The sequence below is a fragment of the Anomaloglossus baeobatrachus genome, chromosome 2, assembly GCF_048569485.1.
Source record: "Anomaloglossus baeobatrachus isolate aAnoBae1 chromosome 2, aAnoBae1.hap1, whole genome shotgun sequence".
NCBI classification, from domain to species: domain Eukaryota; kingdom Metazoa; phylum Chordata; class Amphibia; order Anura; family Aromobatidae; genus Anomaloglossus; species Anomaloglossus baeobatrachus.
The window spans coordinates 558,793,670-558,934,233 of NC_134354.1; the positions used below are offsets into that span (position 1 = coordinate 558,793,670).

The 140,564-nt window shown below is 45.2% G+C and overlaps 1 protein-coding gene across 2 annotated transcripts; it reads right to left on the reverse strand.

The window, feature by feature from the left end:
• Window positions 1–21,914: 21,914 nt before the first annotated feature.
• POGLUT2 (protein O-glucosyltransferase 2) lies at window positions 21,915–120,102 on the reverse strand. 2 transcript variants are annotated; one of them, XM_075336685.1, is made up of 10 exons: window positions 119,799–120,100; window positions 112,687–112,892; window positions 105,993–106,198; window positions 98,987–99,064; window positions 84,126–84,295; window positions 71,722–71,959; window positions 48,940–49,149; window positions 46,690–46,779; window positions 29,323–29,427; window positions 21,915–22,292 (listed from the first exon to the last, which is right to left on the reverse strand). In XM_075336685.1, exons 1-10 carry the CDS (start codon window positions 119,969–119,971, stop codon window positions 22,275–22,277), a joined length of 1,494 nt encoding a protein of 497 aa, XP_075192800.1. In that variant the 5' UTR covers window positions 119,972–120,100; the 3' UTR covers window positions 21,915–22,274. The 2 variants fall into 2 exon arrangements, with proteins under 2 accessions (XP_075192800.1, XP_075192801.1); XM_075336686.1 differs by lacking the exon at window positions 98,987–99,064 and having other exon boundaries at window positions 119,799–120,102.
• Between the last annotated feature and the right edge of the window lie 20,462 nt (window positions 120,103–140,564).

Consider the following 140,564-nt stretch of genomic DNA (forward strand, 5'->3'; position numbering starts at 1 on the left):
TAAAAAGCAACGTGCGCACATACCCTTACTCTTGTTTGTGCTGTATTTGCGTTACAGATATTACAGCGCTTCTCAATATGTAAATTCCATTGTATTGCGATTTTCTAAAAACACAATGAAGCTGCAGGAATATTTCTGTAGTTTTGTGCACATCACCTATAAAACTCATGTAAACACGCCCTAACGGTAAATACATGTAATCTCAAATTTAACCCCCTCCCGACACGGCAGTTTTCTCGTTTTGTGTTACCAGATTTTTCTCTATTAAACCAAAAATAACAACTTTTGTAGCTCCTGGGCTTCATTTTATGAAGGTGCACCTTGTATTTGGCCCCCTTTTCAGACCTCCAAAACAACTTTATAAAATATTACCTTTTCGTATGCAAATTAGTTTGGTTGGCCAGATGGGCGGGCTCTATTTCGCCTTCTGTCCCTCCTCCCGCCGCTGTTCACCGTCCCCCAGTCTTGATTTGCATGGATGACGACGGCCCCGTCATCCTCCACGCTGCTGCCGAAGTCTTGCGGTGATGTATTTGCACAGGCTCAAGATTATGGGCGGGTACGAGGATGAGGCTGGTGAGGTCATGCACAGCGCCACCCATAATCTCGAGCCTGCGCAAATACATCACTGGCGCGCGAGAGGGATTGTTTCTGGTCAGGCCCGCGATAATGGCCTCTGCTAACTACGCCTGTGCGAGACTTCGAAGCAGGAGCGGCGATCGGACAGCAGCATAGTACTACAAGTACCATCAGGTTCACGATGCAGACATGCTGGGGAGGACTCCGCAGGCTAACACAAGCCTGTGCTGGGCGGTCACACCCAGGTCAGACCGCCCCACTGTACGCTGATTGGGGCGATTCCGCATTATAGCACGATCGCTCCAATCAGTGCTGCTTAGGGTGGGGGGCGCCGTGTTTGATCTTTAGCTATGAGCTGTTGCTGCGGCTGCTGCAGCACCTCCTCATAGCAGGATGTCAGGATCGCACTGATTGAGGCATTTTTTTACCCAAAAACAGTGTGATCGATGTGGTTGGCAGTTCAGATTTGAACAGCCAATCACAACGATCGTCGATGGGGGGTGGCTATGCTACACCCCCTGGGGTTAAGCAAAGGACCCCTGCTGTAAGAAACAGCAGGGGACATTATTTGAAAGCCGTTGCTATGGCCACGGCAATCAAATGAATTTTAGGCAGTAAAGTTACGTCCCTGGTCGTTAAGTCACGTAAAAATAGGACATAACTTTACTGCCCGCGATCGTGAAGGGGTTAAAATAACCAGCTGAGGTAAAAAATATATATATTCAATTTTATCCATTAATAGCCAGTGCTACAAAAAAACATGAAAACATGGGGGGAAGGGCAACACAGTATCCACAGCTTAAAAACAGGGAAGCTATACATGTAAACACACTTCAGAAAAGTGTTTGTGCTTGAATTTGATCAAATACTGCTAGTGTGGTCAGTGTTAAGATCCTGATATTGTTGCTTACCTATTAAGGCTGTGCCCTGTGTGTCCCCCTCGCCCCACACATGTTTCGCATCTTCATCACTGACTCTCACTAGTCAGTGTAAGTTCAGGGCCAGCGATGGCCTAGGCACGTGATCGACATATGGGAGAGGACCTGTTTAGGTACATTGGGGAGTACAGGGATTAGCTTCAGGTGAGTGTTAGGTGACCCCACTCTCCTGTCTCTAGCGCAAGGGCCTACCATTTTATTGTGCACCCTTTGTGTTGCGTCCCCCCTCCTGGAGTAACACTGTCACGGGTGACAGACAGTCATGTGGTTTTTGGCCATCAAAGGTCACATCCTCTGGCTGTGCAGAATGCTCCCTGACTTTCCATTGTTCCTGCTGTCAGTATTCATTGGTATGGCCAGAGTCACATTTGCAAGTGCCTCACGTATAACTCGCGTGAGTCTCTCATTGCATCACCCATCATGGCCACACACTCACCGGACAGGAGCGTCTCAGCTGCATTGAGATACATGCAATCGACCCGCTTCTGTTAGGAGAATTTAAGTCTGTGCCGGGTGATTCAATGAGAGACTCTCGCGAGTTACACGCAAGGCACTCGCAAGTGTGACTCTGGCCTTATAGGTAGTTTTCCTGCTGGATTCATCTCTCTCCCTTTTGGACCCAGCAAAAGCTTGACTTCCACCCAGATATTGATCATCAGTATTCCCTTGGTGTTTAAATACCCCTTCTTTCCTTTGTACTGGTGCTGGTGATATTGTTCAGTTTCTGCAAGCCATGGTGATTTGTAGTTCTCTGTGGTGTCGTTGCTGAAAACTCAGCTGAACTTCTACCTGAATCATCCAAGGTAAGTAGTTCATGCTTTTCCCCGTTTGTGTCCCTCTTGTGTCTTCTATAGTTGTTTAGTGGGGTTGACAAAGAGCTCATCCCATCTGTTGCCTATTTAGGGCCCAGCACTAGGGATACCTAGGGTCAGCTATCCAGCTAGGTGCGGAACATATCTAGGGTGGTGTGGGATCCCAGGGACCAGCAGTAAGTTCAGTCAGAGGGTCACCATCTTCCCTTTTCGCCATGCGCTTGGTACTTCCCTGTACCTAATGTGACAAACATTAACCAGGTGTTCTCTCTGTGTTGTGCCGCTTGCCGGGAGACCTCTCGTACTTGGCATGGCACCTGCAGTCACATGGTTATATTATAGCTGGCCCCAAATTTTTTTTTCACAATTTCAATATGAATCCAGTCACGGCTCTTGCACAACAAATGCAGAGTTTGTCTCTAGAAATGACAGAATTCCGGTCCCAATTTGTGTAGCAGCAGAAGCAATTGCAGGCCTGCTGGTTTCAGCTCATAGCCAGACAGAACCAAAACCCAAGCTAGCCCTCTTCTCTCGGTCTCTTGATGTGTTTTTTTTTTCTATAAAAACTCGTTTTAAAAAAAAAACAAAAAAACGAAAGACCAATGTAATGCTGGTGGATGTGGATCCACAGGACCGGGCTCACCCTGGAGGGGTGTAGCTAAGAAACTACCTTGTCTTCACTAGCGCCTCTTATGGTGAGTTTAGGATTGTGCTCGAAGGTAGCCGCCAGGTACCCCTCTCTAGGGAACTCTTGGTATTGTAGCAGCTGACTACGGACACATACAAAAGGATATGGGCACAGGATACAGGACCTGACAACTAGCAACCATGCACAAGCAGAATGAACACATTGCTCAGGCACCTCCCATAGAGGGGAGGAAGTCTTAAATACCTAGTATTTTCCAGCCATTGACTGGGAACACTTACGGAAGGCGCACACTGCCCCTTTCCTAAGCGCTCTCGTGGGAGACCTATGTGGTGTGCGCAGGCCCCAGGAAGCAGGAGCGAGGACTAGAGATGCCATTGAATGGCCAGGAAGGTGAGTGCACCAGCCTCCTTGCCGCAGATAGACCCTGTCTTCAAAGTTAGAGATAAGTTTTGTTATCTTGCAAAAATATTAAACTGAAGGTGACATTGACAAAGTTGGGTCCTAAATTTATTGGCCCGTATGAAATTCGGAAGGTATTCAATCCATCTGCCTCCAGATTGAAAATTCCTCAGTCTTTTCAGATCCCTAATGTTTCCCACAAATAACTGATGAAGAAATTTGTCCCCTCAGTGTTTTCACTCGCGTCTCTGCCTCCTCTATTTTCCGTTGATGGAGGTTTAGAATACGAGGTTCAGAGGATCATGGATTCTCGGAAGGTCCAGAATTTCCTCTAGTATCAGCTTCACTGAAGAGGAAGAGATCTTGGGTTCCAGCTCGATCTATTACAACCAATCGATTAATCAGGCCCTTCTATAGGAGGTTTCCTGGGAAATCTGGATGACCCACTTAGAAGAGGGGTACTGTCCCAATTCCTATGCTCTATGTTCAGGGCGTGCTGGGCTGTCAGTTGCGCGAATGAGAGCTCAATCTGGAGCTGGGGCGTGGTGAGTTGTCAGTGTTTTGAGTGACCGTTCAGTCATCCAGTCTAAAGCCCGCTTTACACGCTACAAGATATCTTACGATGTGTCGGCGGGGTCACTTCGTAAGTGACGCACATCCGGCATCGTAAGGTATGTTGTAGCGTGTGACAGCGACGTGCAATTGCGATTGAACGAAAAACTGTTCATCGCATGCACGTCGTTCATTCCTGACGAATTGAACGTCAGAATATTCATCGTACCAGGGGTAGCGCACATCGCAGTGTGTGACACCCCGGGAACGATGAAAAGATCTCACCTGCCTCCTGCGGCTCCCGGCCCAGAATGCGGAAGGAAGGAGGTGGGCGGGATGTTTACGACCCGCTCAGCTCCGCCCCTCCGCTTCTATTGGCCGGCTGCCGCGTGACGTTGATGTGACGCCAAACGTCCCTCCCACTCCAGGAAGTGGACGTTCGCCGCCCACATCGAGGTCGTATGGAAGGTAAGTATGTGTGACGGGGGTTAATCGTATGTGTGGCACGTTCAACAAATTGAACGTGCTGCACATACGATGGGGGCGTTGCAAATCGCATACGATATCGTATGCGAAATTGCAACGTGTAAAGCAGGCTTTATTCTAGGAAGTGCTTAGGTTTTTGCCTGTGTTCCCTGTAATCACCCAGCTATTTACCTGAGCAGTTTCTCAGAGCACTGCCAATCTTAGCCATCTGCTCCTTTGTGCTAGTTGACCTCTTATATCTGTACTTTGGGAATTGATCTTTTGCTGTTTGACCTTTTACTTTTTTTGACCATCCTCTCTGTTCTGATACACTACTCTCCAGGTATTCTGACTCCAGACTGTGATCTCTCCTGGTATCTGAACTCAGAATGTTTGACTATCCTACCCTATGACTCCTTGTATTGACTAACATCACAATCATCACCTAGATAGTGTGTATAGGAGATTTGGTAAACCAACTGTGTAAAGTTTGTTTCATGGGAGTCTTTTTTTTTTTTTTTTTTAATATAACCAGGCATTTGCTGAATAGAAAAAAAGCAGCTTAGATACAATGTAAGGCCTGTTTCACACGTCAGTGATTCTGGTACGTTTGTACTTTTTTTAATACGTACCAGAATCACTGACATACATTTAGGTCCAGAAATATTTGGACAGTGACACAATTTTCGCGAGTTGGGCTCTGCATGCCACCACATTGGATTTGAAATGAAACCTCTACAACAGAATTCAAGTGCAGATTGTAACGTTTAATTTGAAGGTTTGAACAAAAATATCTGATAGAAATTGTAGGAATTGTACACATTTCTTTACAAACACTCCACATTTTAGGAGGTAAAAAGTAATTGGACAAATAAACCAAACCCAAACAAAATATTTTTATTTTCAATATTTTGTTGCGAATCCTTTGGAGGCAATCACTGCCTTAAGTCTGGAACCCATGGACATCACCAAACGCTGGGTTTCCTCCTTCTTAATGCTTTGCCAGGCCTTTACAGCCGCAGCCTTCAGGTCTTGCTTGTTTGTGGGTCTTTCCGTCTTAAGTCTGGATTTGAGCAAGTGAAATGCATGCTCAATTGGGTTAAGATCTGGTGATTGACTTGGCCATTGCAGAATGTTCCACTTTTTTGCACTCATGAACTCCTGGGTAGCTTTGGCTGTATGCTTGGGGTCATTGTCCATCTGTACAATGAAGCGCCGTCCGATCAACTTTGCGGCATTTGGCTGAATCTGGGCTGAAAGTATATCCCGGTACACTTCAGAATTCATCCGGCTACTCTTGTCTGCTGTTATGTCATCAATAAACACAAGTGACCCAGTGCCATTGAAAGCCATGCATGCCCATGCCATCACGTTGCCTCCACCATGTTTTACAGACGATGTGGTGTGCCTTGGATCATGTGCCGTTCCCTTTCTTCTCCAAACTTTTTTCTTCCCATCATTCTGGTACAGGTTGATCTTTGTCTCATCTGTCCATAGAATACTTTTCCAGAACTGAGCTGGCTTCATGAGGTGTTTTTCAGCAAATTTAACTCTGGCCTGTCTATTTTTGGAATTGATGAATGGTTTGCATCTAGATGTGAACCCTTTGTATTTACTTTCATGGAGTCTTCTCTTTACTGTTGACTTAGAGACAGATACACCTACTTCACTGAGAGTGTTCTGGACTTCAGTTGATGTTGTGAACGGGTTCTTCTTCACCAAAGAAAGTATGCGGCGATCATCCACCACTGTTGTCATCCGTGGACGCCCAGGCCTTTTTGAGTTCCCAAGCTCACCAGTCAATTCCTTTTTTCTCAGAATGTACCCTACTGTTGATTTTGCTACTCCAAGCATGTCTGCTATCTCTCTGATGGATTTTTTCTTTTTTTTCAGCCTCAGGATGTTCTGCTTCACCTCAATTGAGAGTTCCTTAGACCGCATGTTGTCTGGTCACAGCAACAGCTTCCAAATGCAAAACCACACACCTGTAATCAACCCCAGACCTTTTAACTACTTCATTGATTACAGGTTAACGAGGGAGACGCCTTCAGAGTTAATTGCAGCCCTTAGAGTCCCTTGTCCAATTACTTTTGGTCCCTTTAAAAAGAGGAGGCTATGCATTACAGAGCTATGATTCCTAAACCCTTTCTCCGATTTGGATGTGAAAACTCTCATATTGCAGCTGGGAGTGTGCACTTTCAGCCCATATTATATATATAATTGTATTTCTGAACATGTTTTTGTAAACAGCTAAAATAACAAAACTTGTGTCACTGTTTTTTTATTTTTATTTTTTTTTTATTGGCCTCCTCTTGATCAACATGTTAGGCTACGGGTTGAACTAGATGGACTTAGAGTCTCCCTTTAACCTTAAAAACTATGATACTATGATACTATGATACTGTCCAAATATTTCTGGACCTAACTGTACACAGACCCATTATAATCAATGGGTCTGCTCACACATCAGTGATTTTTCACTGAACGTGTCTCCGTGCAGCGTGCACCCTTGGCCGTGATTCTGCACGGAGACATGTCAGTTTTTGTCTGGCATCACTGATGACCCACGGACCACACTATGGTGTGATCCGTGTGTGATCAGTGAAACACGTACCAGAAAATCACGGACATATTAAAAATTTTCAACTTCCCTCCGGCGATTCGCTGTGCAGCCTCTGCTTTCGGCAGCTCCTGCCTGGCTCATGAATATTCATGAAAGCAGGAACTGCCGACCAGGAAGTAGCTGCTGAGAGCGGTGGGTGGATGCTGGAGACTTCAGCACCATGGACAGCAGCAGTGAAGGCAGGTGAGTAATGTCCACATGCAATCACGGGATTACGGATCACGGATCACGGATTGCACATGGACAACCCACGTGTGCCGTGAATCACAGAACACGGAGGGACATGTGCGTGTTTTACATGTCAGTGAAGAACGTCTGTGTTTTTCACTGATGTGTGAAACGGGCCTAACACAAAACAATGTAACGCAACGTAACAGGAAACATCAGTGTAAGTTACTTACTATACAAAATGGTATTAGCAGTTCAGAGCTACTGTCTTCATTTGAAAAGCTCTAGTTTCTAGTTTACTTTTTCAGTCTCCTCTACAGGCTGAAAGAAGATCAATGGCACTGTGCATTTGCATTTGTGTGTTTTTTGGTTTAATTGGGGCAGCTGATGAATGTTTTTTGTCACATTTTCCTCTATCATTAGCCATGTTTAAGATTGGCAACAGTAATGGGCGAACCCTCAGATATTCGGGATCGGCGGATCCAAACGGATTTATTTTTAAACAAAGTTTCAGGACTGGAAATAATCACGAATATCTGCCTGGATACCAATCCCTGTATAAGTCATTGGAAACCCGAATATTGTGCTTTAAAATGGTGGTAGAAAAGGCTAGGGGGATTAGTTAGAGCATATTAGTTATACTTACCGAGTTTCCCCCACAGCGGTAAAACTACTTCCATGGCCGCTCATTACCCTCATACATATTTACTTCCTCCCCCGCTCATCTGATCAGCAGACATAAGCAGCTAACAGGTGCAGGTGGATTGAGCCTCTAAAGGGGGCTTTACACGCTGCCACATCGCTAATGCGGAGTCGTTGGGGTCACGGAATTTGTGACGCACATCCGGCCGCATTAGCGATGTTGCTGCGTGTGACACCGATGAGCGATTTTGCATCGTTGCAAAAACGTGCAAAATCGCTCATCGGTGACATGGGGGTCAATTCTCGATTATCGTTACTGCAGCAGTAACGATGTAGTTCGTCGCTCCTGCGGCAGCACACATCGCTCTGTGTGACGCCGCAGGAACGAGGAAGCTCTCCTTACCTGCCTCCCGGCCGCTATGAGGAAGGAAGGAGGTGGGCAGGATGTTACGTCCCGCTCATCTCCGCCCCTCCGCTGCTATTGGGCGGCCGCTCAGTGACGTCGCTGTGACGCCGCACGGACCGCCCCCTTAGAAAGGAGGCGGTTCGCCGGTCACAGCGACGTCGCCGTGCAGGTAAGTATGTGTGACGGGTCTGGGCGATGTTGTGCGGCACGGGCAGCGATTTGCCCGTGTCGCGCAACAGATGGGGGCGGGTACCCACACTAGCGATATCGGGACCGATATCGCAGTGTGTAAAGTAGCCTTTACTCCCTTAGGCCTGTGACACACATCCGTGCCGCCGGCACGTGTTTGTCATTTTTTACACGTACCGGCGGCACAGAGACACGTTAAGCAATGCTACCCTATTGTAGCAGGCACACACACGTAAAACCACACGGAACGTGTGTCCGTGTGCGTTTGTACCTGTGTGCGTTTTTCAAAGCGCTGACATGTCAGTGTTTTCTCCCGCAGCACAGGTGTCACACGGCCCGCACCCGTACCACACAGGTGTAGTGTGGATGCGGTCCCGTGTGACACGCGCCGGAGAAAACACAAGTGTCAGTGAAAAAAAAAAAAAACATTTACTCACCTTCTCCTGCCCTCCTGTCTCTGCCGCTGCTGCCTCTTGCTGCCGACCGCCGCTCATTATTCTCATTGAATATTCACTTCACTGCCTGGCAGCAGCAGCAGCGGGGAGACGGGAGGCCTGGAGACCGAGGATCAGCACCACGGACAGCAGGAAGGACTAGGTGAGTATGTTAATTACCGGTTCTACGTGTGCTATCGTGGATAGCACACGTAGAACACACGTGTCCCGCACGTACCAGAGACACGTACTTACCTGCATGCAACATGCAGGGGAAATACGTGCCTCTCAGCACGTGCGTGATTTTCACGTGAATGTGGCAGAGGCCTTAGATTGCGCTGTCAAACCCTGACATAGCGATCTAACACGCTCCAGCAGGGATTGTGCTGTCTCCTGCTGCCGTCAGCTGCAGGCCCCAGCTGTATGCGTTATCTTGGATGAGTATCAAAATAAGAGTGACCCCACTTGGCTTTTTTTTCAATTATTTAAATAATTTTAATAATAAATAATAATAATAATTAATTTTAAAAACAGCATGTGGTCCCCCCCTCCATTTTGTTTCCCAGCCTTGATAAAACACACAGCTGTGAGCTGGTATTCTCTGGCTGGGGAGACCCATGGTTATTAAGCCCCCAGCCTAAAAATAGTAGCCTGCAGCCACCCAGATTTGTTATATCCATTAGTTGCGACATTCCTGGCACTTTACCAGGCTCATCCCAATTGCCTTGGTGTGGTGGCAATCGGAGTAATATAAGGGCTTAATGACAGCTCACAGCTGCCACCTAAGCCCTAGATTAATAATGAGAGGCATCTATGAGACCCCCCTCCTCATTAATAATCTGTAAGTAAAAAGAAACAAACGCACTGTAGCGCCTGGTCCCACCAGATCCCGAGGGGGGCGCTCTCCCTCACATCTGCCCAGCCCTAGCATGGCCCCCACGTGCACTCCCGGTCCAAGCCCCCGGCAGCGACGTGCTGCCTCTTACCAGTCCCATGGCTCTGCTCACTCCTGGGTCAGGCGTCCTGTTCCTGCAGCTGCTGCAGTCTCTTCCTGTCTCCCGTCCACACACAATTCTGCAGTGAGCAACTCTAGGCTGCACGCGAGGCCACGCCCCCTTTCTTAAAGCAGCAGTGCCTCATTTTCTGGAAGTGACCTCAGAGGCCACCTGTTACCTAAAGACTATTTAGGTTCACCTCCCCCGGCAGCAGGCGCCCGAGCAACGCTTCTACTAGAGCCCTGCTAGTGTTCAGGCCCCTTTTTACTACAGTTATCCATGTGTTCCTGCCCATTATTAATACTCTATCTCACCGTAGTGCCATCTGTACCTTCCGGCTGTGGATGTCACCGGCCATGCCCGCAGTGGATGTCACCGGTCACACCCGCAGTGGATGTCACCGGTCATACCCACAGTGGATGTCACCGGCCATACCCGCAGTGGACGTCACCGGTCATACCCGTAGTGGACGTCACCGGCCTTACCCGCAGTGAACGTCTCCGTGCCACCTGCTGTAATCATCTCCGGTGCCACACCCGTGTTCTGCCTGCTGCGGACGTCGTACCCGAGCTACGCCTGGCCGTACAGAGACTCCTACCACCGGTTCCTGGCTGCCGTGCTTCTAGGCCTTCTGGGGAGGCACCGCACAGTCCATGTATAGGGGTTCGCTGCTGGTCGCCTTCTCAGGGGAGTCCGGGGCATGGTCCAGTGAGTCCACCTCTGGACGTTTGCCGCTCCTCGGTGAGCGTAACACGCACACTGAAAAAACTTTTATTTGAAATAAAATACATAAAATAAAATAAAATACATAAAATAAAATACATAAAATAAAATACATAAACCTTTTATTAACTCCAAACACCCAGTTCCGACGTAATCCACATGAGGTTCTACGACAATGCCGGCTTTGCTACATACATACTGAAGTCACAGAGCAAAGTCACAGAGCGCAAGCACAGAACATGTCCACACGCTGTGGCTTCAGGCAGAGACTGACTGTGCGTTAGCTATGAGTGGTGAGGTCAATTGGTCTGACAGCAATCAATCAAAGATGCTAGAACTGCCACTGGTCGGGAGAAGCAGTGAATATGTGTGAGGGTAATGAGCTCCCCGGAAGTAGTGTTACCGCTGCGAGGGAGACTCGGTAAGTATAACATGCTATAGTATACTACAGTATTTTCACAGCAGAATGGTCACAAAAGAACCTCATGTTCTATTTAATTAAGTTTTTGCCTAGTGGCTTTAGATCATTGTATTTTTGTGGGAAGTGCGATCCATGTCTTTTTCTTCATAGCAACATTATACAACATTCTATCCCCCTCTTTTTTTGCTTGGATCTGCACTCCCCCCCATTTGGCACAGGTGATTTTAATCAGCAGAAGACTGCAAGAGGGGTCAGCCTTTTTTTTGCTCCCAGTCTACATATGGGAGCCAGTGGGATGTGAGTGCGCAGCCCCTCTCACTGAGTGCTGGTACTGTGTAGTGGCCGCTGTTGTGGTGGTGTCGTGTCGGTGGGGCACTGCGACCTGGACCCTTGGGGGCTTTGCCTTGCAGCATGGGTGCTGTGAGGCACCAGGTCACCTGCCCTGCTGGCGCTTTGTCGCTGCAGCAGTGGTTGGTGCACAGTGCCACACTATAAGGTTTAGGATAGGGACTCACTCAAGAGGTTTGCCGTGAAGTGGCAGTGGGCTTAATACAATCTGATCAGAATGGTAACAAAAGAACCTCATGTTCTATTTAATTAATTTTTTGTCTAGCAGCTTTAGATCATTGTAATTTTGTGGGATGTGCGATCCATGTCTTTTTCTTCATAGCATGTTGGACTCGGTAAGTATAATGCTCCTGCTGCGACGCTGTGTATGACCTCACCAGTGTCATCCTCGTACCCGCCCATAATCTCATGCCTGCGCATTTAGTTCTGCCTCCTATTGATTTTCGGCACCAGGGAAAGCTGGGTACAAGGTGCCGGGAATGATACAGATAAGCATTGGCCAGCGCAAAGGTAGAGGCAGAGCTAAATGCGCAGGCACGAGATTATGGTCGGGTACGAGGATGACGCTGGTGAGAGAATACACAACGGCACCCATAATCTCGCGCCTGCGCAACTACATTACTGGCACTCGCGCGAGGGAAACTTTATGATCTTCCCCGCGATAGGGACTCAGCGAAATGTGCCTGTGCGAGATTCCAGCAGCGTGGACGATGACTGAGGCGGCGTCATCCATGTAAATCATGACTGGGGGACGACGAACAGCGGCAGGAGAGGGGACACAAGCCGAATTAGAGCCCACCCATCTGTCCAACCAAACTCATTTGCATAGGAAACGGTAAGATTTTATAACTTTTTTTTTAAGGGTCTGCAAGGGGGGGCAGCAACAAAGTGCACCTTCCTAGAATGCAGCCCAGGAGCTGCAGAAGGTGATATTTTTGTAAGGAAAAAACTGGTGACAGCTTCCCTTTAAAAAAAAGGACAGGTCTCTTTGGCTATGTATTGACTACAGAGGGCTCAATCAAATCATAGTCAAAAACAAATGCCTGCTGCTGCTCATACCAGAACTGTTCGACCGACTCAGAGGATCCAGGATCTTCTCCAAGTTGCACCTCCGTGGTGCATACAATCTGGTTTGCATACGATCGGGCGACAAATGGAAGACTGCTTTCAACACCCAACATGGCCACCATGAGTATCAGGCTCTGCAATGTCTCAGCGGTCTTTCAGGAATTCGTCAATGACATCTTCAGAGATCTGCTGTACACTTGTGTATTGGTGTATCTGGACAATAGAGTCGTATTTTCTCTGGACCTGCCTACAGGCAGGAGAAATTTCCGTCAGATGCTGCAGAGGCTAAGTGAGAACCGTCTCTACACCAAATACAAGAAGTGTCTGTTCGAGCAGTCGTCCCTGCCTTTTTCAGACTACATAATCTTGAATACTAGCTTGAGGATGGATCCAGACAAGTTGTCAGCATTACTAAAGTGTCCACGCCCTGACAGTCTGAAAGCGATTCAGCGGTTTCTCGGGTACGCCCATTACTACAGGCCGTTCATCTCGCAGTTCTTGTCTCTGGCTCTTCCCATCTCAGACTTAATCCTCAAAGGGGTGAATCCGAAAGCTTGGTCACCTTTATGTCTCTCAAACAGGCCTTCTCTTTGGCCCCAGCGCTACATTGACCTGACTCTAATAAGCAGTTTACCCTCGACGTCGATGCTTCGTCTTCTCGTGCCAGTGCAGTTCTCACACAAAGGTTTGCTACGAGTAAGACTGTAACCTGCGTTTTTTTTACAGGGCCTTCTCTCCAGCTGAGCGCAACTACTCGATTGGCGATCTGCTGGAAGGAGTGATGCACCCTGTCATCATTTACATGGACCACAAGAAGTTGGCCTACCTACACGGTTCAGAGGTTAAATCCACGCTAAGCCTGCTTTTCTTCGCTCACTTTGACTTCCAGCTGCAATTCTGCCCTGCTGAAAAGAACGTTAAAGCTGATGTGCTGTCACAGTTGTTTCTACTGGCTGATCAGAAAGAGGAGCCTCAACACATAATTGAACCATCCAGGATGGTGATCGCGGCTCCCATAAAATTGTCCCAGGTTTCTCCCAGTAAGAGACTTGTTGCTGAAGCAGACAGGAAGTGAGTTCTTCAGTGGGGCCATTCCTCTCAGTTGGCCAGTCATACTGGACAGAAGAAGTCATTGCAGCTGACGTCATGGTACTATTTGTGGCCTACACTGCGACAAGATGTCCTGGAATTTGTATCGGCCTGTCCCTTTTGTGCCTGTAACAAGATACCGAAGAAGCTTCCTGCTGGTCGTCTGCTTCCTTTACCAGTGCCATTTGCCCCCTGGCAGCACATTGGGATGGACTTTATCACAGATCTGCCAAAGTCCTCCGATTGTACCGTCATCTGGGTGGTGGCAGAAAGATTCAATGAAATGGCTCAATTTACACCGCTGACCAGTTTGCCCTCTGCGCCTGTGCTCATTGAGCACTTCATTCAGCACATCTTTTGGCTGCATGGTCTACCACTCCATATCGTGTCCAACAGAGTTCACATCTAGAGTCTGGAGGGCCACCTGCAAGCTGCTGGATGTCACTCTGGACTTCTCATCAGTCTATCATCCGCAGTCCAATGGCCAAATGGAACAGGTGAACCAGATTCTGATGAACTTTCTGCGATACTTCGTCAATGAGCATCATAGTGACTGGGTCAAGCTCCTCCCCTTGGGTGAAGTTCTCGTATAACAACCGTGTGAGTCCTCCACCAAGTCTCCTTTTCAGATGGTATACAGACAGCACCCCAGAATCCCGTTCCCAGTGCGCTCACCTCCAGCAATCCTGCAGCTGATTCCCTCGTTAAGACGTTCTCCAACATCTAGGCTGAGACCAAGTCCTCCCTGGAGCAGTCCTCTGTTCATATGAAGAGGAATGTGTACAAGAGATGTCTAGACCATCCTCTGTTCCGGCCCGGAGACAAGGTATGGATCCCTTCCAGATAAGTCTGCCTCAAGTTACCATCCTACAAGTTGGGTCCCCACTCTATGGGTCCCTTTAAGGTGCTTAACAAGGTGTGCTACAAACTGAAGCTCCCAGCCTCTCTCCACATCCTCAACTCTTTCCGTGTGTCCCTCCTCAAACCTGTTGTCCTGATCCGTTTTCACAGGGATCCAGGTACCTCTCTGCCTCTGGTCAGTGATGAAGACATGAGGTAAAAGCCATCCTTGCAGCAAAAGAGGTCAGGTCAGAGGTAAAACTTACTACCTGGTGTACTGCAAGGGGGTTGGTCATGAGGAGAGGTCGTGGGAGCCAAAAGAGAATATTAATGCCCCTCTTCTCCTTTAAAAGATTCCCGAAAAGGTGGTGTGTAAGGGGGTACTGTAAAGGGCACTTTACACGCTGCGAAATCGCCATCAATATCGCTAGTGAGAGTACCCGCCCCCGTCGGTTGTGCGTCCCGGGCAAATCGCTGCCCGTGGTGCACAACATCGCTTACACCCATCACACGGATTTACCTTCCCTGCGACGTCGCTGTGACCGGCGAACCGCCTCCTTTCTATGGGGGCGGTTCGTGCGACGTCACAGCGACGTCACACGGCAGCCGCCCAATAGAAGCTGAGGGGCGGAGATGAGCAGGCGGAATATCCTGCCCACCTCCTTCCTTCCTCATTGCCGGTGGACGCAGGTAAGGAGATGTTCGTTGTTCCTGGGGTGTCACACATAGCGATGTGTGATGCCACAGGAACGACGAACAACCAGCGACATGCACCACCAACGATTTTATGAAAAGGAGCGACGTGTCAACGATCAACGATTTTTGCCGTTTTTGTGATCGTTGATCGTCGCTCCTAGCTGTCACACGCTGCGATGTCGCTAACAACGCCGGATGTGCGTCACAAACACCGTGACCCTGATGATATATTGTTAGCGATGTCGCAGCGTGTAAAGCACCCTTAACACTCATACCGACATCATCGCATGCTTCTGCTCCCCTTCCCCAGCGAGGACGTAGTTTCCCTCACCTGTCCAGGCACCTTGCGACGGCGGTCCCATCCCAAGCTGCAACCTGGCGGAGTGTCTGTACTCCGGACAGGCTGCAGGCCTCTGCCCATAGGGCGCGACTATGGCCACGCCCCCTTTCTTAAAGGGCCAACATCCTTCTGTCCCGGAAGTGCCTCAGAGGTCATCTGGGAGATTACAGATATTTAAGGGAACTCTGCCCTATGACAATTGCCTGGGCAATGAGTTAAAGTTAAACTCATTGCTGTAGTAAGTTTCCCTAGCACTGTGCTGCTGTCTCTGCTGCTGCTATTATTCTGGGCTAGTTCCACTGCTGACATCCATTTGTATTCTAATGTCCAGCTGCTGTATTAACTAGCCTGCCACTGCTACTGCTACCTTCCACGCCAGCCACGTTTCCTACTGCTGCAAGCATCTTCACCAGCTGCTGCCACATCCATCCCTCCAGCCTGGACGGATTCTGTACACCTGATGCCGCAACCTATTGTCAGAGACTGTCGCTCCCGTACCTCTGGGGCCAGCTGATGCAACACCAGTCTTCCCGAGTGGCACCCAGACCAATATCTGCAGCGTAACACCTCCACCGTCAGGGGCTCTGGAGAAGACCAGGCTCGGGTCCATAGTCACGCCTTTCTGGGTTTTCTGTGTGTTGCGGCTCAGTGGGCCCACTTACATCACTGCTCGCCCAGCCAGCATAAGACTTTTACTGAGCCCTCACTGTCAGGTGTGTACCCTGTTAGTAGTGCATCTACCAGAGTGCACTTGTATTCTGCATTTTCTGATCCCGCTCCAGTGACGAAAGTAAGTATGGCACGTTATCCTTGTAGCGAGGACCATGCAGGGTGGCCATCCAGTAATCAGCACTGGTAACAATTCGGGCAACTTGCCGGTTGTTGCGCAGCCACAGCAGCATATATTTGTTCAGGTGTGCCAGGCAGCCCAGTGGCAACAGCAAGCTATTATTGGTGGGGAGTGTATCATCTGTGTCCTATGTATCGCCCCAGCCATGCTCCAGTGATGTCCGTTAACTGCCACCCTGACGTGAGCACAGTTCCTCCTCCTCCAAAACTGTCTCTTGGCTGGACAGTTGTGTACCTGGCCACTGTTGATACAGGAACCCACCCTCTGAGCCGTGTGTGGACAACTGGCTGGATAATCGTGTACATGGTTCCTGTTCTTCCTCCTTTCTGTGCCACCACCTCATCCCATCATCGCCTGAAGTGTTTTTTCAAGGAGGAACAGAAGTGGAATAGTAACGCTGGAAATCAAGTCATCAGCGTTGACCATGTTTGTAGAGTTCTCAAAGCAGTGCAACACGGAACACGCAGTGTTGTTCCGCAGAAACTTACCCATTCGTGCTGCAGCTGAATCTCCATTATCGCCTGCTCCTGTTCACACAGTCTCTCCAACATATGCAGCGTGGAGTTCCACCTTGTGGTTATGTCACAAATGAGGCGTTCAGCAGGAATGCAGAAGGGATGCTGCAGCACAGAAAGGAAAGCAGCAGCAGGGTGAGAACGCCAAAAGCACGCACAGACAGCCCACACTTTCTGCAGCAGCTGACATCTCAGAATTTTTCAGAAAGCTATACCAAATTCATCATATGCACCAGGCAAGGGTGAGCATCAAACCAACTCAGCCTAGTGCTTCTACCCGTTATCAAACACCACCAGGCCGGGCTTGAAGTTCAACAGCACCAACCACTCATTGGTCTGTTGTCTGATCCCTGTCCACAGCTCCTGCTTGTTGTGGGATTTTCCCCCCAAACAGATGAATTTCAGAACAGTCTGCTGTCATTTACCCCTGGCTGTAATGAAGTTGGTATTGCAGGTGTTACGCTGACTGGATGAAGAGCCGGTAGAAGAAGTGAAGTAGTAGGAGGAGGCAACACTGACATAGAAACGTCCAGCAATACTGTGGTGGTAAAACATGTGCCAGAATGCCTTTTCCCCCTCAGGCCCAGCCGCCACTACATTTACCCAGTGGGCAGTTAGGGAGATATAACGTCCCTATATATGCTTATAGGTTCATGTATTGGTGGCTATGTGGACCTTGCCACTGAGGGCTTTGAGCACTTGAGCACTACACACCTGATTTTGTCCACAACATGTTTGTGTAGAGCAGGGATTGTCATTCAGAACCAGGGTTCATGGGTAGATAGGGAGGTAGTTTCACTTTCTCGCCAGTGTTTGGGGGATGCACAACTGAACGCTTCCATGGGACGGTGTGGAGATGCTTGTGTTCCGCTCCAGCAACAGTCGAACTGCTCGGATCTGGGGTTGCTGTGGCTCGAGGGTCTCCGGACCCGGGGGCTTGCGGCCACTTCGAATGTAAGGGGATATTTACAGGGGATGAATGTTCATGACGCCACCTGCGGGTTGCGATAAAGGGGAGTACCGCCGCTGCCGATGGGAGTACCGGATAAATAAAGAAATAACATTTGGAACACCATTCTTAAGGCTGCTTTACACCAGACAATCTATCGTGCGATAGATCGTCGGGGTCACGGTTTCTGTGACGCACATCCGGCATTGCTGGCGATGCCGGCCTGTGTGACACCTCCTAGTGACGCAGTATCGCTCACAAATCGTGAGTCAGGTACTGCTCGCTAGGTTCCATAATATCGTTTAATTTAGTTGACCATCGTTTCCGTGGTAGCACACGCCGCTCCGTGTGACACCACGGGAACGATGAGCAGCTCACCTGCCTCCCACGGCCGCCGCCGGCTCTATGTGGAAGGAAGGAGGTGGGCGGGATGTTTACGTCCCGCTCATCTCCGCCCCTCCGCTTCTATTGGCCGGCGGCCGTGTGACGTCGCTGTGACGCCGAACGTCCCTCCCACTCCAGGAAGTGGACGTTCACCGCCCACAGCGAGGTCGCACGAGAGGTAAGTATGTGTGACGGGGGTTACTGACTTTGTGCAACACGGGTAGCGATTTGCCCGTGACGCAAAAAGGACGGGGGCGGGTACGATCGATTGTGAAATCGCACAATGGGTCGTACCGTGTAAAGCAGCCTTAAGTCTGAACTGGGTGCAAAAACCTAAAAAAAATCACTATATTGAGAGAAGGTATGCACACCAGTGACTATGCAAGGGGAATACATGTAATAGCAGAAACTTGGTAAGTTTACTTGGTAAGTTTTTTAACTGCATGAGAGGACAAACATTAGCCAGGGACCCCAAAAATAAGAGAATACCATGAAGAGGTTTTGGGGCTCTGTTGCATTGATCAGTTCAATAGCTACATTTTTCTTTATTCATATTTCATGGCAGTATAGCAGATTCCACTCTCATTTTTTCATTTTTGCATGTAGCCATTGTATTTTTCAGGCCCGTATTCACACAGCATTTTCTGCTATTACATGTATTCCCTTTGCATAGTCACTGGTGTGCAAACCTTCTCTCAATATAGTGTTTTTTTAGGTTTTTGCACCCAGTTCAGACTTAGAATGGTGTTCCAAACGTTATTTCTTTGTTAATAGTCTTTCGTTTGTGAACCCGACCCCCACCCATACCTTGCCAGTCCACATTATACATATATAGCCTGGGTCTCAGCTTCCCATACTTGGTAAGTTTTTTTTAACTGCATGAGAGGACACACATTAGCTAGGGACCCCAAAGATAAGAGAATACCGTGAAGAGGTTTTGGGGCTCTGTTGCATTGATCAATTCAATAGCTACATTTCTCTTTATTCATATTTCATGGCAGTAATGCAGATTCTACTCTCATTTTTTTCATTTTTGCATGTAGCTATTGTATTTTTCAGGCCAGTATTCACACAGTAGTTTCTGCTATTACATGTATTCCCCTTGCATAGTCACTGGTGTGCATATCTTCTCTCAATATAGTGATTTGTTTTTTAGGTTTTTGCACCCAGTTCAGATTTAGGGGTACTTTGCATGCTGCGACATCGGTAATAATGTGTTACCGACGCTGCAGCGATTGCCCCCGCCCCCATTGCAGGTACGATATCTTGTGATTGCTGCCGTAGCGAACATTATCGCTACGCCAGCTTCACATGCACTCACCTGCCCTGCGACGTCGCTCTGGCCGACGAACCGCCTCCTTACTAAAGGGGCGGGTCGTGCGGCGTCCCAGCGACGTCACACGGCAGGCAGCCAATAGAAGCGGAGGGGTGGAGATGAGCGGGACGTAAACATCCCGCCCACCTCCGTCCTTCCGCATAGTCGGCGTGAGACGTGGTGACGCAGGTAGGAGATGTTCCTCGCTCCTGCGGCTTCTCACACAGCGATGTGTGCTGCCGCAGGAACGAGGAACAACATCGTACCTGTCGCTGCTGCCAAATAATGGAAATGTCAGACCCTACACCGATGATACGATAACAACGCTTTTGCGCTTGTTAATCGTATCAAAAAGGATTTACACACTACGATATCGACTGCAACGCCAGATGTGCGTCACTTTCGATTTCACCCCACCGATATCGCACCTGCGATGTCGTAGTGTGCAAAGCCCGCCTTAGAATGGTGTTCCAAACGTTATTTATTTATTTGTTAGTAGTCTTTAGTTTGTGAACCCGACCCCACCCATACCTTGCCGGTCCACATTATACATGTATAGCCTGGGTCTCAGCTTCCCATACTTTGTAAGTTTTTTAATTGCATGAGAGAACACACATTAGCTAGGGACCCCAAAAATAAGAGAATTCCGATGGGAGTACGGGGGCAGATGGTGTGAGGCAGCCAGGTGTCAATCCCACCGCAGGTAGGGAAGGCCCCGGACAGTGGGGATTTGGTGAATGGGTAGCTTGCTTGGCCTTGGGAAGCAGGGTGCAGGGGTCAGATTATTCACTGCGGTAGTCGTCGTGGTGGATCAGGTGAATTAAGCAGACACTCACACAGATGGTAAACCAAAGTCTCTAGGCACTGCGGTCTCTACTGGGGGGGGAGCCTGTCCAGGTCCCACTCCCACCAGTGTCACTTGGTAAGTCCGGAGTCCTGCCTCCGTGCACAAATTGTTTTACTGTTGTGGCCCCTTGGCTTGAAGCTTTCAGGGCCCCGCTACCCGTGTGTATGGCAGCTGTGCTCTTGGTGGCTGGCACTTGGGATTTCAGTGGGTTGTGTATTTTGGAGAACCCTATCCCTCGCGTTGTGCTGATACCTCCAATCTCTGAGCTCTTAGGGACTGTGCATACAGAGACTATCCTCCACAGGCTAATTATCAGGTTGCTTGAAGCTACTCCCCGATCTAGGGTCCTGTACACCACCGTGCTCGGTACCGGTAAGGTAGCTGGGCTTTCTGGTGCCAACAGTCCTCCTAAACTGTGTCTGTTACACTCCTGTCCAGTGTTCCTAATACTGGTCCCCGACTCCTGTGGTCCCGGACCACCGTCTGCGACCCAACCTGTCACCTCCCTGGGAGCTCCAACTCCCTGCTCCTCACTCTTTGAGGGCTACACTCAACTGACTATGTCCCTCCCACCAGTCTGCCTGACCCCTAGGTGGGCAGCCATGTTCCAACTTGACCAACCCACTGGTTTGTCTGTCCAGCCCTGGTGTGAGGTGTGATTGGGATTTGTAGTGCGGATGTCAGTGACACTGTTGATGGGAACCTGGAACCACGGGGGGTAGGTCCTGCACCCTGGGGTACAGAATACAATTCTCTGTAGCACCCTGATGTATTTAGGGGCGCTAAACTTGGTGACACTGCTGGTGATGCTGTCACATCCTTTCTTTGCAGGGAGCCATGTAGCTCAGTTGCTCGACAACAGGAGGAAAAGGCCATAGACTGCAGCAGAAGAGGGAGCAGCAGGAGCCTCAGATCTTTCCGTTTTTTTCAGGGGTCTACTCCACTGCAGCTCATACTTTGCATTCACATGCCTCATCATGCAGGTGGTGCCCATGTTAAAAATATTTACACCTCGTTTCAGGCTCTGACAGCACAGCAGGAAAACCACCAGTGTCGTGTCATCAGCACATTGCCTGAATAAACACCATGCCAGGGAGCTCCTTTGAGCTGGCTTTGGCATGCTCATTAAAAGTTAACTTTACACCCTATTCATTTTTTAAATTATGACGTAGATAAAAAAAAATTGGTGTAATAAACAAAGTAAAGCATTAATAAATTTAGCTTACTCAAAGTGTAATGTCCCAATTTGCCAAAAAATTGGAACAAACTCAATGATAAATGCCCCCAAGTGTCTTAACAATCAGTAGGCTTACATCAGACTGTTCTCTGTTCACATCAAGTCAGTCTATCATTCAGTCATTCATGGTAGTAGTCTTATACAATAAGGATGGTGAAGAAAAGGCCTGAAAAGTGAAGCCACATAATGTCATTGTAGTGTAATGTTGGCCAGTATAGAAGATTGGTGATTTCCACATGGCGTAAAGTGATTACCGTCCACCAGTCTAGTAAAAATGTTAAATTAATGTGTTTTGTTCCAATCTGGTGTAAACCAATAAATGTTAACAAATCAGACATTAGAAAATTCCATGTCTTTGACCCTCCTATCGCCTTGTAAAAGACCACAGCATTTGGCAATGCTTATCAGAAGTGTTTATAGTTGTAGTAGCCCAAATCAATCTGATATTCATCAGGCACTTTATTTTCATCTAATGTCTATAAAAAGCACCCAAGTATTTGTGTTCTTCAGTCCTGCAAGGAAATGGGTAATATATAACTAAAAAACATATGATATGGCACACATTTTTGGTGAAGAGGTTCAGGCATTCAACTTAAGAAGTAAAAACAGGAGGATTGTTATTTAAAAGCGATTGTTTTTTAAGAAATGGAACAGAATATTATCGCACAATGTGTAGCAGTACTGTGCTGATTGTAACAAAAGCAGTAAAATATTACAAAATAGTCATTGGCGTAAAAATCCCCCAAACTCCATTTAATGTTCTGCGGAGAAAATAAGTCCCCTGTGAAACATCTATTCACGTCAAAGCTCATCCTTGACCTGCAAGATGAAGAAAAAATGAGTCAGCATTTGAGCTATATGTACACAATTGTTTGAAACTTTTTGCTTACTTTCTTTGATTTAGCAGCTGTGTCAACCCTAGAATACCAGCATGACTCGTTATTTGTGAATGTTGTCTTTCTTCTCAGTCATTGATTAGGCTATGCTGGGAAGCTAAAATATCTTTTAAGCACTGCTTTTTGTTCCTGGTAATTCTGCATAACTTCCTGCTTTGAAACAAAGAGAGCAACTAAAACTTTCTAATATTTTTTCATATATTACTGCCCATAAGATTACAAGAAGATCGGATGGGTGTCCACATTCCGAGACCCCACCAATCATTCCAAGAGGTGTGCAGCTCAGAAGACAAGAGCGCACAACTCCTGGCTGAACGTGCACAGAGAGAAGAATATGTTTCAATAGAAAACACCAATCTGCTTTCAAAAATACTTTCAAAAAGCCCCAAATTCAAAAATACTTGGGATGCATTGTAAGATTTAAAGAAAACAAAGTAATTATTTGTAAATTTCTTATGGCCAAATTTTTGTCATTGGTGGTAGGGAGATAACAGGAGATCAGGGCTCCTAGGCTGGTCCTCAGGCTAGGGGCCCCTAACTATCCCTGTTCCCAGAGATACCTCTGAAGGTGAGGACGTCTGGGCCCCCTTTCTGGCCATACTCGTGGCCAGCCCTAATACCCCCTCGCCCCCTCCCCAAGAGAGGGCCAGGACAGCAGTAGTTAAACCCACAGAAATAAGACAAACAAGGGAAACTAAAACTCAATCACACAGCATGCTTACACAGAGGAATTAGACAACAAGTGATAAGATAGAAAATTAAGGTACCGTCACACTTAGTGACGCTCCAGTGATCCCACCAGCGATCTGACCTGGCAGGGATCGCTGGAGCGTCGCTACTTGGTCACTGGTGAGCTGTCAATCAGACAAATCTCCACAGTGATCAGAGATCAGTCACCAGCCACCAGCGACCCATGTAACGACGCTGTGCTTGGTAACCATAGTTAAAAGAAAAAGGTTTTGGTACCATGTTAGCCAGTTGAAAAATGATTGATTGCTCTCAGTGAGAGAAACAAAATTAAAATTTTGTAGTTGTGATACCTTTTAATGGCTAACTAAAATAAAAATAAAATATGATGTTATAAAGCAAGCTTTCGAGACATCTCAAACACATTAAAAAGTCCATTGTCTACAGCCAGGCCCTCAGATATAATCGTATCTGTTCCAGGCCAGCAGACAGGGATGAACACTTAACCCCTCTTAAAAAGACATTTTTAAACCAAGGCTACCACCCCACCTCCATTGATGATCAGATTATTAGAGCCACAAGGACCCCTAAAAGTGAACTGCTTCAATACAAACAAAAAGAGTAAAATAGTCGAGTACCTCTGGTGGTGACCTACAATTCACAGCTTGAGGTACTGAGAAGTACGGCCAAGAAACTTCACCACATTCTACACAAGGATGACCGGTTAAGAACAATATTCAAAGATCCTCCATTGCTGTGCTACAGGCATCCTCCTAATTTAGGGAGCATCATAATCCGAAGTTCTATGCCCTCAGACACACCAAGAGGAACTTATCCTTGCAATGCTGCAAAACCTGCGCTCATGTAGAGATCAAAGACCGGATACAGATCCCTAACACACAGAAGGACTATAAGATTCCTGGGACATTCACATGCTCTTCTTCCAACGTGGTGTACTTAATCCTGTGCACTATATGTCCTATTGGGGGCCTCTATGTTGGAGAAACAGGACAGAGACTGACAGCAAGGATGAGATCTCACCGGCACACAATTACAGACATTTCTGTGAGATTTCTGTGCTCCAGGACACAACATAAACCACATGAAAGTTTTCATATTAAAAGGCAACTTCAGATCACAGAGCCATCGCAGGGTCTGGGAATACAAATTCATCAATGTTTAACTCTGTGGACACAGGACTCAACCTCTCAGAAGGATTTATGACTCACTACAAAATCTGAGAGGTCAGCTCCAGAGACTACGAGGGCACCAGGCCTCTGATCCTACATGGATATTGGGACAATAAAACTCACACCACTAATCAAAGCTAATTAAGGATTCACTTTCCAAGCTCAGTATTTGTTTATTTAAATGTCCTTTTACTATGCATCCCTCTGCCCTGTTTTGTGTATATATTTGTGTTTCTTCAGATATTTTGTCAGAGGAAGAGACCTGAGATGTCTCGAAAGCTTGCTTTTATAACATCATATTTTATTTTTATTTTAGTTAGCCATTAAAAGGTATCACAACTACAAAATTTTAATTTTGTTTCTCTCACTGAGAGCAATCAATCATTTGGTAACCATAGTACACATCGGGTTACTAAGCAAAGCGCTTTGCTTATAGTTACCCGATGTGTACCTTGGCTACGTGTGCAGGGAGCAGGGAGCCGGCTTCTAGAAGCTGCGGACGCTGGTAACCAAGGTAAATATCGGGTAACCAAGCAAAGCACTTTGCTTGGTTATCCGATGTGTACCTTGGTTACCAGCGTCCTCAGAAGTCGGCTCCCTGCTCCCTGCACATTCAGATCGTTGCTCTCTCACTGTCAAACACAGCGATGTGTGCTTCACAGCAGGAGAGCAACGACCAAAAAATGGTCCAGGACATTCAGCAACGACCGTCGACCTCACAGCAGGGGCCAGGTCGTTGCTGAATGTCACACACAGCGACATCCCTAGCAAGATTGCTGTTGCGTCACAAAAAACGTGACTCAGCAGCAATGTCGCTAGCGATGTCGCTTAGTGAGACGTGGCTTTTAGAGCAAGGAGGAAACAACGAGACAAAGAGAGAATTCCACAACACCCCAAGGAACATGCAGTAAAAACATCAGCAAACTGGAACACACGGACCAGTTTAGCAGAAGCTATAGTCGCATGTGAAGACAGATTCTACCATCTTAAAATGGCAGGCAGAAACTGTGATAGGCTTCCCACAATATGTGAGCCTATAGGTAACCAGCAGGCTAGCCTGACCATTAATGAGCACACAGCTGTTCAATACCCGAGCCTGCCTGTGCAACTCAGAAGCACCAGAGCAACCATAGTGTGGAGTGGCAGAATCTGTAGTGTGAACAGCGTCTGATCCTGCCATTGCACTCAGTGAGATTTGAGCCAAACTCTGTGTGACAATTTTATTCACATCAGAACATACAACAGATCAGAAGGTGAAAGTTTGACATCTTTGCATTTCATTAAAAAGGAGGGCAATAAGGGTAATGAAATATGAAAAAACATTAGAAAGATTTAATTTCTCTTTAAAGGCAAACCGGTCAGTAGGATCAACCCCCCTAAGCCATTTATTTGGACATGTAGCTCATAGAAAGTTGAATAAAATGATACCTGGATAGCTGCGATCCAATGTTTAATTTCAAAATAATCCATATTTTTCTGAATATGCAAATGAGCTGTCAAATCTATAGTCCGGACACAGATCTCCACAGGTTATTTTATATGAAAAGAGGTATTACCAGTGTGAGACAAGTAATGACTAAAGCTGCGTTCATACATAGCGACAGCGACAACGACGTCGCTGTTACGTCACCATTTTCTGTGACGCAACAGCGACCTTGTAAGTCGCTGTTATGATGGCTGCTTAGCTGTCAAATACAGCAGAAACAGCAGCGATCATAACGACACGCGTCGCTGTGGAAGTGATGCTGTGCTTGGTAACTAAGGTAAATATCGGGTAACCAACCAAAGTGCTTCTCTGGTTACCTGATATTTACCTTTGTTACAAGCGCACACTGCTTAGCGCTGGCTCCCTGCACTCATAGCCACAGTACACATCCGGTTAATAAGCAAACCTTTGCTTATTTCCCGATGTGTACTCTGGCGTGCAGGGAGCCGGCAGCACAGGCAGCGTGAGAGCGGCGGACGCTGTAACTAAAGTAAGTATCGGGTAACCAAGGAAAGGGCTTCCCTTGGTTACCCGATGTTTATCTTGGTTACAGCTTACCGCAGGCTGCCAGACGCCGGCTCCCTGCATCCTGCTCACTTCAATTTGTCGCTCTCTCGCTGTCACACACAGCGATGTGTGCTTCACAGCGGGAGAGCAACGAGCAAAAAATGAAGCAGGACATTCAGCAACGACCGGCAACCTCACAGCAGGGGCCGGGTCGTTGCTGGATGTCACACACAGCGACGGGACGTCGCTGCTACGTCACCAAAAATGGTGACGTAGCAGTGACGTCGTCGTTGTCGCTATTTGTGAACCTAGCTTAACAGTTTGCTCTCCTGCTCTACATGTCTCACACTGGTAACGGCCCCTTTCATTTAAAATAAGTTCTAGAGGCAAATTCACAGGGATATCTGTGTCTGGCCAATACATCTTAAGAGCTGATTTACATATTAAGAAGAACTAAGAAAAACGTGGATTTCTCTGAAATAAGATATCAGATTGCAGATATCCAGGTATCATTTTATTCAGCTTTCTATGACCTACATACCCATATAGATGGCTTAAGAGGCTTGATTATGCTCACGTGGGCCATAAAAAAGAAAGCTGAAATTTTGATCTTCTGCTATACACAACAATTTTTATGTAGGCTTGATTACTCAGAAGGTACAAAAGCCAATTGAGCACTCAGTATTAGGCTGGTATGAATTTACATTGTAAAGCTCCACATACACAATAGATTGTCAGCTGAGCCCAATAATATCTAGAGTCTAATGTGAATGAGGATCCTGAACAGACAATTGTTGGGGATGGTAAGGATCCGGCATGTCCGATTTTCAGATGTCTGGCAGCAACTCTCTCATGGAGAACGCAGGAACATTAAGCCGAATGAGCACTCCTGTGTATTAGAGAGATAACTGAGATTGTTGTCGGCGGAACGACTGGCCAAACCATTGTTCATCCAAAAGCAATCTGATATGTATTACGGGCTAGAGGACTGATTCACATCTGTATAGAAGTCTACGACACAGATTTTGTCATCTCACAGTATCTTTCCTGCACACCTGAGCTGAACTCAACTGACCCCATGATGACCCAGAGAGGGGCTATCAGGTATAGCTCTGGCAAAAATTGAGACCACTTACAAAATTTGTGAGTTTTTCAGATTTTTCTTTTTATAGGTATATTTTTGAATGAAATTGTAAATTGTTCTTTTATTCTATAAACTACTGACAACATGTCTCTGAATTTCCAAGCAATAACTTTTGTATTTATCTTCTGAAAATGAGAAATGGTCAAAATAACAAAAAAAAATGCATTGCTTTCAGACCTCAAATAATGCAAAGAAAACAAGTTCATAATCATTTAGAAACAACAATACTAATGATTTAACTCATAGTTCAGAAATTAATATTTTATAGAATAACCAAGATTTTTAATCACAGCTTTCATGCATCTTGGCATGCTTTCCACCAGTCTTTCACACTGCTTTGGGTAACCTTATGCCACTCCTGGTGCAAAAATGTAAGCAGTTCTTCTTTGTTTGATGGCTTGTGACTAGCCATCTTCCTCTTGATTACATTCCAGAAGTTTTCAATGGGGTTCAGGTCTGGAGATTGCGCTGGCCATGACAGGGTTTTGATGTAGTGGTCCTTCATCCACGCATTGATTGACCTAGCTGTGTGGCATGGCACATTGTCCTGCATGAAAAAACAGTCATCAGAGTCGGGGAACATTGCCTGAGCAGAAGATAGCAACTGTTTTTCCAGGATAACCTTGTAGGCAGCTTGATTCATACGTCCTTTGCAAAGTTTAATCTTCTCAATTCCAGCCTTGCTGAAGCATCCCCTCATCACCACCGATCCTCCACCTAGTTTCACAGCAGGTGCAAGACACTGTGGCTTATACGACTCTCCAGGTCTCCATCTAACCAGGTGTTGGGCAATGCTGAAAATTAGACTCATCAGAGAAGATTACCTTACTCCAGCCCTCCATGGTCCAATCCTTATGGTCTTTGGAAAACTTCAGCCTGGCTCTCCGTTGATCCTCATTGATGAAAGGCTTTTTTCTAGCTTTACATGACTTGAGCCCTGCTTCTAGGAGCCTGTTACGAACTGTTCTTGCTGTGCACTTCACCCCAGCAGCCATTTGCCATTCGATTTGTAGGTCACTTGATGTCACCCTGCAGTTGCTGAGTGACATTTGAATAAGATGACAGTCATCCCGGTCAGTGGAGAGTCGCTTTCGCCCTCTGCTGGTCTGTACTCTGGTTGGAATTCAACTTACACTGGAATGGAATGGCTGTCAGACATGTAGAGAAGCTGATTTTTATAAAAATGTGCAGTGGTCTCTTAATTTTTGTCAGAGCTGTATATTTGGGAGAGCATTTTGACTTTAAATTAATTCTACAATTAAAATGTAAACAAAGGCTAGAAGTGCCATTATACAAGAATCCAGTGCAAAAAAAAAGAGAAAAGGAGTGACACACTTTTGTAATTAAATCTTCACAAACGGGTACAAGAAGTAAAGTATCCAGGTCCAATGACACGTTTAATAAGTAACAGTCATTCTGATTTTTATTATATTTTAAGTCACAAGTGAAAATAAAAAATAAACTTTGTAATTACTGTGATCATGCTTATTAATCTGCTTATTTCTCCTTCATCTTAGACTACAAATCATTTGTAATAAAATGTTCTCATTTCATTTCTCTAAAATACACACTGTATAGAATTAAATGCTGTGCAGCATGACCTCAGTCTTTCAATGTAGTTGGTTCAAAATCTGCAAAACAACATTCATAAATGTCTCCTATAATGAAATTACACAGAATGATATGACTTTACAACAGGCTATTTATGCCAGCATTTGAAATGAAGGAGCAACAATGTAATTCATGGCTGGGCCATGTTTGCCAGGGCAGGACCTCACTTTGCCATCAGCTCTCTGTGGATAATAAAGGACATCCCCTCTAATTGCTAAATATGGCAAATTGGAATCAGTTGTCCTATTGAGATAACCCATTTATTTCCCATAGCATTATTTAAAATAACACTGAAATTTTCAGTTTGTGATATGAACTTTTTTCTCACCTTCTTCCTTTGACATTCGCACGGGAAGAAATTCTCTGTAGCATTTTCCACTTTTTCCATCCCATTTCTTATTTTTGGTTTACTTACTTGCAGTTTCGCATAAGCCTAAATAAAAAAAAAAAAAGACACTGAAAGGGAATTTGTCAGCAGGTTTATGCTATGTAATATGAATTCAGCATGCTATAGGGGGTAACATACAGATTTCAGCGATGCATTTCTTATTACACTGTGTGCTGTTGTTTACCTGTAATGTTTGTTGTAGCTTCATTGCTAGACTAGCTCTAGGTCAGTTAGTCCGGCATGCCTCATGCTGTGATTAGAAACTCACTGTCTACAGACATTGTATATAGAGAGCCAGATATGGGAAGAGGCTGTGTCAGAGCTGCTGTTCCCATTAAACTAATTGATGCATCATTGGATTCAGGTCTCTTTGCCTACCTACATTACGCTGCTCCCAGATGAGGTAGCAAAGGTCTGTTGACAGATTACCTTTAAGAACAACAATCTGGAGGAATAGTTATTCCAATATTAAACAAGATTTACATGAGAAATATTTCTACCACATGCAGATTTGGGCCATGAAGGTATATGTCATTCATTTTTTTTTTTACATTTAGCACATACATTAGGGGTTAAGGATTACAATGTAAACATCTCCAAAAAGCCTACATTTAAACAATTATTCTCAATCAGCTCAGAGCTATACATCTTCCTTACAGTCTCTTTATTTCCTGATCTCTGGTGTTACAGGCACTCTGCTGCTCACCAGAAGACTCACTCAATGAAGAGTTGTAGTATTAGGCCAGAATCACACTTGCTAGTGCCTCGCGTGTAACTCGCGCAAGTCTCTCATAGTAGAACCCGGTTTGGCCGCACACTATGCATACAGGAGCGTCTAAGCTGCATAGAGATACATGCAACCGACCCGCTCCTGTCAGGGGAGTGTGCGGCCAAGCCGGGTTCTGCCATGAGAGACTCGCGCGAGTTACACGCGAGGCACTAGCAAGTGTGATTCTGGCCTTAGGCTGCACTCACATGAGCGATGATTCTCTCTTCCCAAGAGAATCAGACCAATTATGGTAATGACACTCAGCTCACACTCTAATCAGAATTTGCGCCGAGTGTCAGTTTTCTGTGATCCGATTAAGCAAGCCGTGTGTGTCGCGTTGGCCGGGCACTAGCAGCCTGATTCGCCATTCCTGGCGCTTACTTGGCTCATATCGATTGCCTTCGTGCATTTGCAATTGGATTAATAACAGGGGTTAATGTGTGGTGTAATTTGTCAAAAAAATCACAGCTGTGATCAAGCTCAAATTTAGTAATGGTTCCATGAGACTCCCCCACTACTAATCACGTAAGTAAAAAGAAATAAAAACAAAACACAGAGAAAAATCCTTTATTTAAAAAAAAAACAAAAAAACCCTCTTTCTCCAATTTATTAACCCCCAAACACCCCTGCAGGTCCGACGTAATTCACAGACACATCGTCCCATGATGATCCTGGATCTGCTACATCCTGAAGTCGCAATGCATGGTCACATTTGAAAATGCAACCGAGCAAAGTGTCCTCAGGGACACAGTGACGGAGCCACAGCTGTGAGCGTTGATGTTAGTGAGTTCAAAGCTGGTGGTTCCCATGGTACTCCAGCTGTGACCTCAGGTTAACTCACCTGTGGTTAACTCATAGAACTCAGAGAACTCACCTCAGGAGAGCTCTATGAACTCACCTGAGACAAAAGGGCACTTGACACACTGTGATATCACTATCGAGTGTACCCGCCCCCGTTTGTTGTGCGTCACTGGCAAATCGCTGCCCGTGGCGCACAACATCCCTAACACCCGTCACACATACTTACCTGCCTAGCGATGTCGCTGTGGCCGGCGAACCGCCTCCTTTCTAAGGGGGCGGTTCGTTTGGTGTCACAGCGACGTCACTAAGCGGCCACCCAATAGAAGCGCAGGGGCGGAGATGAGCGGGACGAACATCCCGCCCACCTCCTTCCTTCCTCATTGCGGGTGGCCGCAGGTACGAGGTGTCACATGTAGCGATGTGTGCTGCCGCAGGAACGACGAACAACCTGTGTCCTGCAACAGCAACGATAATCGGGAATGGAACAACGCGTCAACGATCAACAATAAGGTAAGTAATTTTGATCGTTAACGGTCGTTCCTGCGTTTCACACGCACTGACGTCGATAACGAGGCCGGATGTGCGTTACGAATTCCGTGACCCCCCACCGACATCTCATTAGCGATGTCGTTGCGTGTAAAGCGGCCTAAACTCAATGAAAGCAATGCCGGATTACCGGCGTCAACTACTGATTCTGACATTATGACAGCAACAAAATTCTGGGCTGTAAGGCTATGTTCACACATTAAAGTTTTTGCTATGCTTTTTTCTGCAGCAAAACCTGATCTCTTGGCAGTAAAAAAAAGCTGCATTTTTTGCTGCGTTTTTAGTGTGTCACTTGTCTACAGTACATGTTTAATTGAAGTTTGTTTCATTCACCACAAAAGTAGCAAAAACGCTGCAAACAATGCAGCAGTGTTTTTTCTCTCCCATTGCTTTCAATGGTGAAAAAAGCTGCAAAAATGCATCAGTTTTCCATTGCAGTTAGTAAAAAAAGTAAGTGTTTGTGTGCATAATATTTTCAGGAATCTCATGGGTTTTGCTGGTACTGTAAAAAGCAGCTTTTTATTTGCATAAAACCAATGACAAAAATATAAAAAAAAATGTAGCAAAAACACAATGTGTGAACATAGCCTAAGAAAGTTCATGGTGATCTTTTCTACAGTGGCGAAAATAAGTGAAATTTGATAAATACTCTTCAACTGTGACAGAGAGATTAAAAAATAAATAATCCAGAAAATCATATTGTAGGATTTGTAAATTATTATCTGGCATTTTGTTGCATAAAATAAGTATTTCATACAATAGAAAAACAAAACTTAATATTTGGTACAATGTGCAATACAGGGTAATATTGTGGTACTGTGTTAGCCAGAAAAATCAATTGAAATGCTATGTCCCAAGAAGAGCCTCTGTGCTCTGAAAGCTTGCTAATATAATTTTTCTGGTTAGCCTATAAAGGTATCACTCCTAAAATACTTTTGTCATTCTTGGGACATAGCATTTCAATCAATATTTGATACAGAAACCTTTGTTACAGAGGTCAGACATTTCCTGTAGTTCTTGACCAAGTTTGCACACACTACAGCAGCGATTTTGGCCCACTCATCCATACAGATCTTCTCTAGATCTTTCAGGATTTGGGGCTGTCACTGGCTAACATTGAGTTTCAGCTCCCTCCAAAGATTTTCTATTGGGTACAGGTCTGGAGACTGGCTAGGTGACTCCAAGACCTTGAAATGCTTCTTTCGGAGCCCCTCCTTAGTTGCCCTGGCTGTGTGTTTCAGGTCATTGTCATTCTGAAAGACCCAGCCGCAACCTATCTTCAATGCTGTTACTGAGGAAAGGAGGTTGTTGCCCAAAATTTCATGATACATGACCCCATCCATCCTCCCTTTAATATGGTGCAGTCCTCCTGTCCCCTTTGCAGAAAAGCACCCCCAGAGTATGATGTTTCCACCCCATGCTTCACGGTTGGGACAGTGTTCTTGGGGTTGTACTCATCCTTTTTCCTCCAAACACAGAGAATGAAGTTAAAACCAAAAAAATCTATTTTAGTCTCATCTAACCACATGACCTCCCATGCCTCCTCTGGATCATCCAGGTGGTTACTGAGGAACTTCAAATGGGCCTGGATATGTGTTGGCGTGAACAGGAGGACCTTGCGTGCCCTGCAGGATTTTAATACATGATGGCGTAGGGCAGGGGTCTCAAACTTGGCCGGGTGTACGGGCCGCACACAGAAAAAAAATAATTTGAGGGGCCGCATTTTTTTCAGGACAAAGTGACATTGTTAGTGATACCATTTTTTCTTTCTATACACCCTTTGATCACTGTTTTGAACATTTTTCATTTGTCTATTATAACAAATGTGTACTTTTTTGTATGTGTGTACTATATATTATAAAACACTTTTTTTTATTTACATTTTTTCCCCTTTTTGTAAGTAATACAGTTTTACAATAAGCACCGCATAGTAATTTTGGCCAACATCTTGTAGTAATGTGCCCCTCCTGTTCCCCATTCTGTAAAAATGTGCGCATCCTTGTCCCCTTGTAGCAATGTGCCCCATGCAGGTCCTCTTCTTGCATTAATGTTCCCCCATGCAGCTCCCCTTCTTGTATTAATATGCCTCCATGCAGCTCCCCTTCTTGTAGTAATGTGCCCCATGCAGGACTCCTTCTTGTAGTAATGTGTCCTCATTCAGGTCCCCTTCTTATAATATTGTGCCCCATGCAGGTCCCCTTCTTGTGGTAATGTGCGCCATATGCAGGTCCCCTTCTTGTGGTAATGTGCTTCATGCAGGACTCCTTCTTGTAGTAATGTGCCCATCCTGGTCCCACCTTGTAGCAATGTGCCCCATGCAGGACCCCTTCTTGTGGTAATGTACCCTCATTCATGTCCCATTCTTGTGGTAATGTGCCCCATATGCAGGTCCCCTTCTTGTGGTAATGTGCCCCATATGCAGGTCCCCTTCTTGTGGTAATGTGCCCTCATTCAGGTCCCCTTCTTATAATAATGTGCCCCATGCAGGTCCCCTTCTTATAATAATGTGCCCCATGTAGGTCCCCTTCTTGTGGTAATGTGCCCCATATGCAGATCCCCTTCTTGTGGTAATGTGCTTCATGCAGGTCCCCTTCTTGTGGTAATGTGCCCCATGCATGTCCCCACACGTACACACACCCTGTGCAGCCTCAGCCAGCAACAGAATCACACACACACACCCCCTGTGCAGCTTCAGCCAGCAACAGAATCACACACACACACACCCTGTGCAGCCTCAGCCAGCAACAGAATCACACACACACACCCTGTGCAGCCTCAGCCAGCAACAGAATCACACACACACACACACACACACCCTGTGCAGCCTCAGCCAGCAACAGAATCACACACACACACACACACACACACACACCCACACATACACACCCTGTGCAGCCTCAGCCAGCAACAGAATCACACACACACACACACACACACACACACACACACACACACCCTGTGCAGCTTCAGCCAGCAACAGAATCACACACACACATACACACACACACAGTGCAGCCTCAGCCAGCAACAGAAAAACACACACACACACAAACATTCTGCTCACCTATCCTCCGTCGGCAGCACGCAGGCACGTGGACCCGGTAATGATCACAGCTGCTGTCACCGCTGAACTTTCTGCCGGCACGTGCAGAGCAGTTCTCACTGCACAACAGCCACTGGCCAATCACAGGCAAGCATCTGAGGTCATATGCAGCAGGTGCTTGCCTCTGATTGGCAGGCGGCTGTTATTGCGTTTTGCAGCGAGAACTTCACTGTGCGCGGCAAAGGCAAAACTATAAACTGAAGTAAATAGCTGGCGGCTGCAGCCCCTTGCACCGGTCGCCATCTTTACCGGGTCCACGGGCCATCGGGCCGCAAGAAGCCACCTGAAGGGCCGCATGCGGCCCGCAGGCCGCGTGTTTGAGACCCCTGGCATAGGGTGTTACTTACCTTTGAGACTGTGGTCCCAGCTCTCTTCAAGTAATTGACCAGGTCCTCCCGTGTAGTTCTGGGCTGATTCCTGACATTTCTCTGAATCATCCTTATCCCACGAGGCAAGATCTTGCATGGAGCCCCAGACCAAGTAAGATTGACAGTGATCCTTACATTTTCTAATAATTGTGCCAACAGTTGTGGTCTTCTCAGCAAGCTGCTTGTCTACTGTCTACTGTCCTGTAACCCATCACAGCCTTGTGCAGGTCTACAATTTTGTCCCCGGTGTACTTAGATAGCTTTTTGGTCTTGGTCATAGTGGAGAGGTTGGAGTGTGCGTGTACATAGGTGTCTTTAATACAGGTGACTAGTTCAAACAGGTGCATTTAATACAGGTAATGAGTGCAGAGCAGGAGAGCTTCTTCAAGAAAAAATAACAGGTCTGTGAGATCCAGAATTCTTGCTAGTTGGTAGGTGATAAAATACATATTTCATGCAATAAAATGCAAATTAATAATTTAAAAATCATACAATGTGATTTTCTGGACTTTTTTTTGTATTCTGTCTGTCACAGTTGAAGTGTACACCTGTGATATATATATTACAGGCAAAATCGGCAGTGTATCAAATACTTATTTTCCTCACTGTTCCTGATCGCTTGTAAGGAATAGCGAAGAAAGTTTCTAGGTTCTAAAAAATGCAATAATTTTAGGGCTGGATCAGGCTGCAGCTCACCACTTCAATTTTAAGGTAGTATAGTACTCTGCTACCTTGTGTTTGTCTGGAATTTTAGCCACAGGTCCTACTTGGTTTTATTTTGAATACACTTCACCAGGTGATAATATTTACCCTGATGTTTAGTGTGTGTGCCATTATACCTGTTTATGGGGTTATTACCTTCACATGTCTCATAGTCTATAGTTATAATTTAGGATTCTACTTTAGTGTATTTGCTGCACTTTCTCACTTCAATGGAAAATTTCTCCATATTCATTGTTTCTAGAATTGTTCCATTACAATGATATTGATGATTTATCCCTTAGGAGGTCATTCATTCTTAAAAATTGGTGAGGGCGACATTAGGCACCCCCATCAATCAGCTTTTACCAGCAATGGCAAGTTCTGACCTGCAGTTCCCGGCAGCAGCCATTAAACTGTGTGATAGAATAATGGTGTTTCACTCCACAAATAGGGTTTTTTCACTTTTTTGTTTGGTGCAAACTACATCCGATCATGGTATTTTAACCCCCAGTGCAAGCGATTCAAACACTAAGCGGCTCTAACTGGGCAGAACATCGAGCGTAACCGAGTACAGCGATGCTCGCTTGAGTGGTCGGCATATTCTAACACAGATTTTTTTTTTTTAAAGATTGAGTTCGGTACGAACACCGAACTTTACTATTTGGGTCCAGTCATTAGTTTATAAGTCAATCATTTTACTATCTTTTAAACTTTTTGGCAAGGGCTAAAATGGCAACCCTTGTGGTGTGACAGCAATTTCTAAACAAGTTGTGTGATCAAAAATATTTTAGGAATTACAGAATAAGAAGCAGCACCCACGAACACTGATTCCTTTTTTTTCAAAAATATTTTCACATTGCATGTTCACATCGTATTTAAAGATTTAACAAGCAACTATTGCAAAAACTCCAATACTCTTGGATTTCAAGTTGCAAGTCACATGGGTTTCAATGTAAATTGTAACCTGGAACTACCATGTTTCCCTGAAAATAAGACACTGTCTTCTTATATTATTTTGTCCCAAAAAATGCGCTAGGCTTATTTTCGGAGTAGTGCTTATTTTGGAGTAAACAGAGGTAAGGTTAAATTTACCCCTCCAACCCAAAAAAAGCAGACTCCCCCCAGGAGAATCATACCAGACCTTGGACATCTGCGTCACTCCCAGGTCCTCAGCGCGTGCTCCCTGCATGCCCTTGTCTTCTCAACCCGCCATCTGGCACTCACACACACATCAGACACACACATACACTTACACATCAAGTGATACCGCACTGTTTCCATCAGACAGGAGTACCTGGGACGCTGTGAGTGTGAAGACCTGCAGTGGACTGCATCGAGGACCTGGGGTAGAACAAATCGATGCGTTCCACTGCAGTTCCTTGATGCGTTCCACCACAGGTTCTCGTGTTCCCCAGCATCCCAGGTCAACGGAGCAGTATAGTATCATATGCATGTGTGTGTGCGTTCCACCGCAGGTCCTCGATACGTTCCACTGCAGGTCCTCGATGCGTTCCACAGCTCCCTGGTCTGGTGAGTATAATTGAGAAGTCTGTCTTCTTTCTTTTGGGGGTGTTTGCTTTCTATAATGAAGTTTCCTGCAGTATTCTTTAACTTTTTTTAGCTCCATGGACACCTCATTATTTAACCACAACTAGGGCTTGTTATCAGGGTAGGGCTTATATTTAAGCCTTACTCCAAAAAGGCTTAACATTCCTGCAATGGCTTATTTTTGGGGTGGGTGTTATTTTCGGAGAAACATGGTATACATTTATTTCATTTATGCATTATGGTAGGTTGTGGGTCGGATCAAGTGTTGGTGTAGATAGTGTACTGTGAATTCTTGATGTTCTCATAAATAGCTGGAATGCTAAAAATTATTGTAAATTTGTGTTGATTAATACAATAAAAGTTAACATTCAATGAACCTTTAAAGAATTTACTCACACCCAACAAAGTATGGAAATCCTAAAAATAAAGTTAACCAACTACACTGCTGTGCACAATCAGGCAAAATTGACAATTATTGTTCTTGATTTCTAGCAAAACTTGCATCTGTATTTCATCGTAAGGTATTGTAAAAAGTGAAGGTTAAACCAATAAACTGAGGATGTTAAATATTAAATCGTTTCAAGGTAATGGATTTTACTACATATATCATAAAAAACTAAAAGAATATTAACACTATGCAGTTAAGTAGTAGAAGAGGGCTAAGTCAGCAAAAATATTAGCAAATTCCTTAATCTCTTACTTCAAACCTTAATGCCAAGGCATCTAATTCACTCAACAAATCCTTTATTACAATATTACACTTTAAAAGAGGAAGGTGAGTCTGGTTTATTGGGGTCTCCGATTAGGGGAGGGACAAAATGCTATAGAACTCTGCTTTTAACATTAGGTGGGTCTGTAAACGTGAGGGACTGTATAACCGAGTCACCAGAGAATGCAGAAGGGGCCTGGTTTTAGGCTGGATTTGGAAACATTTTTAAGGGAGAGTATACGCTTCATGGAAACATCGCTTGGATTCGTTGGTACAGGTAAAGTAGTTTCTTGCATGAGAAATAGGAAATGAGCACATAGAAGATCATATGCTTTGTCCAAAAATAGTAGGACTACACAAAGAGAAGAGTCAGTGACCTACAGGGCACCCTGAATGTCAGAAAAATAACTAGTATGGGAGGGCAAAACTTCTCACGCGACAATTAAAAGGAAAAATTACGAGGAATTTAAAATGGGCAAAACTAAACAGACAGACAAATCATACGACCTTGGTATTCTAGAAGCAGAGGACAAGAATGCTAACCTATAAAACATCTTCAATCCTATTTCTTAGTTCTGCAAGAATGTGTGAGAATATATCAAGATATTATCAAGAATATTAAAAGGCCATTTTAAAATACTGTAGATAACACTGTTGGGTGCGTATACAACGATTTACTCATTTTATTAATGCGACGCTGTAAGCAATGACGTTTAATCCCCAAGGATTAATGAGCTATAAGCTAGGAGTAGGAGGTTAATTTAGAATACAATGCTTACACTAATATGAGCATTCCTGCTCTAAATAATATCTATTCTCGTTCAACCAGAATAGAGCACATTAGGGTTGATTAATTGCAGAGTTTTTGGCCTCATCAAGATTATGTCAGAGTGAGGATCCGCTGTGCAATATCTGTATTCTGTAGACTTTATTACGCCAGAAGACCCGGCATATCTCATACATCTTATCTAGACTACTGTGTGTACACATAAACCATAAGTGGTTACGTTAAAGTAATCTTAATCTGTCAAATGAATCTAGATTCTCAAGATACATAATGCCCAAGGGTCAAGGTATCTTGATGGGACATGAGATAAATCTAAATAAAACTACCGTCAAGCATAAATAAAGCTCCTTCATAAAAAAATAGAGCCTGATAACAGAATCAGATAATGTAGCACAATAGGGCAGTAGAGATAACGCACTTCACGAGAAGTAGCAAGGGTTTTCCCACAAAAGGATAGGAGACTGCATTTTTCATAGCTGATTTTATAGGTATTTTCCAACTAAAGATGCTTGTGGTAAATATTCCATCCCATCCATAAACGTCTGACTGGTGGTTTGGTCAGTAGGACCTCCACCAATCCCAAGTGCTGGGTCCATTTCAATTCCCTTGTGACGAAGTTGTTTAGTTGATACAAATGTGTTTATCGACATTAATTAATGTATATCACATTGTAGTAATTTTTCTGTTGAACAATGTCAAATAGCCTAATAATGCAAAAAAAGGGTAATGAATACTTTAAAGGCGCTTTAGATCACACCATATTGAGGACGTATTGTACAGATATGGATAGATCATCAATATGAGATCAGAAACCAGGCAGCCCCACTGATCAGCTGGATGTACACACATGCTGCCCATAGGAGCTGTTCTGCAGTACCTGGCAGCAGCCGCTACACATTGAATGGGGCTCCGCTCTGCAGCTTTGTTCAATATTATGCCACTGGACAAAATAGCAGCTAATCAGTGGGGTTGCCGGGTGTTGGGTCCCCACAATTTCGTATTGACAACCTATTCTATTGATATGTGATTGGGAAACCCCTTTAACGTCTTCTATACTGTCCATTCACACATCCATGTGCTGTATGTTTCAGACAGCACTTAGACCCATAGAGCTTCCATGTTCATAACACACAAACATTTTAAAAACAGATCCAAGTGGCCAATCCATGAGACTTATGAGTCAATGGATAAAAATAATTCAGTCTACCTCCTTTTAAAAGCAGATGAGAAAACAAAAACTAAAGATGCCACAAGGAGAAAAAAAGTTCTTTTTCTCAAGAATTTGCAAATTTTAAACCGATGTGTGAATATAGCCTAATAAAGAATTCTACTTGCTGTCTGTGAATGGAAACTTTCTTGTTTATAGAAAGACTATAAGGGTATGTGCACATAATCTCTTTTTCAGGTGGGTCCAGTTAGAAACTAGCCCAAAAAAGCACAAAATCTAAAAAGAATGAATGTATGCACTGCAATATCAAAACAACTTGCTGTTTATATGTTCAATCTTTTTGAGCTGCTTTTAACTGCACCAAGCTTCTAAAGCCGTGAAGCAGCAAAAAGAACTGACCTGCCGTTGTTCAGCTGGCTGCAGCTTAGAAGCCACTCACTATGTTATATATAGAAGTAAAAAATTACAAAGAGGGCACCAAAAAGGACGCTTCCCACTTGGTGTGTTCCCCGTAGTTTAAAATACTGTGTGTGCACATATCCTAATCTTCTATGCTCATCTTCAATTGGAGCACAGTCGCTGACTCTTAGAGCACTGAGTCTCCCCTGCTGGATTTGCTTGTGTAAAAAAAAAACCTGAATTAAAAATATATCAGCAGTTGTGCTTACAGAGAAGGTTAGCCCCTGCCTCACTGCCAACTTCAATTTTAATTGTTTATTTCACAGACATAGTAAAATATGGTATTAGATTTGCAATTAACCATTGCACACCTTTTTTTTTTTTTTTTGCATTCCATACATATACGTGGCTCAAAAGTGTATAATTGTGTACAATGGAAAAGCCATTCTTGTGGCACAGTACTTGCAGTAAAGAGAGCAGCATCCACCTACAGGGTCATCACTACAACACAGTCAATAAAGTTGTGCCCCTAGACACCACTCTTCAACAGGGCTGTTCAGGCCATCGAGCAAATATGGCAAATGCCAGGTGGGCCGGTGATTGCAACACTGTTAACAGTATCCTCAGAATTCCAGTACTGGCAGAGCAGAGAGCCACCGACCGGCTCCATGTTCTGTCACCTACTCCAGCAGGACGCAGCCTCCTTCATGCCTGCAGGTGGCGGCACCAAGCAGGGGAGGTTGTGTAGTGTGATGATGCCACTGCATTGTACTGACCATGCTGGCTTACTGCGAGATAAGAAAGAAGAGAAGATAGCGGCTGTAGTAGGCAGGAAGCCTGCATTAGGTGAGAGTAAGGTTTTATTTATTTCTCCTATATTATTGGACTTTGGCGGTAGATGATGGGGACATCATACTGTATTGGGGGACATGGGGACATCATAAGGTTTGTAGGGGACAATACTGTATGGGAGGCTTCCACAGCCTGGGGAATGGTGCAGCCATCATACTACATGAGGAGTTGTGGGAACTTCATACTTTGTGGATGGCTGTGTGGTTCAACCCTGTGTATAGTGAGCTGTGCGGCCATCATACTGTGTGGGGGCTGTGGTAACAATCATATTATGTTGTGGTGTTTGGGGCCATCGTACTTTGTGCAGGGCCGTCATAATATGTGTGGAGGCTGAGGTAACTATCATACTATGTTGTGGGTCTGTGGGGGCTATCATAATTTGTGTGTCGCAGATGTTGTGACAATCAAAATGTGTCAGGAGCTGTGGTCACCATCATACTGTAGGGTAAACTGTGATGACCATCATACTGTGTGTGGCGTTTATGGAGACCATCATACTGTGTGTGGAGCCATCATGCTGTGTGGGGCGCTGTGGGACAATATAATATAGAACTCTTGACGTAGGTTGCAAGGGTGCGTATTTTGGCCAAAATATAAACTAATACTTCATATCAATATTATATATTTTTCTGCATATTTTTTACAGGATGCAGCCAGACCCATCAATGGTGATCTTGTAATCTAGGGGCCTATGCCCCTGTGTTGCATTGAAAGAGTGACAGGCAGCCTACCTTATCGAGTAGAAGGAGTGTGAAATAGGCTATTGGCTAGGCAATGTGCTTCACATGTGTGTGTGACTTGCGCCCTTTGCAAACTTCATTTGTGTGCAATTCTAATACTAGGCAATCACCCCCTCCATGACCTGGTAGGTCGAGAGTGGTTGTTTCATCAGTATTTTGCACTTGTGTTACCTCCTTTATTAAGGAGGGCTGCTGCATCCTGTTTGTGCATTTGTTTCTATGAACTAGGCTGGTAAATAACGTTTTGCTCTGTTTATAATTGCATTATAATTTCTATAGCGTTTGTGGGGCTATTAATGCGTGGACATCATTCTGGGTGGGGTCATCATACAGTGTGGGGGCATTTTTTAAGGCATTATATTCTTTGTGGGTCATGGAAGGGTCATCTTAATGGTTGAGAACATTAAGGGGCAATATACATGTATCTGTAAGAGTTGCAATACATATCCCTCTCCATGTCATTAGAAGTTGGTGCCTTTCTGTGACTGCACCTATGTGCTTTGATAGAACTTCTGCTATGGTACCCTAAGATTTTTAAATTCGTCCCTTATCAGGGGCATTACTACATTACAGCGGCACTGAGGGTCATTATGCTATTATAGGAGAACCACAGGAGGCAGTATCATTCTATGAAAGCACAAGGGGGTGTTTGTATTATTATAAGAAGGTATATGACCATTATTATAGGGAGAAACCAAGGGAAAAACTGTGAAAATATACCCTGCTGTAATTAAATAAAAGCATAGTGCATATAAACATAGGGTACTTAGTAAGCACTATTTTTGATAAAAAAAAAGCATAAAGCTATCCCACCAACGACAAGGAGTACCCAGTTGGGACAGTACCTACACTCTCTAATATTAAAACCTTACCATGGGTCTAAAATAGGCCTCAATGTGAATAAAGGCTGAGAGTGACCGGGTCCCAACAGGACACACAGTCAGGGGATGCACAGAATGAAATGCCCAGCTCACTGAGAGGGAGGGCCACATCCTATTAGTACTGAATATAAAAAAAAACTACATAAAAACAAAAAAGTGAGCCGGAGTATGAGATGGTATACATGGAGCTTGTAAGCTCATGTTCACACTGGCCATAAGACAAAGAGAAACCAAGGGAAAAACTGTGAAAATATACCCTGCTGTAACTAAATAAAAGCATAGTGCATATAAACAGTAGGGTATATTTTCATAATCTCACATCTCTATCTCTGCAGTCGGTCTCTCCCTCTCGGTCTCTATTCTCTCTCTGTCGGTCTCTCCCACTCCCTCTCTCATACTCACTGATCCCCGACAGCTGTCACAAAGCTCCGGCGGCTTTTCCTCTTTTGAAAAAGCCAGCCGCTCATTATTCCATCACATATTCACTGCTTTCCCCGCCCACCGGTGCCTATGATTGGTTGCAGTCAGACACATCCCCACGTTGAGTGACAGCTGTCTCACTACAACCAATCACAGCAGCCAGTGGACGGGTCTATATCGTGCAGTAAAATAAATAAATAATTAAAAAAAAACGATGTGCGGTCCCCCCCAATTTTCATACCAGCCAGGGTAAAGCCATACGGCTGGAGGCTGGTATTGTCAGGATGGGGATCCCCACGTTATGGGGAGCACCCCCAACCTAACAATATCAGCCAGCAGCCGCCCGGAATTGACGCATCCATTAGATGCGACAGTCCTGGGACTCTACACGGCTCATCGCGAATTGCCCTGGTGCGGTGGCAATCGAGGTAATAAGGAGTTAATGGCAGCAGCCCATAGCTGCCACTAAGTCCTAGGTTAATCATGGCAGGCATCTCCCTGAGATACCTTCCATCATTAATCTGTAAGTTAAAGAAAAAAAACACATATACCCAAAAATCCTTTATTTAGAATAAATGACAAAAAAACCCCACCCTCTTTCACCACTTTATTAAAGTCGCCAAATACCCTGCCAGGTCCGACGAAATCCACAGAGGTCCCATGACGCTTTCAGCTCTGCTACATCGGAAGCTGACAGAGAGCAGCCACAGACCATGACCACTCTCTGTGAGCTCCCCGCAGCAACTGAAGTGAGTCACGCTATCAGCGATGACGTCACTCAGGTTACCCACGGCCACAGATCTCAGGTGGAGGACTTCAGCTGTGGCCGCAGGTAACCTCAGTGACGGCACCGCTGATTGCGCAGATCACTTCAGTCACTCTGAAAATCAGGAAAAATCAGGCCACGACACAGACAGGATGACAATGAAGTCGGGTGAAGTTCATCCGAGTTCATTCTGATCGCGCGGCTCTGTCTGTGTCTGCTGTCAGCGGCCATGTAGCAGAGCTGAATGGCAAATGACATAGCTGCTGAGAATAAAAACGGATCACATATGGATCACACACGGATTGCACACGGACTACAATCTAGAGAAAAATCACAGAATCGCATTTCAGTTGCATTGCACACGGATCAACACTCGGCCAGAGCTCATACTACTTTCTAGCATGAGAATTGGTCCGATTTTCCAATCGCAAGTGTGACTCCAGCCTTATAGGGAGTCTAGGGTATTTATTATTAAAGAAAGCACAAAGGGAATATTATTAGGAGGCATAGATGGATATTACTCTATTTCTATAGGGTGCTGTATAAGGAGGCACAGGGGAGCAATAATACAAGGAAGTACAGAGGAAGCATTGTTGTGTAGGACCACTGCTATTGTGTGGGTGCACAAAAATGAAGGTACTATTATTGTTTAAGCAACAGAGGGGACAATATTACTGTGTATGATGGTATTAATAAAAACACTTTATGGCTTGTGTATAGATGAAGGAATTTGAGGACAACGCTTGCAAAGCAATAAGTTAATCATATCTGTGTGCAACATTTTTCAAGGAGAAGATATTGATGAAGAAGTGATCGTGGAAGTCTGGGCTCAATGGAAAAGTGAAGGGAAAATGAATGACAACAATCAGTGAACAAACGTTTGGTGATAACCTCAACTCTGTAAGCAGAGCAATGGTCTAAAACTATTATTACCATTTTATGGTCAAGGTATAGTGGTAACATCAGTCCTAGTACAACGGTTTTGATTACTGATCACTATAGGCGTATTATTAATATTCTAAATCCTTGTAAAATTTGATTGTTGTCTGTCTGCTATATTGCAGTAATATTATTGCGGTATTATTAAATATTATATAACAGTATTATTGTACATATAAATCTTGTAGTAAATCTTGGTTTCCGCCAGGTAGTGTAATATTTTTAATAGAAATGAGCGAACCTTTGGAGGTTCGGTTTGCTAGGTACATTCGAACCATAAAGTTCGGGTTTTGACCACAACGTGATCCGAACCTCAATAGAAGACAGTAATTGGGCATTTCGTGGCTCCACCCACACGCAGCCAGACATAAGCAGAACATTGTAGGGGGAGGGTGGGCGGAGTTTTCAACATTTTTATTTTTATTATTTTATTTTATTATTTTGTATGTGCACACTGCATCTGATCACTCTGATTTTACCCCAAATCTGAGTCGTTCAAAGACTGAAAGTGGCTGGCACAGGGCTGATCATCACTCATGCCCAAGCACAGTGGTGCTCGCTTGAGTGGTTTACACTCGTAACTCAATTGAACTTTGAATCCGGACTTTGTTTTTTTGGAAGTCGGTTTACGAACCCGAACTCTGAACATTGAACCTCAGGTTCGCTCATCTCTAATAATAGAGACCTCAGTCTGGGGAAGGTGGTAGGAACAGCATGGCCCTTTATGCCTAGGGCTAAATTTCAGTCCCAGTCCATCCTTGCTCTCCAAGAAGAGTGACAGATATCATCATCCACTCACTGAAGGTACAAAATAACCCTAAAAAGCGCTGGTGTTGCTGTTTTCGCTCACACGGCCATAGATTCTCCCATGTGAGAGAATAGGGCCAATTATGCTCATGACTTTCAGATTAATTTCTGCCAGAGTTTGATCCGAGTGTCACCTTAGGTATGATCTTATTCTCTCACATGAACTTAATTTCTCCATCTTCTCCATTGCTATGTCTGCAATCAGACTAAACTTGGATGACATTAGAGAGCAGTTTTAGGTTTAACACGCACCCATAGACTTGTATAGGTGCAGGCGATCCGAACATCGGAGGCACGTGTAGCATGCTGCAATTGTTTTCTTATGCCGAATCTGCATGAGAAAAAAATCGCACATCTGCTCTGCCCCATAGTATAACACTGGTTCAAGTGCTATCTAATAAAACGTAGGATAGTGCTCAGCTGTGTTATATGCTCTACCCTAACCTACTGTATCCTCACCTATCCCTTGTAGACTGTGAGCCCTCGCAGGCAGGGACCTCTATCCTCCTGTACCTCTCTGTGCCTTGTATTGTTTATGATTATTGTACTTGTCCCTATTATGTATACCCCTTTCACATGTAAAGCGCCATGGAATTGATGGCACTATAATAATAATAATAATAAATAATTATAATAATATGCTAGTGTGATCGAGCCCTTAGGCTGCCTCATTTATAAAGCTCTAGAAAGACCTGAATAAACTGTTACCCCAGCTTCATTTGAAGTGTAGATGCAGGGTCCCGTTCCCAATTATGGGGGGCAAAGCAGTGGGCATCCAGCGATCAGCAGAGATATCACCTACCAGCCATTAAATAGAAGCAATACTTGCTTTTATCATTACATTACTTATGCAGTACATATAATGAATAAACAAGGCATTTCATGTAGAAAACAAGACTACTGTACATTCCATGCCTCATGGCCACGGCACTTTGTATTAAATCCATCCCAACTGAATACACAGTATATACACAGATAATGCTGGATATTTCAGAAACTTACTTGGAAAAGCTTAAAATAGTAGCAGAAAACATGATCTCCCATTAAATTGTTTCTTGCAAACTCTTGACCAGTCTCTGCAATTTTTTTAGCCTATAAACAAAGAAATAAATAGATAATTCCATTTAAAAGAGAAATGTAGTATTACAGCAGCCATTTAAAATACAAGTTATTTGAGAAAAGACATAAGAGGGGCCAAAAAAAAGTCAGTGTAGAGGGACTGTTTGTAAAGACGCCGGTCTAAGAAATGATTCTGAAATGTCTCTGGTAGAAAGAGGCTTTGTAGTCCCAAATATGATATGGAGCACAATTTGTCAGTGAATATGCTGGGAGGCCACAGGGACATGTTCCCTTGTGCAGAAATGCTGCATTTTGCAGCATTTATAACATTTTCCGCAGTTGTTCGCACCAAAATTCGCAAAAGCCATGTGATGAGTTTACTGCACTTTTGTTGCTTTTTTTAATGCAGAAACTGATTTTGCATATAAAAATACAAATAATTCTATAGGGAAAATGTCATACACTACAGAACTGCACTGTTTTTGTATCTAAACACACAGGGGGCTTAAAGGGAACCTGTCACGTCCCATATGCGTTCTGACCTACAAGCAGGAGCATCTGTGGCCTAATAACCCCTTCCTACCCATCCCTGTGTTGTAATAATGTGTATTATGAATGTAAAAAATAAACCTTTTATTGCTTACATGTTCCCTATGTACATACGATAGGCTCTAGTCCCCTGGGCATCGCATCGTCCTGTGGGCGTTTGCATACTTTCCGTGGTATACCATTTCCACAGCCTTCTTACTCGGCTGTTTACTTGCCGACTTCAGACGCACTCTGCGCATGATCAGAGTCTTCTGAACATGCACAGTGTGCGTCTGAAGCCGACAAGCAAGCACCCAGATAAGAAAGCTGCGGGAATGGTAAAGTGCGCACGTGCGAGATCTGAAGGAGCTGACGGTGATGTCGCTCATGTAAATCCATAGTATCACGCCCATAGGGGCGTAATTCCACGGAAAGTATGCAAACGCCCACTGGGCAATGCGACACCCAGGGGACTACAGCCTATCGTATTTACATAGGGAACATGTAAGCAATAAAAGGGTCGTTTTTACATTCATAATACACATTATTACCACACAGGGATGGGTAGGAAGAGGTTATTAGGCCACACATCCTCCTGCTTGTAGGTCAGAACACATATGGGACGTGACAGGTTCCCTTTAAGTTTCATGGAATCAAAACCATTTTTCTTGAACTGTTAACCGCTTCCTGACAGGCGGTACAAGTATGTTCAATATCGAACACAGGTGTACACAGCTGAGCCTGCTCTATACCAGACAGATGCCAACTGTGTTATACAACTGACATCTGCCTGTAACATCAGCGACCAGAGCGAGCTCCAATTATTGCTGTCTAACCTTTTACATGCTACTGTCAACATTGGACATTGGCATTTACATGGACTGGCTCCCCTTATTTTTGTCACTATGCGTCTTAGAACTCGTCCCACAAAGGTATGCGCTCATATGACTATATAGACAGAAAAAAAAAGTTATGCCTGTTGGAAGAAGAAATATGGCTTAAAAATATGTTCATTAGGGGTTTATTGATGATTTTGAAGTGGATCTGCTTTAGAATCCATGCTAAACAAAACAAATCCTTGAAAAGGAAAATAATTGCCACCAGGGACCAATTTGCACTGTACACTAGTCATACAGGTGGGTCCCCAGTGGCTGCTCCCCGTTCCCTGACAGTTCTCTACGTACATGCGCGCATTGGCAGAGACATGTCTGTCACTGTCAGCGGGCGGGGAGAAGCTGCCAGGGGCTGCCTGACCCTAGTGGCTTTTAAAAGTATGTTCTTTTCTGAAAAGCTGCAGCGTTTCAAAGTCAAACATACCTGGCTGTGAGCATACAGTCAGCGGCTGATATACATGCTGCCCAAACCATGGTCAGCATCTGAGCTGACAGGTTCTCCTTAATAGTGTTTGAAGCCCCCTTCAAATTATCCAATATGCTTTGGTAACCCTAGAATATGAATGGTGCTTTACATTTTTTGCTTTATGCATCTATAGGTTTGCTGAGCAAAATAATATGGAAATGAATATGAAACCTCTACCCAAATGATTAGTTATTCATCACTGACCACATCACATAATTATGTAAATTTATTAAATGCATAAATGTAGTAAACCATATCCACAGCATTATGACTGACGTTCTATCCAAGAATGGGTATATAACCTACCTCTACATCATGATCTTTAACCCACTGGATTTTTTCAAGTAGATCACTAAGGTCTTTCTTGAAAGGCACATAATGCTTCCAGGGCTGGAGCTCGTTATAAAAGTGTTCATAGTAAATGGAATCTTGCTTAAGTATTACGCTATTCCCAATAAGGAGGTATGGCATTCTGTACGCTGCCACTGTGCCATCAATAAGTATCTGATACTTGAACTAAAAAATGGAAGAGTAAAAAAAAAGAAATAATAAATTTATAGCATATTAAATATATTTTGCACTGCATTGTGAAAGGGTGCGGTCACTTTTACATGTAAATCTGTATTCGGCCGGAGTCACTCTTGCGAGAGACTTGCACGAGTCTCGTATCACATCACCTAGCACAGGAGCATCTCAGCTGCATAGAAATACATGCAGCCGACCCACTCCTGTCAGGACAGTGTGCGGACTTACCAGGTGATGCGATGCGAGATATGCGCAAGTGTGACTGACTCTGGCCTTCTCTATATTTCTGGAAGAAAACGGGGTAATAGATTGAAATTTCTCCATTCTATCATAATCCATTCCACTTTTTTTTTTAAAGGGAAACTGCTCTCATTAGCATAGTAATTAGCAGGCACAAAATGTGCTGACAGCAGTTTAACCTATAGAAACATAATGACAAGTTCCCTTTAACAATATCACCTACATGTGACCACTTATGGAGGGGGCTCAGGAGCTGAGATCCATCCACAGAAGGAAGATATCAGCTACATTAAATAGCCAGCATCTGTCTTTAACAGCTGCAGTCGGAGCTAACAGTGGTATTTAAATGGAATGCTACAAAACCTATAATTTGGGTGAGAGATTTTTAGCTTTTGAGGATCTTTTGGTCTACTACACTTTGTCAGGCAGGTCCTATTTAAGCGATTTCTTCAGTGAGAACAGGTGTGGAAGTAATGAGGCCTGGGTGTGGCTAGGGAAAGTGAACTCAACTTATCAAAGATCTGATAAACCACAGATAATTTATGTTTTGAGGAGGTGTAATCACTTTTTCACACAGGGCCCTAAAGGTTTGGATTTCTTTCTCCCTTAATAATAAAGACCTTCAGTTATAAACTTCATATTGTGTTTACTTGTGTTATCTTTGTCTAATATTTAAATTTGTTTGGTGATCTGAAACACTAAATGTGACAGACATGGAAAAGAATAAGAAATCAGGAAGGGGGCACACACTTTTTCACACCATTGTGAAAAAGGTCCCACCTTTTCTTCTTTTTAGCAAGAGCTTCTTTAAAAAACAGATTTCCCCAGAAGAACTAGATTTCAAGCATACAGGGAACAAATCTATACACCATACAAAGAATTGGATTTCTTCATTGCAGCGTGACTGAGAAGAATTTGGCACCATGGATACATGTACTGTATATACATTGTATAACATACGTACTCAATTATTACCTTTGAAATCCCCAACAAAAAAGGGATATAAGCCTACAGAATCTTCCAGTAGCAGTTTACTGTAGATACATTACATTCTTCAACGGGTAGGGCTTACATAAAAAATATCACGGGGCGTAACAACAAATATTACTGACAATTTACAACACTGCATGTTCCTTTCTAATAATAACAATTTATGAACCAATGGTATGCCATAATAAGCAAGAAAACACTTAGTTCTTAGAGCAAAGTACCATGTGGTTGAGTCAGGTTCAGTGGTTTTGGTGTCATTTACGTCTTTTAAGGGGGTGTGCATTTAAAATGCTAGGTTTCATATGCCCTTTCAGTGAATTCTTAGTTATCAGAGTTATTAGTGTATGGGGAAAGGGGGGCTTCTTTAAATCCTCATCTTTTGTACACAGTAGAGAGGAGCTCACGCTTTGGAGGTCCTGTCCTGTCCTGCAGTCACAACTCAGTGGGTATGGTGTAACCCTACATTTTAACTGTGGTTGTCACTGCAGTGAAAGAGCACTTTTACAGCCATGTTTCCAGCTAATGCTTGGGGTCCCAGCAGTGAGGGAACTTTATATCAAGGGAAACTTTTAATAAGTTGACATTGTTCATCATTTTGAAGGAAAAACTAGTGAATGAAAAAAAGTTATCAATGGTAAAAGAGGCAATGAAAGGGTTAAAAGCAGCACTGCCGTGTAAGGAGACAATCCAGGTAAGTCCGGAAAAGTGATTTATTGTGAAAGTATTTTCTGAGATTCCATCTCCTTCATCAGACACTTCACTTGTGTTATGCGTCTGATGAAGGAGATGGAAACTCCGAAAACGTGTTCACAATAAATCACTTTTCTGGATTTACCTGGATTGTCTCCTTACCCGGCAGTGCTGCTTTTAACCCTTTCTTCACCTCTTTTACCTCTGACTACACATTGGGCTGCGGCAGCCGTGCCTTATATGCAGAATCAGTTGGTTCTAACTCATATAACCCTCCAAGGTGAGCAGTAACTCTACTTGTTGCTTCTTGTCCTCACTCGGATGAGACCCTATTTGCGCTCTTTGTCTTCCAGCACTTTCTATAATAAAAAGTTATCAATGAAATATCATGTTTTCTCGTAATTTAAAGCGAACCTCTGAGAAACGTTACCCCTTCCAAAACCATTAATATGATTGTATAGTCAATTAACAAATAATCCAGATGATCCCTTTATCACCCTAAAGCATACCAATGAGAAATGATGTTTTGAATTCGGGTCTGAAAGTTCATTGACATATAAGTACCGTATTTTTTGGTTTATAAGATGCAGAGAATTATAAGATGCACCCCAAATTTAGAGAAAAAAGACAAACAAAGGGGTGTCCTTCTTATAATCCAGTGGTGTCTTAGCAGCATTGGTGGAGCGAGGTCACAGGAGGCAGGGAAGGTGGTGGAGTACGGTGATGCTGCGGGCGGTGCGGCGGGTGTCCCAGATGCTGTATCAGAAACTGTTGCTAGGGGACGTGTCTCCCTCGCGTCATCGCATGACTTGTGCGCATGCGCGGTGATGTGACCGACGGTGACGCACCTCTGGGCTTCCGGTCGGGGCGTTTTCAAAGCGGCGTCATGTAATATGCTATGGAGATCTTAATTATACAACACATGTGCCAGGTATATATATAAGGGCCCTTTATTTGCTTCCACATCACTCCCTGAGGAAGCGGTGTGAAGCACGTGTTGTAGTGGCTGGCGGGGGAGCGGTGTTACACCATGAGTATGGCAGCAGGTCTGGTATTGGGCATTTGATTACATTTCAGTGAGGCATTTATATATATGATTAGATTTGGTATTTTACCTTTATGAAGATAAACATTAAATATTTTTCCTGTTTTAATGCCTCCGTGTAATTAGACTATATTATGGTGTGTTCTGTGACTTGTAGTGTCAGAACTTAGTAATTTAATTGCTAATGAAATCTTATGATATACAGTTAGGTCCAGAAATATTTGGACAGTGACACAATTTTCGCGAGTTGGGCTCTGCATGCCACCACATTGGATTTGAAATGAAACCTCTACAACAGAATTCAAGTGCAGATTGTAACGTTTAATTTGAAGGTTTGAACAAAAATATCTGATAGAAATTGTAGGAATTGTACACATTTCTTTACAAACACTCCACATTTTAGGAGGTCAAAAGTAATTGGACAAATAAACCAAACCCAAACAAAATATTTTTATTTTCAATATTTTGTTGCGAATCCTTTGGAGGCAATCACTGCCTTAAGTCTGGAACCCATGGACATCACCAAACGCTGGGTTTCCTCCTTCTTAATGCTTTGCCAGGCCTTTACAGCCGCAGCCTTCAGGTCTTGCTTGTTTGTGGGTCTTTCCGTCTTAAGTCTGGATTTGAGCAAGTGAAATGCATGCTCAATTGGGTTAAGATCTGGTGATTGACTTGGCCATTGCAGAATGTTCCACTTTTTTGCACTCATGAACTCCTGGGTAGCTTTGGCTGTATGCTTGGGGTCATTGTCCATCTGTACTATGAAGCGCCGTCCGATCAACTTTGCGGCATTTGGCTGAATCTGGGCTGAAAGTATATCCCTGTACACTTCAGAATTCATCCGGCTACTCTTGTCTGCTGTTATGTCATCAATAAACACAAGTGACCCAGTGCCATTGAAAGCCATGCATTCCCATGCCATCACGTTGCCTCTACCATGTTTTACAGAGGATGTGGTGTGCCTTGGATCATGTGCCGTTCCCTTTCTTCTCCAAACTTTTTTCTTCCCATCATTCTGGTACAGGTTGATCTTTGTCTCATCTGTCCATAGAATACTTTTCCAGAACTGAGCTGGCTTCATGAGGTGTTTTTCAGCAAATTTAACTCTGGCCTGTCTATTTTTGAAATTGATGAATGGTTTGCATCTAGATGTGAACCCTTTGTATTTACTTTCATGGAGTCTTCTCTTTACTGTTGATTTAGAGACAGATACACCTACTTCACTGAGAGTGTTCTGGACTTCAGTTGATGTTGTGAACGGGTTCTTCTTCACCAAAGAAAGTATGCAGCGATCATCCACCACTGTTGTCATCCGTGGACGCCCAGGCCTTTTTGAGTTCCCAAGCTCACCAGTCAATTCCTTTTTTCTCAGAATGTACCCGACTGTTGATTTAGCTACTCCAAGCATGTCTGCTATCTCTCTGATGGATTTTTTCTTTTTTTTCAGCCTCAGGATGTTCTGCTTCACCTCAATTGAGAGTTCCTTAGACCGCATGTTGTCTGGTCACAGCAACAGCTTCCAAATGCAAAACCACACACCTGTAATCAACCCCAGACCTTTTAACTACTTCATTGATTACAGGTTAACGAGGGAGACGCCTTCAGAGTTAATTGCAGCCCTTAAGCTGGGTTTACACACTGCAACATCGCAAACGACATCGCTGTAACGTCACCGGTTTTGTGACGTTACAGCGACCTCCCCAGCGACATTGCAGTGTGTGAAACCTATCAGCGACCTGGCCCCTGCTGTGAAGTTGTGATCGCTACAAATCGTTCAGGACCATTCCTAGGTCCTTTGTTTCCCGCTGTGCAGCATGCATCGCTAGCAAGTTTCAGTGTGTAAAGGGGACTTTACAGCGACTCCGCGGCTCTGTCTGTGTAGCGTCCTGATTAGCGGTCACCGGTGAAGGATTCACCGGTGACCGCTAATCCCCCGAGTGACTGAAGTGTCCCCCCCTCTCTCATACTCACCGATCCCCGATCACCGGCGCTGCACGGCGTTCACTCTGCTCCAGCGGCTTTTCCTTTTTTGAAAAAGCCGGCCGCTCAGTAAACAATCTCCTATTCCCTGCTTTTCCCCGCCCACCGGCAAATATGATTGGTTGCAGTGAGACACGCCCACACGCTGAGTGACAGCTGTGTCACTGCACCCAATCACAGCAGCCGGTGGGCGTGTCTATACTGTGCAGTAAAATAAATAAATAAATAATTAAAAAAAAACGGCGTGAGGTCCCCCCCAATTTTAATACCAGCCAGATAAAGCCATACGGCTAAAGGCTGGTATTCTCAGGATGGGGAGCTCCACGTTATGGGGAGCCCCCCAGCCTAACAATATCAGCCAGCAGCCGCCCAGAATTGCCGCATACATTAGATGCGACAGTTCTGGGACTGTACCCGGCTCTTCCCGATTTGCCCTGGTGCGTTGGCATATCGGGGTAATAAGGAGTTATTGGCAGCCCATAGCTGCCAATAAGTCCTAGATTAATCATGTCAGGCGTCTCCCCGAGATACCTTCCATGATTAATCTGTAAATTACAGTTAAAAAACACACACCCGAAAAATCCTTTATTAGAAATAAAAAACACAAACACAATCCCTCATTACCAATTTATTACCCACAACAAAGCCCTCCTTGTCCGGCGTAATCCACGGTCCTCCAACGTCGCATCCAGCTCTGCTGCATGCAGGTGACAGGAGCAGCAGAAGACACAGCCGCTCCTGTCACCTGCACGCAGCTAATGAAGAGAGCCGTGTGATCGGCTGAGCTGTCACTGAGGTTACCTGGATCCAGCGGTGGATCCAGCGGTGGCCGCGGGTAACCTCAGTGACAGCTCAGCTGATGGCGCTACTCACCGCCGCTCCGGTCAGCTCCACGCAGCAAATGAGGTGAGTAGCGCGATCAGCTGAGCTGTCACTGAGGTTACCCGCGGCCACCGCTGCATCCACCGCTGGATCCAGGTAACCTCAGTGACAGCTCAGCCGATCACATGGCTCTCTTCATTAGCTGCGTGCAGGTGACAGGGGCGGCTTTGTCTTCTGCTGCTCCTGTCACCTGCATGCAGCAGAGCTGGATGCGACGTTGGAGGACCGTGGATTACGCCGGACAAGGAGGGCTTTGTTGTGGGTAATAAATTGGTAATGAGGGAATGTGTTTGTGTTTTTTATTTCTAATAAAGGATTTTTTCGGGTGTGTGTGTGTTTATTTACTGTCACTTACAGATTAATCGTGGAAGGTGTCTCATAGACGCCTGACATGATTAATCTAGGACTTATTGGCAGCTATTGGCTGCCAATAACTCCTTATTACCCCGATTTGCCAACGCACCAGGGCAAATCGGGAAGAGCCGGGTACAGCCCCAGAACTGTCGCATCTAATGTATGCGGCAATTCTGGGCGGCTGCTGACTGATATTGTTAGGCTGGGGGGCTCCCCATAACGTGGGGCTCCCCATCCTGAGAATACCAGCCTGCAGCCGTATGGCTTTATCTGGCTGGTATTAAAATAGGGGGAACCGCACGCCGGATTTTTTAATTATTTATTTATTTATTTTACTGCACAGTATAGACACGCCCACCGGCTGCTGTGATTGGGTGCAGTGACAGAGCTGTCACTCAGCGTGTGGGCGTGTCTCACTGCAACCAATCACATTTGCCGGTGGGCAGGGAAAGCAGGGAATACGAGATTGTTTAATGAGCGGCCGGCTTTTTCAAAAAAGGAAAAGCCGCCGGAGCAGTGTGAACGCCGTGCAGCGCCGGTGATCGGTGAGTATGAGAGAGGGGGGGAAATCACCAGCAAATGAGGTGAGTAACGCGATCAGCTGAACTGTCACTGAGGTTACCCGCGGCCACCGCTGCATCCACCGCTGGATCCAGGTAACCTCAGTGACAGCTCAGCCGATCACACGGCTCTCTTCATTAGCTGCGTGCAGGTGACAGGAGCGGCTGTGTCTTCTGCTGCTCCTGTCACCTGCATGCAGCAGAGCTGGATGCGATGTTGGAGGACCGTGGATTACGCCGGACAAGGAGGGCTTTGTTGTGGGTAATAAATTGGTAATGAGGGAATGTGTTTGTGTTTTTTATTTCTAATAAAGGATTTTTCGGGTGTGTGTTTTTTAACTGTAATTTACAGATTAATCATGGAAGGTATCTCAGGGTGACACCTGACATGATTAATCTTGGACTTATTGGCAGCTATGGGCTGCCAATAACTCCTTATTACCCCGATTTGCCAACGCACCAGGGCAAATCGGGAAGAGCCGGGTACAGTCCCAGATCTGTCGCATCTAATGAATGCGGCAATTCTGGGCGTCTGCTGGCTGATATTGTTAGGCTGGGGGGCTCCCCATAACGTGGGGCTCCCCATCCTGAGAATACCAGCCTGCAACTGTGTGGCTTTGTCTGGCTGGTATTAAAATAGGGGGGGACCGCACGCCGGATTTTTTAATTATTTATTTATTTACACGGCACACAGAGCCGCGCGGCATTAAATGAAGTCGGGTGAAGTTCACCTGCTGTCCCCAACGACCAGCTAGTCGCTCTGCAGGTCCGGATCGCTGTTAGGTCGTTGGCCAGGTCTGCCTGTTTGACAGCTCACCAGAGACTTTGTAGCGATCCCGGCTAGGTTGAGATCGCAGGTTGGATTGCTAGAAAGTCTCAGTGTGTAAACCCAGCATTAGAGTCCATTGTCCAATTACTTTTGGTCCCTTGAAAAAGAGGAGGCTATGCATTACAGAGCTATGATTCCTAAACCCTTTCTCCGATTTGGATGTGAAAACTCTCATATTGCAGCTGGGAGTGTGCACTTTCAGCCCATATTATATATATAATTGTATTTCTGAACATGTTTTTGTAAACAGCTAAAATAACAAAACTTGTGTCACTGTCCAAATATTTCTGGCCCTGACTGTATATTCTTATATCCTTGGTGTATGATCTGCTCCCCCTGCCTTCTAATTTTGTATTGTTATTTTAATTTTGTCTGTGTTTATGTTTTTTAATTACCATCAATAAAAACAATTTTTATGAGTCTATAGTTTATTGGGATAATTTGTAATATTTTTCAGTTGGTATATCCCGATAGGATATGTTGTATTCATTTATGGTTGTATCTTCTAATTTTGGGTTTATTTATTCAAAGAAATGGTGCCCAGAGTCGGCACATGTGCAGATTGAGCTATCGGCTCAATGACAAGCCAAGATCTCATCTGTGCATATGTGCCAGCTCACGGCGCCATTTTCCCTAAGTCTGCTGCTGGGAGTTCAATGGGCGGGAGGTGGTACATGCGCAGATGAGATCTTGATCAGAGAGCTCCATGTGCGCAAGCGCCGACTCCGAGTGCCATTATTTGAGGCCCTCACCCCCCGCACAGCAGCCCACAGCCCCAACATAGCCACCGAAGCCTCAGCACACCGCACACAACCCTGGCACAGCTGCCGCAGCACAGCACCTGCAGCATTGCCCCGGCCTCCTACTAACCTTCTCCACCCCCCCCCCCCCCGGTAAACTACTATCAGATTATAAGATGCACCCCCTCATTTTCCTCTCAAATTTTGGGAAGGAAAGTGCTTCTTATGATCCGAAAAATATGGTAAGCACTTCTAGACTTTCAACCTTAAGCTGTGTTTCCTACCTAACAAAAATAAAAGTTTATTGACTGTCTGAACAGTTGGGTCCTGGTCCTGCTCTACCCCATCTACATTAAGGTCAGCTAAAGGCCCCGTCACACTAAGCAACATCGCTAGCAACATCGCTGCTAACGAACAACTTTTGTGACGTTGCTAGCGATGTTGCTGTGTGTGACATCCAGCAACAACCTGGCCCCTGCTATGAGGTCGTTGGTTGTTGCTGAATGTCCTGGGCCATTTTTTAGTTGTTGCTGTCCTGCTGTGAAGCACAGATCGCTGTGTGTGACAGCGAGACAGCAACAACTAAATGTGCAGGAGCAGGAGCCGGCTTCTGCGGAGGCTGGTAACCAATGTAAACATCGGGTAACCAAGAAGCCCTGTCCTTGGTTACCCGATATTTACCTTTGTTACCAGCCTCCGCCGCTCTCACTGTCAGTGCCGGCTCCTGCTCTGTGCACATGTAGCTGCAGGACACATCGGGTTAATTAACCCGATGTGTGCTGTAGCTAGGAGAGCAGGGAGCCAGCGCTAAGCATTGTGCGCTGCTCCGTGCTCTGTTCACATGTAGCTGCAGGACACATCGGGTTAATTAACCCGATGTGTGCTGTAGCTAGGAGAGCAGGGAGCCAGCGCTAAGCATTGTGCGCTGCTCCCTGCTCTGTGCACATTTAGCTGCAGCACACATCGGGTAATTAACCTGATGTGTGCTGTAACTAGGAGAGCAGGGAGCCAGCGCTCAGTGTGCGCTGCTCCCTGTTCTCTGCACGTGTAGCTCCGTGCACTGGTAACCAAGGTAAATATCGGGTTGGTTACCCGATATTTACCTTAGTTACCAAGCGCAGCATCTTCCACGCGGCGCTGGGGGCTGGTCACTGGTTGTTGGTGACAGCTCACCAGCAACTCGTGTAGCGACGCTCCAGCGATCCCTGCCAGGTCAAGTTGCTGGTGGGATCGCTGGAGCATCGCAGTGTGACATCTCACCAGCAACCTCCTAGCAACTTACCAGCGATCCCTATCGTTGTTGGGATCACTGGTAAGTTGCTTAGTGTGACTGGACCTTTACACAAAGTGAGGTTTTAATATTGGAGGGTAGGACCGTCCTGATAGGGGTACACCTTGTAGCTTTGGGACGGCTTTTACACTTTTTTGATCAAACCCCATGTTTACTAAGCACCCTATGTTATTTATATGTCTATTACTCTTTACTTACTGCAGTGTATTTGCTCATTTTGTTTCTATCTTAGGTTTCGTCTAGTAAAGCAGCACGCCAGTATTTTTTTTATTTTACTGTTGGAGTTGTGTTTTAAATCTAAGTTCCCTGACTCTACTCTTATACTTAGTCTTTGTAGTCTTCATCTTTTATCAGCATTGTTCGGGTCGGTCTCCGGCAGTTTGTAACCTGCCGGCTGCTCCACTACTTGATGGATCGAGCCAGAGGTCAATCTTCAATTCAAGTCTATGAGAGCCTCGTTCTGGCATTGAGAGCTTGTGATGTAACTTCTGTAACTACAGATTTAATTTATGTAGCTTCCCATGGGCAGGTGTCTGAACAGGCAGGCCTCGGTCCCACTCTGCCCCATCTACAATGAGGTCAGCTGACACAAGGTGAGGTTTTAATATGTGATAATTGGACCATCCCGTTTGAGGTACACTTTGTCACCTTGGGATTGCTTTTAAGCTTTTTTTTCATCAAAAACAGTGTTTACTAAGCAGCCTATGCAATTTATATGCACTATTACTGTTTACCTACTGCAGGGTATATGCTCATTTTGTTTATATTCTAGGTATTGTCTGCATTTTCTAGCAGCCCCCTCCCCTTGCTGACTAATCGCTTGCCGTAGAATATGGCCACTGACCTGTCAATCAGCTAGGAGAGGATGCTGGTAGGTAACAAATACAGTGTGAGACTGAGAAGCTAGAGGGGCATTACGTTCCAATGATTTTCCAGACACTACTATAAGTTGCGATTTCTCGCTGGAGCATACATTTATTGATTGACATTTTTTAAAGGGCTACACAGTCAAATAAATGATTTTTAGGGGGTTAAAGTTTCTGACAGGTTCCCTTCATAGGAACAAAAATCTGTCAATCAAAGTAAAAATAAAGACGTTGCCCGATTTTATGAAATTTGTCTATTAGCAGGCGATGTCATAACATAAAGCATTAAACCATAACCATTACTCAACTTTCAAGTCCTTACTGTCGTAGTGCTGTGCCTACAGTGATCCCTGACTGGTTAAGTGCTGTATATCATTTTGCTGTAACCTGCAACCAATTACTGGCCACCATGGTCTAGTGCAGTGGTTCCCAAACTCCAGTCCTCACGACCTCCAACAGGTCATGTTTTCCGGATTTCCTTAATATAGCACAGGTGATGCCTTGATAATGATTCCATCACCTGTTCAATAGTAAGGAAATCCTGAAAACATGACTTGTTGGGGGCCATGAGGACTGGAGGTTTGGAAACACTGGTCTAGTGCTATACATACCAGCTTTACTACAGAGGCCAGTGACTGGATGAAGCAGCGCCAAGAACTATAGTGATAGAATGGAAGGAAAAACTTAAACACCTTATTACAATATTAAGGTAATGATTCAATATTTGTGGGGATTGAACTACAATTGAACAAACATTTTGCAACATTTCAAAAAGTGATAAATGATGAATTAAGCTAAAAGATCTGGATAGCCAGCGCCCAGCCCATATTGCCAAACAAAAAATACCAAACTGACAAAACCAAGTAAAGTTTATTTAAAAGAAGGGGAAATCATATAGTAAGGTACAAATAAAATAGTAACTATCAGAAGACACATTTTACACCATAAAAAGGTGCAATTACAATGAGGAATTGGGGCCAAAGTCTTCTAATATGTGGTGAAGTGCTCCTGAGCCCCAACATGCACCCAACTCATATTGTACTTGTTCATTTATGAAAATAACCAGTCTGCATTGCAGAACAATGTATCTTTTATTTACACATCTATTCATCAGTTTTCTAGTGGATTTTTTGAAGGGATATTCTCATCATAAATGGGAAAATTGTAAAGTGCTTATAAAAACTAGCAACTTTGTAATTTATTTATTAAAAATTTTCTCATTCTCAAGAATGGAGGGATTTTTAACTATATGGTTTACTGTTCCTTGCCTAGATTATGGCCCTACTGCTGTGTATCAGCAATGGCAAGTCTCCAAAACACAGAGCGCAGAGCTTACACACTCTTTCCAATAAAGCTTGTAATTGCTGTTCTGGATATGGCCCCTTTCAGTGCAGCAGTGCTCCTTCTAGGAAAAGTTGTCTCTGTTTGCAGAACTGGAGATCGCACACTTTGGGCCAGGAACATTGCTCTTGCACATCATTTGCTAGAGTGACGTCAGCGCTGGTTCTTTGCAGATCTCTGCCTCCCTTACAAATTGCACTGAAGACAAGTGTACGCACTCCGGCTTCATTGGCGCACTGCACATGCCTAGGAAGGTAGAGGTGATGTAGCACACAGCCAGCCATGAGATTTTCAGAGCTGGCAGCAATGGTTGGCTGTGTCCTGAGTCACCACAGTGTCTCTGGAAATGTGCAGTGTGACAATGAAGCCAGTTGTGTACAACCGACTTAGGCTGAGTTCACATGTCCTAAAATCATCCATTAGAACGGATCCTGCAGAGATCTGTTGGGAAAAAGTCTGCAAACACAATTTTGTTGTTCGTTGTTAAATAATTGATGTCTGCAGAATCTGTTATTTACCATTGGAGTCTATGCATTGGATTTAGCATTAGAGTCTATGGAGAACAGATCCGTTAACGAATTGCTATTGTTATATACCAATCAGTTAATGGATCCGTTCCCCATAGACTCCCATGTCAAAAAAAAGGATCCGGCAGAAATCATTTTGCCAACGAATCTCTGCAGGATCTGTTCTACCGGATGATTACAGGACATGTGAACTCAGTCTTACTGAGATTTGTCAGGGAGGCAAAGATTTGTGAAGAGCCAGTGGTGATGCCCCTCTTGTAAATAATGTTACTCACACCCATAAAGGTGCGACATGATTACTGGGACAATTAGGCTGCGGAAAGAAAAAACCCCTCCTCCACTAGTATATATATTGATTCATATATCCCTGGTCAAGTAAACAAATTATGGAAATTCATGAACCAGAAAACAAAAGAAAGGTGCATGTTGGAAGCAGTATAAAAAGTTGGGTAAATCCATGGGGTCAGTTTGTGGGAACCTGTCAGGATCCCTTTGATGGGAAGAGGGGATTTAGCCACTGCCAAAACACCTCTGGCAGCATCTTACTTCCTATGAGAACAAAGCAGAAACCATGCTAAAACCCAACATGTCTGATTCTCTTACCATTGACATCTGTTGTGAGAGGTGCATCTAGGCCCCCCAATACATTTTAGACAGTTCATGGTTCCCTCAAAAATAAGTACAATTGACAGTTCAACACCTTAACCCTTTAGTGGTTGAAAGTGTTTGGAAAGTTATATCTGCTTTTCTTTGTAAACCTAATGGCTGAAAGTTGAAAAAGTTTGTGGCTAAGCAGTGTGAGAATGTGCACAAATTAGATTTGAAATTGGGACAAAACTTTTTATAGACCAACCTTGGTGACATTTACATACGCAGGTCTGCTAAATGTTTTTCGAGTTTTGGCATCTCAGCTTGAAGTACCTGTAACTCTTGGAAGCATCGTGAGTAAATAGCATGCATCCTAAGGACAACAATGTTCAGATGGTAATTTAATCAACATACAAATGAGTTCCGCCTAATTGCAACTGAATTGGATTTTATATAGTTAATTTAGCAGCACCCTGATTGCAGCACTGATGAACTGGAGAGCTCCAGACATGGCAGTGGTAATAACATCCCATTCAATGTTACAAAAGATACTCAATATACGCTGCCCATAAAACGAGGAGCAGTTTAGACAGAAAATCAGCCTTAGTGACTTGAGTTGCCACAGATACGCTGACAGATATAATGATCTATGAGCACAGACTAGGCAGATATTCCCCATACTGATCTTTTCTATTATGACACAGCTTAAAGCATTTCAGCTGAAGAGAACTATATTGATCTATAAACGTCAGCAAACTCTGCTTTGACAACATAAAATGGAATTATGTGTTGCTTCAAGGAAGGGTAAATGATTCTTTTATTTTCCAAGAACCAATTTAGATTTATGGCTTGGGGAACAGAAGACAAGTTTTGTTTAGTCATTATTCTGGAGTTGGTGTATAAATGCTTATAAAAAGGTCGTTGACCCAAGAACTTCTGACATCTCACAGCTGAGACCAAAGTACGTTTCTCAAGGAGAAATCGGCACAAACAAACTTTTCCACTTAGATGTCTTTTTGCTTTGTCCTCTAACAACTTTTACAAGATATCCCTCAACAATTGCATTTCTCAATAGATATCATACTTTTCTCTGGATGCTGAGAACATTTACTAATAATGGAAATATGAGTCACCTCTTCATCTTTGCTGGCCGAGAGTCCTTTTCTCCACTCTCAATCAGCATCTAGAAATTCTCCAAATTCCCAATTGAAACCAAATTGATAGCTCATCCCTGAAAACATGAACATCAACAGTGCTATGGTATTAGATGCCTTGTGCCGTTGTGCCTCGAATGGCGAAGAAATTCAGATTGGTGACTCCAGACATTTTAAAGATTCAGCTCCCACTGGTCCTCTCTCAACTCTCATGAGACATCTAGACTCAAGGAAATGTTTTTGTGGAAGACGGATTACTGGCTTTACATATTTTTTATTAATAATGCTTTTTTCATCCACTGAAAAAAAAACTACATAAACAGCAATAACTGTAAAAATAAGAAATCTAACTATTTAGATATATGAATTGGACTTTTACAAAAATATATGAAAATGAGTACACCCCTTTGAAAAGTAAGATTTTAATCAATATCTCACTGAACACAAGAATAATTTCCAATACTTGACAGGACTGAGTTTCATAGACTATTTTTTGACCCATAACATGAAATTAAGGTTAATAATAAAACCTTCGGTTTTACTCAAAATTAAAGGGGTTATCCAGCTTCTTTGACTTTTTTTTTTTATTTCCCTATTGGGCTACATTGAGGCAGGTAAGTAGATAGAGAGCACTTACCTGCCCTGCTGTCAGCCCCTCTCCCCCGGCTCAGAGCGGTCATGTGACCGCTCCTGCCGCGATTTTGCTGCTTCCGGTCATTTCATGTCAACATGGGCAGGGCAATGTTGACATGCAAATGTGGAACAGCATGTTGCCGCCCTGCTGGGCGGGTACAGTGTGATGAGCCCCGCCCCCTTCCCTGCACCCTCCCACACATTCCCCCGCACCTCTTTTACTCTCCAGTAACCTCCCCCTGCACTTCTGTGGGGTCCGTGCCCTGGGGGCGGGGCCTGGCGGCGGCTGCCGTGGTGTCAGCGCCAGCACCAGGCCCCCTGCCCAGGATCGCACATTCAAATGTACCGGCATCGCAGATCAGATGCCGGTACATTTGAAAGTGCTGATGAGAAGCAGCGCAGCGCTGCTTCTCATCACTGTCCCTCCCGCTGTCTGTGCTCTCTTCAGCACAGCGGTGACGTCACTACTGTGCTGATATGGCCAGAGCACAGACAGCGCGCGAACGTGCAGGAGCGGCGGGGACCGAGGACGGGTGAGTATGTATTCCCTACATGTGTTCCCTATTGGGGGGGTGCGCAGAGCCATATGTGTGCGTGTGCAGAGCCATATGTGTGCGTGTGCAGAGCCATATGTGTGCGTGTGCAGAGCCATGTGTGCGTGTGCAGAGCCATATGTGTGCGTGTGCAGAGCCATATGTGTGCGTGTGCAGAGCCATATGTGTGCGTGTGCAGAGCCATGTGTGCGTGTGCAGAGCCATATGTGTGCGTGTGCAGAGCCATATGTGTGCGTGTGCGTAGCCATATGTGTGCGTGTGCGGTACATAGCCATATGTGTGCGGTGCAGAGCCATATGTGTGCGTGTGCGGTGCAGAGCCATATGTGTGCGTGTGCGGTGCAGAGCCATATGTGTGCGTGTGCGGTACAGAGCCATATGTGTGCGGTGCAGGGCCATATGTGTGCGTGTGCAGAGCCATATGTGTGCGTGTGCAGAGCCACATGTGTGCGTGTGCGGTACAGAGCCATATGTGTGCGTGTGCGGTACAGAGCCATGCGTGTGCGGTGCAGAGCCATACGTGTGCGTGTGCGGTGCAGAGCCATATGTGTGCGTGTGCGGTGCAGAGCCATATGTGTGCGTGTGCGGTGCAGAGCCATATGTGTGTGGTGCAGAGCCATATGTGTGCATGTGCGGTGCAGAGCCATATGTGTGCGTGTGCGGTACAGAGCCATATGTGTGCGTGTGCGGTGCAGAGCCATATGTGTACGTGTGCGGTGCAGAGCCATATGTGTGCGTGTGCGGTACAGAGCCATATGTGTGCATGTGCGGTACAGAGCTATATGTGTGCGGTACAGAGCCATATGTGTGCGGTGTAGAGCATACGTGTGCGGTGCAGAGCCATATGTGTGCGTGTGCGGTGCAGAGCCCGATGTGGGGCTGTTATTTGCAATGCTGTAGTGATACCAGGTCAGGTGCTGGGGAAGAATACTGACAGGGAATGTGTGTGCAGGGGGCGGGCAAAGGGCGAGGCTGGACACTGGGGTGGGTGGTGACAGCTCTGACTGAGGTTTTGCACAGGAGGTGGTCATGTTTGCTGGATCTGAATGTAAACAAGAGCTGCAGAGAATAAAGGGATAATTCAAGAGGAACAAAAGTTAGAAAACAAAAAATAACAATGTAGGTGTGATTTATATGACAATACAGCACAGATAGATAAACTCAAAAAATTTTGTTAAGCTAATGTCGGACAACTCCTTTAATTGATAGAACAATGAATACACCTCATATCAAAAAGTTCTATATCTGGTATTTTGTATGACCTGCATGATTTTCAAGGACAACACTAAGTCTTCTAGACATGGAATGAACGAGTTGGCGACATATTACATCATCTACAGTATATTGTTAAATTCTTCAAAAATGGCCTCTTTTAGAGATTTTATGCTGGATGGAGACCAACTCTCAACTTGTCTCTTCAGATTCCCCATTGGTATTTCAGTTGGGCTCAGATCAGGAGACATACAGTACAGACCAAAAGTTTGGGCACACCTTCTCATTCAAAGAGTTTTTATTTTCAGGACTCTGAAAATTGTAGATTCACATTGAAGGCATCAAAACTATGAATTAAAACATGTGGAATGAAATACTTAAAAAAGTGTGAAACAACTGAAATTATGTCTTATATTCTAGGTTCTTCAAAGTAGACACCTTTTGCTTTGATTACTACTTTGCACACTCTTGGCATTCTCTTGATGAGCTTCAAGAGGTAGTCACCGGAAATGAGTTTCCAACAGTCTTGAAGGAGTTCCCAGAGATGCTTAGCACTTGTTGGCCCTTTTGCCTTCACTCTGCGGTCCAGCTCACTCCAAACCATCTCGATTGGGTTCAGGTCTGGTGATGACTGTGGAGAGCAGGTCATCTGGCATATCGCCCCATCATTCTCCTCTTAATGAAATAGCCCTTACACAGCCTGGAGGTGTGTTTGGGGTCATTGTCCTGTTGAAAAATAAATGATGGTCCAACTAAACACAAACCGGATGGAATAGCATGCCGCTGCAAGATGCTGTGGTAGGCATGCTGGTTCTGTATGCCTTTAATTTTGAATAAATACTCAACAGTGTCACCAGCACAGCACCCCACAGTGTCACCAGCACAGCACAGCACCAGCACACCATCACACCTCTTCCTCCATGCTTCACGGTGGGAACCAGCCATGTAGAGTCCATCCGTTCAACTTTTCTACAAAGACACGGTGGTTGGATCCAAAGATCTCAAATTTGGACTCATCAGACCAAAGCACAGATTTCCACTGGTCCAATGTCCATTTCTTGTGTTCTTTAGCCCAAACAAGTCTCTTTTGATTGTTGCCTGTCCTTAGCAGTGGTTTCCTTGCAGTTATTTTACCATGAAGGCCTGCTGCATAAAGTCTCCTCTTAACAGTTGTTCTAGAGATGAGAAGGTGAGTCCAAACTTTTAGTCTGTACTATACTTGTCCACAAAATCACTGTCAACTTGTTCTTCTTCAGAAATGAAACATGTGTGTTTTGGGTTATTGTCATGTTGAAAAACTGCTCGTCTACCAAGGGCACAGAGTAATGGTAGCATCTTCTCTTTCAATGCAGAGCAGTACATCTACGAACTCCTGATACCCTTAATGAAATATAGCTCCCAGACTGCAGGAGCATTCATGCAAACCCTCTAAACACCATGCATTTTTCTAAATTTATTTTTCTAAATGTGTGGTGCCTACAGTTAAATATGGTGGTGGAGGTGTCCTCATGTGGGGCTGTATGTGTGCTCCTGGTGTCCTGGAACTACATTTAATTGATGATATCATAAATTCATATATACTGATGGGCAAAACCCCCAATGTTCACGTTCGGAGGCCTCGCCCGAACGTTTTGTAAAGATCGAGGTCAGGCTCTGAGATAACGCGAACTTGCGTCCGAACACCAAACTTGGACATAACAGTCATGGAATGGGGCGGGGGCTGTAAAATAAAGAATATACTTAATAATAAGCATTGTCATTATACTTACTGCTCCCGTGACACGTCCTGCAGACTCTGTCTCCCTGCCGCTTCTCCTTCCGTGTCTGATCATTCCTGTGCCACCGGGTTACACGACCTTCCATGATGTCATAGCCATGTGACCAGTCTGGTGTAAATATTGTACAGACATTGGGTTACAGACTGGTCACATGGCTATGATGTAACGGAAGGTCCTGTAACCCACAAGGTATCAACATTCACACCAGACTGGTCACATGGCTATGACGTCATGGAAGGTCCTGTAAGTCAGATGTAGCAGAGCTGAAGATGGTCGCCCTCCTTTGGACTATGTCGTATGGGGTTTTTTTGAGTAATAAAGATGGAGTCCTAAATGTTTTCTGTTTTATTTCTAATAACATATTTTTTCTCTGTGTTGTTGTTTTATTTTACTGTTAAAATAACAGACAATCACAGACGCTGTCACAGAGTGGGCGTCTGTGATTGGATGATGGAGTAACCTGAAACCAGTCCCTACATTCTAGCATCTAGAATGTATGGGCAGATTCCAAGTTACTCCAACAGCCAATCACAGACACCCATTCTGTGTGACAGTGGCTGTGATTGGCTGTTGGGTCCCTCACACATATAGTAGTGTAAAAATAAATAAATAATTTTAAAAAATGACGTAGCACTCCTCAGTATTTTTGATTCTCAGCGCAGATAAAGCGGACAGCTATGAGATTCCACCCTGATCTGCCTGGCTTTGCCTTGGCTGTCAATCAAAATACAGGAAGCACAATTATTAAAAAAAATAATTAAAAAAAAAATGTGTGAGCTCCCACCATATTTTGATCGCTAGTCAGGTAAAGCCAGGCAGCAGGAGGTTGGGATTCCGAGCGTGGTAAGGCTCAAGCGTTTTGGGCCCCCCATGCTAAAAACCGCAGCCCGCAGCCGCCCCTGGAAATGGCGCATTGTTTCTTAGTGCCATTTCCAGGCGCTTTATCTGGCCCATCCAACGGCCCTGATGGTGGTGGCATGCTGGGTAATAAAGGGGATAATACCAGCTCTGTATTCTCAGCTGGTACTAAGCCCGAAATTCATAGTGTCACGGCAAATTAGACATGGTCACCATGAATTTCTAGTAAACAGTAAAAAAAAAAAACACAACACATAGAAATAAAACAAAAAAAACATTTAGAGACTCCATCTCTATTATAAAGAAAATCCTTAGTCTGACGTAGTCCACAGGTAGAACAATGTCAGCTCTGCTTCATCGCTCTGTACAGACAAGTGTCTCTACAGAGCTAGAAGCAGGGAGAGCCATTTCAGCTCTGCTTCAAAGCTCTGTACAGAGCGAGAAGCAGGCTGACACTGAGGGTATGAGTCCACTTGCGTCTGACTCGTGCATTCTAGCATTGCATCACCCCGCACGACCTTACACTCTCAGGGGCGGCTCAGTTGCATGGAAATACATGCAGCCCACCCGCTCCTGTCGGGAGAGTGTGCGCCGTGCCGGATGATGCGATGCGATGCGACACTCGCACAGCGACAGTCAAAGTTCAATTGAGTCCATGAGCCATGGACTCGGGTGAACCCTCACGTCACCGCAAACACGGCCAAAAACAGACGAAGACTGCCGAGTGACGAGCAGTGCAATGAATACCCCTGGAAGTTAACAGGACCTTCGATGGTGTCATAGGCATGTGCCCAGTCTGTAAGCCAATGTCTGTACAACATTCACATCAGACTGGTCCCATGGCTATGACATCATGGAAGGTCCTTTAGTCAGTGGTGGTTACCTGGGGGCACAGCAATGATCGGACGCGGAAGCAGAAGCAGCCAGGAGACAGAGTCTGCAGGATGCGTCGAGGGACCTGTAAGTATAATCAGAATGTTTTTAATAATGTGCTTTTTGTTTTTTGGTTTTTTTTTACAGCCCCTGGACCTGAATTGTAACACGAGCTTCCCAGGATTGTGTGCACGAACACTATGTGTTCAGTACGAACCCCGAACTTTACAGTTCGGGTTCGCCCATCACTATTGACAAATGTACTGTTCTATACATACTAAACTTGGAACATTGGGCCCATGACAGTGCTAAAATAATAATTAAAAAAACATGTTCACCTAGCAGATCCACTTATCTATACTACTTATCTAAAACTCCCATCAGGAAGAGGAAACCAGGAGACCAGCGGGGAAGGCTGGGTTCGATAAGTGGGTATTTATTTCATATATCTATTTTAGCACTGCCATGGGCCTATTAGTACAATGTTTACCACTATCAGATAGGACAGTCCCTTTAACAAGAAAATATGATTGTTTGGCAAACCATATAGTAGCTCATAAAATATGTAAAACATATGTTGCATGCATAGGACTGCAATTAACGTCAGTCTATACATTCTTTTCCCTAGAAAGATGTCTCCATTCTAAGAGGACATTTTAGCAAGGTCATGATGAAACGGCATGTTACGTGAGTCTCCTGATTGACCTTATCTCTTCCACATCACGTATATACTGACATACAAGTCATTAAAGTATACTACTATGATTTGTGAAGGAGCCGATCTTTATCTCAGGGGCCGATGTTGCAATAATGTTCTGAATTCTTGTAGAGCGTTTACACCAGTTACCAGGATGCATTCTGTATATCTTGTGCTGTCAATGAGCCATGAGTGCCACTGACCAAAGTCTCCAGTGTACGAGCGTAACACACGTCCCTTCACACCACTGCGCAATGCGTATCACAAGATGCTGTACTACTCTCTATTAAGATAACTTAGATGGCATGGTGTTTTATAACACTTCTTTCATTATCAGTTTGTACATCTACATTTTATTATCACAATAAAGATAATACAATTATCCTTAAAAATGTAGATAAACTTCTAGTTAGAAAAATGTAATTTTTGCATTTTCACGAACAAATTAAGTAACAGCAAATGCATGCGCTAAGAAAAACATAAAACTCACAAAGGGAAAAGACATTGGGCATCTGCCTCTTGGACTAGTCAGCCGAGCTGCAGCATTTTAGAGTGGAAATATCACAGTCAGGGTCTGATACTTACGGTCTGTGGTTTTGGCAGCATGAACCTTCTGTCAAATTTTCTTTGATCAATTCATTTTATCATACATATGGGGATGGCCCATTTGACAAAAAGAAAGGAAATTATAGGAATGATATGAATTGTAGAGTTCATTATATTTAGGGTAAATATGTAGTCGCCTCTACAGCCAGAAACACTGGTAAATTGTATAAGCTATACTGGTCCTCCGGAGTGGTTCTTTTAATCTAAGGTCCTTGCTCCCGGTCTTATACTCACCCTCCCGCACCGCTCCCGTGCCGGCTGCTCCATTGTTTCATGGAGCGCACTGGAGGTCACTCTTTAATGCAAGTTTATGAGAGCCTTATTCTGGCTCTCATAGAGTTGCACTGAAAGCTTGTATCGTAATTTTTGACTTCCAGTGTGAAGTTGCGGTCACAGTTTGGCACTGTGGGACCGGAACGGCGCCAGGAAAAGGTAAAAAGGCTGGAGAGTGAGTAAAAGGCCATGTTCATAGACTATAGATTAAAAGCACCACTCCAGTGATGAAAAAACTCCCACTGTAGTGGTGCTTTAAATCCTTTGATGCGGGCTTGCACGCTGAGCTCACGTTTACCTGCACATGATGGCTGAATTAAACAGTTAACACACACTTGCAGGGGGACACATCATTCCTCCTGTCCATCACCATGCTTGTGATATGGCCGCAGAGCGCCAATAATTGTCGTGGCAACTAGGGGCTGCGATGACTCCCGTGGTCATTCCCCGTGGACCCCTTGGTAGTTTTGCTAAATAATCTAGGAGCTGCATGTTGTAGAGACAGAGACCTTGATTCAAGAGATATGTCACTTACTGTCACTTACTGGTCTGCTTGCTATAGTTTTGATGAAATCTGTTTTATTAGCAGAAGATTATCACTAGAGAAATAGTAAACTTGCAGCTATTGGTCCTCCATATTCTTGAGCTCTGTATAACCCCACCTCCACCAGCTGATTGGCAGCTTTTTGCTTATGCACAGTGTACACAAAAGGCTGTCAATCAGTGATGTGCATGGGGTTATACAGAGATCAGCAATTAGAAAACTGCTAGCTCTGTAGCAGATAAAACAAGGATTATATTAAAATGGCTACACCCAGTAAGGTAAATCATACATCAATGAAATCAGGTTCTCTGCCACTACATCATGCTCCTCTCAGAAGGGGGTTGCAAAAATCTGGTTACAGATTTGCTTTAAGTGTAAGAAGAAGAACCACAGTGAAATGTCTGCAGAGGAAATATATAATTCTGTTCTCTATAATGCCACTTACTGAACATTTCTTACCTTAAAGAAATCAAAAAATGGTATTGGTTGTACAATTGGACCATAGAGGTTCTCATCATGTTTGAAGAAAAAGAAATGTGTAAATGCAGCATCTATCAAGTCTGGATGTTTCCTGCCCAGTTTCACCAGTTCAAGTCTTTCCTTACAGCTGTCTCGTCCTCTCCAAAAAGCTGTGCTGTTCTTCTCCTCCCATTTAGGGCCAGTGTTTGCCTGAACAGACATCATGTCTAAACTCACCCTACAGAAATAGAGGAATATAAGTTATTATTTTTTCCTATTCTGATACATTTTAAGAATCAGTTGATATTTTTCACATATAAAAGGGAAGGTCATTGAATTTCTATTAAAAAAAAAATATCTTGGGAACATGATTTTGTGGCACTAATATACAAGTATTGTATGTTACAAGCTGTTTTTCAATTGGAGGAGGATGATGGAAAAGTCTGGTCATATGCCCCTACACTAGCAATCATTTTATGGACTGAATGGCTAAGATAAGAGAACAACCCCTTTAAGCAGACTGAATACAAAGAATCAACAAGAGTTCAGCCGCTGAGTTCCCGTCTATGCCTTGATGAAGCACTGCAATCTGAAGATCAATTCTTTGGTTATTGGGATTCCCTTACTATTTCTTACTCTGCTCCATTCAAGATTTGCACCCTAAAGTGGTGTCTTTTAGACGCCGACACACTAGCCGAGTCTTGCCAAGTGAAGCCGATTTAGGAAAATGCCGGCAGTCGTTTCCAGGAGTATCGTCGCCAGCTGTCATCCTGATGGTGACTCCACCGCCAATGTCTTTAACACTATAATTTAAATAACATAAAGAGGGCAGCTTCCCAGCGGAAGACGCCGAAGAATGGGCACGTCACTACTTCTACTGCTTGAGAGATTCCTGAAGTGGTTAAAGAAGTGACATAAGACGGAATATGGGAACAGCAATGTCGTTTTGACGTTATGCAGTATGTTCTTTCCATTGGGCAATTATACTGCACAATTCAGAATCCGCCTGAAAAAAACAGTGTGATCATACCATAATCTCGATTTCAGTGGAGGCTAATATGGGAGTATTTCTGCACTCCTAATAACCACAAATGTCTACCCAAACACAAATTTAGGCCCCCTAAATAAAAATGCACATTTTTCACGGTCCCTGTTGAAGGTGTTTATGGCCATCTGTGTGCCGTGATTTTGGCACACGTGTGTTCTCCGTGTGCTATCCATGATAATACACTGAGATCAAGCACTTTTAACTCACCTGTCCCCAGTGCTGATGTCTCCGGCGCCGCTGCTTCCGGGTCCGTGGTGCAGTGAATATTCATAAGCATAATGAGGAGGCCTGGAAGCAAGTGATAGCAGCGCTGAAGACAGCAGCGCTAGAGACAGGTGACATGTCACACTGATGTCACGCGGATCACTTCAGCGTGTGGTCCGTGTGACATCAGTGCTGCCGGAGAAAAACAGACTTGTCTCTGTGCGGAATACATGACACGTGTCCGTAAAAAAATAAAGATGTGTGCGCAGACCCATTGATTTTAATGGGTCTGCGTACGTCATATATACCGGAATGATGGACGTGTGAAGGGGGCCTTAATGAGATGAACAAACAATGCACAGATCTATTTTAGCCCCATATCATGTTCCTATGCTGAGGGATAATAAATAGTTCTTTCCCACAATTTATATATGTGCAATTGTCTATTTTAATCCTAAAAGTGACTCTAGCCCACAGGGCTCTCAAAACCGAATAATTAAAGGTACACAATTCAACACTGTCATTAATCTGCTCATTCTAACTGTTATATTCATTGGTATTTAATGTAAGCCTCTAAGTGTAGAGACACACAGAAAAAAAAACATAAAAAGATACAGATGGCAATAGAAAATCTGTTCACATTAGCCAGTCTCTACATTACAATGTTTTATTGTCGGATACATTCGGAATAATTTACTTCTCAAAAGGAAATAAAGAAAGAATGCTTGTTAGGATTTAATGAGCACAGGGAAATATATGCTTAACTACGGAAAACAAAATATATACAGTTGTATAAATATAAAGTCTATGAAGGAGATATGCTGTAAACCTAACTACTAAAAACAAAATATATACAGTATTATGAATAGAGTCCATAAGGGAGATATATACTATGTGCACAATTTTTAGGCAAGTGAATATTCTGACCATATCATTTTTATGAACATTTTTCAAATCCCCGCTGTGTAAACTTGATTGCTTATGGGTTTAAAGCAGGGGCATCTCAAATGTGACCTCTATGAGGCCCGTGAGTCAAGGGGTGAGGCTCAGCACTGGACCCCTCTCCTATCCCCGCTATCACAATTTCAGCAGTATCCACATCCCAAGACATGGAAACCACTGAATAGAATGTTGGCTGAAGAAGCTGTATGGGGCCCTCACTCTGTGTGGGCCCTAAATCTGTGTAGGGAGCTATAGGGATCCTCAATCTGAATGGGGCCCTCATTCTTTGTGGGGGTCTGTGGGAACCATCAGAGTGGGGACCCCATTCTATCTGAGGGTCTGTCGGTTCCCTCAATCTACATGGGGGCTGTGGTGAACCTCAGTGTGTGTGTGGGGGGCCTTCAATTTATGGTGGGGTTAGTGGAGACCCTAAACCTGTGTGGGGGCCTTCAATCTGCGTGGAATGCTGTGTGGGCCCTCATTCTTTGTGGAGGGTTCTGGTGATCCTTAATCTGTATGGTGACCCTCATTCTGTGTGGGGTCCATGGGAGTCTCAATCTGTGTTGAGGCCATCAGTCTGTGTGAGGGGCTATGGGGTCCTCAATAGATATGCGGCCCTCATGCTGTGTGGTGGGCTGTGTTGGGCCCCCATACTGTGTAGGAGTCTGTGGGGGCCCTCACACTATGTGGAAGTCTGTGGAAGCCCTCATTCTGTTTGAGGGTCTGTAGGGGCCTAAAATCTGTGAGGGGGGTGTAAGGGTCCTCAATATTTATAGGGTCCTCATTCTGTGTGGGGGTCCTCATGCTGTGTGGGGACCATCATTCTGTTTGGGGTCAGTGGGGGCCTCAATCTGTGTGGGGAAGCTGTGGGGGTCCTCAATCTGTATGGAGCCTTCGTTCTTTCTGCGGGCTTTTCTGCTGTGTGGGGACGCTCAATCTGTGTGGGGATGAGGGGTCCTCAATTTGTTTGGGGGGCTGTGGGAGGTGTTAACCTCTGTGGAAGCCCTTATTCTGTGTGAAAGTCTGAGGGCACTAATCCTGGGTGAGGGTCTGTAGAGGTACTCAATCTGTATAAGGCCCTCAATCTGTGTGGGACAGCTGTTGTGGGGTCCTCAATCTGTCTGGGGGCCCTCATGCTGTGTGGGGCTGAGGGGGCCTTTAACCTCTATGAGATCATCATGCTGTGTGGGGGCCAGCAATCTTTATGGGGGGCTGAGGGGGCTCTCATTCTGTGTGGGGGATTTGGGAGGCCCTCATTCTGTGTGGGGACCCTCCTTCTTTGTGAGAGGTTGTGGAAGCCTCAATCTATGTAGTGAACCTCAATCTGTATGGGAGCCCTCAAACGGTTTGTGAACGGTTTCACGGTTTGTGAATTCATATTATGTGTGGGGAACTGTGTAGGCCCTCGATCTGTGTGGGTGGCTGTGGGGGCCCTCAATCTATTTGTGCGTTCTTATTATGTGAATTGTGGGGGCCCTAAATCTGTGTGGGGGCACCCAATCTGTGTGGGGGCTTTTAAACTGTTTGGGCATCTTTATTGTCTGCGGTTAGCTGTGGGGGTCTTCGTTCTTTGTCGGGGCCCTCATTCTGTGAGGCTGTGTGGTGGCCCTCATTCTGTGTGGGGGCCTTCATATATGTGGGGGCCCTAAGAAAATTATACAGATAATATAGACTGTAATTATCATTCTACAGTTTACAGTAATGCAGCTAATGTCTTCATATTATAGTTATGCACAGTCGACCTGTATCACCTACAGTGAGGAAAATAAGTATTTGAGACACTGCCGATTTAGCAAGTTTTCCCACCTACAAAGGAGAGGTCTGTAATTTTTATCGTAGCTACACTTCAACTCTGACAGACAGAATGAAAAAAGATCCTGAAAATCACATTGCATGATTTCTAAATAAATAATTTGCATTTTATTGCATGGAATAAGTATTAAATCACCTACCAACCAGCAAGAATTCTGGCTCTCACAGACCTGTTATTTTTTCTTTGAAAAGCCCTCCTACTCTGCACTCATTATCTGTATTAATTACACCTGTTTGAACCCATTACCTGTATAAAAGACACCTGTCAACATTCAATCAGTCACACTCTAACCTCTCTACTATGACCAAGACCAAAGAGCTGTCTAAGGACACCAGGGACAAGATTGTAGACATGCAAAAGGCTAGGATGAGCTACAGGACAATAGGCAAGCAGCTTGATGAGACAGCAACAACTGATGGCAAAATTGTTAGAAAATAGAAGAAAGACAAGATGGATTCCCCTCACTCGGCATGGCCACACACTCTCCTGACAGGAGCAGGTCGGCTGCATGTATTTCTATGCAGCTGAGACGCTCCTGTCCGGAGAGTGTGCGGTCGTGCCGGGTGATGTGACGTGTGACTTGTGCGAGTCATACGACTCGTGTTAGCGCACCCCAAGGCCTCTTTTACACGTCCATGCAAAACACACATTTTGCATAGTCCGTGGTGCAGGTGCACATGTGTGTGTGTGTGTGTCCCTGTGTGTTCAACGTGTGCTGTCAGTGTGCTAGCCGTGTGACATCTGCATAGCAAATGGACAGCATAAGCTGGTATACTTAGCTGTCCATGGTGTTGCTGTGACTGGTGCTGCTGCTTGCTCCCGGTCTGAGGTGCAGTGAATATGCGAAGAGCATAATGAGTGGGGGTCGGAAGCAAGTGACAGCAGGGTCGTAGACAGCAGGGCTGGAGACAGGTGAGTATAGAAAATCATTTTATTTAACAGACACAGTGTTTTCTCTGGTATATGTCACACTGATGTCACACGGAGCACATCTGTGCAGTCTGTGCGGTCCGTGTGACACCCGTGCTGCCGTAGAAAAACACATATGCTGCCATGTGGAGCACACAGACACACATATGCTAAACATGGACACACGGTCCACGGGAAAACATGCACGTGTGCGCAAACCCTTTGATTTCAATGGGTCTACATGTGTCCTTGTCTCCAGTACGTGTGAAAACAGACATCACATGTACCGAAGACATGGATGTGTGAAGTGGGCCTAAGAAGTATTTCATGGTACTGTAAAAGCCTAGGCAGTCTTCACACCTGAACCCAATACAAAATCTTTGGAGGAACTGGAACTCAATGTTTCCCAGTGACAGCCCCGAAACCTGAAAGATCTGGAGAAGATTTGTGTGGAGGAGTCGCCAAAATCCCTGCTGTAGCGTGTGCAAAGTTGGTAAAGAACTGCAGGAAATGTCTGACCTCTGTAATTGCAAACAAAGGTTTCTATACCAAATATTAAGTTCTGTTTTTCTATTGTATCAAATACTTATTTCATGCAATAAAATGCAAATTAATTACGGTATTTAAAAATAATATATATTTTGATTAAATGATTTTCTGGATTTTTTTACAATTCTGTCTGTCACCGTTGAAGTGTACCTATGAAAGAAAATTACAGACCTGTCCAGTGTAGGTAGGAAAACTTGTCAAAATCAGCAGTGTATCAAATATTTATTTTCCTCATTGTATAATCATAATGATATATTATGATTTTCCAATGTGTCCATAAAAAATATTGTCAATTAGTGATTTTATTTATAAGCAGTCCAGAAAAAATATAAAGTCAAGCTGATAACTGTGGGTAAAGGGCTGTTGTGGCTTTCATACTGAGTGGTGGCAATCATACTGATAGGCCAAGATACTGTCTTGAGGCCCTGATACTGTATTTGTGTGTGGGGAGGAGGGAAGAACTATGGGGATTTCATTCTATGTGGGGGCCACTAGGGGCATCATGATGTGGAAGTGTTGTGTTAGTAGCAGGGCCGCCATCAGGGCATTACTAGTGTGACTCCTGTATCGGGCCCGGTGAAAAGAGGGGGGCCCGGCTGACAGCCCGGGCTCCTCCCCTTTCATTCCTCTGCTCACCGGGCCCCATGGGCAAGGGGCAGGGTCGTTGCACCGGCAGACATATTGCGGTGCAGCACCTGCAGTCGCACAGAGGCCCCAAGCGGGAGCGGGCCCCTAGAGCTTAACCCCTTAGTGACCTATGACGTACTGGATACGTCATGACTCCCTGGTACTTAAGTACCCATGACGTAGCCAGTACGTCATGGTGAGATCGTGGCCCCGGAGCCCCGGTGGATGCGATCGCTGCAAATATCTTATATATCTATATATAGATTCGGGGAGGAGGGGCCATCTGCCTGACCTCAGGAGCGGTGGTGTCTCCTCCCCAGACTTAAGGAGGCTGTGATTGGCTGATGAACGCCGCTCAGCCAATCACAGCCACTGAAATGTTTCAGCCATTGAAAATGGCTGAAACATTGAAATCCAGCCATCATCAGTGCAGCTGTTTCATCCATCATCAGTTTCACCCGCCCCCAGCTCTGATTGGAGAGACCGGCCTTGTGACCGATCTGTCCAATCACTGTGGATCTGGGGCCGGAGACCGCCCCCTCAGCTTAACTCTGGTCACTTCAGTCACTTACACCTTTCAGCCGCCGCCTGCAGAAGTCACTGCCCCCCATCCACCGCCACTGAATCCATCTGCTGCCTCCCCTCCATCTGCCACCGCTCTCCCCCATCAGCCGCTGCCCCCTCCCTCATTTACTGCCCCCTCTCCCACCTCTTACCTTCCCCCACCTGCTTTGAGCCCCCACCTGCTGTGATCACCCCACCTGCTGTGATCCCCCCACCCGCTGTGAGACCCCACACCCGCTGTGATCCCCCCACCTGCTGTGAGCCCCCACCTGCTGTGATCCCCACACCTGCTGTGACCCCCACCTGCTGTGATCCCCCCACCTGCTGTGATCCCCCCACCCGCTGTGATCCCCCCAGCTGCTGTGATCCCCTCCAGCTGCTGTGATCCCCCACCTGCTGTGATCCCCCCCACCTTCTGTGATCCCCCCACCTGCTGTGATCCCCCCACCTGCTGTGATAACCCCCCACCTGCTGTGATAGCCCCCCACCTGCTGTGATCCTCCCCAGCTGCTGTGATCCCCCCAGCTGCTGTGATCCCCCTACCTGCTGTGATCACCCCCCCACCTGCTGTGATAACACCCCACCTGCTGTGATCCCCCCCACCTGCTGTGATGCCCTCAGCTGCTGTGATCTCCCCAGCTGCTGTGATCCCCCCACCTGCTGTGATCACCCCCCCACCTGCTGTGATCACCCTCCCACCTGCTGTGATTACCCCCCCAACTGTTGTGATCACCCCCCACCTGCTGTGATCATCCGCCCACCTGCTGTGATCACCCCCCACCTGCTGTGATCACACCCCACCTGCTGTGACCCCCCCCACTATCTATCTATTTATCCATTCCTCTCTCTATCTCTCTATTCCTCTATCTATGATTCTGTCTATTTATCTCTTATCTGTAGTACCCACGGCGCAGGGGTTAAATGTTACTCGTCGCCGGGCCGGTGATGTCGGGTCAGGGATGTCACAGGTGGCCCTGTCCGGCTTCGTGGCCCCAAGGTGTACAATAAAAGGGGATTTGGATGATGGTGGGGAATGATGAGGATGATAGTCTTGTGACGCCACCTGTGGTACGTGGCCAGGGATTAGCCGCCGCTGCTGTCGCTGTCCTTCGGGGCGGATGGTGTTGCAGCAAGGATGGTTCTGCTCCCCACAGGTGGAGCGAGGCCCCGGGGAGGATGATGAGAAGATTAGTGGCCGTTGGCGCCGAAGCACGGGGCGACGGCAATCAAAAGGCTGAATCAGCTGCTGTGGTTCCAGCCGTGATGGGCCCCAGCCGATCCCGGATCCGTTGGAGGTTAGAACTGGTACGGTGGTCGATGGGCCCTTCCTTGTTGCGCTTTTAAAGATTGATCCCCATAGCCTGAAGCTGCTTGGGGACTCCGGTTTGTGTAGTGTTAGCTCCTGTCCCGTGTGTAGGTGACGCGGGGCCGCTGTGGGGCTTGACTGTAATCACGACTCCGGACCCTATGTGGAACTGTGCTCCGGGATCTCGTGGTGGTCAGAGGGACATGCAATCCCCCTGTCCTGCAGATTCTGGTGATACAACGTGAAGTCTGTTCCACCCTAATGCTCTGCACCCTGAACCGCACCGGTCCCGCTCCTGTTCTCTCCTGCTGGAGAACACTCTAACTGTTGTGTAAGCTCCTAACTCCCCCTGTGGCTGCTCCTCCCCCGGTTCCCTGTCACTAGTGGGTGGCTGCCCCCCCATGTTTGGTGACTACCTTAAGACCTGACCCTAGCCCGGTCCCCAATGCGAAGGGCAACCTGGTTGTGTGTATGAGTTTGTGTTGTGGAACTGGTACCGACCTGAACTGGATCAAAGATGAGTACTGCACCTTAAGTGAGGTGCAGTACCCTGTGGTGACTGAAGCCAGAGGGGGCCACATATCCATCTATCTATCTATCTAGCCATCTATCTATGATTCTATCTATCTATCTGCTGAAAGAGCCTTAAAGTGAATCTGTCAGCAGGTTTTTGCTCCCCCATCTGAGAGCAGCATAATGTAGAGACAGATACCCTGATTCCAGCGATGTGTCACTTACTGGGCTGTTTGCTTTCATTGTGATAAAATCAATGTTTTCTCTGCTGCAGGTCTAGCAATTATACAGACCTCATGAATATGCTGGACTGACTGCAGCATGCCAAGTAGCCCTGTAATGATAATCTCCTGCTGATTAACCAGTGATGTTATAAAAACTACACTAAGCAGCCCAATAAGTGACAATCGCTGGAATCAGGATCTCTTCCCCTACGTTATGCTGCGCTTAGATTAGGTGTTAAAAACCTGGTGACAGATTCCCTTTGAAGGGAATCCACAAGTCAGCATTATTCTAATTTGGTTTTAATTAGTTTAAAAACTGTATGTGACACATTCCCTTAAAAAAAAAAAATAGGTATACCAAAAATAAATATATACCAAAGAAGTTAGAGTAGGACCCTGCCAAAAGAGTCTACTTTGTTGTGGTGGAGGCTTAAAAAAATCTTTTGGCCAAAACAAAATCTGATGGCTATGTGTGATACGGTGTTCAATGTAAAGGGTTAATGTGTGATTGGTGAGGTTGTAGTGCAGAAGTGAAGTTTTTGCAAGAGTGGCGGTGGGACTATGGAAGATTCGCGGGGTGGAGGCGGAGCTGGGGTGGAGGCGGAGCTAGTGCGGAGGCGGAGCTGGGGTGGAGCCTCAAGGGGGCCCCGAACTCTTGCCAGTATGGGGCCCTGAAATTCCTAGTGGAAGCCCTGGTTAGTAGTACTGTGGGGACATCATGCTTTGCTGTAGGCACTGTGGGGGTCATCATAATGTACGTGTTGCACGGAACCTAGGGGGCAGGATTCACTGTAGGCATACCTTAGTATGTGTGTGTGTGTAGGTGGGGGCATTTTTGGAAGCCTCATACTCTATGATGGCCATAAAAGGGGCATTGCTGGTGACAACACGAAGGGGTTTCAATAGGAAAATAAATACCATGTATGTGCCACATATACGTGCCACAGTACATAGCCTTCCCATGGTTTATAAAAGTTTCCTTATGGGGGGTGCTCAATTATAACTTTTCCTATGGTGCCCGTGGTGTCTATGAGGGCTTCACACTTTGAAGCTTTGTCGCATTTATTCCTCTGCAGTTTTGACACAAAACCTGAAGAGTTTCATGATGCCAGCAAAGTGATTGAGAATCCTGAAGTTGCACGCACTTGAGGCTTATATTTTCCTTGCAGGTTTGGTGCAGATTTTGCCCACATGTTGATTTTTGCTACTTTTTTCTACAGGCAAAACTTGCCCTCTTAGGAGTAAAGAAGCTAATTATAAAAAGCAGGTTTTGCTGCATTTTTATTGCTTTTTTGTTGCAGATTTTACCTGTCTTTTGTCTACAGTAATAAAGTTATTTACATTAATCAAAATAGCAGCAAAACCGCACAGTTGTCTTTTTGCACTGTCATTGCTTTCTCAGGGGAAAACAAACGCTCCAAAAACGCTCAAAGAATTGACATGCTGCCAGTTTTAAAAAAGCTGTAGTTTCCAATTCAGTCAGGAAAAAAACAATTGTGTGCATGGGGTTTCTGAACTTTCATTCATTTTGCTGGTAATGTAAAAAGCAGCTTTTATTTTGCAATAAAAAAAAATGCATCAAAAATGCAAAGTGTGAACATAACCTAAAAATTTCACCAAAAGCGCATGTAAAAGAAATGAGTCAAAAACTGCATAAGGGTATGTGCGCACGTTGCTTTTTACCTGCTTTTTTGCTGCTTTTTCTTCTGCGCTGTTTAATGCCAAAATGGATGTGTTCTTCTATTCAAGCAAAGTCTATGGGAATTTGGGTTTCTTGTTCACACTATGTTGTTCAAAATGCTGCCTTTTTGTGGCAGAACTTTGGTCAAAAACTCAGCTTTTCAAAGAAGCAACATGTCAATTGTTTTTGCCATTTGGGTTTTGCACTGCAAAGCTGAGTTTTTGACCAAAGTTCTGCCACAAAAAGGCAGCATTTTGAACAACATAGTGTGAACAAGAAACCCAAATTCCCATAGACTTTGCTTGAATAGAAGAACACATCCATTTTGGCATTAAACAGCGCAGAAGAAAAAGCAGCAAAAAAGCAGGTAAAAAGCAGGTAAAAAGCAACGTGCGCACATACCCTAAAAAACGCAGCAAAAATGCAAATCTTTTACTCTGTTAATAAGGCCTATGGACATCAACACCCTTTATCAAGGTGTGCAGTATTATTAGGTATCTTGTTTTCCTCATGCAAAATTTGCCAAAAAAGAGATTTAACTGATTTTGAAAAGTGAAAAATTGTTTTACAAGTTTTAAAGAAGGATATGGTACTCTTGAAATTGCTGAGATACTGAGGTGGGATCACAGAACCATCAAAAATGTTGTTGCAAATAGTCAACAGGGTCACAAAAAATGTGTTGATAAAAAATGACACAATAATTGCCAAATATTGAGAAGAATCAAACGTGACATGACCAGAGCGAATTATCCTCCAGTGCTGTCATATTCTAGAGCTGCAACCTCCCAACAGTGTCCGGAAGTACCAGGTGTTCAGTGCTCAAAGACATGGCCGAGGTAAGGATGGCTGAAACCTAACCATCACTGAACAAGATACATTAGTTGAATGACAAAACTGGGCCAAGAAGTACCTGAAGACAGATTTTTCAAAGGTTTTATGAGATGAGAATGACTCTTGACGGACCAGATAGATGAGCAAGTGGCTGGACCAGTAACAGGCACAGAACTCCACCCTTGACTCAGACGCCATAGAGGTGGAGATGGGGTACTGCTATGGGCTGGTGTTTTTAAAGATGAGCTAGTTGAAGCTTTTTGTGGTTCAAGATGGACTCCAAATCAACTCCCATAACTACTGCGAGTTTTTTTGAAGACTCTTTCTTCAAGCAGTAGAGTAGATAATCACGGCACTTCTGTAGGTGGTGCACAAGTAGGTTCCTGACCCATCATAGATAAGAAAAAGACTTGGCATTCAGATATGGCGATAAAGTTGTTGATTTATTGAAAAACTGAAGGACCAGCACAGACGTTTTGGTCATAACAGACTCTCATCAGTGTGCCCTTACTATGGTCCTTAAGATCTCCTGCAGCTGTGGTCCGCATGATCTGAAATCGCGGAATCCACTGTGTTGAGCTGGTACACTTTCTTCATGCAGTGATACCACAAAAAGTTTGCATCTTTCAAAGGAACCTGTCGGCTGATACATGCTGCCCAAACTGTGGGCAGCATGTATCATCCACTGGCTGCAAGATCACTGCCAGGTATGTTTCCCTCTGAAAAGGTGTGGTACTTCAGAGAAGAACACATTTTTAAAAGTCATTGAGAACCAAGCAGCCTGTGTGACTAGCCGTACAGGCGGCTCCCCAACAGCTTCACCCCACCTACTGACAGTGACTGACAAGTCTCTGCCTATGTGTGCATATAGAAGCCACCGGGGACCAACCTGTATGACTAGTGCAAAGCGTAGTGGCTATTAAAAGGATGTTTTTCTCTGAAATGCCACAGCATTTCAGAGTGTAACATACCTGGCGGTGATCATGTAGCCAGTGACTGATACATGCTGCCCACAGTTTGGGCAGCATGCATCAGCTGACAGCTTCCCTTTAAGTTTCTCAGCACATCTATCATGACAGTCCTTTTCCTTCCTCCACAGAAAGTCACAAAAAAGCAAACTTCCTTCGTGCAAAGTAATCATAATATTTCATACAAGAAAAAAATCATTACAAGGACACACAAGGACCAATTACCTTCCCATGGTCTCTAATATCGAATCTGTCAGGTCGTATGTAGGCATCACAATATCTTTTGTTTCTAAAGATCCACACCAGGAAAAAATGGGGTGAAAGGGGGATACCGTCCTCTTCTCCAATGGCCAGTCCCCTAAATTTACAAAAAATTCAATATCTGGAAGTTTCACCTGTAAGATTAACACATTGGAATCATATTATGTTTTACTGTGCAGTAAAAGCAACGGATATTAAAAGTGTCAGTCCTGTAAATCTGTCACATTATAGAGAACTAGAACTTGTGGAGACTCCAAATTACCATTTATACTGTGCGATTATGAAAGCATCTATTCCATACACAAGCTGTATAAGCAGTATTGCACATTGCATTCCGTGGTATATGCTGCCACCTGCTGAAGCTTTACAATAAGGATCAGCAGAAATCACTCATTCCTGCATGTTACAGCAGTGTTTCTGACCAGTGCCGTGTGAGACACAGTTGGCCCTTAGTCCAGTTACGTGTGGCTCACTGGCTGGGAAACCAAATCATATCACAGTGAAATTCTCACTATCACTTTGTAATACAGTCAGTGCTGTAGATCTAGACTTTTATTTTACTACTTGTTACCTTCATCCTGTAGATTTCAAGTAGTTTCATCAATTAATGAACTAAAATGCAAATAGTCTGAACAACAAACTAGAATAAACAGTCCAGTTTCCCAACCGGACATTAACAAAGGAAAGAGTTTCCCAGTACCTCCAATGTGTTTTCTTTTGACTCTTAAAGAAGTTGTCCAGTTACCAAAACCGATTTTTTTTTTTCTGATAAATCTTGCTAATATGTGCCCCTCAACACATTTATTATGTTTTTTCAGCAAAATTAGCTTTTATTGTGCACTAGCAGCACACGGTCATTGCTGGCTCCAGCTCTGATGGGGTTAATCTCTCCTCTGACTTCCTGTGTTCAGTTCCTACAAGTCCCAGAATTCTTTGTGGCTCTAGGGCGGTGTCTGGCTTATCTAACACACCCATTGTGTCTAATACACCCACTCTGCTCCCACCCAAACCCTCCTCCCTGCCTCTTCCCTGTGGATGCACTGAGATCAATCATACAGACAGCAGCAGCTCTACACAGCCAGGGGAAGAAAGTGTGTGTGCGCGTATATACAGTGTATGTGTATATACAGTGTGTGCGTATATACAGTGTGTGTGTATATACAGTGTGTGTGCGTATATACAGTGTGTGTGTGTATATATACAGTGTGAATGTGTGTGTATGTCATACTCACCTGTCTGCAGGGTCCCGGTGCCATGCCTGCTTCCAGCCCCTGTCTCGGTACAGCCGCTCTGGCTGTGTGCAGTCTCCCCGGGGCACGTACGAAGCTTGCAGGACCTGGCGGTGGATCACCTGATGCAGTCACCTGACGCATCAGCTGATCGTAGTCTCGCCGGCTTCTTCGCGCCCGGCCAGCTATCAGCTGATCCTGCCGTCAGGGGACTTCATCAGCTGATTACCGGCAGCCCCTGCAGTGATGGGCCAGGATCAGACTCCGCTGCAGGAGCTGCCGGTAATCAGCACAGACGTGAGTATTTTTTTTTTGCACTGATGCATCAGCTGATTGTATAATCGGCTTTTATACAATCAGCTGCTGTGTGATGTGCTTCACGTAGTTTAACCTGACACATCATCTGATCGCTTTGCCTTCCAGCAAACCGATCAGATGATATTGGATCCGGATTGGACGGCGCGGGACCCTAACCCAGGATTACTGCGGAGGGGGGTTTATTTCAATAAAGATGGAGTCACTAATTGTGTTCTGTTTTATTTCTAATAAAAATATTTTTCTGTGTGTTGTTTTTTTTTTTATCATTACTAGAAATTCATGGTGGCCATGTCTAATATTGGCGTGACACCATGAATTTCGGGCTTAGGGCTAGCTGATAATACACAGCTAGCCCGAACTCCATTATTACCTAGCTAGCCACCCGGCATCAGGGCAGCTGGAAGAGTTGGATACAGCTCCAGAAGATGGCGCTTCTATGAAAGCGCCATTTTCTGGGGTGGCTGCGGACTGCAATTCGCAGTGGGGGTGCCCAGAAAGCTTGGGCACTCTTCACTGTGGATTCCAATCCCCAGCTGCCTAGTTGTACCCGGCTGGACACTAAAATTAGGCGAAGCTCACGTCATTTTTTTTTAAAATTATTTCATGAAATTCATGAAATAATTAAAAAAAAAGGGCTTCTCTATATTTTTGGTTCCCAGCCGGGTACAAATAGGCAGCTGGGGGTTGGGGGCAGCCCGTACCTGCCTGCTGTACCCGGCTAGCATACAAAAATATGGCGAAGCCCACGTCATTTTTTTTTTCTTTTTGGGTAAAAAACTGCATACAGTCCTGGAAGGAGGATGCTGAGCCTTGTAGTTCTGCAGCTGCTGTCTGCTCTCCTGCATACACTAGTGAATGGAGGATGCTGAGCCTTGTAGTTCTGCAGCTGCTGTCTGCTCTCCTGCATACAATGAACATTTTGAATAAGGAAATGACATCAGAACTTTTTTTTTTTTTCATCAACAATCTTTAATGGCATTGTGCACTGATTAAAAACGCAGTGAGCAAAAACGCAGCAAAAAAGGCACCAAATCGCGGCAAAAACGTGACATGCAGCACCGCAGGTGACAGAGCAGAGCAAGTTGGTGACATGCTCTGCTCTGACACATAGTGTGCTGCATGTCACTGTATCCACTCTGGGACTTGTTGTGCAGGTGACCGGATGATACATGTCACTAACTGCCTCACTCTGTGATTTCTGCTGCATTGTACCAACTGTATACACTCTCACTTGCACAACAAGTCCCATAGTGGAGACAGTTAGTGACATGTAGCATCCGGTCACCTGCACAACAAGTCCCAGAGTGGAGACAGTGACATGCAGCACACTATGTGTCAGAGCAGAGCATGTCACTGTCTCCACTCCGCTGACCTCACAGCCCATACACGCTGCGATGGATGCAGGGGGACACAGAACAAGTAATCGGCCGACACTGGAGTCATCTGATTACTTGGGATGAATGAGAAGTAAAATGCTCTGGTGCTCGATGGGCGAAGCCCATGCCGATTTTTTTTTAAAAAAAATTCATTAAAACTAAAAAAACAAAAAAATCACATTGTTTGTGGGCTCCCGCTGCATTTTCTATTGCTAAGGGTAACCAAAGCAGCTACTGGCTGCTAGCCCCCGCTGCTTGGTGTTACTTTCACTGGCAATAGAAATGCAGGAAGCATTTTTTTTTTATAAAGGTTTTTCCCTGAAAACGTTTTTAAGAAAATGACGTGGGCTTCGCCATATTTTTGTATGCTAGCCAGGTACAGCAGGCAGCTACGGGCTGCCCCCAACCCCCAGCTGCCTAGTTGTACCCGGCTGGGAACCAAAAATATAGAGAAGCCCTTTTTTTTAATTATTTCATGAATTTCATGTGAATGTACAAAATTGTGTTTTATTACTTATGTGTTCTGTATGTAAATGAGTAGTGACTCTAGCCCCATGGGCATCACATCGCCCTGTGGGCGTTTGAATGCTTTCCATTGTATCACGCCCCTGTGGGCGTGATACCATGGATTTACATCAGCGACGGGACCATCACTACTTCAGATCCCGCACATGCGCACGTATCATTCCTTGTTATCCGGGTGCTTACTTCTCAACTTCAGACGCGCTCTGCGCATGACCGGAACCGCAGGAGTCTTCTGAGCATGCGCAGAGCACGTCTGAAGACGAGAAGCAAGCAAGGCTGTGGGAATGGTAAGTGTGCATGCGCAGGATCTGAAGTAGCGACATTCACATCGCTGATGTAAATCCATAGTATCATGCCCACAGGGGTGTGATACCATGGAAAACATGCCAACGCCCACAGGGCGATGCGACGCCCATTTGGCTAGAATCCCAGCACATTTACATACAGAACACATAAGTAATAAAACACAGGGATGGGTAGGAAGGGGTTACTAGCACACACATCACTCACACTGCTACTAGGTTAGAACACATAAATTACCTGACAGGTTCCCTTTAAACACTTAGTGGGGCATAGTAATGTAGAGTGGCGCAGGGCAGTAGAGGGATTGACTCCAGCGAGGGATTGACTCCGGACGCCTCGGCATGCTACATGGAAAAGCTGGTCCTTGCTCGGTGTGAGGCCTTATGTCATGTGCACTGTGAACCCGTGCATGCCGCATACGTCAGCTGGCCAGGACCCAATGATGACTCGTACTCACAAGGAGACCAACAGTTCATTGCAAACAGTAACTCTTTACTCAACAATTCATTCTTTATGACATCTTCACACTACAGGTAGAAGACACATATCTTCAAGCACGTTACAGTTCTACAAGGCATAATCAGACATAGGTTAGTTCCAAGTGGGTTACTTCAGATCTTACTGGTCCCATGAGTTCCGGCACAACCCAGCCAAGCGTTACAGTAGAAATCATGTAAACTTCCCTTGCAACGGCTCCACGTCTAGTGTCCTAACGGGTGAGGATCAGGGGTCTCATCACAATGGTCAGAGTAGAGCCTTCCTCAGATTCTCAGGAAGAATCCGCTTAGTTAGGCCAACATAAGCCAGTTGGGATAGTCTGTTACCTTGATGGCTAATGGGCCTGGCCACTGGAGTCCAGTCCTCTGGCTCCTATCATCTGGGGCCTTTCCGTTAGAAGATCAGTCTCTCAATTCAATGCTGTTCGCACTCCGTGGCTCAGTCGACTCTCAAGGTTCATGTTATCTCGTTTCCATTCTCGTTTCTTCCGGTTACTGCCACTGGCTACCGACTATATGTAACCTTCACAACTTACAGACTATCCTGTAACTGTTGCTCACTAGATCTTCATATCTTAAACTGAGAATTCCAGAATAAACCATCTCTTACCCTATCAACTAGCTCCTCCCATTGTGGGTTAGTCACAACACTTAACTGTTGCTTACCCTATGGTCTGATAACTTCCTATACAAGTGCTATGCCATACTTCACATTTCACATAATCAAGACTATACTGTATATCACAGGTTACACTATACATTACACAAGAGCACATTACAATACATACATTATCATAGTTCATATAACATATTATACACAAAAGAAGCAAGACATTATTCACATTACACTACACAATACAATGATGCAATCTGTGTCTTCAGGGGTAAGAATGCAACAGCAATAGTCCCACCACTCTGATATTACACATTCTCAGCTAAAAACAAACATATTTCAAGGTGTTACTTTCCCAAAGATGTAACATTCACAGCCAAATGCATTGGATACTTGATATTATCTTGGAATATTTATTGCGGTGAGCTGTTTTTTCTTTTCTGTTGGATACTTGACCAGGATCGATGGTGGTCTCAATGCTGAGCTATATGTGAGTACCTACAAGACAAGTTACAGTCCTACACTTGAGTACTATGGGTATGAAAAGGATGACATAGTGTTCCAAATGGACAACTACCCTAACTATACGTTGAGATTGGCAAAAAAAAAATGGTTCAAAGAAAATGAAGTACAGGTGGGGGATTGACCCCCACAGTCCCCAGACTTCAACCCAATCAAACATTTGTGGGTAGAGTTGAAGAAAAAGCTGTATATAAACCGAAGTGAGTCGACCAGTATGCACCAAAATTTAAAACGTGTAGTTGAAATCTGGGTTCAGATTTCAGTCAAGACATGCTTGAATCTGACCAAGAGCATGCCCAGGATTCAGGCAATGTTGAAAGCCAAAAGGTGGATTTTCAAAATACTAACAAAATAATAAAAGTGTGTCTAGTCTACAGACACGCATGCTGCTGGTTGCGGGGAGCAGGTCATTGAGGGAACCATGAATGCCAACATGTACTATGACATACTGATGCCGCACAAGATCCCCTCCGTTCGGAAACTGGGCTGGAGGGCAGTATTCCAAAATTGTAACGACCCCAAACACACCTCAAAGATGACCACTGTCTTGCTAACGAAACCAAGGGTGAAGGTGCTAGACTGGCCAAGCATGTCTCCAGACCTAAACTCTAATGAGCATCTGTGGGGCATCCTTGAATGGAAGGTGGAGGAGCGCAAGGTCTCTAACATCCACCACCAGCTCGGTGATATCGTCATGGAAGAGGATTCTAGTGGCTCTTGTGAGCTCTAGTGAACTCGATGCTCAAGAGAGTTAAGTCAGTTCTTGAAAGTAATGGTGGCCACTTAAAATATTGACACTTTGGGCACAATTTGTCCATTTTCACTTAGGTGTGTACTAATTGTTATTGCCAGTGGTTTAGACATTAATATCTTAGAGTTAAGTTTTTTAGAGGGCACACCAAATTTACACTGTTATACAAGCTGTACGCCGACTACATTACATTGTATCAATGTGTTATATCTTCAGAGTTGCTCCATGAAAAGATATAAAATATTTTAGAAAATGTGAGGGGTGTACTCACGTATGTGACACACTGTACATTGTAAAAGAGACTTCTGGCTCACATATAGAGCATACAGTGATCTGGATAGTCTGAGTAGAGGGGATATCATTGAGAAGAGGAGCAGAATGGCGCTTTCATATCAGAGAAAGCAACGCTAGATGAGTATATTAATACACACACACAAACACTACATTACATACATATACATTTAATGAATAGAAAACGTTAAATTTTGTTTGAATTTGTCTATGACATGCCCCCACTTAAAGCAACAGCCATGGCAAGCTACAATATTCATCTAATCCATGAGTGACAATTCCTGTATAATTTAATTAACTACAAATAAAGACATCACTATGTGCAAAAGGATGACTGCTTTCAGCCTTGCACGTACACTTAAGGGTACTTTACATACAACGATATCGCTAACGATATATCGTCGGGGTCACGGCGTTTATGACGCATATCCGGCCTCGTTAGCGACATCGCAGCGTGTGACAGCTAGGAGCGATGATCAACGATCGCAAAAAAGTCAAAAATCGTTGATCGTTGACACGTCACTCCAAATCATAATGTCGTTTGTGTTTCATTCCGCAGGTTGTTCGTTGTTCCTGCGGCATCACACATCGCTGTGTGTGACACCGAAGGAACGACTAACATCATCCTACCTAAGTCCATCGGAAAGGAGGAAGGAAGGAGGTGGGCGGCATGTTCCGGCCGCTCATCTCCTCCCCTCCTCTTCTATTGGGCGGCTGTTTTGTGACGCCGCTGTGACGTCGCTGTGACGCCGACCGCATCTCCCCCTTGAAGGAGGGATTGTTCGGCAGCAACAGCGACGTCACTGAACAGGTATGTGCGTGTGACGCTGCCGTAGCAATATTGTTCGCTACGGCAGCGATCACCACATATCGCACGAACGATGGGGGCGGGAGTTTTCACTCGCGACATCGCTAGCAATCACTAGCGATGTCGCAGCATGTAAAGCACCCTTTAGGCTCAGTATGATCCTTGAACCTAACCTCCTTCATAGGTCATTCGACATACTGTGAAAGTCCTGGTGTTCATTGAACCTTATTATGAACGTTTTTCCATCACATATCGTGGAATGAACTTTGAAGTCATACATTTACAGTAGCTGCAGTCAGTGCAGGTATCAGTATTTACATGAAGACTTTAAAGGGTTCTCAACTTGGAAATGGGGCTCTGAAACATCCCAATGGAAAGCAGCTGATGAGCGTCAGCATGCTATTTATTGTATATAGGACTGTCAGGGATAGCTGAGTACAGTGCTGGACTATCTCCAGCACTACCTTACACAATGAATGGGGCGCTATTGCCCTTATGTGACCAGTGCTTCATTCACATGGGACAATTTCTTAGGATCAATGGCAGGTTCATCAATAAGACCCCAGGCATCACCAAGTTACCACCTATCCTGTGATGGTAAAGAACACCATAACCTAGAGTAAATCTGGCAATACTCAGTAGACAGCTATTGTTCGGCCAGGAACTATATCTTCTGACTCCTCCAAGCATTCCTGTATTCTCTATGAGAGAGCAACTGCCAGATTCATCTTCCCCTTGCTTTTTATCTTCTCCTAAACAAAAATATTAAGTAACTGAATGTCAAGCACACTATCCCTAGGTACATTAACATAATTAGTAGGGAAACCACTATAAAAATTAGGTAGATGGCTAATCTGGTCATATTGGCAGTTTTAGCCAACTTTAATCATGAGGGCCATTACTATATAGAAATAATGTCCATTTCTTTCTAGTTAATAAAACAAATGAAACAGAATCTATTATAACTGTTTTAATAAATCAGTGTCCTCAAGATCTCTGGTTAAAATTGGTCAATGAAAGTAACATTCTGAATACTAAAAGTGTGCAATATACTCACTGTTAGGATTCTGTTCAACACAAGATCACACAAATGCAAATCGTATATGAGCATTCATGTGACAAGCTCCGGGACACTAACCGTCATTTAAAATTTCTTAAATCAATAGTACACATGAAAATAAGCAACTCTGTAATATATCTTATAACAGAAATCTGCTGCTTTCTCTGCCAGAATTTATGAGTTATTACCAAAATTCTCAATTCTGAGATAGGAGATGGCAGTTGTTACTGATGAGATTCTATATAGATAGAAAAGGGAGGATGGGGCGGCGCTCTGCTGCTAGCACCTCCTTCTGCCTCTAGCACCTCCTTCTGCCTCTAACTCCTCCTTCTGTCTCTAGCACCTCCTTCTGCCTCTAACTCCTCCTTCTGTCTCTAGCACCTCCTTCTGCCTCTAGCTCCTCCTTCTGTCTCTAGCACCTCCTTCTGCCTCTAACTCCTCCTTCTGTCTCTAGCACCTCCTTCTGCCTCTAGCTCCTCCCTCCTCCAGACATAGAATCTCATCAGTTATGCTGGAGTCACATTAGCGTATGGCATCCAATGCGAGAGCAATGGATGCGATATGCTAATGAACCTCGGCTCACGCTCGCAGCAGAGCCTGAGCCGAGTGTCATGCGACTGTGACCGGATCTTGCGATCGGGTCACAGCTACGAAGCTGAGGGCTGGCGCTGCAGAGGAGAGGGAGGGGTTAATCCCCCCATTTCCTCCATTGTCTGCCTGTGCATATATCGCACTAGACTGGGATAACATCCGAGTGCAGTCCTATGTTTCTCTTGCACCTATACACTTGAATGGGTGCGAGTGATATGGCTCTCACAGACAATCGCTGCATGCTGCGATTTTTTCCTCAGTCCGTTTAGGGCTGACAAAAAAAAAACGCTGGTCTGAGCTGCAACATTGTCTAACATGGCACTCTCATTGCACTTGTCCGATTTATATGCTCATGTGAGCGTACCCTAACAGCTGCCATCTCCTATCTTGGTAATTGGAAATTCTTCACTGAATACAGATTTTACCTCACAATTGAGAATTTTGATAATGATTGATCAATTCTGGTAGAGATAGAAGCAAATTTCCCTGATAACATATATTGCACAGTTTCTTATTTTCATGTGTACTTTTGATTTATGAAAGAAAAATTAAAACAACGGTAAAGCCCCTGTCACACACAGAGATAAATCTTTGGCAGATCTGTGGTTGCAGTGAAATCATGGACATATTGTTCCATTTGTACACAGCCACAAACCTGGCACTGATTGTCCACAATTTCACTGCAACCACAGATCTGCCGCAGATTTATCTCTGTGTGTGACAGGGTCTTTACGCTTTAACTTTTGCTCCATGGCGCCAAGCCCTTATTTACACACAGAGTATCCTCTTCATCTGCCTTCAGTCTGCCACATACATTTTATCTAATCTCCATCAGCTTCCAAATCATGAAATTACAACACAGCAGAGGGTAGCGAAGATAATAAATAGATACTAAGGTCATATTCCTAAATGACGCTACTGTATTTTTCTGAATAGATTCTTTTCTTTTTTTTTATTTTTTTAAACAATAATTGTTATTGTAATATACAAATGATTCTTAACATTCAGAAAATAGCATTTGTACAAGGTAATATAATAATCTGAAGAAACAATTTTATGTACCATATACAGGAGGCCTGCACAACATACGGTCCACGGGCGGCATGTGGCCCGCCAAGGAGTCAGTCCCACCCTTCCACTGACGTGCAGCAGTGTGATTAGGTCAGCAACACTAACCTCATCATACTGCGGCTGAGGATGCAATGGGGATTGGTAAGCCCTCCAGGAGGAGTCCAAAGATACAATGTGTTTCAGGATTCTTGTTATTTTCCATTAGACATAATTCAGCTGTGGAGCATATCATGGAGCAGTGGGGGATATTATTGAGCTGTGAGGATATTAGGGAGCGGTGGGGTATATTATGGAGTGATGGGGAACATTATGGAGCAGTGGGGGGGGGGCATTTTGGAGCTATGAGGGACATTGTGGATCTGTGGAAGATATTATGAATCTGTGGGGGACATAGATCTGTAGGTGATATTATGATATTATGTAGTAGTGGGGGATACAATGGAGCTCTGGGGGAGATTATAGATCTGTGGGGGACATTATGGAACTGTGGGAGATATTATGGAGCAGTGGCAGATATAATAAAGCTATGAGGGGCTTTTTGGGGCTATATTATGGAGCTGGGGGGGACATTATGAACAATGGGGGATATTATGAAGCAGTGGGGCACATAATGGGGCAATTAGGGGTATTTTGAAAAGGGGCATAGTATAGCGTGGAATGGGGGAGACTTTATGCACAGTGGCAGTAAGGGGGCAATACTATGTAAAGGGGAAGTGTGGGACATACTTTGTAGAAGGGCAGTGTAACGTGATATTATGAAGAGCAGCAGTGTGTGGAGGAGATATTATGGAGGGGGACAATGTATGGGGTCAATAATTATGGAGAGGGGCAGTGTGTGGGAGAGATATTATGGAAAGTGGCAGTCTGTGAGGGAGATATTATGGAGAGAGGCAGTTTGTGGAGGTTAATATTCTGGAGTGAGGCAGTGTGTGGGGGAGAGGTTATGGAAAGGGCCAGTGTGTGGGTGAGATATTATGGAGAGTGCAGTGTGTAGGTTAATATTCTGGAGAGGGGCAGTGTGTGGGGAGAATATTATGGAGAGGGGTAGTGGAGAGGGATATTATGGAGATGGGCATTGATTGTAGAGAAGGGAATTGTGTGGGGAACATTACAGAAAGGGGCAATGTGGAGGATCATTATGGAGAGGGGCAGTGTGGGGGGATTTTTTGTGAAGGGAGCACAGTGAGGTGCAGCATGGGAGATACTCATGTACTGTCAGTGGTTCTGTAGCAGCATTCATGTACCGAATGTGCTACTGGGGTTGCATACATGTGCTGATGGTGGTGCTGATCTTATACACATGTAGCAATCCATAATGTGCTTCATAGCTATGTTAAAGTTAGCTGATGTATTCATGTAAGTACCCCTTTAAAAATTTGCAACTCTTGGGATTGGTCAGTATGGTGATGTGGCCCTTTGACCAAAAAATGTTGAGTGCCTTTATACAGTTAGGTCCAGAAATATTTGGACAGTGACACAATTTTCGCGAGTTGGGCTCTGCATGCCACCACATTGGATTTGAAATGAAATCTCTACAACAGAATTCAAGTGCAGATTGTAACGTTTAATTTGAAGGTTTGAACAAAAATATCTGATAGAAATTGTAGGAATTGTACACATTTCTTTACAAACACTCCACATTTTAGGAGGTCAAAAGTAATTGGACAAATAAACCAAACCCAAACAAAATATTTTTATTTTCAATATTTTGTTGCGAATCCTTTGGAGGCAATCACTGCCTTAAGTCTGGAACCCATGGACATCACCAAACGCTGGGTTTCCTCCTTCTTAATGCTTTGCCAGGCCTTTACAACCGCAGCCTTCAGGTCTTGCTTGTTTGTGGGTCTTTCCGTCTTAAGTCTGGATTTGAGCAAGTGAAATGCATGCTCAATTGGGTTAAGATCTGGTGATTGACTTGGCCATTGCAGAATGTTCCACTTTTTTGCACTCATGAACTCCTGGGTAGCTTTGGCTGTATGCTTGGGGTCATTGTCCATCTGTACTATGAAGCGCCGTGCGATCAACTTTGCGGCATTTGGCTGAATCTGGGCTGAAAGTATATCCCGGTACACTTCAGAATTCATCCGGCTACTCTTGTCTGCTGTTATGTCATCAATAAACACAAGTGACCCAGTGCCATTGAAAGCCATGCATGCCCATGCCATCACGTTGCCTCCACCATGTTTTACAGAGCATGTGGTGTGCCTTGGATCATGTGCCGTTCCCTTTCTTCTCCAAACTTTTTTCTTCCCATCATTCTGGTACAGGTTGATCTTTGTCTCATCTGTCCATAGAATACTTTTCCAGAACTGAGCTGGCTTCATGAGGTGTTTTTCAGCAAATTTAACTCTGGCCTGTCTATTTTTGGAATTGATGAATGGTTTGCATCTAGATGTGAACCCTTTGTATTTACTTTCATGGAGTCTTCTCTTTACTGTTGACTTAGAGACAGATACACCTACTTCACTGAGAGTGTTCTGGACTTCAGTTGATGTTGTGAACGGGTTCTTCTTCACCAAAGAAAGTATGCGGCGATCATCCACCACTATTGTCATCCGTGGACGCCCAGGCCTTTTTGAGTTCCCAAGCTCACCAGTCAATTCCTTTTTTCTCAGAATGTACCCGACTGTTGATTTTGCTACTCCAAGCATGTCTGCTATCTCTCTGATGGATTTTTTCTTTTTTTTCAGCCTCAGGATGTTCTGCTTCACCTCAATTGAGAGTTCCTTAGACCGCATGTTGTCTGGTCACAGCAACAGCTTCCAAATGCAAAACCACACACCTGTAATCAACCCCAGACCTTTTAACTACTTCATTGATTACAGGTTAACGAGGGAGACGCCTTCAGAGTTAATTGCAGCCCTTAGAGTCCCTTGTCCAATTACTTTTGGTCCCTTTAAAAAGAGGAGGCTATGAATTACAGAGCTATGATTCCTAAACCCTTTCTCCGATTTGGATGTGAAAACTCTCATATTGCAGCTGGGAGTGTGCACTTTCAGCCCATATTATATATATATCATTGTATTTCTGAACATGTTTTTGTAAACAGCTAAAATAACAAAACTTGTGTCACTGTCCAAATATTTCTGGACCTAACTGTAGGCTATGGCAGCCAACAAACTGGAACCTGATGGTAGCAGTTGGTAGAGATCAACACACATGCAACATTTGTATTTTCAAGCAATTTTTGCTGAACAAAACGATGAAAAACTGTTCAAATGCATTGAATGCACTTGGGCCTGATCTGCACGAAGGCTTCTACAGCCATGTGCACATACTGAGTATTTGGTGATTTTTTTACCTCAGTATTTGTAAGGCAAAACCAGGAGTGGGTGATAAATACAGAAGTGGTGCCCGTGTTTCTATTATATTTTTCCTCTGGTTGTTTCACTCCTGATTTCGGTTAAAGATACTGAGGTAAAATACTGACCAAATATTCAATGTGTGCACGTGGCGTTATTTAGATTTCTCATGATTGGTAACATTGGATCTTTATAAAATCATTTTTATTGCAGTACAAGTGCCTACACAGCTACATCACTATACCACTACTTCCATATATAAAAATGTGCTAACAAGTTCCCTTTAATGTGATATTTCATTTTGTAAAAGCAAGATGTTTAATAAAACTTATTATTATATTATTCGCCCCCTTTAAGTTAATACTTTTTAGCACCACCTTTTGCTGCGATTACAGCTGCAAGTCGTATGTGTCTATCAGTTTTGCACATCGAGAGACTGAAATTCTTGCCCATTCTTCCTTTGTAAACAGCTCGAGCTGAGTGAGGTTGGATAGAGAGCGTTTGTGAACAGCAGTTTTCAGCTCTTTCCACAGATTCTCCATTGGATTCAGGTCTGGACTTTGACTTGGCCATTCTAACACCTGGATACGTTTATTTGTGAACCTTTCCATTGTAGATTTTGCTTTATGTTTTGGATCATTGTCTTGTTGAAAGACAAATCTCCGTCTTAGTCTCAGGTCTTTTGCAGACTCCAACAGCTTTTCTTTCAAGAATGATCCTGTATTTGGCTCCATCCATCTCCCCATCAATTTTAACCATCTTCCCTGTCCCTGCTGAAGAAAAGCAGGCCCAAACCATGATGCTGCCACCACGTTTGACAGTGGGGATGGTGTGTTCAGGTTGATGAGCTGTGTTGCATTTATGCCAAACATATCGTTTGGCATTGTGCCCAAAAAGTTTGATTTTGGTTTCATCTGACCAGAGCACCTTCTTCCACATGTTTGGAGTGTCTCCCAGGTAGCTTGTGGCAAACTTTAAAAGAGACTTTTTATGGATATCTTTGAGAAATAGCTTTCTTCTTGCCACCGTTCCATAAAGGCCAGATTTGTGCTGTGTACGACTGATTGTGTCCTATGGACAGACTCTCCCACTTCAGCTGTAGATCTCTGCAGTTCATCCAGAGTGATCATGGACCTCTTGGCTGCATCTCTGATTAGTCTTCTCCTTGTTTGAGATGAAATTTTTGAGGGATAACGCTTTAAAGAGGCTGACCTCTGGCTTTATTTAGATGGCGTATTTATCAAATCAGTAGTGATCTCACTCTTGGGTCCCTCCCTGCTTACTAAAGGGGCAGTAGAGCTCTATCAAGTGCCACATGGCCTCCATTGCTTACCAGTTGTGGCGCTATATATTTGGTGGTGGCTATACCTCATGTTTCAGATTAACTTGAAATCATGGCTCCTTCTGCTGAATGGCAGAGGTACCAGGAACATACTGATTTATCTATAGTACAAGACTATTATAGTCCCAGAAAATCCCTTTAAATAGATTGTATTTATTGCATGAAGACATTGCTATCCCAATCTTACACTTCATTACACCACACAGGATTTACTAGAGATACTTACTTTACTTGTTAAGGACAGAAGAAGTGAATCCATGAAAATTCTAAAGCCAACATGTTCTCCATAGGTTTTTATATAAATCTAGGGATCAAATTGAAAGATTATATAACTCTGTCATAATAAAGGGGCTTGGGGTAAAGAAAGTGCAAGTATCAAATAATTAATTTGCTACTAATCTGCAATTTATACACGCAGTGTCGGTACCTCTTTCATGAGGTCAACAACGCTGCAGCCAATCAGTGGATCTGAGTGGATTATGAAGACTACTTGAGGAGAGCCACTGAGCTCATTTTATTGGCTACAGTGCAGTCGATGTGACGTCAGCCTTACAGACAGTAACATACACTGGAAGCAGCGGTGGCAGACAGCGTGGACAAGGGGAGCGTGAATAAAGCAATAAACTGAAGCCAGGGAGAAGGGTTTTCTAAAACTGGGAAAATAAAATAAATTGTCCAAAAAAAGACCTTATCCTTTAAAGGGAACCTGTCATGTGTAAAACCACTTAACCTGCAGATATGGGGTAAAGCTACAGGTTAATAGAATCTGAATCCTGCCCAGCGCCTGCACATTAAACCAGAGCTGCCGGAAGAAAATGGCCTTTAATCCTGCCATCACCATTTGGCTTTCAGTCATGGGGGCGGTGCCAGAGCAGCTTCAGTCACCACTCTGTGAATCTAGAGCGGCGGCTGTACCTAGGACCACGGACTGGATAACATCCAGATCTAATGCTCAGTGGATATCAGTCAGTGCAGGGGGCGCAGTTACAGCCGCCACTCTCCATACACAGTGCGGTGACTGAACCTGCACTGATGCCACCCCATGACAAACTGGAATACTGCCAGGAGGATTAAAGTTAATTTCCTCCCAATAGGCGGTTTAAATGTGCAGACAATGGCAGGTTTCAAACACTTTTAACCTGCAGATTAACCTAATATCTGCAGGATAATAGTGTTTATTCAGGTGACATTTTCCCTTCAAACATCAGCTGTTACAGGAAGAACTCCACATGATCTGAATCTATACATCATCTTTTACTTTATTGAATCATTCTATACGAAAGTCTTATGCTAAGAGAACACATTTGGCTTTAGAGTACTCTCAAACTGGCAAATAACAAATCAGTCCCAATCTCATTGGTATTCCATTTACCGTATCATACGAGTGTGCAATTTTTTTCTTGCCTAGCATCTGCAGGACATCCATATGACATGTGTATGCCACCCGTATGACACTGTTTTTTTAATCTCAGCAGCTATTTTTCTACAATCATTTACATTATTCTATGCCCTCTCTGCGCGGGCGGGAGGCCGGCCGCCTGCCTCTCTGCGCGGGCGGGAAGCCGGCCGCCTGCCTCTCTGCGCGGGCGACCGGCTGCCTCTCTCTGCGGGCGACCGGCTGCCCCTCTCTGCGGGCGACCGGCTGCCCCTCTCTGCGGGCGACCGGCTGCCCCTCTCTGCGGGCGACCGGCTGCCCCTCTCTGCGGGCGACCGGCTGCCCCTCTCTGCGGGCGACCGGCTGCTTCTCTCTGCGGGCGACCGGCTGCCTCTTTCTGCGGGCGGCCGGCGGGCTGGATATCTGTCTTTGCGGGCAGCGGTGGCTGTGTGGAGCAGGGCGCTGTGGCTGATGTCCCAGATGCTCTGGGTTCAAATGATGGCATCCGGGGCATTGTCATTGAACTGAGAGCTCAATCTGCTCCGGAGGCTATTTCTTTGAAGTCCGCACCGCTGACAGAGCATCTGGGACACCCGCCGCACCAGCCTGCTCCACACAGCCAACACAGTTTCCGCTGCCAGCACAGCTTCCGCTGCCAGCACCGCCACACCGTTCCCACCGCCGTGCCTGCCTCCTGTGACTCTGCTCCCTCTCCAGTAAGACAACAATGGAGTATAAGACGGATCCCATTTTTTACCTTTTTTATCTCTAAATTTGGGGTGCGTCTTATAATCCGGCACATCTTCTAAAACAAAAAATATGGTATGTGCTTTTGTTACCATCAAGGATATGGGATTGTGTTCCTGGAGTGGGCATCATTTTCATGCAAGGGCTGTTGTGTGTGTGTGTGTGTGTGTGTGTGTGTGTGTCCTTACATATGTGACCTGTGACATTGTTATGACACACGAGCCCCAAAAGCAATCAGCGCCGGCTTTCTTATGCCCACCTTTGGACATTTCGGCTGAAATTCAGTGTAGCGCTCACATCCTGCTCAAATGTCTGAAGGCGGAGAGAAAAACACTGGGCGCTGTTTAGTCAAGGGGCCTCATGGAACGCAGCTTTAGACAACGCTGGAACCGAGGCCGTACCGGAGGGGAGTATAGCTTTATTTATTTTTCTGAGGCAAACAAGGGGAATGAGAAGGGGTTGTTGACATCCCTTTTATGGATTGAAGAGGAAGAGGGGCATCATTTTATTACAAAGGGTGTATGTGGTTATGCTTCAACAAATGGAATGAATAGGGGTTGTCAAATTTAGTGGACAGCCCTTTTAAAGGGGCTGTTCTTTTAGTAAATGTCTAACCTAAGGTGTAGGTTATTATAAAGGAATTATAATGCTGTTACGCAAACACCGTAAATTTAAAAAAAAAAACATTTGGGAAAAATCACTCCAAAAATGTTTTTTAGTCTTACTGAAAATACAAAAATTGAATAAAAAGCCAACAAAATATGTGAAGGAATAAGCCCTAAAAGCTCTTTTGAACAAAAAAATTGAAAAAGTTACAGCTCTCAGAATATGGCGATGCAAAAAGAAATTAATTTTTGTAAAATATTGCTTTTAGTGTGCAAACGTCGCAAAGTATAAAAAATTGTATAAATCTGGTATAGTGTAATCATTCTGACCCGAAGAATAAAACAGTCATCACTTTTATCGCATGGTGAACTGAGCAAAAAATTTAAAATAATAAGCGAATCGCTGGTTTTCCCTCAAAAATCTGAATAAATAGCAATCAAGAAATGTTATGTACCCCATAATAGTACCAAAAATCCTTCAGCTTATTGCGCAAAAAATAAGCTTCCACACAGCCCTGTTCACTCCAAAAAGAAAAATGTTACAGTTCTCACAATATGGCGACGAAAAAACTTTTTTTTTTTTTTTTTTTTTAATAAAAAAAGCATTTTCACTCCGTGATAGAAGCTGAACAATATAAATCTGGTATCAATGTAACAGCACCAACAAAGAGAATCTGTCAGCAGAGATTACTGACTGCATCCGTTCTGACATATGCTAAGATTTAAGATTTTAGGCCTGTTTTGCATGTCAGTGAAAAACAAAGACGTGTTTCACTGACGTGTTAAAAGCGCATGTGTCCCTCTGTGTGCCGTGATTCACAGCACACGTGGTTTGTCAATGTGCAATCCGTGATCTGTGATACATGATAGCACATGGAGATAAACTCACCTGCCCCCGCTCCTGCTGTCCGTGGTGCTGAACTCTCCGGCTCTGCTGCATCTGGCCGCCGCTGTGTCTCCCCTCTGCAAGTACTTCTGGGTCGGCTGTGCCATGCATAAATGAATATGCATGACAGTAATTAGCCGGGCAGGAAGCAGCAGCCAGCAGAGGCCGTAGATAGCGTTGTTGGAGAAGTTGAATGTAAAAATCATAGCAGTTTGCTTAGGGCGAGGCTTTTTTGTCATTTTACAGTACATGAAAAAAACAAACGCAGCAGAAAAGCAATACAACCGGGGTCTTGTGATCTGCAGCCAATCAGCGGCTGCTTCACTATCCCTCTTTCAAAGCTGTAATCCAGAAGAAATGAGAGCTGCTGCTGTTTCATGACTTCCTCTGGATGTTAGTTTTATCTAAAGGATGAGAGAGTAAACCAGCTGCTGATTGGCTGCAGGTCGCCTGTGACATGGTCTGGGGGCACCAAAGGGTAATTTGGCACAGGGCGCCATTTAGCCTAAGGCCGGCCCTGGATGTCACTCACATGTTCTCGTATTCTCATACGAAGTTCACGTGAGGTTAGACCTACGTAAATGAGAGGGCAATCACACGTGGCATAATATATAACATGAGTAGTGGCCAATGAAATATATTACCTAATGTGCAAAGTCCGTGTACCATCGGCAGAAGAAAAGGAATTCCTCTGAATCACCAATATTTACGGGGTAAGCTTTTATTTAAGGTGCTTCTACTTCCTTGACACGTGTCACTTTAATAAATTGTATTACCTGTATGCACAGTTGCACTTTATCTCTACCCCTATATATGACTTACTGGTATTTTAAGACACTTATTGCTCTCATATACGTTTGGTGATTGTCTGGATCAGGGTTTTTGTCGTACATCCTATGCATCTTATTATCCTTATGTAATGTTTTCACCCTTTTGCATGTTTAATAAAGTATGCTTTTATTTGCACTGGAAACTCATGTCCCTTTTTGTATACAATTGCTATTTGGGAATGTGCTGTCCTGTGGTCATCCTTTGGGGTCCCCTTGTGCCCTCCATTAAGTACGACCACTAAGGCTATGTGCGCACTTTCCGTTTTCAACTGCGTTTCAGCTACTTTTTAGGTCCGTTTTGAACTGCAGCGTTTTCATGCCAAAAGGCATGCGTTTTGATTTTCCTCCAAAGTCTATGGAAAATGGGGATTTCCTGTCCGCACTTTGCGTTTTCAAACGCAGCGTTTAATTTGCATAATTTTGGGCAAAAACTCTGCGTTCAAAGAAGCAGCATGTCAATTGTTTTTGCCATTTGGGCTGCGTTTTGCTAACATTGAAGTCAATGAGAAGTTGTAAAAAGCAACCAACACCAAAATTCCTGCATTTTACATGCTTTTTAGCTGCAGAAAGAATGCGTTTTGGACTACATAAACGCATGCTTTTCTGACTTCAAAATAATGAAATGATATGTCCCTTTACACACACACGTAGACCGACAAATTAATTTAATGAAAAATATTAATTTTTGCTATTTTAGCGATAAATAGTATTAAACCGCTATAATTTTATTAAATATAATTATTTCTGTTAAGATTTCAATAATTATATATGTATTCCTTTTTTCTCCCTTTTTTTCATTGTGTTTGACTATTTAAACTTTATTTAGCAGTGTCTTTATATTCAAAATGCATCTGCTTAAACGCAATAGCGAAGCATGTAAAAAGCGCTAAAAACGCGGCTAAAACGCAGTAAAAAGGCATGCGTATTTACCGCGATTCTGTGGTCAAAAGCAACTTTGGCAAAAGCAATTTCTGCCAGAGGATGCGTTTAGAACTGCAACTAGGACGACGCAAAGTGCGAACATAGCCTTAGAGACAATAATTATAGACCAGGATTTTTTTTTTGTTGGATAATTTTTTTTAGTAGCCTGATTAGAGCTGAGGAAAAACTCGCAGATCTGTTTTGCCTCATTTACTAACATTTTTTCGCTCATTGCACTCACCCATTTTATACGCCTGTGTGAGCGAACCCTTAGGCTATGTTCACATTTCCGTTTTTTGCATCAGTCACCTGCGTTGCTTGACGCTTGTGACTGATGCGTTGTACAACGGCTGACAAGAAATGAAATTCATTGTCATGAGAAAGCGGATTCCTTTGGTGAAATTATTTCAGTAAAGAGAGAGAGAGAGAGAACGATCAGCTGATGACTCTCAATAGCCGGCCGCCGGGCGATAATTTCAGTTTAAAACCTGCGTGCAGGGGGGGAGAGAGGGAAACTGATTTTACATGATTTCGGACGTTTTGCTGGGCATGCTCAGTAAAACGTGATGGATTCCTGCACTGGAATCCGTTGCGTGACGCAGGTTAACAGAATCCTGCACCACAGAATTACATTATGCCTCCTGACGGATTCCAACGGAATCCTGCGGGGTGCGTTTTTTTGCCTCAACAAAAAACGTTGTATGCTGCGTCCCTCCCGCCCGACGGTCAGTCAGTAAACGACTGATGCGCCGCACGGCAGATGCAACGCAGGGTCATCAGTCACAATCTGCCGCTCATAATAGTCTATGGGAAACAACGGAATCCGCCAAACGGATTGCGTTATCAGAGCGGCGGATTGTGAGTGATCCTAAACAACGGAAATGTGAACATAGCCTAAAGGCTACTTTACATGCTGCGACATCGCTAGCGATCTCGTTAGCGAGGTGAAATTCTAGATCGCAAGTGCGATCTTTTGAGATCGCACATGCGTAAAATGACCTATGTGCGATCTCAAAAGATCGCACTTGCGATCTAGAATTTCACATCGCTAACGAGATCGCTAGCGATGTCGCAGCATGTAAAGTAGCCTTTAGGTTGACTCATATTAACTATCTCATCCATTGTATACATTGAGGAGTAAAAGGAGATGCACATTTCTGGCTGATCACACTGCTGCTGCTGGAAAGGTAGTCGTTCCACACTGTATTAGTGTTTAATAGATACCTTCTTTTTGAAAAGGAGATTGGTAATAGATTCAAACAAGTTATAATGTTAGTATAACATACTACCGAAATCAAAATATTCCAAAAACATAACAATTGTATTTTATCTGGGAGGATAATGACTAAAAATTTGCATAATATCCCTATGTGGATAAACATGGACGTAACTTGTCATAGAATAAACTCCTACACTAATATTGTCATGTGCTGTGTAGTATTTATGTTTCCTTGTTACTTTACTAAAACTTTAGATTCTTTTTATGAAATTTAATATTGTTCTCCAGTGTGTTTATACACCCATTTTTACTAAATACTACCACAATGTGGTACTACTTTTCCAGCAGCAGCGCAGTCCATCAGAAATGTCCATCTCCTTTCCTTCTTATATTTGCAGATGAAGATTTCCTTCTATCTGTAGGCATGACTGCAGCTGCTGTATTCTCTATGGGCACACAATGGGGTTGTGACATTCACAAACCGGTCAGGTGAGCACCCCCTCCCCTCCCCAAACTTCCTCTACCCTATACTGTATCACCGTAAGTGCGCTTGTCTCTCCGCACCCATCGTATACGTGACAGTGACACACTTAAACAGGTTTAGTATCACTAAAATAAAATGCATCATTTCCTTGGGCACAGAACCTACCTTATTATCCTTGATGGTGTAGTGACACAAGCTCTGGCGATCACCAAATCTTTCTGGGATTTCGACAGCAATCTGGTCAGGATCAACAGTTGGAAAATGTTTGAGATCACGTTCAATTTGTGGAATGGAGACTTTACATGACATATGTCTTAGCCATATGTTACTATCCAGTTCAGGGCAGTGACATTCTTCACTGTAAATTGGACCTTAAAAATGGGAAATATAAAGTGCAACATAAAGTTAGTTATGGTATGGCATGTAAAAGTGTCGTTCTAATTATCAGTATTTAAATGATTGATTACTTGGCCTAGTCATTAAGGAGATTAAGTAGTATACATTACATATTCATTGTACTGGCATAGTGCCACACATACACATGGCAATGCTTGGTACTGCAACTTAATCCCAAGCATTTTGGTGATTGTCAGTGATCATGAGAGTCGGACTGATCAAATATTGATGCCCATTCAAAGTCTTTGAAAACCCTTTAAATCTAATTAACCAATTCTTATAGGTAAAACTGCACTAAAGCAGTAAGGCTTATCGTACCAGCTCACCTGCGCCTGAGAATGGAACCATACACCAAAACTTTGTCAATTTATTTTTAAATATTAGTAAACAGAATGCATTTTACTTATGAGGTGGTAAAACACATACATCAAATTTATGTTTTACTCTATGTAGCAATGTTTTATTGATTTCATATTTTGTATCCGTATAGGACATTTTTAGCTATGTAGTATATTTCTTTGGCCTGCAGAGGTCACCGTTGTCTTTTCTTTTCATGTCTTCTACTAGCGGACAGTAGTGTAAAAAGAAGAAAAGCAATGCATTATTGATATGTACACCTGAACATAATCTTATTAAACTTCAATTGTGATACACCGCACCATTAAAAACCTGATAAATATGTGCTGACATCTGTCCCAAATTGTAGACAAAGGGCAATAAATATGATCAAATGTATGCAATGGAAGATAAAGAAGCCGGTCCGCCATAGCTATTCAAATAGAACTGTGAAAGCTGAATAATAATGTACGTCTAAATCCTGAAGTAAGAGTATACAGGAAAAGTCCCCGCAATATCATGCAAAAGGCACCCAACATGTGCTAACAAGCCAGATCAAATTATACAAGACATATACGTGCCCAGAAGTTAAGAATATACATGTCACGATGTGACTTGTTGGATAACGAGGGACAGGGGCCCCTATGTTGTCCCTCACCACGGAAAGACAGGGCAGGAGTGTGATGTTAAAGGGAACCAATCACCAGGATTTTCGTATATAAGCTAAAGCCAGTGCTATACTGGCACTATGAGGCTGATTCTCTACATACCTGTAGTAGTCAGCTCGGATGTATAAGTTTTGAAATCCAAGAAAGTAAAGTTTATAAAATTATCAGCTTCTTGAGTGACAGCAGCTGAGGATCAGATAATATCTGTGAGAGGACTTCATAGTTATACCCTCCCACTGTTAGTATTAGCATAAGTAATATACAATCGATGTAACTTTTCTCTTCCAGAACCTGTGGTGAGGTCGTACCCATGTGACCAGAAGGGGCGGGGCAGCCAACAGAGCTGATATCAGGAAGCAACATTTTCCTACTGGCTGAGGCACCGCCCCTTCTGGTCACATGGAAAGGGTGATTAAATCATCTACACGCATACATCATGAGGATCAGAGACGCATTATTAGCGGCAAACCTGTGTACTGCCAGGAGTCACACAAAACTAGAAGACTTTTCCAAGGAAGAATGGATGAAAATCCGTTAAACAAGAATTTAAAGTCTCTTGGTTGGCTACAAAAAGCATTTACAAGCTGTGATACTTGCCAAACTGGGTGCTACTAATCATGCAAGGTGCCCAAACTTTTTCATTGGCCCATTTTCTTTTTTGTTATTTTAAAATGTAAAAAGATGAAAATAATTTATTTATTTTTGCCTAAAATACAAAGGAAATGTGTCATGCTTAACTTTATGCCTTTAAGAGATCACTTCATCTACAACAAGATTACAGAATAATGTAGAGCAATAAAACTTACTGATCCTGAAAGGTCTCCTTAAGCCCTTAAAGGGAACCAATCATCAGGATTTCCGTATATAACCTAAAGCCAGTGCTATACTGGCACTATCAGGCTGATTCTCTACAGACCTGTAGTGGTCAGCTCGGATGTTTAGGTTTTGAAATCCAAGAAAGTGAAGTTTGTAAAATGAGCAGCTTCTTGAGTGACAGTTGCACTGGAGCAGATAATATATTCATAGTTATCCCCTCCCCCTGTTATCATTAGCATAAGCATTATAAAAACGACTCACTTTAGGCCACGTCTCACTAAGCGACATCGCTAGCGAGATCGCTGCTGAGTCACGTTTTTTGTGACGCAACAGCGATCTTACTAGCGATGTCGCTGTGTGTGACATCCAGCAACAACCTGGCCCCTGCTGTGAGGTCGCCGGTCGTTGCTGAATGTCCTGGACCATTTTTTGCTCGTTGCTGTGAAGCGCACATCGCTGTGTGTGACAGCAAGAGACAAACGATCTGAATGTGCAGGGAGCAGGGAGCCGGCTTCTGCGGATGCTGGTAACCAAGGTACATATCGGGTAACCAAGCAAAGGCTCTGCTTAGTTACCCGATATTTACCTTGGTTACCAGCGTCCGCAGCTTCTAGAAGCCGGCTCCCTGCTCCCTGCACACATAGCCAAGGTACACATCGGGTAACTATAAGCAAAGCGCTTTGCTTAGTAACCCGATGTGTACTATGGTTACCAAGCACAGTGTCGTTACACGGGTCGCTGGTGGCTGGTGGCTGATCTCTGATCGCTGTGGAGAACTGCCTGATTGACAGCTCATCAGCGACCATGTAGAGACGCTCCAGCGATCCCTGCCAGGTCAGATCGCTGGTGGGATCGCTGGAGCATCGCTAAGTGTGACGGTACCTTTTGTCTAGCAGGACCTGTGGCGAGGTCATACCCATTTTATTTTTAATTATACACTGGAGCTGTGTTTACAATTTTTTTTTTTAAGTTTAGGAAAAGAGGCTGTTAATTGGGGAAGAAAGCTGATTTCTCTGATAAGATATATTACAAAGTTACTCAGGCTGCTTTCACACATCAGTTTTTTTGCATCAGGCACAATCCGGCTCAAAATCCTATGGACCGGATGCGGCGAAAAAAACGCATCCGTTGCATAAGTTTTTCCATGTGGCCCGTCTGTTTTTTGATGGATCCGATTTGATACTGAGCATGCACAGTTCAAAAAACCGCATCCGGCCGCCACATCCGGGCGTCCATAGACTTGCATTGTAAATCACGCCGAATCCGGCGCGATGCGGTTTTTCGACGCAGACAAAAAACGCTGCAAGCAACGTTCCATCCGGCTGCCGCATCAGCTAAATATGCCACATCCGGCAAAAAACGGACGCAACGCAAGGTCATTCGACACAATCCGGCGCTAATGCAAGTCTATGAGGAAAAAACGCATCCAGCGGCAAAAAAAAGTGGACGCGTTTTTTCTGCAAAGCGCCGGATTGTGCCTGATTGCAAAAAACTAATGTGTGAAAGCAGCCTTATATTCATGTGTACTATTGATTTAAAAGGGGTATTCTCATCTCCAAGATCCTATCCCACTATGTAGTATGTGTAACAATAAGAATATTAGCAAATACCTCCAATAAGAAATGTAGTATAGTTCTTCTGATTAGCTATGCCACTTACCTCATGTTCAGGTCATTGCAGGACCGTAAATATTCATGGCTACAACCAAGTATCCATGGCTACAACCATGAGCAACTAACTAACTTTGACTATATGCGTGGTAGTAACCATGGATACCTAAGGTCCTGTGTGGCGCCCCTGACCTGGTCAGGCACCACTGAGTACTGCACCCATCCTGGGACAGTGCTACCAGGTAATTCCAAAGGCCAGAATGAGGTGTGTACACACAGACACATAGCAACCAGTTCTCCCACACCATTAGAGGGGACCCTTGGGTAGCCTCTAAAGAGGTTACTTTCAATTCTCAGCATGGGGTGTAGTGGAGAGACTGGAAGCTAGATGCAGTGGCAGACAGGAAAAGGAGGAGGAGTCAGCCAGTCTGTGAGGAGAGTGTACAGAAGTTGCTGAAGGAAGCAGACGTACAGCCACGCTAGACAGACCCTGCCAGTGTGGTAGCTGTTAGCGGGAGAGTACAGTGAACAGAAAGTCAGCCTGAAAGACACCTGGAGAGAGGCAGTTGAGTACGGGGATTGCTGGAAACTACGTACGCACAGGGAACAGGTCACTAGAGCCAGATATCGATCTACTGATCTGCTCAACCTGCCGGTGAGGGGACTAGAGGTTCCTCACCAAAGATACAGAGCTCGAGCCACAGCAGCAACAGGGGAACCCATAAGGAGATCGGGCCAGAACCCATCTCACCAGGTCCACGCAGATGGCAAACGGGCCAGAAAGGGAAGGAGAGGCAGTAGCAACTTTCCCTGGATGAATCCCATGATACTGCAAGTCAGGGGTTATCCGAAACAAAAGAAGTGCAAGGAAGGCGAGTTAATAGCTACCCTTAGAACGGCCTGCAGGAATTCCTGGTTCCACCTGGTATCATCTCAGCATCGCCTGGGTATCTCACCAACCATCCAAAAGTGAGTAAACATGTTGAAAGACTTTCTGGACTGTGTTTGAATTATTCTGCAACCTGTGGTACTACGCACTTAGGCGGGCTTTACACGTTGCGACATCGCTAGCAATTGCTAGCGATGTCGAGCGCGATAGCACCCGCCCCCGTCGTACATGCGATATCTGGTGCTTGCTGCCGTAGCGAACATTATCGCTACGGCAGCTTCACATGCATATACCTGGTCGGTGACGTTGCTGTGACCGCCGAACAATCCCTCCTTCAAGGGGGAGGTGCGTTTGGCGTCACAGCGACGTCACCGCGACGTCGCTAAGCGGCCGGCCAATAGAAGCGGAGGGGCGGGGATGAGCGGGACATAACATCCCGCCCACCTACTTCCTTCCATTGCTGGTGGACAAAGGGAAGGAGATGTTTGTCGTTCCTGCGGTGTCACACACAGCGATGTGTGGTGCTGCAGGAACGACAAACAACATCATATCTGCAGCAGTAACGACATTATGGAAATGAACGACGTGACACAGATCAGCATTTTTTACGCTTTTGCGCTCGTTCATCGTCGCACCTAGGATTTATACGTTGCGATGTCGCTACCTGTGCCAGATGTGCATCACTAACGGCGTGAACCTGACGATATAACGGTAGCGATGTCGCAACGTGTAAAGCCCGCCTTACACTTGAGCCCCTGGGGCCAGCCTCACTCTCGGGAGGCCATATCATCTAACTGCACATACCATCAGCCCCAGACGCTTGATAAACTGCAGTGGCGGTCACCCCCTGACCGCAACACCGAGAGTGGCATCACGATTCCTATTAAAGTTAACCTGACATACCTGTTGTCAGATTTCCAGCACGTGAAGACCCTGAGGCGACCTGCAGGTGAGGAGCTTCACACCTGCAGTGCCTTTAACAGGAGGTAAGTAACATAGAGAATCAGGAGAACTATACTACATTTCTAATTGGAGATATTTGCTAATATTATTTATTATTTTACCTACTATATATTAGACTATGATCTGGTAGATGGGAATACCCCTTTAAGTCAATTTTGTAAAAGTTAAAGTTACAATAACAAATTAACAAAAGATTAGAGCCCAAGAGTTTTATGGAAGAAAAACAACAAAAACTTCACAAAAACTCACCATAGATAGATGAATAGAAACTATTAAAAAATACAGAATCACAAAAATACCAGGAAATGCAAAAAAACCCCCTGCAAAAAACAGTCTTCAATTTGTTATTTTCGAAGATAACGCCAAACAAACATATTTGTACAGTGTTTTTGAATAAAGAAATGGAGGGAAAAATGCAAGAAAATGAGGTCACTAAAACAAAGACTTCTTTTTTCCAAAATAGCTATGCATGTAAAGGGATCATACACATTGTTTCTTTTTGTGCACAGTTTATGCTGTGTTTTTGTTGGACATTTTGCTGCAAACAATAATCTGGCCAGTTGTTAGCTTTCCCACAGAGACAAAAGCACTTTAGCAAACATGCATTCTGCAAAAAAAAAACCTAAACAGTAGAATAGGGGTGATCTATAATACCCAACACAGCCAATGAACAGCAGTGGCATTGTTCAGGTAAGAAGATCTTTTTTCTTTTCATCTGCGACAAAGCCTCAAAAAGCTTCACATAGAAAATGTTTTTTAGTGAGAGCAAGAGTTCTTAAATGAAATCTGTCAGCAGGATTTTGTTACAAAATCTGAGAGCAGCATAATGTAGGGACAGAGACCCTGATCCCTGCGATATGTCACTTACTGAGCTGCTTAGTGTAGTTTTGATAAAATCACCGTTTTATCACCAGGAGATTATCAATGGAGGATTTAGTAAGCATTCTGACATGTATTCCTCCATATTATAATTCCGTATAACTCCGCCCACACCAACTGGTATATATATGCAGTGAGTTTATCAAAACTGCAGAAAGCAGCACATTAAGTGATACATCGTTGGAATCAGGGTCTCTGCCACTACATAATCTACTTTTCACATGGGTGTTCCAAAAACCTGGTGATAGATGCTCTTGAAAGCTGGTTAGCAGACCCATTTATTATCTCTGAATTAAAAATACCTTCAAGGAAATAAGGAGATTTTGCCACATGTCTGCCATTAACTTGAACCTCAATCTGAAGAGTCCTGTAGCTGGCATACAGTTTGTATCTTACTAGGAAGGAGCCATCTTTTCTGTCAAGCACCTGCACCCCCACTCTAGTATACTGCTCCCCCACTGCCGTGATGTGGACTTGAAAGTGTTCATTTTGAGGAGTAAACGTGAAACTAAAAAGAAAAAGACAACGCCATTAGTAAACATGAAGTATAGTAAACTTGAATATCTGTGTGCAGTCTAGAGTATTTGTACATTATACTTAAAGGGAATCTGTCACCAGGTTTTTCCCTTAAAAGCTGTGGCCATCATCAGTCAGCCCTTATATACAGCATTGTAAAATACTGTATATAAGAGCCCAGGCCGCTCTGTAGAACGTAAAAAACACCTTTATTATACTCCCCTAGGGGGTGGTCTTGTCCAATGGGTGTTGCTGTTCTCTGTCCGGCGCCTCTTCCATCTTGTGCGATCGCCGTTCTCCTGCCCAGCCCCGTGTGTATGATGTGTACTGCGTCATTCACAGAGCGTCCTCTGTTGCGCTCCTGCACATGTTGATGTGCCTGACTGTAGTGCACAGGCGCAAGGAGAGGTCAAAGACTGACTGCATTTAACAGCACTTTGATCTCTCATGTGGGCAGGTCAAAGTGCCGCATGTGCAAGAGCGCAATGGAGGCCCGTGTGTGACTGATGCAGGACGCCTCATACACATGGGGCTGGGCAGGACAACGACAATCGCAAAAGATGGAGGGGGTACCGGACCGAGAGCAGAGACATTCATTGGAAATTACCTCCCCCAAGGTGTATAATAAAGGTGTTTTTTACATTATACAGAGTGGTCTCTTATATACAGTATTCTAGAATGCAGTATATAAGAGCTCACTGGTGGTGCCGCAGCTTATAAGGGAAAAATCTGGTGACAAGTTCCCTTTAAGGTTCAGTGTCCCCATCATGCACTGCAAGGCTGAAATTTATGCCACCAACCAGATGTGCTATGAGGCCACGTGCACATGTTGAGAATTTGGTGAGTTTTTTTACATCAGTATTTGTAAGCCAAAACCAGGAGTAGAACAATCAGAGAAGGAGAGGCTGTGGGTCCCAGCATCGGATGTGAATGCCACAACATGGATTGCATTGCATGCTGCCCATCCAGACAGGCCTGGTCCGGAGACCACTCGTTGAAGGGGGGGTACTGTCACGGGTGTGTCATGGATGACAGTCAGTCCTGTGGTTTCTGGTAACAGAAGGTCACAGGGTTTGGCTGCGCTAAATGCTCCCTGACTTTCTGTTATTCCTACTGTCAGTATTTCAGGTACTAGGTATCTCCTCTGCTGGGTTTTCATCCTTTTCCCTTTAGGACCTATCGGAGCACCTCTTCCCTTCAGCTGCTAATCATCTGTATTTCCCCTTGGCTTTAAATACTCTCATCCCCTGATTTGTGCTGTTGATATTCAGTTCCTTCACAAGCTCTGGATGCAAGCAGACAGATTGCACTCATCTGTAGGATTGTTGCTGTTCTTTGCTGAACTTCTTCTTGAGGCATCTGGAGAGAAGTAGTTCATGTGCTTTCCCCATGAGTGTGTGCTCCCCTGTGTCTTCTTTATTGTTTAAAGGGGTTGACAAAGAGCTCATCCCATATGTTCTCTATCTAGGGCCCAGCATTATGGTCATCCGTGGGTCAGGTATCCGGCTTGGCGCATATGTGACGCCCCTGGACTATCAGGTCGTCACAGGGTACTGCATAAACTGCCCTTCCGTGCAGTATTCCAAGTCCCTCATGGTTCTGGGTCCCTATCTAAATAGTGTTAACTCCAACGGCAAATCAAATCCTAGATACACCTTGCACTACACCCACCAGGCACACCAGTGGACAGCTTTAGTAGAATAGAGTCGCCCACCTGGGGGGTCAGTGAGGGGAGGTGAGGAGCGTAGTCAGTTAGAGAGAGAGTGTGTGTAGAGTCAGGAGAGTGAGAGGAGGTGGCTCCTAGAGAAGCTGTCTAGGTTGCAGACGGTAGTCTGGGCCTAGAGGAGTCGGACCCCCGGTCGCAGGGGATTGTGGCAAGGTGCCTGGACCTGTCAAGGAGGACAGCCGGCAGCCAAGCAATATCACCGCTCCGGGACCAAAGGCACGACAGGGTACATGGACCCTAGGTCGGGGAGTAGCTTCAGGCAACCCAACAATTCACCTGAGAAGAACGGAGCCTTTATGATCTATTCCCACCTGCTCCAGAATCGGGGCATTAGCGCAACGAGGGGGATAGGACTTTCCAATTCAAAACGGTCCAGAAAATCCCAAGCGTGAGCCCTGAGAGCAAGCTCCCACACTTAGCCAAAGTGGGGAGCGGGGCCCGGCAAGTTTCATACTACTGGGCCACCACGTTGAAGTTAAACTTAGTGCCAGGAGGCAGGTCACGGATCACCAGGCAACACTATAGGGGACGGGACCCGGACGAGCTCCCCTCAGCGGCAGCGGCACCAAGAGAGTTGGTTTACCCGGTTGTCACCGTCTGCTTATTGACTGAGTACGAGAGTGACCCCTGCATCCCACGGCACCCCACACCGAGTCCTGGGGCATCTCCCCTACCCGTGGAGGGCTACGGCACCTTGCTGCCCCACTTCATCACCCCGGGTACTCCCAACAGCAGCAGCGGTACTCCACAAATTACCGTACACCACGGGCGTATTCACGAACTAGATATCCATTCCCATTTAAATACCTCCCTTTCATTTGAGTTGCCGCACGACCCCGGGTCCGGAGACCCTCGAGACACAGAGAACCCGGATCCGAGCGGCACACATAGGTGCGGAACCTATCTAGGGTGGTGAGGGACCCCAGCGGTAGGTTTGGTCAGGGGTCACCATCTCCCCCTTCCCTAGATGCAGGGTTTCCCTTTCCTTTTGCTTGATACTAGCCCAGTACCTAGCGTGACAGGGAGAAACTTGAGTATGAGGTGTTTCTTTTCTTTTTCATGGGTCCGGGATGTTTGAATTTATGTAGGAGGCTGTGTGGGGACTTATAAAGTATACAGGAAGCTATGCGGAGGCTCATAAAGTATATAGGAGTCTATATGGGGCTTATGCTGTATTTAGGAAGCTTTGTGGGGCTCAAAATGTTTGTAGGAGGCTATGTGGAGGCTCATACTGTATATACCTCATAGGCTCATACCTATGTATAAATATAGGAGACTATGTGGGCTCATATTGTATATAGGAGACTATGTGGGACTCATAATTTTATAGGATGCTATGTGAGGGCTCCTGATGTATTTATAAGGCTATGTGGAGCCCATAATGTAATAGGAGGCGACATGGAGGCTATGTGGTGGTTTATACTGTATATAAGGGGCTATTTGGGGGCTCATACTGTATACAGAGAGGCTATGTGCATGGATGAAAATGTATATAGGGGCTATGTGGGGGCGAATACTGTATGTAGGGGGGCTGAGTGTGGGCACATACTGTATACAGAAGGTTATGTATAAGGGGCTGTGTGTGGGCTCATGCTGTATATGGGGGAATGTCAGCATACTTAATTCTGCTCAATATTAATACAATCAATATTAATCTAAAATAATTATAATATGCTATTATTATTATTATTATTATTAAGCAGAGTTAATTTCAGCCTATTGGGTCAGCCCGCCATACTAGTCAAGAATTAATCGCCCACCCCTAGTATAGAAGAGATATATAGGTGACATATACAGCTATACAGTGTATAGTATATAGTGTACTGATTTCATATATATATACAGTACAGACCAAAAGTTTGGACACACCTTCTCATTCAAAGAGTTTTCTTTATTTTCATGATTCTGAAAATTGTAGATTCACATTGAAGGCATAGAAACTATGAATTAACACATGTGGAATGAAATACTTAACATAAAAGTGTGAAACAACTGAAAATATGTCTTATATTCTAGGTTCTTCAAAGTAGCCACCTTTTGCTTTGATTACTGCTTTGCACACTCTTGGCATTCTCTTGATGAGCTTCAAGAGGTAGTCACCGGAAATGGTTTTCACTTCACAGGTGTGCCCTGTCAGGTTTAATAAGTGGGATTTCTTGCCTTATAAATGGGGTTGGGATCATCAGTTGTGTTGTGCAGAAGTCTGGTGGATACACAGCTGATAGTCCTACTGAATAGACTGTTAGAATTTGTATTATGGCAAGAAAAAAGCAGCTAAGTAAAGAAGAACGAGTGGCCATCATTATGTTAAGATATGAAGGTCAGTCAGTCCGAAAAATTGGGAAAACTTTGAAAGTGTCCCAAAGTGAAGTGGCAAAAACCATCAAACGCTACAAAGAAACTGGCTCACATGAGGACCGCCCCAGGAAAGGAAGACCAAGAGTCACCTCTGCTGTGGAGGATAGGTTTATCCGAGTCACCAGCCTCAGAAATCGCAGGTTAACAGCAGCTCAGATTAGAGACCAGGTCAATGCCACACAGAGTTCTAGCAGCAGACACATCTCTAGAACAACTGTTAAGAGGAGATTTTGTGCAGCAGGCCTTCATGGTAAAATAGCTGCTAGGAAACCACTAAGGACAGACAACAAGCAGAAAAGGCTTGTTTGGGCTAAAGAACACAAGGAATGGACATTAGACCAGTGGAAATCTGTGCTTTGGTCTGATGAGTCCAAATTTGACATCTTTGGATCCAACCACCATGTCTTTGTGCGACGCAGAAAAGGTGAACGGATGGACTCTACATGCCTGGTTCCCACCGTGAAGCATAGAGGAGGAGGTGTGATGGTGTGGGGGTGCTTTGCTGGTGACACTGTTGGGGATTTATTCAAAACTGAAGGCATACTGAACCAGCATGGCTACCACAGCATCTTGCAGCAGCATGCTATTCCATCCGGTTTGCATTTAGTTGGACCATCATTTATTTTTCAACAGGACAATGACCCCAAACACACCTCCAGGCTGTGTAAGGGCTATTTGACTAAGAAGGAGAGTGATGGGGTGCTACGCCAGATGACCTGGCCTCCACAGTCACCAGACCTGAACCCAATCGAGATGGTTTGGGGTGAGCTGGACCACAGAGTGAAGGCAAAAGGGCCAACAAGTGCTAAGCATCTCTGGGAACTCCTTCAAGACTGTTGGAAGACCATTTCCGGTGTCTACCTCTTAAAGCTCATCAAGAGAATGCCAAGAGTGCTCAAAGCAGTAATCAAAGCAAAAGGTGGCTACTTTGAAGAATCTAGAATATAAAACATATGTTCAGTTGTTTTACACTTTTTTGTTAAGTATTTCATTCCACATGTGTTAATTCATAGTTTTGAGGTCTTCAATGTGAACCTACAATTTTCAGTTATGAAAATAAAGAAAACTCTTTGAATGAGGTGTGTCCAAACTTTTGGTCTGTACTGTAATATATATATATATATAAAATCAGTACACTATATAGACTGTATATTGGTGATATAAACAGCTATGTGGTATACATTGTACCTATAGGTGACATATACAGTATAATGTTGTAATATATGGGCTGTATATAGGTGGTATATATAACGTTGTAATATATGGGCTGTATATAGGTGACATATATAGCAGTACAATGTAATATATGGGCTGTATATAGGTGACATAGCAAAGAAAAGTAAGTGGGACTCAGCACCAATGCGAATAGATAAAAATCTTCATGCTTTATTTGAAAAAAAGTTAAAATTAATAAAGGGTCACAGATCTTTCCAAAAACGCCATTTTATTAATTTTAACTTTTTTTCAAATAAAGCATGAAGATTTTTATCTATTCGCATTGGTGCTGAGTCCCACTTACTTTTCTTTGCTACCTTCCTGGAACACGGACCTGCCTGTACGAGGGACTACGTGCATTCACTGCAGACTGGAGGACACTATTTGGGTGAGCTGAATACCTCTCTTTTTCCTTCCATATAGGTGACATATACAGTATAATGTTGTAATATATGGGCTGTATATAGGTGACATATATAACGTTGTAATATATGGTCTTTATATAGATATATAGCAGTATAATGTAATATATGGGATGTATATAGGTGACATATACAGTATAATGTTGCAATATATGGGCTGTATATAGGTGAGATATATAGCAGTATAATGTAATATATGGGCTGTATATAGGTGACATATACAGTATAATGTTGCAATATATGGGCTGTCTATAGGTGAGATATATAGCAGTATAATGTAATATATGGGATGTATATAGGTGGCATATACAGTATAATGTTGCAATATATGGGCTGTATATAGGTGAGATATATAGCAGTATAATGTAATATATGGGATGTATATAGGTGACATATACAGTATAATGTTGCAATATATGGGCTGTATATAGGTGAGATATATAGCAGTATAATGTAATATATGGGATGTATATAGGTGGCATATACAGTATAATGTTGCAATATATGGGCTGTATATAGGTGACAAATATAGCAGTATAATGTAATATATGGGCTGCATATAGGTGACAAATAACGTTGTAATATATGGGCTGTATATAGGTGACATATATAACGTTGTAATATATGGGCTGTATATAGGTGACATATACATTATAATGTAATATATGGGCTGTATATAGGTGACATATATAACGTTGTAATATATGGGCTATATATAGGTGACATATATAGCAATATAATGTAATATATGGGCTGTATATAGGTGACATATATAGCAGTATGATGTAATATATGGGCTATATATAGGTGACATATATAGCAGTATAATGTAATATATGGGCTGTATATAGGTGACATATATAGCAGTATAATGTAATATATGGGCTGTATATAGGTGACATATACAGCTGTATGATAATGAGGGGTGTGTCATACACAGCTGTTCTGTATACTTTTCCCTATATGTGGTGTATACAGCTGTGTAGTGTAGTCACTTAGGGCAGGGCTGTCAGACTTATGCACGGTTTAGCTCCCTGCCCCTCATTTCTCCGCTTATATAACATCACACAGGAGGCGGAGCCTGTTATATACTGCAGTAGTCGCTAATGGAATTAGTAAGCTATTTGGTTGCCATGGACACCGCCTTGCTCACTTTCCGGCATAGTTGTGTACTTACTTGTTTCCTTGTGTGTCTGCTGCCTGGATGTAGAAATACCGTGCAGGGAGCGCCGGCTCCGCCCGCAGCCCCGGACCCCATACTGTGCTGAGCTCCGCACTCACAGCCGGGGGGCTCTCGGTGCAGCGCAGGGGGGCTGCTATAGCGGCTACTACCAGGAGCTGCCAGAACATGGGCACCCTCAGTGCAGCCGGGACTCTAGAGAGCGGGAGCTCCAGATGTGCGCAGAGGATATGGGCGGGGCAGCGGAGACCGGCGGCGGCTGTGGGCTGCTGCGGGGCACCTGACTGCACAGAGCCCCGGACAGCGGCGCCCCGGAGTGGGCACAGTCCGGGGAGGGGGATCAGCTGTGCACTGCTGCTCCCGCGGGGGGACTCTATCGCAGACGGGCAGCTTCCCGGGAGCCGGTGCCTCAGAAAGTTTTTTAACCCCTTCACCCCCAGGCGATTTTTTTTTTATTTGTTTTTTGTTTCCTTTTTTTCCTCCCAAGAGCCATAACTTTTTTTTTGTTTTTTTTTTTAGAAATACGGCCATATGAGGGCTTGATTTTTCCGGGATTAGTTGTACTTTTGAATGACTCCATTCATTCTGCCCCAATTGTACTGGAAAGGGGTAAAAAATAATTCCAAGTGCAATTTCTCAATTGTTTATTTTTTTTTTCTGTACCATGTTCATTACACGGTAATCTGCCCTGCATCCCCAGCTCAGTGCGAGTTCATAGATACCGAACATGTACAGTTTTACTTCTATATGAGTGGTAATAAAAAAAATTCAGACGTTTGTGAAAAGTAAAAATTGCTCCATTTTCGAGACCCGTAGCGTTCTCATTTTTCAGGATCTGGGGCTCAGTGGCTTATGTTTTGCGTCTAAGGCTCTGTGCCCACGTAGTGTATTTTCATGCAGTTACGCTGCGTTCTGCACCGCAGTGTAACTGCATGCGTCCTGCGTCCCCAGCACAATCTATGAACATTATGCCTAATCCATGCCCACGTGGCGTATTAGAGCGCAGCGCTTCTGCTGCTGCCAAGTCGCTGCGTTCTAAAAAGCAACGTCACTTCTTTCATGCGCTTTGGATGCAGCCCCCGCTCTGTCTATGGGAGAGGCTGCATCCAGAGCGCATGAAATCTGCTTTTCATTACGGACTGTTTCTGCAGCGATTTGAAGCACACGTGTGCTGTTCAAATCGCTGCAGAAATTTCTGCAGGGACAGAACGCAACGTGGGCACACAGCCTTAAGCTGACGTTTTTAATGTTTCCATTTTAGTGTAGATGTTACATTACGATCACCTGTTATTGCATTGTGATATAATGTTGTGGTGACAAAAAATGGCCATGCCGTTTACTGATCAGATTAATTGATGTTATACTTTGAAAGACCAGGCAATTCTGAACATTGCGATACCGTTGGGCAAAAGGGAGATGATTTGATTTTTTTACAGCTTTTTAAAAACTTTTTTTACATCTCTTATTGATTTTTAGTAGTCCTGTTAAGGGACTTGAAATCTGCACAGTCCAATCTCTTCTGGTGATCAGGTGGATGCTTCAGCATAGCTCTGATCAGGAGAAATGCTGATCTCCTGTGAGTGCTGGCGCTCTGCTGGCATTCACAGGAGGGGAGTCATGACTGCGACAGCAATCATCAACAGAGCCAACCCCCCCACCCCACTGTCATGACAACCCATCGGTGCTCTGTGATTGCGTCACAGGGCCACCGATGGCAGTGGGGAACTATGCAATCCCCGCTGGAGCGCGTTAGTTGCACTCGTTCTGGGCGCATCAGTGCCCCTCGGAAGCTGGGTGTACGTGTCTTGGTTTCAGAGGGCACACTGCTCATGATCTGAAGTCTTCTGTACTTCCGATCATGCATAATGTGCCACTGTAGCTGGGAGGCCTACACCCAGCTACAGAGGCACAGCTGCATTATGGTGTAAACCACCCCTTATGAAGCTGTATTGTAGCATAACTATCCCTGAGGAAGCTGCATTGTAGAGTAAACCACCCCTGAGGAAGCTGTATTGTAGAGTAAACCACCCCTGAGGAAGCTCCATTGTAGAGTAAACCACCCCCGAGGAAGCTCCATTGTAGAGTAAACCACCCCTGAGTAAGCTCCATTGTAGAGTAAACCACCCCCGAGGAAGCTCCATTGTAGAGTAAACCACCCCTGAGTAAGCTCCATTGTAGAGTAAACCACCCCTGAGTAAGCTCCATTGTCGAGTAAACCACCCCGAGGAAGCTGCATTGTAGAATAAACCACCCCTGAGGAAGCTGCATTGTAGAATAAACCACCCCTGAGGAAGCTGTATTGTAGAATAAACCACCCCTGAGGAAGCTGCATTGTAGAATAAACCACCCCTGAGGAAGCTGCATTGTAGAATAAACCACCCCTGAGGAAGCTGCATTGTAGAGTAAACCACCCCTGAGGAAGCTGCATTGTAGAGTAAACCACCCCGAGGAAGCTACATTGTAGAATAAACCACCCCTGAAGAAGCTGTATTGTAGAATAAACCACCCCCGAGGAAGCTGCATTGTAGAATAAACCACCCCCGAGGAAGCTGCATTGTAGAATAAACCACCCCTGAGGAAGCTGCATTGTAGAATAAACCACCCCTGAGGAAGCTGCATTGTAGAGTAAACCACCCCGAGGAAGCTGCATTGTAGAATAAACCATCCCTGAGGAAGCTGCATTGTAGAATAAACCACCCCTGAGGAAGCTGCATTGTAGAATAAACCACCCCCGAGGAAGCTGCATTGTAGAATAAACCACCCCTGAGGAAGCTGCATTGTAGAATAAACCACCCCTGAGGAAGCTGCATTGTAGAGTAAACCACCCCGAGGAAGCTGCATTGTAGAATAAACCACCCCTGAAGAAGCTGTATTGTAGAATAAACCACCCCCGAGGAAGCTGCATTGTAGAATAAACCACCCCCGAGGAAGCTGCATTGTAGAATAAACCACCCCTGAGGAAGCTGCATTGTAGAATAAACCACCCCTGAGGAAGCTGCATTGTAGAGTAAACCACCCCGAGGAAGCTGCATTGTAGAATAAACCATCCCTGAGGAAGCTGCATTGTAGAATAAACCACCCCTGAGGAAGCTGCATTGTAGAATAAACCACCCCCGAGGAAGCTGCATTGTAGAATAAACCACCCCTGAGGAAGCTGCATTGTAGAATAAACCACCCCTGAGGAAGCTGCATTGTAGAGTAAACCACCCCGAGGAAGCTGCATTGTAGAATAAACCATCCCTGAGGAAGCTGTATTGTCGAGTAAACCACCCCGAGGAAGCTGCATTGTAGAATAAACCACCCCCGAGGAAGCTGCATTGTAGAATAAACCACCCCTGAGGAAGCTGTATTGTAGAATAAACCACCCCTGAGGAAGCTGTATTGTAGAGTAAACCACCCCTGAGGAAGCTGCATTGTAGAGTAAACCACCCCTGAGGAAGCTGCATTGTAGAGTAAACCACCCCTGAGGAAGCTGCATTGTAGAGTAAACCACCCCTGAGGAAGCTGCATTGTAGAGTAAACCACCCCCGAGGAAGCTGCATTGTAGAGTAAACCACCCCGAGGAAGCTGCATTGTAGAGTAAACCACCCCCGAGGAAGCTGCATTGTAGAGTAAACCACCCCTGAGGAAGCTGCATTGTAGAGTAAACCACCCCTGAGGAAGCTGTATTGTAGAGTAAACCACCCCTGAGGAAGCTGCATTGTAGAGTAAACCACCCCTGAGGAAGCTGCATTGTAGAGTAAACCACCCCTGAGGAAGCTGCATTGTAGAGTAAACCACCCCTGAGGAAGCTGCATTGTAGAATAAACCACCCCCGAGGAAGCTGCATTGTAGAATAAACCACCCCCGAGGAAGCTGCATTGTAGAATAAACCACCCCCGAGGAAGCTGCATTGTAGAATAAACCACCCCTGAGGAAGCTGTATTGTAGAGTAAACCACCCCTGAGGAAGCTGTATTGTACAGTAAACCACCCCTGAGGAAGCTGCATTGTAGAGTAAACCACCCCTGAGGAAGCTGCATTGTAGAGTAAACCACCCCTGAGGAAGCTGCATTGTAGAGTAAACCACCCCTGAGGAAGCTGCATTGTAGAGTAAACCACCCCTGAGGAAGCTGCATTGTAGAATAAACCACCCCCGAGGAAGCTGTATTGTAGAATAAACCACCCCTGAGGAAGCTGCATTGTAGAATAAACCACCCCCGAGGAAGCTGTATTGTAGAGTAAACCACCCCTGAGGAAGCTGCATTGTAGAGTAAACCACCCCTGAGGAAGCTGCATTGTAGAATAAACCACCCCCGAGGAAGCTGCATTGTAGAATAAACCACCCCCGAGGAAGCTGCATTGTAGAATAAACCACCCCCGAGGAAGCTGCATTGTAGAATAAACCACCCCTGAGGAAGCTGTATTGTAGAGTAAACCACCCCTGAGGAAGCTGTATTGTACAGTAAACCACCCCTGAGGAAGCTGCATTGTAGAGTAAACCACCCCTGAGGAAGCTGCATTGTAGAGTAAACCACCCCTGAGGAAGCTGCATTGTAGAGTAAACCACCCCTGAGGAAGCTGCATTGTAGAGTAAACCACCCCTGAGGAAGCTGCATTGTAGAATAAACCACCCCCGAGGAAGCTGTATTGTAGAATAAACCACCCCCGAGGAAGCTGCATTGTAGAATAAACCACCTCCGAGGAAGCTGCATTGTAGAATAAACCACCCCTGAGGAAGCTGCATTGTAGAGTAAACCACCCCTGAGGAAGCTGCATTGTAGAGTAAACCACCCCTGAGGAAGCTGCATTGTAGAATAAACCACCCCGAGGAAGCTGCATTGTAGAATAAACCACCCCTGAGGAAGCTGCATTGTAGAATAAACCACCCCTGAGGAAGCTGTATTGTAGAGTAAACCACCCCTGAGGAAGCTGTATTGTACAGTAAACCACCCCTGAGGAAGCTGCATTGTAGAGTAAACCACCCCTGAGGAAGCTGCATTGTAGAGTAAACCACCCCTGAGGAAGCTGCATTGTAGAGTAAACCACCCCTGAGGAAGCTGCATTGTAGAGTAAACCACCCCTGAGGAAGCTGCATTGTAGAATAAACCACCCCCGAGGAAGCTGTATTGTAGAATAAACCACCCCTGAGGAAGCTGCATTGTAGAATAAACCACCTCCGAGGAAGCTGCATTGTAGAATAAACCACCCCTGAGGAAGCTGCATTGTAGAGTAAACCACCCCTGAGGAAGCTGCATTGTAGAGTAAACCACCCCTGAGGAAGCTGTATTGTAGCAGCATAACCCGTGGGGTCTTCCTACACATCTTGGTCTTCTGGTCCAACCCACTGTTGCATCACTATTTTTTCCTAGTATTTTTTTTTTTTTTTGCATAGTGTCCTAATGATTATTAACAGCTTGGTTCAAATGTTTTACCGGGAAACTTTGTGATTTTTCAGCTGATTTGTTAGATAATGTTTTATTTTCTGTACTTGTGTGCATAGCTGATTTTTATGTGTCTGTTCAGTGTTTGGTGTCTATGTATGCATTGATGCACTTTTATTGCTCCCCGGTTAGGCTATGTGCTCACGTTGCCTTTTTTTGTGACCACAAAGATGCAGCGTTTTTGTGCGATTTTTGGCTGCAAAAAAACACACAAAGACACACCCGCAGCAAAAATCACAGCGGTAAAAACTTATGCGTTTTTGCGTGTTTTGGTGCGTTTTTTGCAGCGTTTTTTCCAATGCATTGCATGGGTGAAAAACGCAGAAATAATTGACATGTTGCATCTTTGTGGTCACCACAAAAACGCACCTAAAACCAAACTGCACTGTGCAGACAGCAAAAATGAAAAGTCATAGACTTTGCTGGGGAAGCAAAGATATGCAGTTTTTAGACCAAAAACGCACCCGAAACATGCGCAAAAACGCAGCGTGCGCACATAGCCTCAGAAATTAGTGGAGGTGCTCATCCACTTTTAGGCTATGTGCCCACGGGACTCTGTACCTGCGGATATATCCGCAGGTATATCCGCAGGTTTCCCACAGCAGCTCTCCGGAATCTGCAGCTATCCAAGATATCACATGTGCGACGGGGGCGGGTACTATCGCGCTCGGCATTGCTACAATCGACTAGCGATGTCGCAGAGTGCAAAGTACTCCTTAGAGTTGAACACTATCCCGAGCCGGCAGACCCTGCAGTACTCTATGAACTTGTTATTTTGTTACCCTGTTCGTTGCTTTGTACCTGGGAAAGGCTGTGTTTATCCTATCAAGCAGGTTATGAAAATTGAATAAACCAGACGACATTTAAATAGACATGGCTCCTGTCTACCTCAACAAGTAGTCGAGTGAGCTGTATCCTCAAAGGAGCATAGTGTCACTTACATATGTTTTTTAACCAAGTGTATGGAAAGTTCCCTTTAATTACGTTGCATGATCCCAACAACTGTTTCAGAAAATCCACAATCACTTTTTAGGTTTCATATCATGTATAAACAGCCATGTCTCAACTTACAAATACAGATCCAGAAAAAAGTCCAAGGAAAGTCCATATATTATCCAAAAGTGTAGAGATGCATGTGGAGAACTCTGTAGGGGAGGAGTCTGGTGTGTGCACAAAATGCTGAGAAATGGCAATTATACAATCAAGTTGTAACTTAGGATGCAGAAGAAAAACAAGGAACCATTGGGCTCTGCTGGAACAAGAGACACTGTAGAGGTAGAATCACTTTAGTGAGGCTACACCGTACAGATGCCTTATCAAATCACCTACCCATGAGCAATCTATTTTCCAACAGTTCCTGGGTTTCCTTCTAAATTTTAGGCCTAAGCCATATGACATGAAAATCGGTGCGAGTGGAGTGCGATAAAAAATCGCAGTCCACTCGGACCAATATTAGCCTATGTGTCAGCACTCATGAGCGATTATTTTCTCAGCCCTAATCGGACCAAGAAAACAATCGCAGCATGCTGTGGGATGCAATGAGATCCTTATTTCTCTCACACCCATTCAAGTGTATGGGGCGAGAGAAAAATCGCACTGCACTCGCGGTACATCGGTGTACCGCGAGTGCAGTGCGAGAATGGCAATAGCCGGCTACGGAGGAGAGAGGGAGATAAATCCCTTCCTCTCCTCAGTGCCAGCCTGCCCCTCCGCAGCACCGGCCCACCCCTCCTCAGTGCCGGCCCGCCCCTGCAGCTGAGGTCGGCCCACCCCCGCAGCTGAGGTCCGCTCGCACGATTGGACCTCAGTCGCAGGGACACTCGCATGACACTCGGCTCTGCTGTACTGCCAGCGTGAGCCGAGTGTCATGCGAGGTGATAGCAGTAATCCCCGTGTGGCCCCAGCCTTATATTTCTTATTGCACTTGCAAAGTGGAGCAACAGCTGAGGAACTGTTTACAAATTCTTAGTTGTACCTGTTGTAAGTACATCCCGCCAAGTGGAGCAGTACCGCTTGTTCTCAAAGTCAGTGCATTTACTCAAAACATCTACATTATGGAGCGCCGCTTATTGTTTTTATTTTGTTTAGATCCAATTGTAAACTAGCAGTGTCCCTTAATATGAGTAGCAAGGTTGAACTCAATTGACTTAAGTCTACCTTTAACCTCACAGGGAACCTGTCAGGTGCAAAATGTACCCAGAACCACAAGCAGTTCTGGGTGCATATTGCTGATCCATGACTTGTAGTCCCAGCATCTAGTACAGAGGTCTCAAACAGGCTGCATGCGACACCTCAGGCTACTTATTGCGGTTCGCAGGCACGTGCCCAGCTTGACAATTGCGGCAGGGGCCGCAACCGTCACTGCTCACTGCTTTATTTCAGATGAACGTTTTATTGGCACTGCGGAGAGTCAAGCTCTCTGCACTGGTCCAAAGGCAACCACTGGCCAATCCGAGGCAAGCAGTTGATGTGGATGACGTCACCTGCTTGCCTCTGATTGGCCAGCGGCTGCCATTGGAATAGTGCAGAGAGAGCTTGACTGCATGGCGATGTCAAAACGTTCATCTAAATTTTAGATGAAGCGCTGACAGCGGCCACGATCTTCGAGGGTGGCTCATGCCTGTGGGATGAAAGAAGCGGGGTAGTGAACGCTGAGGGAATGGAGGACAGGTGAGAAGAATCAGTGAGAAGAATATGCTTGTGTTTAATGGCACAATAGGGGACCAGGATGAGACATTGCTAGTGTGTGTGTGTGTGTGTGTGTGTGTGTGTATCTGTATATAAAATGGCACAATAGGGAACCAGGATGGGACTTTGTGTGTGTGTGTGCGCGTGCGTGTGTAATGACACAATAGGGGACCAGGATGGGACATTGCTAGTGTGTGTAGAATGGTACAATAGGGGACCGGGATGAGACATTGCTACAAGAAGAGGATCAGTAAAGGGGACATTACTACAAGAAGAGGGCCTGCATGGACACCTTTGTAAAAGGGTACAAAGATGGGAACATTACTACAGGATGGGAACAAAGGTGGGCCACATTAGTAAAAGAGAACGTGCTTGGGCACATTACTACAGGATGGGGCACTGTTACAGTCGCCAAGGGGTGGGCCCACTGGCCCGTGCACCAGACTCCCGAGAAGGTGCAACCAGCAGCGAACCCATATACAGGGATTGTGTCGCACTCCAACAGAAGGCACGGCAGGCAGGAACGTGAGGAGATAGTCTCATGGATGGGATTAGTCTCATAAAGTCTGCTGCAGGTGAGCTTGGTAGTGGCAGCACGGTGGTGGGAGCTCTGACATGCCAGCACGGAGGTGGTGGTAGAGTGACCTCAGGAACAGCTTCCAGGTAATGGGATGCTTGCCCTTTAAGAAAGGGGGCGTGGCCGTGCACACCCTAAGGGCACTCACAGATGCAGTGCGCATGGCTTGGAAGCAGGAGAAGGCCACGGCAGGTCCAGGGGCAGAAGAGTGGATGGGGCCGCCACACAGGAGAAAAGGAGGACGCCCCTGCCGGAGCCCGGGAGCGAGGGCGTGCGGGACCAGGCAGGTGAGAGAGAGGGTGCCCCCGCCAAGGCCTAGGTGCACGGTTGTGTGGGGATACCATGCTGGGACCGGGCACTACAAACACATTACTACAGGATGGGGACAAGTATGGGGCACATTACTACAGGATGGGCACATTACTATAGGATGGGGACAAGAATGGGGGACATTTGTAAAGGGAGACAAGAATGGGCACATTACTACAGGATGGGGATCAGGATGGGAACATTACTTCAAGAAAAGGAAGAGGATAGGGGACATTACTGAAAGATGTTGGCCAAAATTACTATATGGTGCTAATTATAAAACTACATTACTTACAAGACAGGGATAAAATGTAAACAAAAAATAAAGCATGAAAAAAATGTTTTTATATATATATATATATACATATATATATATATATAAAAATATAATCTAATATATAAAGCTGAGTGTATGTATGTATATATGTAAGTACTTTATAATAATATATATAATAATTTTCTTTGTCGCTCCATTGGGAGACCCAGACAATTGGGTGTATAGCTACTGCCTCCGGAGGACACACAAAGTATTACACTTAAAAGTGTAAAGCCCCTCCCCTCTGCTATACACCCTCCCGTGCATCACGGGCTCCTCAGTTTTTAAGCTTTGTGCGAAGGAGGCACACATGCAAGCATAGCTCCACAACTTAGTCAGCAGCAGCTGCTGACTATTTCGGATGGAAGAAAAGTGGGCCCATATAGGGCCCCCAGCATGCTCCCTTCTCACCCCACTCTGGTCGGCGGTGTTGTTAAGGTTGAGGTACCCATTGCGGGTACGGAGGCTGGAGCCCACATGCTGTTTTTCCTTCCCCATCCCTGCAGGGCTCTGGGTGAAGTGGGATCCATAATCGGTCTCTAGACACTGGGACCGTGCTCCCTCCGCAGCCCCTGGGAATCTGCTGGACAGGAGCTGAGTATCGTCAGGGACATGGCCCTGCTACTGCGAGGTACTCTGTATCCCCTTGGGGACGGCGCATGGCGCGCTTGTGTCGTACACGCTGCAGCACTGCTGGGCGTGTTAGTGCGCCGGGACCGCGCTTGTGGCCGGCTGCGCTTACACTCTAGTCTCCGGCTTCTGCCTAGTACCGCATATTCCAGGTGCTCTGTGTCCCCGTTGGGACGGCGCATAAAGCACCTTGGGCACAGACGCTGCAGCGACTGCGGCGTGCGTGTGGGTCCGGGACTACCGCACCGACCGTGCACTGCCGGTCGGCCGCGATTTCAACTTTAATCCCCGGCTTTTGCGGCCTAGTATGGGATTCTCCCGCCCCCAGACTTGCCAGTCAGGGAAAAGGGCGGGACGGTCGGTATGACGCCGACAGTGAGGGCTGTAGTACATTGAGCTGTCCTCCGCCCCCCTCACTACCCACGCTGAGGCACCAGATTCCCGCACTTTTGTGTGAACACGCCCACGCCTCCCTCCTCCTCAGAGAACACCGTCAGCCATGTTTTTTTTTCAGCACCTTCTGGCTGCAGCTGAGGGAGATCCGGGTCAGGGAATCTGAGGGCTACAAGCCACATCCGCAGCCCCTGCCGGAGACGGAGTATCGTCAGGGACACCCTGCAGCTACAGGTACTCTGTGTCCCCGTTGGCACGGTGCCTGAAGCACCTTGGCCTCAGACGCAGCTGCGATTGCGGTGGGCATTCTTTGTCCGGGACTACCGCGCCGACCATGCATGTTTGCCGGCCGCGGTTTTACTTGAGTCCCCGGCTTTTGCGGCCTAGTGGGTTAACACTCCCGCCCCTGAGCCTGCCAGTCAGGGAGAGGGGCGGGAGGGTCGGTAGGTTGCCGACAGTGAGGGCTGGAGCACACCTCGCTGTCCTCCGCCCCCCCTCACTGATCCCTATAGACCACCGGATTCCGGCAGACACCTGCATCATAACGTAGGGAGTGCTGGAGCATACGTTGCTATCCTCCTTCCCCCTCACTGAGCACTGGGGGGCACCAGTTTTCAAAGGTGGTCTCCCTAGGGTGTTGTCCCCCCCTGGGTGCCGCAGTGTATATATATATATATATACATATATGTGTCTATCTATATGATTTCACTGTTCGGCAGCATTATTGTTTTTGGCTGTATACCCTCACTGATTACTCTGCGGACGACAGGCTGTTGTCTGCTCTTAAAGAGTAAGGGTGCCAAAACACTGGCTTATTTTAACCTCTTGTGCGCCTATATTACAGGCACTGCACAGATAACAGCGACAGAGTTTCCATGATGAAAACTTCGCCGGCGTTCCCGGTCCAAGCGGCAGGGACAGAGTTACAGCTTGCTGAGAAACTCTCTGGGTCATTTTCCCTATCCATGTCTCAGGCTATGGACAAGTGGTCGGCTAAGACACTAGGAGTTTGCAGTCCAGACCGGTCCCTTAAACAGGCCCCGGGCACTGCGAGATCGCCCCAGGCCTCTATCGGTCTGCGACGAAGCGTGTTCCTGGGGTGGCCTCTAGTTATGACGTGGGGTACTCCAGCACGAACCGCAGTCCCAGTCCGGCTAAGCAGCCTTGCTTGGAATCTTCCCCGACTTCTTCAAGGGTCTCAGCTTGAGGACCCTCTAGAGGAGGGGGCGGAGGTCGCAACCCAGGACTCTGTCCGGACGTGGCTCTAACGGCTTCACAGATACTGTACAGAAGCACACCTTCCCGGACAAGCGTTTTACTAAACGTCTTATAACACATTCTCCTCTGACGTTGTTAACGTTCGGGCTCAGTGTCACAAGGTGCCCTCCAGTCTCTTGACTGGCGGCTAGATCAGCAGTAGCAGTGGCTGACGGGTCCACGCTCAAGAATGCCACGGACAGACAGATAGAACTCCTAATGAGATCCATCTATGAACCCATAGGCGCGTCCGTTGCCCCAGCCTTTGCAGGGGCGGGCACTCCAGGCTATCTCAGCTGCTCTGTCTCAGATTAATGCGGTCTGCTCCGCATTTAGCGTCTTTGACGTCTCAGGCGGTGGTATTTTCATCCTCCGCCGTGCACAGAGAACCTTTCCTGTATGGCGGTCCAGGTCAGGGGAGTGGTCCCCACGTGTCCTAGACCGATGTAAGGGACATTCTGTCTGACGGTCACAGGATAGAGCTCTGTTCTCGTCCTCCGACTCGTTGCTTCAGAGCATCTCCGTCCCCCGAGCGAGCAGATGCATTTCCAAGCGGTGAACACCAGATAGGACGGATCACTCCACCCCGTTCTGGACTTCACACTGCTCAACGGACAGAGAACCTGACGGTTCCGGATGGAATCTCTCCGCTTTGCCATCGCCTTTGATGGCCCAAGGAGGCTTCCTAGCATCAATCGATATCAGGGATGCTTATCTCCACGTGCCGATTGTACCAGAATTTCAGCGCTTACTGCGCTTCGCCATAGGGGACGAACACCTTCAGTTCGTGGCACTAACTCTCGGCCTGGCGACAGCCCCACGGGCCTTCACCAAGGTCATGACAACGGTAGTAGCGGTCCTACACTCTCAGGGACACTCGGTGATCCTTTACTTAGACTATCTGCTGGTCAAGACTCCCTCTCGGGTGGCATGCCAACATAGCCCGAACATTGCTCTAGAGACTCTCCAGAGATTCGGGTGGATCATCAATTTCCCAAAGTCAAGATGGACACCGGCCCAATCACTGACATATCTCAGCATGGAGTTTCATACTCTCTCAGCGATAGTAAAGCTTCCGCTGGACATACAGCGTTCACTACAGACAGGGGTGCAATCGCTCCTTCGAGCCCAGTCACACCCTTTGAGGCGCCTCATACACTTCCTAGAGAAGTTGGTGGCAGCAATGGATGCAGCTCAGTTTGCGCAGATTCATCTACGCCCACTTCAATGGAACTTTCTCCACAAATAGAACAGCAAATCGACGTCCCTCCACAGGAACGTTGCTCCTTCTCGGGCAGCCAAGGCATCCCTTCAGTGGTGGCTTCTTCTCACTTCTTATCGAAGGAAAAATCCTTCCTACCCCCATCCTGGGCTGTGGTCACGGCTGACGCGAGTCTATCAGGGAGTCTTCCCCCGCCACAGGGCTCAGGGTACATGGACTCAACAGAGTCCTCCCCCCAGATCAATGTTCCGGAGGTGAGGGCAGTGTATCTAGCCCTAAAAGCGTCCCAGCCATGGCTGGAATGCAGGCAGATCCGATTTCAGTTGGACATCGCCACGGCGGTGGCATACATCAACCACCAAGGCGGCACAAGCAGTCGGCAAGCCTTCCAGGAAGTCCGGCGGATTCTGCTGTCGGTGGAAGCCACAGCCTCCACCATCTCCGCAGTTCACATCCCGGGCGTAGAAAACTGGGAAGCAGACTTCCTCAGTCGCCAGGGCATGGACGCAGGGGAATGGTCTCTTCACCCGGACGTGTTTCAAGAGATTGTTGCCGCTGGGTGAAACCGAACGTCGACCTATTGGCGTCCCGGCACAACAACAAGGTCCCGGCATTCATGGCACGTTCTCAAGGCCAGATTGGTCGCAGTTTCCACTGCCTTACGTATTTCGTCCTCTGGCGACGCTGCCCAGAGTGTTACGCAAGTTCAGATCCGACTGCCGCCGCGCCATCCTCGTCGCTCCAGACTGGCCGAGGAGGTCGTGGTACCCGGATCTGTGGCATCTCATGGTAGGGCACGTTCCTGCAGGGGGTTTGACACATAGTCCCTCCTTCCAAGCGTCGGCTAGAACCCTGGATCGGAACAGGGTGATACCGGCTCTTCAGGAACCACCCTTCGAGCCGATGAGGGATATTTCTCTTTCACGCTTTCGCAGAAGGTGGTCTTCCTAGTGGCAGTCACGTCACTCCGCAGAGTGTCTGACATAGCAGCACTGTCATGCAAAGCCACCATTCCTGGTGTTTCACCAGGACAAGGTGGTTCTGCGTCCGGTTCCGGAATGTCTCCCGAAGGTGGTATCCTCTTTTCATCTCAATCAGGATATCTTCTTACCTTCTTTTTTGTCCTCATCCAGTTCACCGATGGGAAAAGGATTTGCTCTTGTTAGGTCTGGTGAGAGCACTCAGACTCTATATTTCTCGTACGGCGCCCCTGCGCCGCTCGGATGCGTTCTTTGTCCTTGTCGCTGGCCAGCGTAAAGGGTCGCAGGCTTTCAAGTCAACTTGGCTCAGTGGATTAAGGAACCAATTCTTGAAGCCTACCGTTCTGCTGGGCTTCCGGTCCCTTCAGGCTGGAGGCCCATTCCGCCAGAGCCATGGGTGCGTCCTGGGCATTGCTGCACCAGGCTACGGCTCAGCAGGTGTGTCAGGCGACTACCTGGTCGAGTCTGCACACTTTCACGAAGCACTATCTAGTGCATACCTACGCTTCGGCAGATGCCAGCTGAGGTAGGCGGGTCCTTCAGGCGGCGGTGGTCCACCTGTAGGAAGGAGCCGTTTTACGGCTCTTTTATCGAGGTATTCTTTTACCCACCCAGGGACTGCTTTTGGACGTCCCAATTGTCTGGGTCTCCCAATGGAGCGACAAAGAAGAAGGGAATTTTGTTTACTTACCGTAAATTCCTTTTCTTCTAGCTCCAATTGGGAGACCCAGCACCCGCCCCTGTGCCCTTCGGGCTGTTGTTTTCTTTGTGTACACATGTTGTTCAGATTGAATTGTTCTTGGCTATGGTTTCAGTTCTCCGAACATCCTTCGGATTGAATTTACCTTAGACCAAGTTATAAGTTTCCTCCTTCCTGCTTTTGCACCAAAACTGAGGAGCCCGTGATGCACGGGAGGGTGTATAGCAGAGGGGAGGGGCTTTACACTTTTAAGTGTAATACTTTGTGTGTCCTCCGGAGGCAGTAGCTATACACCCAATTGTCTGGGTCTCCCAATTGGAGCTAGAAGAAAAGGAATTTACGGTAAGTAAACAAAATTCCCTTCATTTACAATAGACAGACTAGTACAGAGGGAAGAGGGCTCTGCCCTTGTAGGCTTACATTCTAAAGGATTTTGGGGAGGAGACAGTAGGTGGGGTGAGGGGAGTCGGGCGGCAGCTCCGCACGGTGGTCGGGCGGCAGCTCCGCACGGTGGTCTGGCAGCAGCTCCGCACGGTGGTCAGGCGACAGCTCCGCACGGTGGTCGGGCGGCTGCTCCGCACGGTGGTGAAGCAGTGAGGTCATTGAAGGTTATAGGCATTTCTGAACAGATGAGTCTTTAGGTTCCGTTTGAAGTTTGCAAGTGTAGTAGATAATCTGACATTTTGAGGCAGCGAATTCCAGAAGACTGGGGATGTTCGGGAGAAGTCTTGGAGGCGTTTGCATGAGGAGCGAATGAGAGAGGAGGAGAGAAGGAGATCTTGGGAGGACCGGAGATTACGTTTTGGAGTGTAGCGAGAGATTAGTTCAGAGATATATGGAGGAGACAATTTGTAGATGGCTTTGTAAGTCAGTATTAGTAGTTTGAATTGGATACGATGGAAGATTAGGAGCCAGTGAAGGGACATGCAGAGAGGAGAAGCAGGGTGGTAGTGTGGCGAGAGGTGGATCAGTCGGGCAGCAGAATTAAGGATGGACTGGAGAGGGGCGAGCGTGTTAGCAGGGAGACCACAGAGGAGGATGTTGCAGTAATCGAGGCGGGAGATTATGAGGGCATGCACTAGCATTTTTGTAGATTGAGAATTGAGGAAGGGACGGATTCTGGAAATATTTTTGAGTTGAAGACGACAGGAGGTGGTGAGGGATTGAATGTGTGGTATGAAGGACAAGGCAGAGTCAAAGGTCACTCCAAGGCACCGAACTTTGGATGCTGGGGAGAGCGTGATGTTATTTATTGTAATAGATAGATCAGGTAGAGAGTGTAGGTGAGATGGAGGAAAGATGATCAGTTCAGTTTTGGCCACATTGAGCTTTAGGAAGCGAGAGGAGAAGAAGGAAGATATAGCAGATAGGCACTCTGGGATTCTGGACAGCAGAGATGTGAGATCTGGGCCAGAGAGGTAGATCTGAGTGTCATCGGCATATAGGTGGTACTGGAAGCCATGGGACTTTATGAGTTGTCCCAGGCCAAATGTGTAGATAGAAAAAAGTAATGGTCACAGGACAGAGCCTTGAGGGACACCAACAGAGAGAGGACGGGATGAAGAGGTTGTGTGGGAGTGGGAGACACTAAAAGTGCGGTTGGAGAGGTATGAAGAGATCAAAGAGAGGGCGAGGTCTCTGACACCAAGGGAAGAGAGGATCTGTAGTAGGAGGGAGTGGTCAACAGTGTCAAAAGCTGAGGACAGGTCTAGAAGTAGGAGTATAGAGAAGTGGTTGTTAGCTTTGGCAGTAAGTCATTTGTGATTTTAGTCAGGGCAGTTTCAGTGGAATGATGCGGACGGAAGCCGGACTGTAGGTTGTCAAAGTGAGAGTTAGAGGAGAGGTGGGAGGAAATTTCAGCATGGACGTGCTGTTCCAGGAGTTTTGAGGCGAATGGGAGTAGCGATATGGGGCGATAGCTGGCAGCAGAGGTTGGGTCGAGGGAAGGTTTCTTTAGGATGGGTGTGACTGTTGCATGTTTAAAGGCAGAAGGGAAGGTACCAGTTGTTAAAGATAGGTTGAAGAGATGGGTTAAGGCTGGAATAAGGATAGTGGTGAGGTTGGGGAGGAGGTGGGTTGGGGTGGGATCAAGTGCGCAGGTGGTAAGGTGCGCTTTTGAGAGAAGATGTGCAAGCTCTTCTTCGGTGATAGTGGAGAGGAAGTTTATGGGAGAGGAGCAGTGGTCTGTTATATGAAGGGGTTGTGGTGGTTGAGCAGAAAAGACTTGTCTGGTTTGGTCGATCTTTTCTTTGAAATATGTGGAAAATTCTTCTGCGGAAATGAGGGAGGTTGGAGGGGGCAGTGATGGGCGAAGGAGGGAGTTGAAAGTATTGAATAACTGTTTGGGGTTGTGTGTTAGAGAGGATATGAGGTTTCTGAAGTATTCCTGTTTAGCCGAGGTAAGGGCCAAGCGAAATGTGTGAATTGCATTTTTGAATGTGGTGAAGTCTTCCTGGGAGTGCGTTTTCTTCCAGCGCCGCTCTGCAGCCCTAGACACTTGCCGCAGTTTTTTAGTGAGGCTGTTGTGCCAGGGTTGTCTATTGATTTGTCTCACTCTGCCATGCACAAGAGGAGCAACTGAATCAATAGCTGATGTGAGAGTGGCGTTGTAGAAAGTCGTGGACTGAAGATATGGAGGACAGTGGTAGGATAGAGTCAGAAAGGGTGTGTATGTTGACGTGTGCGAGGTTTCTGCGAGGGTGTGATACGTGCTGGACAGGAGGGTCAGGTGAGGAGGACAGGGCTGAGAAGGTCAATAGATGGTGGTCAGATAAGGGGAGAGGGGAGGTAGTGAGGTTAGATAGAGAGCAGAGACGGGTGAAGATAAGGTCTAATGTGTGGCCATCATTATGGGTGGCAGAGGTGGACCACTGAGTTAGACCAAAAGATGAAGCAAGGGAGAGTAGTTTGGAGGCTGCTGACTGGCAGTGTAAGTACGTGTATGTCCGCTAAAGGAATCCGCACCGTCGAATTTACAATCACAAAATTTTGCACAGACGCCTCATGTGACTCAGGGAATGTCATAGACTATGTTTTGACAAGAAAATTTAACCCCGCGCTTCACAGTTACTTTAAAAAAAAACCTGCCTCCATTAAAATGAATGGAGCTGCGAGCTACAGGCTATTAATAGGAGCTGTGATTGGTTGCTATAGGAACAAAGGACATTCATAGTATAGGAAGCTTATGTGTGAGGTAATATGATGTCGGTGGAGAGATGAATAGAGACAGACACAGACTGAGAGACAGACAGACAGACAGAGACAGACAGGTACAGACAGAGAAAGAGGCATACAGGGAAAGAGACAGAGACAGGTAGGGGAAAAAAAGCCAGACAGACAGAAAGATACACGGGGAAAGAGATAGACAGAGGCAGACAGAGAAAAAGACAGACAGAGACAGACAAGGAAAGAGACAGAGACAGACAAAGACAGAGTGGGAAAGAGACAGACAAAGACAGACTGGGAAAGAGACAGAGAGGGAAAGAGTCAGACCTGGAAAGAGACAGACCAAGGAAAGAGACAGACCGTGGAAAGAGACAGACAGCAAAAGAGACAGGCGGGGAAAGAGACAGACGGGGAAAGAGACAGACCGAGGAAAGAGACAGACTGGGGAAAAAGACAGATGAAGACAGACAAGGAAAGAGACAGACAAGGAAAGAGACAGACGGAGAAAGAGACAGACAAGGAAAGAGACAGATGGGGAGAAATACAGACGGGAAAAGAGAGAGACGGGAAAAGAGAGAGACGGGGAAAGAGAGAGACGGGGAAAGAGACAGACGGGGAAAGAGACAGACGGGGAAAGAGACAGACGGGGAAAGAGACAGACAGGGAAAGAGACAAACAGGGAAAGAGAGATGTAGACAGACCGGGGAAAGAGACAGACCGGGGAAAGAGACAAACCGGGGAAAGAGACAGACCGGGGAAAGAGACAGACCAGGGAAAGAGACAGACGGGGAAAGAGACAGAGACAGATGGGGAAAGCGACAGACCGGGGAAAGTGACAGACCTGGAAAGAGACAGACGGGGAAAAAGTCAGACGGGGAAAGAGATAGACAGACACAGAGATAGAGACAGACAGCCACAGAGATAGAGAGAGACAGAGAGATAGATACAGACTGACACACAGACAGACAGAAAGAGACTGGGAGAGAGACAGAGAGACAGTTACTATCCCGGGCAACACCTGAGTACTACAGCTAGTCTAGTATATAAAGCTGAGTGTATGTATGTATGTATGTATGTATGTGTGTATGTCCGCTAAATGAATTTTCACCGTCGCATTTAAAATCACAAAATTTTGCACAGCCACCTCATTTGACTCAGGGAACGCCATAGACTATGTTTTGGGGGGAAAATTTAACCCTGTGCTTTACAGTTATTCGCCAAAAAAACTGCCTCCATAAAAGTCAATGGAGCTGGGAGCTACATGTCATTAATAGGAGCTGTGATTGGTTGCTATACAAACGAAGGACATTCTTAGTATAAGAAGCTTATGTGTGAGGTAATATATTATCGGTGGAGAGATGGATAGAGAGAAAGAGAGACTGAGAGAGAGACAGACAGAGATGGAGACAGAGAAAGAGACACAGAAACACACACAGGGAAAGAGGCAGACAGGCAGAGACAGACAAATACAGAGGTAGACAAGAAAAGAGACAGGGAAAGAAACAGACAGACAAAGACAGAGGCAAACAGAGAGACAGACAGGGAAAGAGACAGAAATACAGAGACAAACAGTCAGACAAAGAGAGGCAGACAGGGAAAGAGACAGACAGAGATAAAGAGACAAAGACAGAGGCAGACAGGTAAAGAGACAAACAGGTAAAGAGACAAACAGAAAAAGAAGCAGACAGAGACAAACAGACAGAGGCAGACAGGGAAAGAGACAGACATGGAAAGAGACAGAAAAGGAAAAAGACAAACAGAGAGACAAGGAAAGAGACAGATGGGTAAAGATACTGAGACAGACAAAGACAGAGGCAGGCAAGGAAAGAGACCGACAGGGAAAGACAGACCAGACAAAGACAGAGGCAGACAGAGAGGTAGACAGGGAAAGAGACAAACAGGGAAAGAGACAGATAGAGATACAGGGAAAGAGACAGAAAGTTAAAGATACAGACAGTTACAGGCAAAGAGACAGACAGGCAGACAGACAAGGAAAGAGACAGACAGGTAAAGAGACAGAGACAGACAGGGAAAGAGGCAGACAGACAGGGAAAGAGACAGACAGAGACAAACAGACAGAAACAAATAGAGGGGCAGACAGACAGAGGCAGACAGGGAAAGAGACAGACAGGGAAAGACAGGCAGACAGGGAATGAGACCGACAGGGAAAGAGGCAGACACAAACAGACATAGGCACAGAGACAGAAAAACAGGGAACAAGACATGTAGGGAAAGATACAGACAGAGGACAGACAGGGAAAGATACAGATAGACAGGGAAAGATACAGACAGACAAAGAGACAGACAAAGAGATAGACAGGGAAAGAGACAGACAGAGAGATAGAGAAAAAGACAGACAGTGAAATAGACACATAGAGAGACTGACAGACACACAGAGATAGAGACAGATACAGACAGACATAGAGATAAAGAGACAGACAGACAGACACAGAGACAGACAGAGAAAGACAGACAGAGACAGACACACAGACACCCATATAGACACAGACATGGAAAGAGACAGACAGACAGAGACAGACAGAGAGATAGAGAGAGACAGACAGGGATAGATACAGACAAAGAGAGAGAGAAACAGAGACTGGGAGAGAGAGAGAGAGAGAGAGTGAGTGGTAGAGAGACAGTTACTATCCCGGGCAGCGCCGGTTACTACAGCTAGTATATATATACATATATATATTTAAACAAAAAAATGCACGTTTGTTATAATAAACTAGCAGAATATTTTTCAAAAATAGTGCTCCAAAGGTGTAGAGAAAAAAAATGGTACCAATAAAAATGTCACGTTGTCCTGCAATCAATGCTGCCCCCAAATTAGTTTTTTTTCTATATGCAGACCATGCACCCAGCCAAGTTTGAGACTTGATCTAGTAGCATAGATATAGAGATCTTTAGAAAAAGTATTTCTAAAGATCTTTTATCATATGCTAATGAGGCCAGTGACTAGTTGCAAGTGCGTTACTTCCTTTGGCTAGTTGGCCCCCTTAGCATGTAAGCATGCCCCTGTGGACGTGCTAACATGCTAATGAATATGCAGAGTCAGAGGTATGGTTGCGCTCATCTCTGCTGCCATCGCACCCGATGCT

Bases quoted from the DNA above. Each gene is read 5' to 3' on its own strand.
- POGLUT2 (XM_075336685.1), bottom strand. From the start codon at position 119,971: ATGTTCTGGCAGCTCCTGGTAGTAGCCGCTATAGCAGCCCCCCTGCGC. The intron at 106,199-112,686 runs GTATTTTTAATT...CCCATTTTTAAG, and splicing joins ATCTCCTTATTTCCTTGAAG to GTCCAATTTACAGTGAAGAA. The intron at 71,960-84,125 runs GTAATTGGTCCT...CTATTTCTGTAG, and splicing joins ATATTAGAGACCATGGGAAG to GGTGAGTTTAGACATGATGT.